The 141,581-nt window shown below is 49.3% G+C and overlaps 10 protein-coding genes across 13 annotated transcripts; 3 read left to right on the top strand and 7 right to left on the bottom strand.

Moving 5' to 3' along the window:
- The first annotated feature begins 10,794 nt into the window (after positions 1-10,794).
- LOC102450625 (olfactory receptor 52M1-like) lies at positions 10,795-11,742 on the top strand. The gene has a single exon (XM_006119759.3). It carries the CDS (start codon positions 10,795-10,797, stop codon positions 11,740-11,742), a length of 948 nt encoding a protein of 315 aa, XP_006119821.3.
- Positions 11,743-17,211: 5,469 nt separating this feature from the next.
- Positions 17,212-18,159, bottom strand: LOC102450858 (olfactory receptor 52E4-like). The gene has a single exon (XM_014571864.3). The coding sequence runs from the start codon at positions 18,157-18,159 to the stop codon at positions 17,212-17,214; it is 948 nt and encodes a 315-aa protein (XP_014427350.3).
- Positions 18,160-28,449: 10,290 nt separating this feature from the next.
- On the bottom strand, positions 28,450-29,397 carry LOC102451340 (olfactory receptor 52J3-like). The gene has a single exon (XM_006119762.2). The coding sequence runs from the start codon at positions 29,395-29,397 to the stop codon at positions 28,450-28,452; it is 948 nt and encodes a 315-aa protein (XP_006119824.2).
- A 20,153-nt stretch (positions 29,398-49,550) lies between these two features.
- On the top strand, positions 49,551-64,145 carry LOC142826613 (olfactory receptor 52E4-like). Its single transcript, XM_075919721.1, has 2 exons — positions 49,551-52,448; positions 60,190-64,145. Exon 2 carries the CDS (start codon positions 60,279-60,281, stop codon positions 61,221-61,223), a length of 945 nt encoding a protein of 314 aa, XP_075775836.1. The 5' UTR covers positions 49,551-52,448; positions 60,190-60,278; the 3' UTR covers positions 61,224-64,145.
- Positions 64,146-66,431: 2,286 nt separating this feature from the next.
- LOC142830566 (olfactory receptor 52E8-like) lies at positions 66,432-67,382 on the bottom strand. Its single transcript, XM_075936316.1, has one exon. It carries the CDS (start codon positions 67,380-67,382, stop codon positions 66,432-66,434), a length of 951 nt encoding a protein of 316 aa, XP_075792431.1.
- A 5,762-nt stretch (positions 67,383-73,144) lies between these two features.
- LOC102448556 (olfactory receptor 52E4-like) lies at positions 73,145-96,666 on the top strand. 4 transcript variants are annotated; one of them, XM_075919719.1, is made up of 3 exons: positions 73,145-76,146; positions 79,759-81,609; positions 83,886-86,601. In XM_075919719.1, exon 3 carries the CDS (start codon positions 83,975-83,977, stop codon positions 84,917-84,919), a length of 945 nt encoding a protein of 314 aa, XP_075775834.1. In that variant the 5' UTR covers positions 73,145-76,146; positions 79,759-81,609; positions 83,886-83,974; the 3' UTR covers positions 84,920-86,601. The 4 variants fall into 4 exon arrangements, 3 of the variants coding, with proteins under 3 accessions (XP_075775834.1, XP_075775835.1, XP_075775833.1); XM_075919720.1 differs by having other exon boundaries at positions 81,531-81,609; XR_012900837.1 differs by lacking the exons at positions 79,759-81,609; positions 83,886-86,601 and adding an exon at positions 96,518-96,666.
- Positions 90,058-91,005, bottom strand: LOC102455753 (olfactory receptor 52M1-like). The gene has a single exon (XM_006111280.4). It carries the CDS (start codon positions 91,003-91,005, stop codon positions 90,058-90,060), a length of 948 nt encoding a protein of 315 aa, XP_006111342.4.
- A 9,708-nt stretch (positions 96,667-106,374) lies between the features above and the next one.
- Positions 106,375-107,214, bottom strand: LOC102449042 (olfactory receptor 52E4-like). Its single transcript, XM_075936391.1, has 2 exons — positions 107,057-107,214; positions 106,375-106,822 (listed from the first exon to the last, which is right to left on the bottom strand). Exons 1-2 carry the CDS (start codon positions 107,212-107,214, stop codon positions 106,375-106,377), a joined length of 606 nt encoding a protein of 201 aa, XP_075792506.1.
- A 10,163-nt stretch (positions 107,215-117,377) lies between these two features.
- LOC102448800 (olfactory receptor 52E8-like) lies at positions 117,378-118,325 on the bottom strand. Its single transcript, XM_025182522.2, has one exon. The coding sequence runs from the start codon at positions 118,323-118,325 to the stop codon at positions 117,378-117,380; it is 948 nt and encodes a 315-aa protein (XP_025038307.2).
- A 12,669-nt stretch (positions 118,326-130,994) lies between these two features.
- LOC142830579 (olfactory receptor 52E4-like) lies at positions 130,995-132,218 on the bottom strand. Its single transcript, XM_075936521.1, has one exon. It carries the CDS (start codon positions 131,937-131,939, stop codon positions 130,995-130,997), a length of 945 nt encoding a protein of 314 aa, XP_075792636.1. The 5' UTR covers positions 131,940-132,218.
- Positions 132,219-141,581: the final 9,363 nt, after the last annotated feature.

The raw sequence follows: 141,581 nt of genomic DNA on the forward strand, positions 1-141,581 counted from the left end.
AGCTGTCCAATATTGCAATATCCTTTGTGAAACGTGGCACCCAGGCCTGGACGCTGGACCTCATCCGTTCCTCCAGTGCCGTGTGCAGAGGCAAAAAGTTGTAGGGAGCCGGGCTCATACCAACACAATCTTTCCATAGAGTCAAATCCATCATTATTGTCCCAGAACCAGGATGGCAGGTCCCACCTCTCACAAGGGCTCTTTATGAGGGAAGGCCAGGACCCTGAGGTGAACGCTCTGCCAATATTTGGCACATCGGACAATTTTGTGCCCGGGTTTTTTATTTACTTCCAGGTCGTTCATGAAAATATCAAAGTTCCTCAGGCTTTCAGATGGCCCCTCCAGATTCCCACTAGAAACATCCCCATTGGCCGATCTGTCAGCCAGTGAGGCCTGAGTCTGTTTTACACTTGCTTACACATGGCAGTCGTGTAGGGTTCATGTTCAACAGGTCTCGTTCCCAGTACTAAATCATATGCCTCAGTGAAATCAAAGTCGATTGCAACTGAACGGTTTCCTTGGTCAACCACATGTGTGCTCTCCTTCAAGAATGAAATCAGATTGATTCAACAAGACGGGGTCTCCCAAAACCCTGTGGTTGCCCGGAATTAATTATAATCCTAGAAATTCATTTTAATTTGATTCCATAACAACCTTTCCATTGGTTCCTACCTTGGGAAAACTTTTTGAAAATTCAATTTTTAGAGACGTTTCTCCCGGTATTGTCCCCCAATTTTTTTTGTTTTGTCTCTACTGTTTCCTGACTGCCTTTGTAACCCACGCATCTAATGTAGTTGCTAGCAATGCAAGTGGTACGTAGACCACAGCAAGAGAGACCTCTACAGTAGGGGCTGGGACCAGCTGGCTCTTAGCTCAGAGGGTAGAGGCTCTTATATTCCACTTCAGAGCTCCCACATTCAAATCAACCCAGTGTTAGTTCCACCTACTCCTTGTTCCAAGTGGGCTGTGGGATTGATTTGTCCATTCGTGACGCCTGTTGTGAACTCAAAGTTCTCCTGCAGACGTGGTTTAATAGCCCCTTTGGATGCTGATGGGCAGAAAAATTTTGCCTCACTTCACGTGCTAGCATAACCACCAGACAGATTTGAACTTGGGACCTCTGAAGCCAAGTATAGGAGCCTCTACCCTCTGAGCTAAAACAAAGCTGCCTCCCAGCCAATGCTGTAGAGGTCTCTTGCTCTTAACTGTTGCTGTGGTCTAGCTACCACTTGCATTGCTCAGTAAGCACACTAGCTGTTAACTAAGTAGTTAACTAACTAGTGGGTTACACTAGCTGTGTCTCATACTGCTTCATTCCCCTCGCAACACAAAGCCATGGCTTGATCACATCTAGTTTTTCAGTAACATTTACAACTTTTCTTTCTCTGGTTAAGGATCATCCTAAACTTCTCCTAGGATTTGTTTTCTACTTAAGAAAATAAGAACAGCCGTACTGGGTCAGACCAAAGGTCCATCTAGCCCAGTATCCTGTCTGCCAACAGTGGCCAGCACCAGGTGCCCCAGAGAGGGTGGACTGAAGACAATGATCAAGCAATTTGTCTCCAGCCATCCCTCTCCAGCCTCTGACAAACAGAGGCCAGGGACACCAATTCTATCCCCTGGCTAATAGCCTTTTATGGACGTAACCTCCATGAAATTATCTAGCTTCTCTTTAAACTCTATTATAGTCCCAGCCTTCACGGCCTCCTCTGGCAAGGAGTTCCACAGGTTGACTACACGCGGTGTGAAGAAGAACTTGCTTGTATTAGTTTTAAACCTGCTACCCATTAATTTCATTTGGTGTCCTCTAGTTCTTCTATTATGGGAACTAATAAATAACTTTTCTTTATCCGCCCTCTCCACACCACTCATGATTTTATAGACCTCTATCATATCCCCCTTCACTCTCCTCTTTTCTAAACTGAACAGTCCCAGTCGCTTTAACCTCTCTTCATATGGGACCCATTCCAAACCCCTAATCATTTTAGTTGCCCTTTCCTGAACCCTTTACAAGGCCAAAATATCTTTTTTGAGGTGAGGAGACCACATCTGTACACAGTATTCAAGATGTGGGCGTACCATAGTTTTATACAGGGGCAGTAAGATATTCTGGGTCTTATTTTCTATCCCTTTCTTAATAATTCCTAGCATCCTATTTGCCTTTTTGACCACCACTGCACACTGCGTGAAAGTTTTCAGAGAACTGTCCACGATAACGCCAAGATCTCTTTCCTGATTTGTCACAGACAGATTAGCTCCCATCATACTGTATGTATAATTGGGGTTATTTTTCCCGATGTGCATTACTTTACACTTATCCACATTAAATTTCATTTGCCATTTTGTTGCCCAATCACTCAGTTTGGTGGGATCTTTTTGGAGTCCCTCACAGTCTGCTTCTGTCTTGACTATCCTAACAGTTTGGTATAGTTCCTAGCCCGCTTGGTGTGACACATGGCTCTGGCCAAGGGTTTTTCCCAGTTGTCTTTAACGTCCCTTATCATAACATCCCATTTCTATTGCTTTCTATCAATATTTCCCTTTCCTCTGTTATGTGTTGCTTTCCTACTCCCCAACCTCTACCATTTGCTGCCTTCCATTTCCCACTGACCTGCATTTTAAGCCAAATTTATTCACTTTGCTTCACTGAGGAATCGTGAATTGGAGCCATCTCAGGAATTCCCGAGAAGAAATCCCAGTGTTCTTCTTCGGGTAGTCCCCGTGGGTGCTCCACTTCTGGTGTCGGGCTGGTCCCGGCGCCGCAAATCGGAGCTTTAACAGAGCTGTGTGTGTGTGTGTGGTCGGGCAGCGCGCGTGCACTCCCGTTTCGCGCCTTTCATCTACCGCGCGCTGCCCGGCTCCCGCCAGTTCTTCTCATCCGCCTTGGGTCGCAGACGGAGCTTCCCTACTCTCTCCTCAAAATTTCCCCCTTCTTCCCTTCGGCTGTTTGCCGTGGGGAAGCCTCATAACTTTTACTGTTTAGATATAGACTGCGTCTAGCCCCGTTGGCAGATGCGGTTTAAAAAAAAAAAAAAAAAAAAAAGAAGAAAGGAAAGAGTATACTGAGAAAGAGCAGGGCTATATATAGATATACACTGTTGGCGTTTTTTTCTGTTGCCTGCTCTGGTTTAAAAAAACAAAAAACAAAAAACAAAAAAGGAAGGAAATAAAGTTTAAACGGAAAGAAAGTAACACGGAGTAACCGGGGACGCATACAAGCGGCTGCTCTTAGCCGGCGGTAACACTCAGTCCCCACAACTCAAAATGCCGGGCTCCCCCGGCTTCAAGAAATGTGAAGGCTGTGCTGAGCCAATGCCGGTGTCAGATGGACACTCGGCTTGCATTCGCTGCCTTGGGGAGACTCACATCCCCCAAAAGTGCTCCCACTGTGCCAGCCTGACGACTAGAGCCCGCAAGGAGCGGGAACGTCGCTTGAAGGAGATCCTGTTTGATAAGGCTCTCATGCCTTCCACTGCCTCAGGATCCTCTGCCTCCGACCCTACGACTGATAAGCGGAAGGCTCCTTCTGAGGCTTTGCCCTCATCAAAAAAGAGGAAAGCCTCTCCTGCTCACTCCCTGCCAGCTGCTCCGCAGTCGCGGGCAAGCGCAGGTGACAAGCCGGGCACTTCTCGTTCGAGGGTAACCCGTGCTCCATCAGTCAATAAGCCGGCCGGCACTTCAGAGTCTCGTCAGCCCCCTGCTCGGGATCCTCACCCGGCACCGGGGCTTCTTAAAGAGACAGACGCAGCGGCACCAGTTGTATCAGCGGTGCCGGCTGTTGAAGGGCTTTTAACCACGGCCCCCCACAGGGAGCTGTCCTCAGCACCGGCAGGGGATCAGCGTGCTCATACTCAGATGCCTGCTTCACAGCCCTTAACCCTTCACTCTCCAGGCTCTACACAGCCAGCAGCATCAACACAAAAATCAAATGCCCAGGGAATCTCCCAGTGTGCCTCGCCAAGGTCTCACCACGAGCCATCCCCTCACCGCTGTGCCTCTACGCACCACGCAAGAGACCATGGGCATTATTACCACCGCAGTCTCTCATCTCGTCACTACTATAATAGAGAGCGTAGCTGTTCACACCAGAGATATTCGAGATCTCCTTCTCCGGCGAGACGCTCACGATCACCAACTCATTCACCTAGAAGTACATATTACGCCAGGTATGACAGCACTAGATCTTCTGGACGCTTCTCCCCTGCAAGGTCTGGCCGGCACTATTCTCATCGTTATAGACCGGACTATCTTGAATCATCTCATCACAGTCACTCTCGGTCTCATCGCAGGTCTCCATGTTCCTGTAGATCAGTTAGTCCACGCTCTGGGCGCTCGGAGATCTCCAAGCATTCTCCGCTACGACGTCCCGTATCTTCTCGTTCCCCCATGCATTGTTCTCAAATGTCGGACCTAGAGGAAGGGCAACTCTCGGAAGGTGAGCAGGATATCTCCCCTAATGCCAGTTCACCACAGCCCTCTAGGGATGAACCGCTGTCTATGGGCGAGAAGTCTCCACCGGATGATCTTAAGGAATTCCAAGACCTGTTCAAACATGTAGCGCAATCTCAGGAAGTGCAGCTCACTGACTCTCAAGCTAAACAGCATAAGCTGTTTAAGAATCTGCACCCTAAACAACAGAGAAAGATTGCACTCCCGGTAGATGAAGCCATCTTAGAAGTAGCACAGGATATCTGGCAGACGCCAACATCGATACCGCCAACTAATAAGAAAATTGACAAGAAGTATTTCGTTTCATCCAAAGGACTGGATTTTCTTTTCAATCACCCTCAGCCGAATTCCCTGATAGTGGATGCGGTTCGTCACAAGAACAAGATGCCCCAATTCAAGAATTCCCTACCGGATAGGGAGACAAAGAAATTGGACCACTTTGGTCGGAAAGTTTACTCCTCCTCGACCTTGTTACTGCGGGTTGCCAATTATGCTGCTCTGTTATCGAACCATAACTTTGATAATTACTCTAAGTTACCGGAACTCATGCAGCACCTCCCTGACAGTAAGAAGTCTCTCCTTAGATCGGTTGTCCAGGAAGGTTTCACCGCATGTAGAACAGCCCTTCAGATAGCCGCGGACATTGCTGACACAGCCGCACGAGCAATGGCAACAGGCATTGCGATGAGGAGAGCTTCCTGGCTACTGTCAGCGGGAGCTCCTAAGGAGTTGAACTCCAAAGTGGAAGATTTACCCTTTGATTGTCAGAAGTTGTTTGCCTCTACTACCGACGAGATCCTCCATTCTGGCAAGGACTCTCGTATGACCCTTCGTTCTCTGGGGATGTACACGTCTCCTTTTAAACGCAGACGATACTACCCTTTCCAGAGGAAATATGATTATTTTTCCTATAAGCAACAGCAACAGCAGCAACAGCAGCGTGGATCTGACCAGTCTAGATTCAGACAGCGCCCTCAGCGCAAACGTCAGCAACAGAACCGCTCTGCTGCTCGACCTTCCCAGAAGCAGCAGGTTTGACTCCCGTGCAGAGGACGCGAACATGTCTCCAACGGTCAGCACTCGGAAGCCTGCAATCACCACCACCACTCTATTCCACCACCGCCTCAGGCCATTCCTTCATCAATGGGCCACCATTACATCGGACCGATGGGTCCTAGAGGTCATATCGTCGGGCCTGACAATCCCGTTCGCATCAATCCCTCCGACCACTCCTCCCACCCCATCCCTTCTCAGGGACCCGTCTCATGGGGCCGCTCTTCGAGAAGAGGTTCTTCACCTACTCGAGATCGGAGCCATAGAGAGAGTACCCGACGAATTCCGAGGCAAAGGGTTCTACTCCAGATATTTCCTGGTTCCCAAAAAGTCCGGAGGGTGGAGACCGATCCTGGATCTGAGGGGTCTGAACCGTTTTATTCGAAAGCAGCGCTTCAAAATGACCACCCTGGCCAAGATCATGCCAGCACTAAACAGAGGAGACTGGTTCGCAGTCCTGGATTTGCAAGACGCATATTTCCATGTAACGATTCACATAGCCCACAGGCGTTTTCTCAGATTCGTAGTGGGCGACGATCATTTTCAGTACAGGGTTCTGCCTTTCGGCCTCATTTCGGCCCCAAGGGTGTTCTCCAAGACACTAGCGGTAGTGGCTGCCCATCTTCGAAGGATAGGAGTCGTTATCTTCCCCTACCTCGACGATTGCCTCATCAAGGCGCGCACCCAGTTAGAGGCTCAACACATGGTAGTCGCAACTCAGGAGTTGTTCGACTCCCTCGGCCTTATCGTGAACACTCAAAAATCGCGCCCACGACCTACGCAGATTTTAACCTTCATAGGAGCGCGTCTCGACTCCCAGTCGGAAAGAGTCCATCTTCCACTCGAGCGTTTTCAAGTAATGCAAGATCTGATAAAAACAGTTTTGCACGCTCCAATGCTCCCGGTACGCGTATGTCTCCAGCTTCTGGGACATATGGCTTCCACGACAATCATAGTGCGCCATTCAAGACTGCACCTCAGGTGTCTGCAGCATTGGCTAAGCACGGTTTACAAGCCTACCGACCACAGCATTCGCAAGACGGTAGTACTTCCAGTACATGTCAAAGACTCCCTAGTATGGTGGACGAATCACAACAACATGTTGTCAGGAGTTCCCTTCCATGCACCACAACCGTCACGAGAGATAACCACAGACGCTTCTCTCATCGGCTGGGGTGCCCACATGGGCACAAAAACAGTTCAGGGTTGTTGGTCCACTACGGAGATGATGCTCCACATCAATCTTCTCGAGCTTCGAGCCGTGTTTCATGCCTGCAAACACTTCAAGGTATACATAAAAGGTACTGTCACCAGAATCCTCACGGACAATGTAGTCGCAATGTACTACGTAAACAGACAGGGGAGTGCCCGGTCCCGCTCACTTTGTGCGGAGGCTATCCGTCTCTGGAAATGGTGCATTCGAAACAACATCTCTATAGTTGCGTCATACTTACCGGGTGTGAACAATACCACAGCCGATGCACTGAGCAGGTATTTCCCCCAGGACCACGACTGGGTGATCCGCACAGATGTCCTCTTAACTCTCTTCCATCAGTGGGGGTTTCCGACGATAGATCTCTTTGCAACACGTGCCAACGCAAAATGCAGAGCTTACTGTTCCAGAGCGGGAGTGGGACCTCACTCGCTGGGAGATGCATTCCTCCTTCACTGGGGCACATCACTCTTGTATGCATTCCCCCCTGTTGTACTCATTCCCAGAGTACTCGAGAAGGTTGTGATGGACAGGGCACGAGTGATACTTATAGCCCCAGCATGGCCCAGGCAGCCATGGTACTCAACCCTTCGGCAGCTCTCTGTACGAGCACCGCGCCGACTGCCTTGCCTACCAGATTTGCTGACACAACAGAGAGGCTCACTGCGTCACCCGAAGCTGGACACTCTGCACCTCACTGCATGGATGGTACATGGTTCAGCGAGTCCGAGAATCTTTGTTCGGACCAAGTGAAGCGTGTCCTCCTGCACAGCAGGAGAGATTCCACCAGGAGAACCTACCTGTCAAAGTGGTCCAGATTTGTACGATGGTGTGCTCCTAAACTCCTGGATCCCTTGCTTTCGCCGATGCATGTCTTATTGGACTATGTCCTTCAGCTGCAGGCAACCGGACTAGCCATTTCATCACTTAAGGTCCACATAGCGGCAATAGCTGCTTTTCACTACCCCGTTGAAGGCAAGTCGGTTTTTTCTCACCCCATGATGGTTAGATTTCTCAGAGGATTGGCTAACCTCAACCCACCACGGAGACCTCCGCCACCTGTATGGAGTCTTGACCTGGTTATCGATGTCCTCACTGGGCCACCGTTTGAACCGCTGGCCACGGTACCGCTACCGATGCTTACGATGAAGGTACTTTTTCTTCTGGCTATAACATCAGCACGCAGGGTGAGCGAGTTATCCGCACTAATGTCAACGCCTCCCTATACGGTCTTCAACCCGGAATCAGTGATACTGAGGTCTCATCCAGCCTTTCTACCTAAAGTATGTACGGAATTTCACATAAACGAACCAATTGTTTTGCCATGTTTCTACCCAAAACCGCATGCATCTCAGCGAGACGCTCTCCTGCATACGCTCGATGTCCGCAGAGCCCTGGCTTTCTATATAGACAGAACCTGTACTTTACGTAAGACGGACCGCCTCTTTATTTCAACATCGGGCTCTTCTAGGGGCAAGTCCTTATCCGCCCAGCGCATTTCCAAGCTGGTTGTCTCTTGTATCACGACGTGCTATACTATCCGTAAGAAGTCTCTCACCTCGCAACCTAGAGCTCACTCAACACGAGCAGTCGCTACGTCTACAGCTTTCGTGAAAGGTGTCCCTCTTCGTGACATCTGCCGTGCTGCAACTTGGTCTTCAAATTCTACCTTTTCAAGACATTATGCAATTATTCAGCACTTCACCACTGACTCAGCAGTAGCCTTGGCAGTGTTGCCTACTGCTCGGAATACCGATTCCGAAACACACGTTTAGCCGAGATTACTGCTTCGGAGTCACCAGAAGTGGAGCACCCACGGGGACTACCCGAAGAAGAAAAGGAAGTTACTCACTTCGTGCAGTAACGATCGTTCTTCGAGGTGTGTCCCCGTGGGTGCTCCACGACCCGCCCTCCTCCCTGCTTCGGAATCTTGTTTTTTTCTGTCTTTCAGATAGGCGGTGAGACGAACTGGCGGGAGCCGGGCAGCGCGCGGTAGATGAAAGGCGCGAAACGGGAGTGCACGCGCGCTGCCCGACCACACACACACACACAGCTCTGTTAAAGCTCCGATTTGCGGCGCCGGGACCAGCCCGACACCAGAAGTGGAGCACCCACGGGGACACACCTCGAAGAACGATCGTTACTGCACGAAGTGAGTAACTTCCTTTTCATTCCCATTCTTCTCTCTCAATCAGGGGTGGGGGACCTAAGGCCCAGTCGCCAGATGTGGTCCCCAGCTTGGCTGGATCTGGTCCCCAGGGCTCATGGCTTCTCCCCACAGCCTTGGTGAACCTGCACTGTCTCTCCAGCCTTCACTGCCTCCATCCTGAATGATTTTTCTCTTGGCCAGCAACCCCCGACCAAAAGAAGGTTCCTTACCCCCGGACTAAAGGTTTCCTCTCGATCTCTCTTACTCACCCATTGGTGCAGCGTTGGGAAGGCAGCATTTCTAGAGCACCGTCTACTGCACAGGGGGCCACTCCAAGGATTTGGAAGTGGCCAAGGGCTGCACTCTTCCATGGTATGAATGGAGGAGGTGTGGGGGTCTGGATGGGGGGTGGGTGCAGAAGAGAGCTTGAGGTAAGGGATGGAGTTTGATTACAGGAGGTATTTATAACCTGGGGCACTGGACTGAGGTGCAGGGGGTTGGATTGTGACCTAGGACAGGGAATTGGGGAACAGGAGGGGATGCAGGGATTTGGGTTGTGAGCTAGGGCAGGAGGAACCAATAATCTGGGACAGGGGTTGGAGATCCAGATCTGGCAAGGGATATGGGTCCAGGAGTGCGGGACAGAGCATTTGCGTATGTGGAGTAGGGGGCAGTAGTGGGGGCCAGAGGGCTGGAGAAGGGAGGGGCTGGGGTGCCAGAGGCAGGGTCTGTCCTGGAGACTTATCAGTCACCAGCCCATTCTGGAATCAGCCTCCCTGCCTGCCCCTCCCCCTCACTGGCTGCAGCCCTGTGCTCTGGAGCCTCTTGTGCTTCTTGGCTGCCTGTTATTGAAACAGGAGCTCCCATTGGACAGTTTGTGGCCAGGAACCGGCCAACGGGAATTTTCTGGGGGTGGGAGCAGCCCCAAAGGTTTCCCTCACCCCCTCCGGACTCACCATTTTGAAAGAAAACCCGCCCTGCAGCCATGGATTTGCTCAGTTAGCTGGCTGGATCCGGACCATTGGCCATATTTTACTCAGGCCAGGTCCACAGATATTGCATGCGGGAGGGGGAGCATTTCTCTCTTTGTCCATTTGAATGGTGTACGTTACATTATTGTTGTTTCCTCTATCATGTCCATGTCCATTATATCTTCCTTAAACTCAACAGTGCCAGTGTTTTCAGGCTGTTCCTCTTTGGCAACCACCCCAACTCTCAGAGCCCGTCTCAGACACCCCTTTCTATCTGCTACACCCCCTACAGAGAGACTAGATCACCAAACCCGCGTATGCCCAGAGCGTCTTATTCTCCATCCCATTCACTAGTCATCCAAGGGGTCCTTTGTTTTTGAGTACTGCAGCGATAGAGCAGGTGGGTCCATGGAGCTGCTGTCAATGACGTCAGCCCTTCCCTTTGAGGTGGGCTCTAGCTGGGATGTTTCCCTTGGACATGTCTTGGTAAAGTTGTTTTGATTATTTTCCACTCTCTAGTGCTGAGCATGTGAGTTAATGGGGGACTCTCCACAGCACGGGCTCCGCAGTCTGGGTTTATTGCATTGAGGAACCATGAATGAAAGCCACTAGCCAAATCTTTGCTACTTGCTGGTGCTTCCAAGGGAGCTGGAGTTACTGACACATGGAGCTCCAAAAAATATAGTCTGGGCCTTAGTAAATTTGGCTGGTCCTGATTCCTTTGTTTGAATAACAAGAACGTCAGTTTCAGTGAGTGAGGAGCGACCAACCTGCTTCCCCAAAGAGGACATTTGCCCGTAGTGCATAGAGTGTCTCATATTAACATTGTGTCTCCATCCAGGTACTTGTATTGTAACCATCACCTAGGGCACTGGGCACATACCGGAAGTGAGGGGAATAAAAGGTACTTGTAGGAGACTCCATTCTGCTTCAGTGTTGGAAGTCAGCTCCTGGATTCCATGTCAAATTCTAACACAACCGACGTCACCAACCCCTCCACCTTCATCCTGCTGGGCATCGCTGGCCTGGAGGCCGCCCATGGCTGGATCTCCATCCCCTTCTGTCTCATGTACATTGTCGCCATTTTGGGGAACTCTGCCATCCTGTTCATCGTGAAGAGTGAGCCAAGACTCCATGAGCCCATGTACTATTTCCTCTGCATGCTGGCTGTCTCCGACCTGGTCCTATCCACGTCCATTGTGCCCAAAACACTGAGCATCTTCTGGTTCAATTCTAGAGAGATCGATTTTGCTTCTTGCTTCACCCAGATGTACCTTGTTCACTGCTTTTTAGTGATAGAGTCTGGGATGTTCACAGCCATGGCTTTTGATCGCTACGTGGCCATCTGCGATCCCCTGAGACATTCCACAATCCTGACAAATTCCATTGTAGCTAAGATCGGCTTGTCTGTGGTGCTGCGCGGCTTCATGTTGATACTTCCCATTCCCATCATGGGGAGTCGGTGGCCATACTGCAAAACCAACATCGTCCCCCACACGTACTGCAAGCACTTTTCTGTGGTGTCCCTTGCCTGTGCCGACATCCGCCCCAGTAATTACTACAGTGTCTGTGTGACATTCTTTGTGCCCAGTGTGGATGGGTTTTTAATAGCCTTGTCCTACATCCAGATCCTCAGGGCCATCTTCCGACTGCCCACAAAGGATGCTCGGCTTAAGGCATTTGGGACCTGTGGGACTCATCTCTGCGCCCTCTCAACCTTGTACATCCCAGATCTCTCTGTTTCCCTCATGCAGAGGATTGATTCTAATGTGTCCCTGCCTGTGCTTATCCTCATGGCCAATGTGAAACTCCTGGTGCCCCCCCTGCTACACCCCATCATCTATGGGATGAGGACAAAGCAAATCCGGGACAGACTGTTGTGGATAGTTACTCAGAAAAGTGCCTAATGTTCACTTCTGGTGCTCAGATTATCTGACTTGCCTCCTTGCTGAGCTGACTAGTGATATGATGCTGAGCCCTCTTTCCTGAATTGGTTCCTGGACAGTCAGACAAATCCTGAGTCCTTTCATGACCTGATGTTACAGGGTCAGCGTGAGAAACTGGGGGATCAGTCTCGTTACAAGTCATAGAGTTGCCTCCTTTCATATTGCTTGAAATTGTACTACAGCCTTTGGTAAAGCGTTTCCACAGGCTGACTGTGAAGAAATATGCCATGCTGTACTTTTGAAATCCTCTGCCTATTGATTAGGTGACCCCCAATTGTGTGATAGGAAGGAATAAATAATAATTCTTTGTTTCATTTTTACACAACCTGCAGGACTTCATAGACCACCACATATCCTCCTAGTTATCTCTTTTCCAAGTGGAAATGACACAATCTTTTAATCTCACCTTCTGTAGGTTCTGTTCCATACCGCTAATTCTTTTCATTTCACTTTTCACTAACATTTCCAATTCTACCATGCATATTCTTTGAGATGGGGCTACGACATCACCATACATTGGTCCATACCGTGACACACTAAGGAAAGCTGGCTCCAATAATTTGGTGGAGGTAAAATGTGCCGGGAGCTGAGTGAATGGCTTTCTATTTCTACAACTTAGCCTTTTTTATATCCACCAAGTCATCTCTTTTTCAGTCTCAATAGACCCAGTCTTTTTACTGTCTCCTTCTATAGAATCATAGAGCATGGAAGAGACCTGAGGAGGTCATCAAGTGCAGCCCCCTGCCCAAGGCAGGACCAATCCCAGGTAAATCAACCCAGCCAGGGCATTGTCAAGCCAAGACTTTAAAAACTCTATTTACGGAGATTCCACCACCTCTCCAGGGAACCGATCCCAGTACTTCCCCACCCTCCTTAGGAAATAGTTTGTCCTAATATCCAGCCTAGACCTCCCCCAATGTAACTTGAAACCATTGCTCCTTGTTCTGCCATCTGTCACCACTGAGAACAGCCTCTGTCCTTCCACTTTGGAACCTCCCTTCAGGAAGCTGAAGGCTGCTATGAAATCTCCCCTCACTCTTCTCTTCTGTAGACTAAATTATCTCTGTATAAATCTATATTGTGCCCACATATTGCACGCAGACCGGGTCACCACATCTTAAAAAAAAAGTAGAGATGACAAGGGACAGAAAAGAGAAACCAAAAATATGAGGGGACTGTAACAGATGGCTTCAGATGAGATATTATTAAACCTTGGACTTTTCAGCTTAGGAAAGTGAAGACTACTGGGAGTATGAAAGATATCTAGGAAATAATAATGGGTAGGGATCACTGAACTGCGGTGAGCCCCGCTCACCAGCCACGCTGTCCGGCGATGTGCTCACGAGCAGATCGTTCTGTACGTGCGCAGATCGTCCGAACCCGGCTCTTCCGGGTTACAATCTACTCGCCTGTGGATGTCAAAGGGGGCCGGACTCAATGCCTCCTGAAGTCTCTGTCCAGCCTGTGATTCTATGGTTCTATATGCTTTGGAATTAAATATGTGTAATTGTATTTTTTGTTGGTTATCTGTTAATTTTGACACCTCACTCTCCACACCTTTTTCCAGGCTATTCATGAAGATGTTGAATTTTACTTGTCTAATAACAGACCCCATGGTGGACAACAGTATTAACCCTGCTCCATTATCACCATTCACAGGACAGGGAGTGGCCTTGTTCATGGTTCTTCACTCTGCACACAAGGGGACTTCTGGAATCATAGAATCATGAACCAAACTGGGGGAAGTCTGGAACACAGCCTCAAAAGCAAACAAAGAAACAAACAAACAAAGTGCACCTTGTCCCATAGGTAGCGGCTGCCTGATCTTTTAAAATTGATCAAATGTATTTTGCTCTATGTAAACCAGTGATTTGGATGTTGCATATTCCCCACCACATTGAGGGAGGGAACACATTTTACACTGAACAAGGTCTCTGTGCAGAACAAGATGATAACAATTTGGGTTTTTACTCCAGAGGAGCATTCCCAATCAGGGGGTGATCAGAGATCCTGTGTGTAACCACAATTGGGAGTATCCCTTAACTGACTGTTGTGCCGGTAGCGGTGTATGCTGGAGCGCTTGGCAGCTTATCACAGCAGTACAGTGTGAGAGAGAGCAGTCAGAAAACCACAGAGCACAGGAGGCACATTTGGTTGCAAAGACTGTCTTGTGAGCATCTCCCAACCCTCCCCGGCCACTCACAGTTCTCCAGCATCTAAAGAGCTCTCCAGGTATGATGTCGCAGCCTTACTCAACCTCCTGTGGCTGGAAACCCACCTGGCAGGTGTGTGTGGGTCTCCCACACTGAACAACACCCAGGGCCTCTGTTTATAAGTGGAGACCCATGCGCCAGGCACCAAGAACCTCAGACTAGTTTCAGATCAGCTCCTGAGCACTTGTCAGTTGCTTTAGCGCCCCTTTTCCAGAACTGCCCCCTGGGGCCATGTCACGTTACTGAATTTAAGGGAAGCAGCCAGATCACTGCTGCACCCATAGGTGGGGGTGTTGGCCCCAAAAATGGTATAAAAGGGGGCCATGTGGGGCGTTGAATAGAAACTTACTGTCTGCTAATCCTGTGTACGCTAGTCATGTGATTGTATAATGTCTGTGTGTGTAGTTAGGAATCTGTAATCTGTGTGGATACTGAATATTTCTCTGCATGTGGTTGAGCATTGGGCAGAGTCTGGCCTATGGACATGCTAATTAGCGAGGCCCTGTGGGACAATGGCTCTCAATGGGCCAAGGACACACCTAAAGCATGAGTGGTGACTCATACCTAAGGGCTACCAGCAGGGAACACAGGGATAGGCCATGGGCCAGGTGACCTGCTGTAGCCAAGAAGAGAGCAGGAAGGAAGGATAAATAGGCCATGTGGTCGACTCCATCTCGGTACTCAGCTCAGCACTTCATCTCAGAGGTAGCAATGCAGGGATCAAAGAGCTGGAATTAGATCCAGATTTATGTTGGAATGAGTACAGGCGGTCCCCGGGTTACGTACAAGATAGGGACTGTAGGTTTGTTCTTAAGTTGAATTTGTATGTAAGTCGGAACTGGTACATATTGTAGGGGAAACTCTAGCCAAACATTTCTCCAGAGCTCAGTTTTATTCTCCCACACCTCACTTCCCTCAGTCCTTTATTCTCAAGCTGAGGTGTCTGCTGAGAAAAGCCGCTCCGCGTCTCCCTGGTCTGCTGGAGGGGGGGGGCGGCGCTAGCTTCGCGTCTCCCTGGTCTGCTGGGGGGGAAGGGTACTAGCTTTGCGTCTCCCTGGTCTGCTGGGGGGAAGCAGCTAGTGCGGGGTTGCCTCACCCGTTTGTAAGTAGGGATCCGATGTAAGTTGGATCCATGTAACCCGGGGACTGCCTGTATATTCCTGGAGGCTCTCAAGGCACCAGTGTGTGTACAAGGCCAGCCAGGTGGAGGCACCGCCACTTTACATTCATTGCCAGCAAGGGACTGCAGCAAGGGGTGGACAGGGCTTTCCCCAACTAAACACCCCACACCACTGGGGTGCTCAGGATCTCTTTTAGGTTAAAACACCAGGCGCCCAGGCACACCTCTGAGTGTGACCTTGCTCCCCAGTAACCCGGGGAGGAAAAAGGGGGTTACATACGTATCTCAAAAGTGTTTTGAGTGAATCATTTTGGCTGTGTCTAGACTGGCCAGTTTTTCCAGGAAATCAGCCGCTTTTCCGGAAAAACCTGCCAGCTGTCTACACTGGCCGCTTGAATTTCCACAAAAGCACTGACTTCCTACTGTAAGAAATCAGTGCTTCTTGCGGAAATACTATGCTGCTCCCATTCGGGCAAAAGTCCCTTTTGTGCAAAGCTTTTGCGCAAAAGGGCCAGTGTAGACCGCTCAGATTAGTTTTCCACAAAAAAGCCCCGATTGCAAAAATGGCGATCGGGGCTTTTTTGTGGAAAAGCGCATCTAGATTGGCATGGACGCTTTTCTGCAAAAAGTGCTTTTGCAGAAAAGTGTCCGTGCCAATCTAGATGCTCTGTTCCGAAAATGCTTTTAACGGAAAACTTTTCCATTTGCGGAAAATCATGCCAGTCTAGACATAGCCGAACACAATGTGATGGAACCCCCACCCCATGCTTTTGGAAATGGACTTATGGACATGAATATACATATCTCAAAAGTGTTTTGAGCTAATCATTTTGTGTAACCTATCAATCTTCACGTCACAATCCACTGGTTCTCTTTATCTTATTCTGTTGTATGTATCGTGTGTGTAAAATTAGACACAGGGAATGGGGAATAATTTGTGAGTTTCAAATGTGTGAATGAGAGATATGGAGGGGGTGACCCTAAATTATCTCTTTTGTCCTTCAGCCTGAGCAGGGGTTGGTAGGGAGGAGCCTCAATCCTTTAACAAAAAGAAGAGGAGAGGAGAGGAGAGGAGAGGAGAGGTCTAGGTCTTTTTGGCTGGGCTGCACCTGGAGGAAGGTGGCTGAGAGCCCCGGGTGTGGAAGGCATCCCTGGTTTAGAGCGGCTGCTGGAAAAGAGGTTTTAGCGTGAGCTTAAGTTTGTGCTGAGGTTTCAGTGGAAAATTAACCCAGCGGTTTTATTTCTTTTCATTTGTAACCTACTTTGCTCTGCCTGCTCTCTCTTATTGCCACTTCAATCCTACTGCTTCAACTTAATAAAACCATTTTTATTTTCTATGAAACCCAGTGCAAGCGATTGTTACCTGGGGGGGGGCAACCAGCGTGCACATTCCCCCTTGCATTGCTAAAGGGGGCTCAGCTAATTCTTTGGGGTCTGATCCCACGTGGGAGTGCTCTCTCAGGACGCTGGGCCCCAAACTGCACTCGCCTTGGACCTGAGGAGGTTCAGTGTCCCTGCCCCCACGGAGAAGCTGCACAGGCATCAGTTTGGGGCCTTGGCTGGGGGAGACCAGGGAGCTGGCCTAGTAGGACCAGGCGGTGAGGAGTCCCAGAGAGCGGGAAGATGAGTGGAAGGGGCTGTGTCAGCACCCCGGGAGGCCCCCCCAAGAGGGGTTGTCTGGGACCGCCCCCCGGCACACACAACATTGTCAGAGATAGCTAAATGAAGGAGGGGAAGCAGCCCCCTGAGACGGGGTTTTAAGCCCTCCTTCGCCCAGCAGCCTGAAAGCCCAGCTAGGAAGGACTTTCCCTGAGACACTGGCCCCAATACCTTTGCGGCTGAGGGGGTGGAGCTGGAATCCCACCAATGACAAATAGCGTGGGACTGAGACTGCCTGAGGTAGGCCACAGCAGGGTACTGGGGTGGGGTCACCCTGCCTCAAGCCACAGAGCGAACACTACAGCACAGTGAGGCCATGAAAAGGTTTAATGTCTCCCACACTGTCCCGTAAGTGACTCAGGAATGAGGCCCAACACCAGGTCACCATCTAGGCCTGCAAGGCGTTAGGTCGGTGAGCCAGAGCACCAGGAGAAAATTTTAGGCCCATTTACGACTAAAGAGTTGGAGCAGCCTGTCCCGGATCTGTCTCGTCTTCACCCCGTAGATGATGGGGTTCAGCATGGGGGGCACCAGGAGGTACACGTTGCCAATGAGAATGCGGAAATGCAGGGACACGTTTTGGCCAAACCGCTGTGTGAGGAAGGAGAAGAGAGCGGGGATGTAAAAGGCTAAGATGGCAAAGAGGTGGGAGCCGCAGGTCCCAAAAGTCTTGAGCCGGGCGTCCTTTGTGGGAAGTCTGAAGACGGCCCTGAGGATCTGGGTATAGGACACGGATATAAAAAACACATCCAGACCAGTCACAAAGAAAACTGCAAAGAGGCCGTAGTAACTACTGATGCGGATGTCACCACAGGCCAGCCTCACCACGGCGATGTACTCGCAGTGCGTGTGGGGGATGATGTTGGTTGTGCAATACGGCCACCGACTTCCTATGTAAATAAAGGGTAATGTCAGCATGCCACTGCGCAGTAACACAGCCAGGCCGATCTTGGCCACCACAGAGTTTGTGAGGATGGTGGAATGTCTCAGGGGATGGCAGATGGCCACGTAGCGATCCAATGCCATGGCCACAAAGATCCCAGACTCGATTGCTAAGAAGCAGTGAATGAAGAACATCTGGGTGAGGCAGGCACTGAAATCGATCTCCCTGGAATTGAACCAGAAGATGCTCAGCGTTTTGGGCAGGGTGGACGTGGACAAGACCAGGTCAGTGATGGCCAACATGCAGAGGAAATAGTACATGGGCTTGTGGAGACTTGTCTCCCTCTTGACAATGAACAGGATGGTGAAGTTCCCCAGCACGGATATGGTGTATGTGCAACAGAAGGGGATGGAGATCCAGGCGTAGGCTGTCTCCAGGCCAGGGATGCCCAGCAGGATGAAAGTGGAGGGGTTGGTGAAGTGGGTGGTGTTGGAATCTGACATGGAGCTGAGAAGATAGCGAACCAATGTAAGAGTATCTCATGCACACGCTGTATGCTCTCCCGACTTCCTGAGATTGGCAGTCGCAGTGCAGATGCCTGAATGGAGAGACAAGGTGAAAATGAGACAATGCAGGACAGAGGGGCTGTTCTCATGGGTGAAGAAAATGGCCTGTCTTAAAAGTGAAAAACGATATTTTCATTATTCAGACAACAGAATTATGAACAATGGACTCAGGTAACAGAAATTCCCTATTTTGGAGTGTCCAGGCATCAGTAATTTGAAGGCAACAGAAAAGTACCACAAATAATATTCACAGACTGCCCTCAGGTTGAAAGGGTGGTTATAATGCAGACTGCAAGCCGGCATAGTAATTGATCTGGAGAATTTAGTCAGCCTGCAGATAAACCATTCAAATACAGTTGAAGCCAAAGTTATCAGAATGGGCAATATTGATCCAACCCCAGAAAAGAGCGCTCTATTGTGGAACATAGGGACCCTGAAAAGTTTCTCTGAAATAGATCTCTGAAAACATCCAGTCAGTGTGCAGCGACAGTCAAAAAAGCAAAGAGAATGTTAGGAATCATTAAAAAAGGAATAGAAAATAAAAAAGAGAATATCTTAGTGCCTCTATATAAATCCATGGTATACCCACATCTTGAGTACTTCATACAGATGGGAATAGTGATAGAGATGCAGCTGTGTTAGTCTGGGGTAGCTGAAACAAAAGACAGAACTATGTAGCACTTTAAAGACTAACAAGATGGTTTATTCAGTGATGAGCTTTCGTGGGCCAGACCCACTTCCTCAGATCAATATGTGGAAGAAAATCAGCACAACCATATATACCAAAGTGAAACAATCAAAAAAAAAGGAATGCATGTGAAATTTACAAATCAAATTTTAGAACAGAGTGTGGGTGAGGGGGGAAGGTAGTGACATAGGGGTGATAATAGGGGAAGTTTCTGTGAGGTAATGACATTAGGGATGATAATTGGGGAAGCTATCTTTGATTAAGGGGTTTGGAACAGGTCACATATGAAAAGAGATTAAAAAGACTTGGACTATTCAGCTTAGATAAGAGAAGACTGGGGGGGATATGATAGAGGTCTATAAAATCATGACTGGTGTGGAAAAAGTGAATAAGGAAAAAATATTTACTCATTCCCACAATATAAGAACGAGGGGTCGCGAAGTGATATTAATAGGCAGCAGTTTAAAAACAAACAAAAAGAAGAGTTTCTTTACTCAGTGCAAAGTCACCCTATGGAACTCCTTGCCAGAGGATGTTGTGAAGATCAAGACTTTAACAGTGTTCAAGAAAGAGCTAGATAGATTCTTGGAGGTTAGGTCCATCAATGGCTATTAGCCAGGATGGGTAGGAATGGGGTCCCTAGCCTCTGTTTGTCTGGAAATAGGTAACAGGAGAGGGATCACATGAGGATTACCTGTTGTGTTCCCTCCCTCCGGGGCATCTGGTATTGGCACTATAGGCAGACAGGATACTAGGCTAGATGGATATTTGCTCTGACCTGGTCTGGCCATTCTTAAATTCTTATGATGTAGGCATAGGAGTGGACACATGACTCTTTGGGTGTGTCTAGACTACAGGGTTTTGTCGACAAAACTATACCTGCGTCTATACTACCACCACGTTCTGTTGACATAATGTCGACAGAACTTGGCAGTTTTGTCGACAGTGGTAAACTGCATTCTATGAGGAATAACACCTTTTCTCGACAGAGTTCTGTCGACAGAAGACGTTATTGCGTCTACACTGTCCTTTGCGTCTACACTCTCATGTCAACAAAGCAGCTTGATTTGTCAACAGAATCTTCTGTAGTCTAGACGCCCTTTGTCGACAGAAGCATCGTCTAGACATACCCTTTGTGAGTGGCCTGTCCTATTCTGTGACCAAAAGGGCTGAGGGGATCCTTGGATGCATGAAGGAGGGAGGGAGTGTGTCAGAGCAGTGAAAAGATTTTGCATCCGCATATGGCAACAGTAGGACATGGTAGCGTGGATACTGGCTATCTATCATTTCCCCAACATTTTAGAGGGGTCACCGTGTTGCCTGTGACTGGAAAACTTTTTTAAATAAAAAACAAAAAGTCTTGCAGCACCATAGAGACTAACATCTACGTGTTTGGTGAGTTTCAAAGTGCTGCAAGATCATTCATTGTTTATCATGATTCACTAAGGCACGAATCCTACACTGGGGCCTCTCTGCTTTCGGGATTTCCCCACTTGCTCTGCGGCTCAAACTCTGACAGAGTGACTAGCCCAAGCCTTTGCCAAGACCTGTGCCCAGCAGAAACATCTGAATTAGATCACCCTTTACGGGGAACAGTCAGGGTGTGATTGACAGCGACTCCATGGAAACACCCGCTCAGTGGCAGTAGTGGCCAAAATAAAGCCACTGTCCAGAAGCAAAGGGATGGGTGGCATGCTCAGTTTTGGTCACTGTTTGGGATATTGTAGCCAGAAAGGGGGTGTCAGGGACAGGCTGTGGGAATGGGGCCGGCTGCCATGTGCCGACTCTGGGACTTATTAGTGTAGAGAAAGGAAAAAGGGGGCAGTTTGAGGAGGAAAAAATTGTAATATTGGCACTGAGTCCAGTCAAATAGATGGAGGACACTTCCCAACCACTAATATCTATGGACAACAGCCCTGTGGCCCCTTAGAGACTGACACATTTATAAGGTCAGGAGATTTGGTTGCTAAGGCCGACTTCAACAGGTGAGTTGTTAGCATCTCTCAGGCGTAGCAGGAGTGCTCAAAGGTTTGAATGGTGCAGGCGAGTACAGCTACCCCTCCGAGACTTGCAGACAGTTAGAGATCCAAGAGCTAACTCTTCAACGCTGCGGCAAATTAACAGCCAGACTGACTGGAAAACAATGTAATCGCGGAAATGAGAGTAACAAACAGGAGGGCTTCCAGACGGTAGTTAAAATGATCCAGTGCCAAAAAGGTTGAGGAATATAATTAATGCCCGTCAACCAGCAGCTGTAAGGAACCAGTTTCATCCTGTAGCAAACGTGGACCTCTGGCTACTCCAGTGAACTTGGCAGATGCAATAGAATTTGATGTCTTTGAGGGATTTTAATTAATAAGGGAAAACATTGAGATACTAAAGTGAACTCCAAAAGCAGTTGCCAACGGGCCATTGCCAGTGAAAGGGGATTTATCCTGCGGGGCTCAGTGGTAGGCTGGATGCTCATCTACAGTGAGCGGGCCAGGGCAGGTGCCCGGATGGAGCTCGAGCGTTGTAACAGAGCCACATGGAAAGTTGTCCCCTTGGAAGAGGGAACGCAGGCCAGATCCCCAGATCCACACGACAGATCCTTGGAGCCATAAAGAGGGGGTTGGAGAGTGGAAGCAGACGGAGGATTTTATCTCAGCCCTGGCACTGATGAACATCACTGCACCCTGTCCTGGGGGCCACGTTTTTTCAAAAAGGACGTTGGAAAAGAGAAGGGGCAGAAAAGAGGCAAAGAAAATGTCTGACGGAGAGAGGCTCACACGGCTTCCTGTCTTATCACAAAGACAGCCAAGGCATTCCTGGACGGAGGACTAAGGGTGATAACACGCTGTATTACCCAGGGTGCTCTCTGCATGCTTAAAGGCTGCTCAGAGTGGAAAGGGTCCCAGACATGCTTGCTATCCCACAATGTCCCCAGTGTCCACCCAGCGTGCCGTGAGGAAGAGGGGGTGTCTGGGAATTTGGAGAAGCCAGTGTCTTCTCTGGGAAACCCTGCCCCACACATCACTCACCCCAGCATCCCCTGAAACATCCGTGGCTGAAAGCTGACCCAGGGCTGTGCCCCATTCGTATTATAGCTCTGTGCAGTCCCAGTGGGGTTCGCTCACACTGTAGCGGAGACGTAAGCATGTGAGGTAAACAGGCGGGAGACCAGCCTGTCTGTGCTTCTGGGCTATTTATCCAGCTGTGGGCATAAGCTTCAGTTAAGGGCAGTTCCCAAAGGGCGAGGGGAACTCTTGGGCTCTGTGTTGAGAGGGGGAGGAATTGGCTGCTCGGTGTATTCTAGCTGATAAGGAAGAAAAAAACTTGGCATATTGCCTAGACCTCCCTAGACTGTTCCCTGTGCCGGCCTTGGGTAGCTGGGTAGATCGCACGCAGAGAGCACTGGAGAAAGATGACTGAGGGACACACAAAGTCTATGTCTACACTCACGGCTTCTTGTGCGAGTAATATGCAAATGAGGCTAAGTGTGGAATATCGCAGAGCCTCATTTGCATACCTAATGAGCCACCATTTTTTTCAGAAGAGGCTCTTGCGCAAGAAGGAGCATCTACACTGCCCCTTCTTGCGCAAGAAAATCCCTCTTGCGCAACGCCGTTACACCTATTACTTGACAGGAAGAACGGCGTTGCGCAAGAGGGTTTTTCTTGCGCAAGAAGGGGCAGTGGAGACAGCTCCTTCTTGCTCAAGAGCCTCTTCTTAAAAAAATGGCGGCTCATTAGATATGCAAATGAGGCTCGACGATATTCCACGCTTAGCCTCATTTGCATATTACTCACGCAAGAAGCCGCGAGTGTAGACATAGCCACAGAGTCAGGCAGAGCTCCGGAGTCTGAGGTCACTGATGTAAGCGCAGTCTGTACCTCACACCAAGAGGGGGACACATTCCCACTCTGGCAGGGCCCATTCGCTGCGGGGGAGGCCGAGGAAAGTCTGGAAGAGAGAGCCAGAGCCATCACCATCCTCTCAAGGGGAAGCTGAGATTTTCAGGCTCAGTTGGAGTGTGGGAGCTCTCTGCTTCTGTGAGGCGTGAGCTCCAAGACTCCACTTCTCCTCATGCCCAGACACCTGTCCACACACCACAGGCACTGGGGTCTCTTCAGGGGGGAAGAGACTTACTACAAGCAACATGTTCCTGTGAACAGTGGGCAGTTGGGGTCTGTCCAAGGCCTTGACCTCCTGCCAAAACTGCCCTGGGAAAAGGGGGACTCTGTAGGCAGGAGAGAGCTCGGATTCATAGAATCATACAACACTAGAACTGGAAGAGACCTCGAGAGGCCATAGAGTCCAGTCCTCTGCCCTCATGGCAGGACTCAGCACTGTCTAGATCAGTGTTTCTCAGTCTTCTCTTACAAAGTACTCCCTTTTCAAAAAAAAATTATCAGTAACCCCCAGTACCTACAATTTTCAGACACACGTTTTTTTTCTACCATTGCAACACATTTATTTAAACAATTTAATCATAGCTGGGCGGGCGATGACATTTTGGGTGTATAAAGTACAAAAATAATAAAGCGCTGTAAAACTTAATACAAAAATTCAGTTTTCTCCAAATTTCAGCTGTGTTGACCTATCCCCCAGCCTTCCCTTGAGTACCCATAAGGGTACTCGTACCACTGGTTGAGAACCACGTGTCTAGATCACCCCTGAGAGATGTCCATCCAGCCTGCTCTTGAATATTTCCAGGGATGGAGATTCCACAACCTCCCCAGGCAACTTATTCCAGTGTTTATCCACCTTGACAGTTAAGAAGCTTTTCCTAATGTCCAACCTAAACCTCCCTTGCTGCAATTTAAGCCCCTTGCTTCTTTGTCCTAAGCCGCTTCTTCATGTTTACACTGGATCTTTTTTTCTTCCCGTTTGTTTTATTTCCTCCCGGTGTCATAGAATCCTAGAAAATTAGGGTTGGACGAGACCTCAGGAGGTCATCTAGTGCACCACCTGCAGGACCAGACCGGGCTTGGTCAAACCTGCTCTTAAAAACCTGCCTGGGTGGAGTTTGCACCACTCCCTTTGGCAACCCAGGACAGTGGTAGGTGCTGTGAACAGCTGGGGAGTGTTAGGAGGCACCAGAGTCCAAGAGTTCTCCTCACCCTTTGAGAAGGTCCCTGCATTATTGTTGACTCCTACAGGTGGATGAAGAACACAGAGGCCCAAAGACAGGAAGAGAGACATTGCCTAGAACGTGACCATTTTCCAGCCTGTTCCCATCCTGATGCTCCCTTCTCTGCTAGATGCTGCGCTAACCCCACTGGGACAGGATAGGCCTGGATCAGAAGCCCTCCATGCCCATGTCCACTCTTGATGCAGGATGTTGTTGCATGTGGCGGGGTGAGAGAGGCGTGGGACCCGGCTACCGGAGCGGGATTCCTGGGGAAGACACTTTGGTCTCAGAATTGACAGATACCGTCCCCCATCTCTTGAGGAGGAGCTCCCCGGCTTGACAAACCCAGTGGAATGTGTCCCAGTGACATGGGTCAAAATGTCCATTTTTCTCTGCCCCTTCTTTCCCGCCGGCGGAGAGCCTAGTGCCACAAGGTGGCTGCAAGTCAATGGCAAAGGGGATCCTTCAGGATGAAATGCGTTAGTTGATGTACAACACAAGGCCATATTCTGAGACCCAGGCTCATACTCTGCTCAGACCTCACCAAGGCAAATCTCCCCTTTGAGTAAAAACCGAGTAAAGACCTCGGGAGGCAGCTGTGTCCTAATAGAGTTTTTCTCCTCCTCTTGCCTTTCTGGGCTCTGACAATTAATGGGAGATAGGCCAGAGCTGTGACCTGACTTTCACCTGGATGTGGAAGGACTCCTCACTGACACAATTATCAGGTTGTTTCAACATACACAAGCCGTCTTCTCTTCTGGCGTCATTCAGGAAGTCGGCTGACCTCATCTGCCTCCTGCTTTCCAAAATAATTCAGCAGGAAGCAGGCACCCTGTGAGGGATAGTTCAGCCCAAACTCTTAAAAGGTGGCTAACACACAAGCAACTGATATTTTTTTAATCCTTTTTTTTCGGTCCCATATTTTCTTTTTTTGTGTGGCTGTGCTGGTGTCTCATTGTGTACTCTCTCTCCTATTGTGATCTGTGCTTGATCTGTCATAGAATCATAGACTCATAGAGACTGAGGGCAGGAAGAGACATCAAGAATCATCGAATCCAGCCCCCTGCCCAAGCAGGACCAACGCCAACTCAATTGTCCCAGCCAGGGCTTGGTCAAGCCGGGACTTAAAAACCGCTAGGGATGAGATTCCATCCCCTCCCTAGGGAACCCATCCCAGTGCTTCCCAACCCTCCTAGGGAAATAGTTTTCCCTAATATCCAACCTAGACCTCTCCCACTGCAACTTGAGACCATTGCTCCTTGTTCTGCCACCTGCCACCCCTGAGAACAGACATAGGCATAATGAGGAAGGGCATGGCAGGCAGTTGCCCCCAGCCGCCATGCTAGGGCGAGCTCAGGGAGAACAACGTGGGTGGGTCTGACGTGGCCACAGCTTCTGTGGCTGGGTCTGGTGGTCCCTGACCCTCCTAAGTCATTCTCCCTGCACTTGCCCTACTGTGGCGCACGGGGGCAACTGCACCCCCTGCCTCCCCTATCACTATGCCCCTGAGAACAGCCTCTCTCCATCCATTTTGAACCCCCCTCAAGGTAGTTGAAGGCTGCTATAAACTCCCCCCTTACTGTTCTCTTCTGTAGATTATACAAGGCCAAATCCTTCATTGTCTCCTCATAATTCATGAGCTCCAGCCCCCTCATCATTTTTGTTTCTCTCCACTGGATTCTTTCCAATGAGTCCACATCCTTTCTAATATGGGAAGCCTAGAACTGGACACAATACTCCAGATGTGGCCTCACCAGAGCCGAATAAAGGGGAATAATCACTTCTCTGGATATGCTGGAAATGCTCCTCCTAATGCACCTAATATGCTATTAGCCTTCTTGGCTACAAGGGCGCACTGTTGACTCCTATCCAGCTTCTCATCCACAGGAATCCCCCGGTTCTTTTCTGCTAAACTGCTGCTTAGCCAGTCAGTCCCCAGCCTGTAACTATGCTTGGGATTCTTCCATCCCAAGGGAAGGACTCTACACTTGTCCTTGTTGAACCTCATCAGATTTCTTGGGGCCCAATCCTCCAATCTGTCCAGGTCACTCTGGACCCTATCCCTGCTCTCATTTCATAACGCTTGAAGACTGCTTCTCCCAAAAGCAAAACAAACTTATTTCTTGAATTTGTCTTCTGCACCATTAACAAGTTCTTTTTTCATCTCTAGAACATGGCCCAAACATTCTCTAGGATTTCTTTTGTTCTTCAGAGACTTGATTGTTACGTGTAGTCCTGCCAAGAATGGACTATCCCTACTGTTTTTATCTCCATGTATCCATTTTCAAAACTTCTGATCATATTACTTACTACAGGTTGTACCTCCCTTAACCAGGACTCTGTGGTCTGGCAACATCCGCTGTGCAGCCGGAACACAGAGGTTCCTGGACCACACAGTCCAGGTATAAGGAGGTCGGGCCGCAGAATGGGAACAGGGGAGGAGGGGCATGACTCAGCCAGCAGCCCCGTGTTGAAGGAGGCGGGGGGGCACAGCAAGGAGTTTTGGATCTTGCTTCTGGGTAATAGCGAGGGGCTGGCAGAGGTTGCAGACTCAGTCCTGGCAGCCGCAGACCTCCAACAGGCCCAGAAGCCATGAAGACCCAGCAACCCCAGAAGCCACAAAGCCCCAGAAGCCACAAAGCCCCAGCCTGGGGAGCCATGGCCAGGCAGGCAGCAACAGGCCTCAGCTGGAGTCCAAGCTGACATGCCATGTAGCACAGGCCATGTTGGGTTTCCAGTGGCAGAGACTGGTTATAAGAACGGCCATACTGGGTCAGATCAAAGGTCCATCTCGCCCAGTCTCCTGTCTTCCGACAATAGCCAATGCCAGTTCTAGTTCTTTTTTGAATCTTTTTTAAAGTCCTGGTCTTCGCACCATACTCTGGCAAAGAGTTCCATGGGTTGACTATGTGCTATGTGAAGAAAATCTTCCTTTTGTTTCTTTTCGGGTATGTCTAGATTACATGCCTCTGCCAACCAAGGCATGAAAATTAGACATACCGACATAGTCAATGATGCGGGAATTTAAATATCCCCTGCTTCATTAGAATAAAAATGGCCACCGCATTGTGCCAGCTCAGCTGTTTGTAGGCACGAAGTGGCAGTCGAGACGGGGATCAGTTGGCAAGGAAAGCCTTTGCCGACCGATCCCTTATGCATCGTGTAACGAGGTTTACAGGATCTGTCAGCAAAGGCTTTCCTTGCCGACCGATCCCCATGTTGACTGCTGCTTTGTGCCGACAAACAGTTGAGCCGGCACAACGTGGCAGCCATTTTTATTCTAATAAAGAAGGGGATATTTAAATCCCCGCTTCGTTGACTATGTCAGTATGTCTAATTTACATGCCTCGGTTGGCAGAGGTATGTAGTCTAGACATAACCTTAATGTGCTACCAATTAATTTCACTTTCTCCGTAAATGTCACGATTTTACAGACCTCTATTATATCCCCCTTAGTCTCCTCTATTCTAAAATGAAAACTCCAGTATTTTTAATCTCTCCTCATAGGGCACCCATTCCAAACCCCTAAGCATTTTTGTTGCACTTTTCTGAACCTTTTCCAATGTCAAGATATCTTTTTTGAGATGAGGCGACCGCATCTGTACACAGTATTCAAGCTGTGAACGTACTATGGTTTTACAGAGGCAGTAAGATATTCTCTGTCTTATTTTCTATCCCTTTTTTAATGACTCCTAACATTCTGTTTGCTTTTCTGACTGCTGCTGCAAACTGAGTTTTCAGAGACCTATCCACAATGACTCCATGATCTCTCTCTTGAGTAGTTGTAGCTAAATTAATCCCCATCATATTGTATATCAAATTGGGATTATTTTTCACAATATGCATTACTTTACATTTATCAACATTAAAATGCATATGCCATTTTGTTGCTCAATCACTTAGGGTATGTCTACACTGCCATGTTGCAGGGGACTTGACTTGATAACCTCTCAAGGTCCCTTCCAGTCCTAGTATTCTATGATTCTATGATACACTTGCAGTTCAAACTAGGGATGCAAATGTAGGCATTCGAAATAGTCAATGAAGCGGGGATTTAAATATCCTGCGCTTCATTAGCATGATCTCTGCGGCACATTATTCCGATCAACAACCATTTCTAAAGTTAAAGTGCGTGCTAGGATGCCTTAGTTTGAACCACACCCCTTGGTTCGAACTAACGTTACTCCTCAAAAAAGTATCTTATGAAAAAGCCTCTTTCAAAAAAGGCGTGTAGTCTAGACATTAAAAGTTGTACACAGACCAGAACATACAGGTTGTCTTGCTGAAACAGCACGGGAAGGCCATGAAAAGGTTTAATGTCTCCCTCACTGTCCAGTCAATGACTCAGTAATGAAGGCCCAACATCATGTCACCGTTCAAATTTGCATGAAGCTTGGTCTGTGAGTCCAGGCACAAGAAGAAAACGTTAGGTCCCTTTGTGGCGAATAAGTTGGAGCAGCCTGTCCCGAATCTGTTTGGTCCTCACCCCATAGATGATGGGGTTCAGCGTGGGAGGTACCAGGAGGTACACGTTGGCAATGAGAATACGGAAATGCTGGGCCACGTTCTGGCTAAACCGTTGTGTCAGGAAGGAGAAGAGAATTGGGATGTAAAAGGTTAAGATGGCAAAGAGGTGGGAGCCGCAGGTCCCAAAAGTCTTAAGTTGGGCGTCCTTTGTGGGGAGTCTAAAAATGGCCCTGAGGATCTGGACATAGGACACAGATATAAAAAACACATCCAGACCGGTCACAAAGAAAGCCACAAAGAGGCCGTAGTAACTACTGATGCGGATGTCACCACAGGCCAGCTTCACCACGGCGATGTACTCGCAATGTGTGTGGGGGATGATATTTGTTGTGCAATACGGCCACCTTTTTGCTAGGAAGATAGAGGGTAATGCAAGCATTGTACTGCGCAGCACCACGGCCAGGCCAGTCTTGGCCACCACGGGGTTCGTGAGGATGGTTGAATGTCTCAGGGGATGGCAGATGGCCACGTAGCGATCAAACGCCATGGCCACGAAGATCCCAGACTCAATTGCTAAGAAGCAGTGAATGAAGAACATCTGGGTGAGGCAGGCACTGAAACTGATTTCCACAGAATTGAACCAGAAGATGCTCAGTGTTTTGGGGAGGGTAGACGTGGACAGGACCAGGTCGGTGGCGGCCAGCATGCAGAGGAAATAGTACATGGGCTCATGGAGGCTCAACTCCTTCTTGACAAGGAACAGGATGGTGAAATTCCCCAACATGGATATGGCGTAGGTGCTGCAGAAGGGGATGGAGATCCAGGCAAAGGCTGTCTCCAGGCCAGGAATGCCCAGCAGGATGAAAGTGGAGGGGTCAGTGAAGTCAGTTGTGTTGGAACCAGACATGGAATAGAGGAGGTGGCATACAATTTCGAGGTAGAATTGTGTCCCCTGGAGGCACGCTCTGTTCTCCTGACTTCCTACAATTGCCCAGTTTCTAGGGTGATGGTCACAGTGCAGATGCCTGGATGGAGAGACAATGTTAAGATGAGGAGGTTGGATAAGAAGACAAACTTAAAAGTCTGGGACTGGTTGTGGTGAACAGACAGAAAAGGGGTCATTAGACAGAGCAGAACAAAGTGAAAGATTGGAATTGATTGCGTTGCAATTGACTCTGAACACTCCCCAACCAGTAATATCTATAGACAATAAATGCTTCAGAGAAGCTAATTCTTCACAACCGAGTCACATTCACAGCAAGGCAGATTAGAACTATTTAGGCAGAGATGCTTAATGACGTCTATGTTTCGATTTTCACCAAGAAGATTAGTGGTGATTGGTTGCCTAGTGTAGTGAATGCTGGAAAAAATGAGATAGTTTCAAACATTAAAATAGGAAAAGAACAAATTACAATTGTGTAGATTATGTAAATGTCTTCAAGTCCCCAGGGCCTGATAAAACGCATCCTAGGATACTCCTGGAGCTAATGTAGGAGGTACATTAGAATTATAAGTCATGGAAGACATGAGATTTTCCAAAAGGCTGAAAAAATATCATGCCCATCTATTAAAAGGGAAATAAGGACAACCAAAGAATCCACAAACCAGTTAGCTTAGAGTCTGTGTGAAGAAAAATAATGGAGCAAATAATGAAGGAACCCAATTGCAAACCTCTGGAAGATAATAAAGCAATATGTAAAGTCAACATGGATTTGTAAAGAACAAATCTTGTCAAATAAAAGAAAATCCTTAAAATCAACTAGCAGTCCTGGGGAACCTCAGAGACTAACAATGTGCTTCACGATCTAATATAATTAGTCTCAAGGGTTCCAGAGGACTGCTTGTTGTTTTAAAAGATAGAGACACACACGGCGACCCCTCGGAAAAGAAATCCGTGACAAAATTTTGGCCAATTCTTAGAGAGACAGGTTATAGTATCGGGAAGCTCTTGTAAAATGGACTAAAAACTGGATAATTCATGGACTTCGGGGAGCAGTTGCCAATGGGCCATTGTCAGTGAATGGGGATGTATCCACTGGGGTCTTGTGGGGATCAGTGTAGGCCAGGATGTTTGTCAATATTTCAATGAATGATGTGGCACAAAGGTAAAATGGAGAAGTAGGGGGGTTAGAATGAGCCGGCTGGGGCAGGCACAACGATGAATCTAGAATATTGTAACAGAGACACATGGAAAGTTGTCCCCTCAGAACAGGGTGTGCAGGCCTGATGCCCTGACTGGGACACATGGTCCTGGAACCCAGGGCCCGGAAAGGGATTTCGGTGTCGTTAGGGGCAATCAAACCATCGTGAGCATGAACTGGGCAGTGGTGAGTGGGAGCAGTGGAAGGGTTTTATCTCTGCTCCCGGCATTTGTTTAACCACCCGCAACCAGGCTGGGGGGGGGGCACATTTCGAAAAGGACGTGGAAACTGGAGAGGGGGCAAAAAGAGATAAAGAAAATGTCTGACAGAGAGAGAGACAGAGTCACTCACTTATCTGATAAGTAATCTGACAGTAAAAGGCTAATTTTATTACCCACGGTTCTCTCTCCCTGTTTAATGGCTGCCCAGAGTAGAAAGCATCACAGACATACTCGCAATCCTACCCTGCCCGACACTGTACCACCCTTCCCAAATTGCACTGAGGCTGCCCAGCAGGTGCGTCTTCAGCAAGAGACAAGTGTGTGGGAATTTGGAGATGCGAGTGTCTTCCCTGGGAAGCCCCCTCAGATCACTCTGACCCACACAACACTCACCCCAACATCTCCTCAGACATCCATGGCTGCCAGGTAACACCGGTCTGTGCCCCTTTATAAGATAGCTCTGTGCAGTCCCAGTGGGGTTTGCTCACACTGTAGCAGAGAAGCGAGAGTATCAGTGTAAACAGACTGGAGACCAGCCTGTCTGTGCTGCTGCCTTGAGAGTCAGCTCTAATTAAAGGCCTTTCCCACAGGGCAAGGAGATCTCTTGGGCTCTGCACCGAGACGGGGAGGAATTGGCCGCTCTGTGTATATGATTAGGAAGAAAATTGTGGCATGATGCCCTGATCTCCCCAGGATTTTTTCCTCTGGAAATGCCCAGGATGGCTGGGTATGTGGCAGACAGACAGCTCTGGAGAAAGATGACCAGGGGGAGACCTGAACACTTCCTGCAGACACACAGAGCTGTTGCTAAGGGACCAGAGACCAGCAGTTCTGATCAGTAACTATCATCATCTACTGCAGCTGTTTTGTTTGAAGGATCTTCAACAACACCCCCAAAGGAAAGTGACTATGAATCTATCCCCATCGTACAGATAGGTATACTGAGGCACAGGGTGAGCTGCTTCGGCTAAGGTCGCACACAGATTGAATGTCAGGATGAAAGACCGAAACCAGGAGCTCTGACTTCCCTGCTGTGACACGGGTCTTTTCCCCATGCCAAGAGGGAAATGGATTCCAGCTCGGTTAGGCACTCTTCGTTGGGTGGGAGGCCGAGGAAAGGCTGGAAGAGGGAGCTTGAGCCTTCCCCGTCCTCTTAAGCTGAATCTGAGATTTTCAGGACTAGCTGGAGTGTGTGAGCTCCCCGCTCCTGTGAGGTGCGATCTCCGGGACCCCACTTCCTCTCCCACTCAGAGACCTTCCAGCGCATGAGAGTCACTAGGGTCACTCTGGGGAAACGCACTCACCTAAGGCAACACCCACACAGTGTTCAAACTTGTATAGCTTGGCAAACGTATAAGCAACTGAAAATGTATCTCAGGGGAGTAGCCGTGTGAGTTTCATCAAAAACAACAAGGAGTCCAGTGGCAGTTTAGGGACTATCTAATTTATTAGGGCATAAGCTTTTTTGGGATGCAAACTCACCTCTTCCAATGCATGAAGAGAAAAGAAAAGAAAACATAACGGGCACAGCGCTCCACCACCCGTGGTCTCCTCTCTTCCAAGCTAACCACACCCAGTTCCTCCAGTCTTTGCTCATGTGGGTTGTGTCCCATCCCTTGGGTCCTCTCTGTCTCTCACCTCAACATCCTTCCTACACGTACTCTGGAGACCCAAACTGGGCACCGTAGCTGAGGCCTAGCTAGTGCCATAGAGAGGAAAGAAATCACCTCCTGTGACTTTTATGCTACCCCTCTGTCAATGCCACCCAAACCGGAATTGTCCTACCTGTGCCATAAGAAAACATCCCCTCTCCTGAGAGGTGCAGCTCCATCGGGGGTTCTGAAACGTCACTGAAGCCCGACCTGTTTTGGTAGCGAAAATTATCACAAGACACCAGAAGGAGGAACAAAATGTCTGAGTTCAACTAATTCCATGGCCCCATTTCGGGGAGCCAAGGGCCAAGCACCTCTGTCTATCAGCCAGCCCTGGCGACCCAGGGTGAGTTCCCGATCCCCAGTTTGAGGGTCAGAGTTCCTCTCATCTATTAAATGTCGACTCTCATGAAATGACGACATTGGGTTTCCTTGAAAAGACTTCTGGTCCAAAATCCATGTTGTTAACTGACATTGAACGAAGCCAGTGGAGAGAGTATGAGATCTGTGATGGGGAATGGTCACCGAAGACCCCTTGGGGGTGCTTTTAGGGGTGCTGACACAGCCACTGCCATTCACCTTCCCGCTCTCTGGGGCTCCTCACTGCCCGGTCCTGCTGGGCCAGCTCCCTGGTCTCCCCCAGCCAAGGCCCCGAGCTGAGGTCCCTGCCCCCACCAAGAAGCAGCACAGACACTGAACCTCTTCAGGTCCAAGGCGAGTGCAGTTTTGGGCCCAGCGTCCTGGGATACCCCTCCCCAACTGGGATCGGACCCTCACATGAATTATTTGGATAAGCCCCTTTTAACAGCGAAAGGGGGAATGTGCACACTGGTTGCTCGCCCATGTAACAATTATTTACACTGGGCTTGATAATAAATAAAAGTGATTGTATTAGGTCCAAACAGGAGGATTTAAGTGGTAAAAAGGGAAAGCAGGCAGAGCAAAGTAGATTGCAAACTGAACATAACAGGGGTCAGAGTGGACCACAAGTTGAATATGAGTCAACAGTGTGATGCTGCTGCAAAAAAAGCAAATATGATTCTAGGTTGTATCAACAGGTGTGTTGTAAGCAAAACTCGTGAAGTCATTCTGCCACTCTACTCTGCACTAGTTAGGCCTCAGCTGGAGTACTGTGTCCAGTTCTGGGCGCCACATTTCAAGAAAGATGTGGAAAAATTGGAAAGGGTACAGAGAAGAGCGACAAGAATGATTAAAGGTTTAGAGAACATGACCTATGAAGCCAGGCTTCATGAACTGGGCTTGTTTAGTTTGGAAAAAAGGAGATTAAGGGGGGACATGAGAGCGGTTTTCAAATATCTAAAAGGGTGTCACAAGGAGGAAGGAGAAAATTTGTTCCTCTTGGTTTCTGAGGACAGGACAAGGAGTAATGGGCTTAAAGTGCAGCAAGGGAGGTTTAGATTGGACATTAGGAAAAAATTCCTAACTGTCAGGGTGGTCAAATATTGGAATAAATTGCCGAGGGAGGTGGTGGAATCTCCCTCTCTGGAGATATTTAAGAACAGGTTAGATAGACATCTGTCAGGGATGGTGTAGACGGAGCTTGGTCCTGCCTTGAGGGCGGGGGGCTGGACTCGATGACCTCTTGAGGTCCCTTCCAGTCCTATGATTCTATGATTCTATGAGTACCCAGTGGTCTAATCTGGCAAGTGGCTGCTTTTGCGGAAAAACTTGCCAGCTGTCTACACTGGCCGCTTGATTTTGTGCAAAAGCACTGACGTTCTACTGTCCGAAATCAGTGCTTCTTGCACAAATGCTTTGAGGTTCCCGTTCGGGCAAAAGCCCTTTTGTGCAAATATTTTTGCGCAAAAGGGCCAGTGTAGACAGCTGAGAACCGTTTTGTGCAAAAATAAACCCGATGGTGAAAATGGCGATCGGAGCTTTCTTGCACAAAACTGCGTCTAGATTGGCACGGACGCTTTTCCGCAAAAAGTGCTTTTGCGCAAAAGCGTCCATGCCAATCTAGACATTCTTTTCCACAAATGCTTTTAACGAAAAAACTTTTCCGTTAAAAGCATTTGTGGAAAATCATGCCAGTCTAGACGTAGCCAGTCTGTATCTCGGAGGTCTGTCCCAGGCAGCATTTTCCCAGTGATGCCCAGTTACTCACAGTCTCCTTCTGTGTGCTGGGTGCAGAGTAGCTCCTAGCCACAAGTACAGCCAAAGGGCCTCCCTTCTAGGGCAATCCAAAGCAACCTACTAGATCCCAGTTTCAAAGGCTCGCTGTCCTAGTCCGTAACTGCAACATAACAGCTCCTGGACTGGATCAAACTCCTCCACAGCAGCCTGGCTCCCTTTCTGCTCCAAAAACAGAGGGAAGAGTCCACAGACTGCTGAGTCTTCCTCCACACATGTGAAGAGACTCCAGATCTCCCCAACAAGAGTCCTTCCTTCCTGTTTTTCCCCAGGGCTCATGGGAATTGTAGTCTGTGAGGGTAGATTGCAGCACACAGGGTCTTCCCAGAAAATAAGCAGAGGCACCTTTAGTAAGGGAGCTACAAGTACAAGACTTTTCAGTCTGTCTGCAAAAAGCAGATTCCCCCGGTTTCATAGCCTGCCTCGTTTCTATCTGCAGTATCCTTTATTGAAGCTAAAACAGGAAGAGAATAAGTTGAAAATTACTAAAACAAGTTAGATGCCTCGAAGGCACCAAAGCCTTATGAACTGTATCTTAGAATACTTGCGGAGCTGAATGAGGAGCTATGGAAAGACGCAAGTATGGTTGTCCAGTGCCAGTCTGTTGTGGGGTCAGTATGATACAATATGTACATGAATGGTGGAAAAAGGGGTGAACAATGAGGTGGCAAAACTGGCAGATGACGAAAAATTACTCAGCTATTTAACTCCGAAGCCAACTGTGAAGAGTTAGGCTATGTCTACACTGCAGCCTTCTTCCACAAGCAGCTTTTGTTGAAAGAGATCTTCAGCAAAAATTTCTTGCGCAAGAGCACATCCGCACTGCAAATGCTCTTCAAAAAAGTGATGGGCTTTTGCAAAAGAGAGAGTCCAGACAGCATGGACAATCTTTCAAACATAATCCCTGATTGGTATGCACAGAATGGCCACCACACCACCTGTGCTTTTTTCTCTTTCCTCTTTTTGTGCAAAAAACCCCTCTTCCCTATCCACACACGGCTTTTTGCAAAATAACTCTTTCACAAAAAGGCTTCTTCCTCGTAGAAAAAGGAATACCAATTGCACAAAAAAACCCTCTGTTCTTTCAATTCTCTTGCACACAAATGTACTTGAGGGTGAGGGCGCGCTGCTAGTTTATGCAGAAAAACAGCTGTTTTTCTGCAAAAAACTCTGCAGTGTAGACATAGCCTTACAAAGGAATCTCACAAAATCAGTTGAGTATGCAACAGAAGGGCAGATGGAATTCTGTGTTGATACATGCAAAGTAACACACCTGATAAAATACATCCCTAATTCTACATACAAAACTATAGGGTAGAAATTAACTGTTATCACTGAAAGATGAGATCTTGAATCATTGGGGATAATTCTATTCATATTCATGCCTAATGTGCAAATAAAAAAATACCTTATGGAATGTGGAGATACATTAGGATAGATAAAAAGACCTAAAGTATAATATTGCCTCTGTGTAAAACATTGGAATAAAATAATTGGCAACTAAAATTATGAGGGGTTTGGAACGGGTCCCATATGAGGAGAGGTTAAAGTGACTGGGACTTTTCAGTTTAGAAAAGAGGAGACTGAGGGGGGATATGATAGAGGTCTATAAAATCATGAGTGGTGTGGAGAGGGCCAATAAAGAAAAGTTATTTATTAGTTCCCTAAATAGAAGAACTAGAGGACACCAAATGAAATTAATGGGTAGCAGGTTTAAAACTAATAAAAGAAAGTTCTTCTTCACACGGCGTGTAGTCAATCTGTGGAACTCCTTGCCAGAGGAGGCTGTGAAGGCTGGGACTATAATAGAATTTAAAGAGAAGCTAGATAATTTCATGGAAGTTAAGTCCACAAAAGGCTATTAGCCAGGGGATAGAATTGGTGTCCCTGGCCTCTGTTTGTGGAAGGCTGGAGAGGGATGGCAGGAGACAAATTGCTTGATCGTTGTCTTCGGTCCACCCTCTCTGGGGCACCTGGTGCTGGCCACTGTCGGCAGACAGGATACTGGGCTAGATGGACCTTTGGTCTGACCCAGTACGGCCATTCTAATGTTCTTATGCTCTTATGAATAGCCACATCATGGATACCACAGCCAGATTTTGGCACCCGCTCTCAACAAAGTCACACAGGATTTTGGACAAGGGACAGAGAAGTGCAACAGAAATAATTAGGGGGTATGGACCACCCCACTTTTGAGGAGAGATTTCAAAGGCTGGGACTTCTCACCTTGGAAATGAGATGACTGAGAGGGAAAAGAAAAAAGGCTCTAAATCATGACTAGCGTGGAAAAAATGAATAAAGAAATGCTATTTCCCCTTTCCCATTACAGAAGAACTAGAGGTCACCTAATGAAATGAATAGGCAGCAGATCAAAACAAACAAAATAAAATACTTTTTTGCAGTGAATCTGTGGAAGTCATTGTGAAGGCCAAAACTATAGCATGATTCCTGTGCAAGCCACAAACATCTAGGCTACGTCTACACTGGCCCCTTTTCCGAAAGGGGCATGCTAATTTTCAATTTCAGAATAGGGAAATCCGCGGGGGATTTAAATATCCCCCGCGGGATTTAAATAAAGATGTCCGCCGCTTTTTTCCGGCTTGGGGAAAAGCCGGAAAAAAGCATCTAGACTGGCCCGATCCTCCGGAATAAAGCCCTATTCCGGAGGATCTCTTATTCCTACTTTGAAGTAGGATTTCCCTATTCTGAAATTGAAAATTAGCATGCCCCTTTCGGAAAAGGGGCCAGTGTAGACGTAGCCCTAGGGAGTATTGGTTCATCAGTGCCTATTAGCCAGTGTTACCAGGGTTCAAATACCTTTTTCTGTACTTCCCTCATCTCTGTTTTCCAGAGGCTGGGACTGGACATTAGGGACACGTCTAAACTACATGACTCTGTCGATGGAGCCATGTAGATTAGTTTACTCAGCAAAGGGAAACGAAGCAGTGATTTAAATAATCACCACTTCATTTACATCAAAATGGCCACCGCGATGTGTCGATCAGCTGATTATCGGCACAGCGCGGCAGTCTAGACGGGGATCTGCCGACCCTAGAACCCTTTATCGGCAGATCCTGTAAGCCCCATTTCATGAAGGGTCGGCAGATCCCCATCTAGATTGCCGCGTTGTGCCGACAATCAGCTGATCGACACATCACAGTGGCCATTTTGATTTAAGTGAAGTGGCAATTATTTAAATCGCCGCTGCATTTCCCTTTGCCATCCTGCCTACTCTCCATGGCTCCGTCGACAGAGCCATGTCGTTTAGACACACACTAGGGAACAGATCACTCAGAGAGTGTGTCTACACTTTACCGCAACTCAAAATAAGAAAAGCAATTTGACCTATGCCAATTGCATATCTCCTTTCAATGCTATTTTGAAATAGTTTATTTTCTCATTTAGTGCTGTTCCTTCTATCTAAAGCACCTGGGATAATATTTCCATTAGAGCTTAATATATTTATTGTAATTTTAATAATCTTTCAATGATATGGGATTGAGCTATGCAGATCCTTTCAGCTAATTATTAAGTTAAAGCATTTAAGAGTTTAAATAGCTACTGAAATCATGTTTAATGTGACCCTCCCTCACCACACAAGAATCTGAAGTTCAATCCCTTTCGTTATGAATGGGGGAGGTGGTGACGTTTCAGCAAGTATTGTGGGAAGAGAAGAGTGAGGGAAAAGGGCAGTGATCTGGGGGAAGATGCACAGCAAAGTTGGGCCTAGGTGGAAGAGGTGAAGCCAGCAAGTTCTACTTACAGGCAGTTAGAAAGATAGCATCACAATGGGTGTGGCTACACTGCACACTAAACACAAAATAAGAAACACAATTTGTGTTATGCAATTTGCATATCTTATTTTGATTCTATGTTGAAATAGCTTATTTTGAAATTTGGTGTGTGGAAAGAGGGTGACAAGGATACTGAAATAGCGTGCCCGTGATTTAAAAAAATATTTCAAAATAACATGCGGCTTGTTAAGATGCCACACAGTGTAGATGTACCCTGAGAGTTAAGAGTTGTATGCAGATCACATAATACAGGTTGTCTGTAGCACGTTAAGCCCATGAACAACTTTCACATCTATCTGAGTGTCCAGTCAGTGAATCACGAATGAGGCCCAGCATCATGTCACCAGCCAGGTTTGTATGGAGCTTGGTCTGTGTGTCCGCGCACCAGGAGAAAAATTTATGTCCCTTTGTGATGTAACAGTTGGAGCAGCCTGTCCCGGATCTGTTTGGTCCTCACCCCGTAGATGATGGGGTTCAGTGTGGGGGGCACCAGGAGGTACACGTTGGCAAGGAGAATGCGGAAATGCTGGGCCACGTTCTGGCCAAACCGTTGTGTGAGGAAGGAGAAGAGAACTGGGATGTAAAAGGTTAAGATGGCAAACAGGTGGGAGCCGCAGGTCCCAAAAGTCTTAAGTTGGGCGTCCTTTGTGGGGAGTCTGAAGACGGCCCTGAGGATCTGGACATAGGACACAGATATAAAAAACAAATCTACACCGGTCACAAAGAAAGCCACAAAGAGGCCGTAGTAACTACTGATACGGATGTCACCACAGGCCAGCTTCACCACGACAATGTACTCGCAGTGTGTGTGGGGGATGATATTGGTTATGCAATAGGGCCACCTTTTTGCTAGGAAGATAGAGGGAAATATGAGCATGATGCCACGTAGCAACACCACCAGGCCAATCTTGGCCACCGCTGGGCTTGTCAGGATGGCGGAATGTCTCAGGGGATGGCAGATGGCCACATAGCGATCCAACGCCATGGCCACGAAGATCCCCGACTCGATTGCCAAGAAGCAGTGAATGAAGAACATCTGAGTGAAGCAGGCATTGAAACCGATCTCCTTAGAACTGTACCAGAAGATGCTCAGTGTTTTGGGCAGGGTGGAGGTAGACAGGACCAGGTCAGTGATGGCCAGCATGCAGAGGAAATAGTACATGGGCTCATGGAGGCTTGGCTCCCGCTTGACAATGAACAGGATGGTGAAATTCCCCAACACGGATATGGCGTAGGTGCTACAGAAGGGGATGGAGATCCAGGCATAGGCTGTCTCCAGGCCAGGTATGCCCAGCAGGATGAAGGTGGAGGGGTCAGTGAAATCAGTTGTGTTGGAACCAGACATGGAGAAGAGGATGGGCATTCAATTTAGAGGCAGAACCAAGTTCCCTGCATGCACTGTATGTTTTCCTGGCTTCTTGTAATCGTGAAGTCTCTAAGGTGATAGTCACAGTGCAGATACCTGGATGGAGAAACAATGTTAAGGTAAGGAAGCTGGATATGAAGACACACTGAAAAGTCTGGGACTGGTTGTGGTGAACAGACAGGGAAGGGGGCATCAGATAGAGCAGAACAAAATGAAAGAGTGGAACTAATTACATTCCAATTAACTGCAAACACTTCCCAAGCAGTAATATCTGTAGACAATAAATGCTTCAAAGGAGCTAGTTCTTCACTTCTGAGTTACATTGACAGCAAGATTGATTAGAACCATTTAGTCAGAGATGCTTAATGACTTCCTTGTTTCTATTTTCCCCAGGAAGGTTGGTGGTGTTTGGTTGTCCAGTGTAGTAATTGCTGGAGAAAATGAGGTAGTTTCAAACATTCAAATAGAAAAGGATGAGTTACAGTTGTGTAGACTATGTAGATGCCTTCAAGTCCCCAGGGCCTGATCAAACACATCCTAGTATACTCCTAGAGCTAACGGAGGAGGTACATTAAAAGTCATGAAAGACATGAGATTTTCCAAAAGACTGAAAAAATATCATGCCCATCTATTAAAAGGGAAATAAAGACAACCAAAGAATCCACAAACCAGTTAGCTTAGATTCTGTGTGAGGAAAAATAATGGAGCAAATAATGAAGGAACCCAATTGCAAACCTCTGGAAGATAATAAGGCAATAAGTAAAGTCAACATGGCTTTGTAAAAAACAAATCATGTCAAACAAAAGAAAATCTTTAAAATTAATGAGCAGTCCTGAGGGACCTCAAAGAATACGACTTAATATAATTGTTAGCCTCAAGGGTGCCGGAGGACTGCTTGTTGTTTTTAAAGATGCAGATGAACACAGAAAGCCCTCGGAAAAGAAACCCTTGAGTAGATTTTGGACATTTCCTAGAGAGACACGCACTAGTATCAGGGAAGCTCTTGTAAAATGGACTAAAACCTGGATAATTCATGGACTACGGAGAGCAGTCACCAACGGGCCATGGTCAGTGAATGGGGCTGTATCCTGCAGGGATCAGTGTAGGCCGGATGTTTGTCTCTATGTCATGATAGCGGCTTTCAAATATCTAAAAGGGTGTCACAAGGAGGAAGGAGAAAATTTGTTCCTCTTGGTTTCTGAGGACAGGACAAGGAGTAATGGGCTTAAAGTGCAGCAGGGGAGGTTTAGATTGGACATTAGGAAAAAATTCCTAACTGTCAGGGTGGTCAAATATTGGAATAAATTGCCAAGGGAGGTGGTGGAATCTCCCTCTCTGGAGATATTTAAGAACAGGTTAGATAGACATCTGTCAGGGATGGTGTAGACGGAGCTTGATCCTGCCTTGAGGGCGGGGGGCTGGACTCGATGACCTCTCGAGGTCCCTTCCAGTCCTATGATTCTATGATTCTATGTCGATGAATGATGTGGCAGCAAAGGTAAAATGGCTGCCGATGAAATCTGGTTACGCTACACAGATGGGCAGAGGGGTTAGAATTAGCCGGCCGGAGTAGGTGCACGAAAGCTTCTAGAGTGTTATAACAGAGCCCAGGACTGGTTCAAGCCATTCCTGCGCCCTGGGCAATGGATGCACGGCGCATGCGCTGCTTACAGCTGTAATCGGGTGCACGATGCCTGATTGCAGCTTTAAGGGGTGTCGCACAGCCAGGCACACGGTGCCCCTTACAGCTGCAATCAGGCACCCCCCATAGATTGGAAGCATGGACATCTGCCCGGCTAGCTGCCCTCCCCCTTAGTCCAACCCTGACAGAGCCACACAAAACATTGTCCCCTAAGAGCAGGGAGTGCAGACCTGATGCACAGACTGAGGCACACGGTCTATAACCCAGGGCGATACTCCCCAGAAAGGGATTTAAGTGTCTGTTGGGGGCAACCAAAGGGATTTAGGTGTCGTTGGGGGCAACCAAAGGGATTTCGGTGTCATTGGGGGCAACCAAAGGGATTTAGGTGTCGTTGGGGGCAACCAAAGGGATTTCGGTGTCGTTGGGGGCAACCAAAGGGATTTCGGTGTCGTTGGGGGCAACCAAACCATCATGCACATAAACTGGGGATGGAGAGTTGGAGCAGAGGAAGGGTTTTATCTCTGCCCCCGGCATTGGTGAATCCATCCCCATTGAGGCCGGGCGGGAGGCACATTTCTAAAACGACGTGGAAAAACTGGAGAGGGGGCAGCAAAGAGACAAAGAAAGTGTCTGACAGAGAGAGACACAGACAGTGGTACCCACTTACCTAATAAGTTTATCTGACAGTAAAAGGCTGAACATATTACCTAGGATCCTCTCTCCCTGTTTAATGGCTGCCCAGAGTAGAAAGCATCTCAGACATACTCGCAACCCTACCCTGCCCGACACTGTACCACCCTTCCCAAATTGCACTGAGTCTGCCCAGCAGGTGCGTCTTCAGCAAGAAACAGGTGTGTGGGAATTTGGAGATGCGAGTGGGTTCCCTAGGAAGCCCCCTCAGGTCACCCTGCCCCACACATCACTCACCCCAGCATCGCCTGAAACGTTCTTTGCTGACAGGTAACCCAGGGCTGTGCCCCATTTATAAGATAGCTCTGTGCAGCCCCAATGGGGTTCGCTCACACTGTAGCGGTGAAGCGAGAGTATCAGTGTAAACAGACTGGAGACCAGCCTTGGGAGTCAATTCTAATTAAGGGCCTTTCCCCCAAAGGGCAAGGAGAACTCTTGGGCGGGGACGAATTGGCCACTCTGTGTATATGACTAGGAAGAAAATTGTGGCATGATGCTAAGTTAAAGAGTTTGAGTGTCTAAATAGATACAAAAATCATGATTAATGTGACCCTCCCTCCCCACGTAATAATCTGAAGTTCAGTCCCTTCCGCTAGGTATGGGGGAGGTGGCGATGGTCCAGCAAGTAGTGGGGAGAGAGGAGAAGAGTGAATGAAAAGGGCAGTGATTTGGGGGAAGAGACCCAGTGGGGCTGGTTCTAAGTGGAAGAGGTGAGGCATCCAAGTTTTACTGAATAGCAATTACAAACTTGGCATCACACAGGGTGAGTCTCCACTGCACCCTAAACTCAAAATAAGATATGCAATTTGCTTATTTTGAAACTTGGGTAAAGCAGGCATTGAAATCGATCTCCTTTGAATTGAACCAGAAGATGCTCAGTGTTTTGGGCAGGGTGGAGGTAGACAGGACCAGGTCGGTGATGGTCAGCATGCAGAGGAAATAGTACATGGGCCCATATAGGCTCGGCTCCTGCTTGACCATGAACAGAATGGTGAAAATCCCCAACATAGATATGGCGTAGGTGCTGCAGAGGGGGATGGAGATCCAGGCATAGGCTGTCTCCAGGCCAGGAATGCCCAGCAGGATGAAGGTGGAGGGGTCAGTGAAGTCAGTTGTGTTGGAATCAGACATGAAGTAGGGGACGTGGCATTTAATTCAGAGGCAGAACCTATTCCCCTGCATGCAGTGTATGTTCCCCTGGCTTTTGTAATCATGCAGTCTCTAAGGTGATGGTCACAGTGCAGATGCCTGGATGGAGAGACAATGTTAAGATGAGGAGGTTGGATATGAAGACACACTGAAAAGTCTGGGACTGGTTTTAGTGAACAGACAGAGAAGGTGGCATCAGACGGAACAGAAGAAAATGCTAGATTGAAACTGATTACATTCCAATGTACTGTGAATACTTCCCAACCAATAATATCCATACACAATAAATGCTTCAAAGGAGCTATTTCTTCACAGTCTTGGCAAATTCACAGCAAGACTGATGAGGTTGAACAATTCAGTCAGGGAAATGAGAATAAAAATCGGGAATCTTTTGAGAAGTGTTTATTAGCTAGCTGATATCATCCAAAGCACAGGACTTGATGGGAATGGGGGACTGAACTCTCCAGACATCTATTGGGATAGTAACACAGCAGGGCACAGAGAATTCCTCAAGGCCTTGGACTGTATTGGAGACATCCCTCCAGGAAAGGGGAACAGAGAATTCTCCTTTGCTGTGGATGGAGATCAAAGGGAAAGTCCAAGGGAGCAGGATCTTTTGCGTGGGCATAACCCTGCATTGGGCAGCAGCTCCAGAGTGGACTAGCCATCACCTCTTCTTACATCCTTACCTCACCAATACCCCCTGAAGATGACCAATGGAAATCCCCTTCTGAGGGAACCACCAGGGAGAAGGAAACCTGGTAACTAGACACATATGAAAGTCCAGAGAAGAGTTGAAAGGTACAATGGTCACTGAACAAACCCAACAGTCCACACAGAAAGTTGGATAAAGTCGAAATATTTGGAAACACCTACAGTCTCGAAAGATAGATTAAGAGTTGGGTGAAACACTGGAATAAGTTGCCTAGGGAGGTTGTGGAATCTCCATCTCTGGAGATATGTAAGAGTAGGTTAGATAAATGTCTATCAGGGATGGTCTAGACAGTGCTTGGTCCTGCCATGAGGGCAGGGGACTGGACTCGATGACCTCTCAAGGTCCCTTCCAGTCCTAGTATGCTATGATTCTATATTTTCCCCAGACCACGCCAGGTATTTCTGCTAGTAGTGACTATAATATGATTAAATTTAATGTCCCAACATGATAGCATGTTCTCCGAGAATTGCCTTCTGCCTCCTGAGATCCCAGAGGCTCTGGCTCCCTTGAGCCCCCCGTGTCCTCCTGCCCCAGGGGCCCCTGATAAACCTGGGGGTGGAAACCATGGGGCAGGTGGAGGAGGGACCGAGGGTGTCATTGGGGTTCACAAGATACTGGGATGCAGGACGACATGCACTCCATAACAGTGGACAGAGAGGCAAATAAGGTCCAATGCTGTCTCGCAAACTGCTCCCTGGCGGCTCTCCTTTCCTGATGCTCCATGATCCAGCCCTGCCGCTCTGCCTGGATCTCCACCGTGAGGGTGTGCATGAAGTCCATTTGCTCCTAGAACATCTCCTCCCATGTGCATGGGTGCCTGTGGATTGGAGACAGGTGGGTAGATGCTGGAAGGGCTGGAGGACGCACCAAGCTGGCTGCTGTCCCAGCTGCAAAGAAAAATTACAAGCGCAGATTTTACAGCACATAAATTGTGTTAGCCCTAACCCTAACCTGTTAGCAATACAGTGATTTACCCAGGGTCATATAATGATTCGACAGCAGACATGTGGGTAAAAACCAGGAATCCCGACACCACACCCATCGTAGTACCATTGATCTGGCCGTGAATTGATCTGCTACTTCATTGTTTGAGTGGAGGGATAGCTCAGTGGTTTGAGCATTGGCCTGCTAAACCCAGCCTTGTGAGTTCAATCCTTGCAGAGACCATGTGGGGCAAAAATGTATTAAGGATGATACTTGGTCCTGCTGCGAAGGCAAGGGACTGGACTTGATGACCTTTCAAGGTCCCTTTTGGTTTTAGGAGATAGGCAATCTCCATTAATTTAATTTTAAAAAAGAATCATCATGACACTTTTGGGTTGTCTTACATGCAGGGAGCAGTTTTGTGAGTCATGATCAGTGGAGTTGCATTCCTTCTTCAACAGGAGGCATTGATTAAGGAAACAGCCAGACACTACCACCACAAAACTATGTTTCCACTATTGTATGACGTTGTTGTATTTAACAGATACAGATGCCAGCCATCTGGTTCCATTTTGGTGTAGGGAAGCCTCCTTTCCCAAAAGTTTCCCCACTTCCTAATAAATCTAAACCCCTCCTCGCAACACCATCGTCTCCTCCAGTCATTGAGACCAAGCAGTTCTGCTTCTCTGTCTGGTTCTGTGTGGAAGTGGAAGTAGGATTGAGTTTATCAACATTTCTTAAGAGATCTGCAACCTTCATTCCTGGCACATAAGTCAACATAGTCATAAACCTGGGATAAACCACTCACTGACTCCCTGCAACCTCACCTTTCTAATTGCTGGTAACTGGACCGCTGAGCCATCACCCACTCTCTAGGCTATGCCCCCTTCTCCAGCTCTTCCCATGACTCTCTGGCTCGTCTCTTCCTCTCTCCACACTAGCTGGGCTCCAAGTGCTCCTGGATGCTGACAGCCCCCCGATGGACCTCCTGGATGGCAGCCTGCAGAAAGTGCAGCCAGGCTCGCAGCAACGCGTCCACGAGAAGCACCAGAGTGCCCAGGGGCAGCTCCGGCTCCATGTTGCAGAGTGCTGTGGTGTCCCGAGTGAGGGCAACCAGAGCGCACAGACACACAAATGCTTTGCTTGCCTCATCACATTTCAAGAAAGATGTGGAGAAATTGGAAAGGGTACAGAGAAGAGCGACAAGAATGATTAAAGGTCTAGAGAACATGACCTATGAAGCCAGGCTTCATGAAATGGGCTTGTTTAGTTTGGAAAAAAGAAGATTAAGGGGGGACATGATAGCGGTTTTCAAATATCTAAAAGGGTGTCACAAGGAGGAAGGAGAAAATTTGTTCCTCTTGGTTTCTGAGGACAGGGCAAGGAGTAATGGGCTTAAACTGCAGCAGGGGAGGTTTAGATTGGACATTAGGAAAAAATTCCTAACTGTCAGGGTGGTCAAATATTGGAATAAATTGCCAAGGGAGGTGGTGGAATCTCCCTCTCTGGAGATATTTAAGAACAGGTTAGATAGACATCTGTCAGGGATGGTGTAGACAGAGCTTGGTCCTGCCTTGAGGGCGGGGGGCTGGACTCGATGATCTCTCGAGGTCCCTTCCAGTCTTATTATTCTTTGATTCTATGAACTAAAAGATTTCTCCTGGTGCTCTGGCTTTCACACTGAGCTCTGTGCAGGACCGGCTGGTGATGCAATGCTGAGTCTCTTCCTTGAGTCACCTACAGGGCAGGCCAAGGGATTTTCCCGATTCCCTGGGATAAACCAGTCAAAATAGTCATCAGTTGGGATTGGTCCTGCCTTGGGAAGGGGGCTGGACTTGATGACCTCCTGAGGTCTCTTCCAGCTCTATGGTTCTATGATCAGAAACTCAACTATTTATTTTTCTGATGATGAACACCCCCACCCAACTATTAATAACGGACAGTAACCTCAATATGGGTATGTCTACACTACCCCCCTAGTTCGAACTAGGGGGGTAATGTATGCATACCGAACTTGCTAATGAAGCCCGGGATTTGAATTAGCATAAAGCCGGCGCCGCCATTTTTAAAAGCCGGCTAGTGCGAACCCCGTGCCGCGCGGCTACATGCGGCACGGACTAGATAGTTCGGATTAGGCTTCTAATCCGAACTATCTGTACGCCACTCTGTTCCAGCCTGTCCCCATTTTACACCAGGAGCTGCTGCTGGAAGCTAAAGCCTTGGAGCTAGCAGGCTGCTTCAGGGGCTGGTGGGGATTGTCCCTGGAGGGGCAGAGAAGGGCCTAGATAGAAGATCAGTTTTCCTCCTGAGACACTTTTTGCCTGGATTCGACCTGCCACTCTCACTGGAATGTCTCTGAGGGTTTGTCTACACTGCAAAGTTAATTCGAACTAACAGCCGTTAGTTTGAATTAACTTTAATAGGCGCTACACAGGCAAACCGCTAGTTCAAACTTAATTCGAACTAGCGAAGCGCTTAATTCGAACTAGGTAAACCTCATTCCACGAGGACTAACGCCTAGTTCGAATTAACTAGTTCAAATTAAGGGCTGTGTAGCCACTTAATTCGAACTAGTGGGAGGCTAGCCCTCCCCAGCTTTCCCTGGTGGCCACTCTGGGCCAAACCAGGGAAACTCTTCTGCCCCCCTCTTGGCCCCGGAGCCCTTAAAGGGGCACGGTCTGGCTACGGTGCCCGTGCCAGGTGCAAGCCTGCCAGCACCCAGCCAGCAGACCCTGCACCTGGCACGGCATGAGCCAGCCACCTGTTGTCACCCAGCCCTCTGCCTCTTCCCAGGACCTGGCTGGAGGCTCCCAGGAGCTTTCCCAGGGCCACAAGAGGCGGGCGCCCGCCTGGTTTAGTGCGGAGATCTTGGACCTCATCCAGGTTTGGGGGAAGGCCACGATCTCTGCACTAGGAACTGGAAAGTGGCCGTCTAGAGCAGGAGAGTTGCCAGTCTGGCCACCAAAGGCCACCATTTGTCTCGTGCCATCCATCTCCAGCCTTCCACAAACAGGGGCCAGGGATACCATTTCTACCCCCTGGCAGATAGCACTCCATGGATCCAACCTCCATGAAATTATCTAACTTCTCTTTAAACTCTGTTATAGTACTAGCCTTCACAGCCTCCTGTGGCAAGGAGTTCCACAGGTTGACTATTTGCTTTGTGAAGAAGAACTTTCTTTTATTAGTTTGAAGCCTGCTACCCATTCATTTCATGTGGTGTCCTCTAGTCCTTCTATTATGGTAACTAATGAAGAATTTTTCTTTATTCACCCTCTCTACACCACTCTTGCTTTAATAGACCTCTATCATACCCCCCCTCAGTCTCCTCTTTTCTAAGCTGAAAAGTCCCAGTCTCTTTAGCCTCTTCATATGGGACCTGTTCCAAACCCCTAATCATTTTAGTTGCCCTTTTCTGAACCCTTTCCAAGGCCAAAACATCTTTTTTGAGCTGAGGAGCCCATATCTGTACACAGTACTGAAGATATGGCGTACCATAGTTTTATACTTCCCCTCCTCCTTCTTTCCCTGGCTTCCCCCTTCCAGCTCCCTCTTCCCAGATTTCTCCCTCCCCTCTCCAACCCTCTCTCTTCCCCTCTCCCATTTCCTTCCCCCAGTCTCCCCAAGGATTTATCCCTCCCCACCCCCAGTTTTGTTAAATAAAGAGAGTTCCTGTTTTTGAGCACACGTGTCCTTTATTTTTTACATCAGGAAGTGGGGCTAGGGAGGGGTAAGTGGAGGGAGGTGAAGGAGGAATGGGGTACGAACCCCCGATGGGGAGTACTGGGGTGGCTCTGTGGGCTCCTCGGGGTGGAAGCTCTCCTGTAGGGCCTCTTGGATCCTGACATCCCCCCCCGATTAACCCCCCCTGGATGGCAGTCTGTGGCAAGTGCAGTCAGGCTGATGGCTGAATGCCGTGATGTGCCGATTGTGGGCACTCAGGGCACTCCAAGCCAGGACTGCTTTGCTGTCCCTCATCGAGTTAGACAAGCGAGCGGGGAACCCTGAGAACTGTCTGTTCGGGGTGGGCGTCGGGTCCCTTTAAGCACAGCCCTCAGCTAGCCTGAGGCAGCAGCTCCACGCTCTAAGTCCTAACCTGATGCCCTGCCGGCACTGCTTCCGGCCAGCCTTAACCCCGGTTCAGGGTCCACTCAGTGTGGACATGCTAGTTCGCATTCGTTTTTAAGTCTAGATGCACTAGTTCGAATTAGCTTAGTTTGAATTAACTAATTCGAATTAAGTTAGTTCCAATTAGTGCTGTCGTGTAGACAGACCCTCAGTGATCTCCTGCCTGCGAGTGGCTGTGCCTCTCTGTGAAGTCTGTGAGGGAAAGATCTACATGGAACCTCTGTGGGTAGGGCCCTTCCTTGGTGCTTTTCAGCTGGTGAATTGCCTGACTGCGGCTCTTGTATTTTGTTAGGGTCCCGGCTTTCCTCATCAGGTCCACTGCCGTCCTCAGATGTCAGAAGCAAGGCCGATGTGCTCACATGCGTCTCACTTTGCTCTTTTTGCTTTGCCGCCTTCTCAGCTACTTTTCTCTCAGCCTTCCAGAGTCTCTTCAGCTCAGTTTTGCCGAAAGGGGCCTTTGCCACGACACTGGCCGCAACCACTCTGGAGGTTGCTGCCATGCTCTGGTGGAAGAGTAGTACTTCCGGGTCAGGCTCTTTCCATGGCAGCCTGGACCAGGAAATTTGAGAAGCACGCTGCTTGTCTAGAGCTAGAATTCAGGATGAGACAGTATCTGTGGAGACGGATCAAACCTTCAGGCCTATAACATTTCCACTTCTCCAATGCTACTCTCAAAAATGACCTTGAGTGGGTCACTGCAGACTATGTGGCTCTGGGGAGAAAGATAAGGGAATTTGAGGTGCCAGTTATGTTCTTATCCCTCCCCTCTGGTGAAGGAAAAGGCCTGGAGAGGGATCACTGAATTGTGGCATGTCAGAGAGTTCTTGACCATGGGATGCTGTACTGGGTATACGGCTTGCTAGGAGGAGATGGGAGCTACCTAACGAAGAAAGACACGAGTATCTTTACAGGCAGGCTTGCTAATCTAGTGAGGAGGGTTTTGTGATGGGGTGAGGTAAGAGACGATCCCTCAAAGATGCCTCCTGGGGTGCTGACCCGGCCACTGCCACTCGCCTTCCCATTCTCTGGGGTTCCTCACCGCCCAGTCTTGTTGGGCCAGCTCCACTGATCTCCCCCAGACAAGGCCCCCGAACTGCAGTCCCTGCCCCCACCGAGAAGCAGTAAAGACACTGAACCACTTCGGGTCCAAGGAGAGTGCAGTTTGGGGCCCAGCCTCCTGAGAGGGCTCAGCAGTACCTCAGTTCTGGGACACACACACCAAGGCAGCACATCACACACACCCCCAAACAGACCCTGACAGATGCAACCTCCCTCTTTTCATGCCTTGCCAAGTGACAGTGACAGTAGGAGTCATCAGGACTGCTAGGTTGTCTCTGTCATCTCCCTGGGCCTCACTTTACCCATCTGTACAACATGGAGACATCACTAGAGACTTCCATTCGCTGGGCAGTTGGTGGCTCCTCCAATGGAAGCTGCTACGTGCTATGATGGCTTTTACTGTGGAGAATGTCCCGATCTCTGATCCCAAAGCATCAGGCCCATGTGCCTACAGAAAGTGTCAGTGTTTCCCTTCAGTCATCATTCTCCACAACGGTCTGTCTGCTCTCTGCCCATCCCTCCTGGGACTTACCAGGGCCTTAGACCCCCTAGAGAACTAGCCGTTATCTCTAGTTTCTTACCAATAAACTCTATTTTTAAATACACAGAGAAGCCAATTACACTTAGTCAGCCCAGTGCCCAGGAGTTTTCCTCTCCCTTTGGGAAGGGCCTCTAATTGCTTTTTACTTCTAAATCTGGATAAGAGCCCAGAAGCAGAGACACGGATATAGAGAGCATGGCTGGGGCGACTCTGGTCTCCAACCTATTTACATCCAGATACCCCTGCTCCCCTAGAGGCTGAGGGACCCCCCTGGGCCCGTCCAGAGCTGTGTTATAGGCAGCACCAATGCCTGTGGCTGCAGACGCTGGGGGAGAGAGGCGCGGGCCACGGCTACCTGAGGGGGGTCCCAGGGAGTTCACAGGTATCTGTCTGTTGCTGAGGAGCTCACCTGCAGGACAAGTCTAGTGCGATGTGGGCACGGAGAGTCGTTCTGTTGTCCTTTTTGCTTTGCAAAGCTATTAAATATCCCAGGGACTGTTCCTTAGGTACCACTGGCCCCCAGGCCGGCTGATGGGCTCCACCACTGAGGAGATGTCCATGGCAGAGATGCCTTTTGGGATGAAAGGGGTTGGTAGCTGCAGAAAAAGGGGGAATTCTGAGGCTGTTCATGCCCAGAGACTGTCATTTGTCATTTTCTTGCCCAAACACTTAGGTTGGTGAGATATTTTTGAAGCTCTTCAGTCTGCTTTGGTCTTAACTATTTTGAGCAGTTTAGTATCATCTGCGAATTTTGCCACCTCACTGTTTATTCCTTTCTGCAGATCATTTGTGAATATGTGGAATAGAATTAGTTCCAGTATGGACCCTTGAGGTACCCCAGTAGTTATCGCTCTTCATTCTGAAAACTATTATTCCTACTCTTTGTTTCCTGTCCTTTAACCCGTCTATCCATGAGGGGACCTTTCCTCTTATTCCATGACAACTACCTTTATTTAAGAGCCTTTGGTAAGGGAGCTTGTCAAACCAAAGAGCGAGTGTAAACCGTATTTTGTCAGTGGGAGTTCTCCCCTGCTGACAAAGCAAACACCGCTCAGCAAATGGAAGTTTTGGTCAGCAAAAATGTTGACCAACATGGTTTACACTGTCTGACTGTGGTGACGTGGCTGTATCTGCAGGGGTTGGCTAAAAGCTGTGTCATGTGGCCATACCCTGAGACTTCAGTTATCAGTGCCAATTGACAAGTGCAAATAGAGGCCTGTGTCAGCAGCTTGTGAAAGGAAGGTATTGAGGCCTACCCAGAATATGTCAAATGAGCACCAGTTTAATTGTAAGTGGAAAGGAAAGGCAGCACTCTCAGATACAGGAGATAAAAATAAAAACAAAATTTGATTGGTTGACCAACAATAACCCCGCTTTTAGGGAAGTAAGTAACTCAGACAGCAGTATGCAGCAAAGTGCTGATTACCCCAAATGGAGCAGACGAAAGTTTTTTGGAAGGGCAGAATGAGACAACAAAAATCTAACGTCAGCAATTGTCAGGCGAGTGGAGGATACCAAAATACCGACACAGGGTATATAAGGTGGGCTGAAACAGACCACGAGCGGACGGGTTGCGAATCCGAAAAGCCAGGTCTGATCAACCAGGGCTCCCTCCCCGGCGCTGAATCTCGCTGCCGCACATAAGCTCCGAAAGGAGAACAAATAAGCTCCGAAAGGGGAACGAATACCGGTCGTAAGTTGCAACGAAAAATCCAAAGAAAGGAAAAAACATAAAGAAAAGAATATCTCCTGAATCTAAGCAATGCTTCTATCTTTCTTAACGTGAGTATTATATAACTGTTAACTCCATAAATTGTTTAAAGGTAACTCAGGAGGGTATATCAGTAGGAGAAGTTATTATTTCTTGTTTTTTTTTTAACTGTACTGTTTTTCTATTTTTTCTTTGTATATTATATTGTCTTAAAAGAATCAAAAATAATGAATTGATTTAAATGGAAAATTGATTATAAAGTAAATAGAAAAAATAAATAATCTTTGTTTGACCCTAAAAAGAAGTACTCCTCTCTCTGTGGTTTCAAATCCTTTAAAGAACCAAACCCGGTTACCGAAACCCTCCTGGTTTTGCATCTCAGGGCTCCGGTGGTAGGGAGGTTGGTGGATTGGGGGAGCCGTGGTGTGACGTGAAACTACAGGAAAACAAGGAGGTCCTAGGTCTCCTCACTGGGACAGTTATAAGAATTTTCCAGCATGAGACAGACACCGTCTCTCCATGTAGAATAGTGATAGAGATGTAGCCGTGTTAGTCTGGGGTAGCTGAAGCAAAATGCAGGACAATGTAGCACTTTAAAGACTAACAAGATGGTTTATTAGATGATGAACTTTTGTGGGCCAGACCCACTTCCTCAGATCAAATAGTGGAAGAAAATAGTCACAGCCATATATACCAAAGGATACAACTAAAAAAAATGAACAAATATGAAAAGGACAAATCACATTTCAGAACTGGAGGTGGATGCGGGCGGGGGGGGGGGGGAGGAAGGAAGGTAAGTGTCTGTGAATTGATGATATTAGATGTGGGGAGAGTGGGATGTTTGTGAGTTAATGGTATTAGAGGTGATAATTGGGGAAACTATCTTGGTAATGGGTGAGATAGTTCAAATGTTTGTTGAGTCCTTTTTGGAAAGTGTCGAATTTTACCATGAATGACAGTTCAGAGGATTCCCTTTCAAGTGCAGATGTAAAAGGTCTTTGTAGCAGAATGCAGGTGGTTAAGTCATTGAGAGAGTGTCCTTTCTGGTTAAAATGGCAAGAAACTGTTTTCTCCTTGTGATCTTGTCTGATATCTGTTTTGTGGGCATTAATCCTTTGGCGAAGTGTCTGAGACGTTTGTCCAATGTACATAGCAGACGGACACTTTCGGCACATGATAGCATAGATTATATTTCTGGATGCGCAGGAATATGTGTTCTTGATCTTATAACTCACTTGGTTGGGTCCAAGAATGGTATCAGCAGAATGAATATGTGGACAAAGCTGGCAACGGGGTTTGTTGCAAAGGGAGGTACCAGGGTTGGTATTAGTGTGGTATGTCCTGTGGTTGTTGGTAAGAATCATCTTGAGATATCAGACAAGATCACAAAGAAAAAACAGTTTCTTGCCATTTTAACCAGAAAGGACACTGTCTCAATGACTTAACCACCTGCATTCTGCTACAAAGACCTTTTACATCTGAAGCAAAATGCAGGACAATGTAGCACTTTAAAGACTAACAAGAGGGTTTATTAGATGATGAGCTTTCGTGGGCCAGACCCACATCCTCAGATCAAATAGTGGAAGAAAATAGTCACAACCATATATACCAAAGGATACAATTTAAAACAATTTGTCCTTTTCATGTGTGTTCATTTTTTTAAATTGTATCCTTTGGTCTATAGGGTTGTGACTATTTTCTTCCACTATTTGATCTGAGGAAGTGGGTCTGGCCCACGAAAGCTCATCATCTAATAAACCATCTTGTTAGTCTTTAACGTGCTACATTGTCCTGCATTTTGCTTCACCGTCTCTCCAGGTTCCATTTGAGTTGTTGGTTGGGTTGTTGCCTCCCAACATTTCAGAAAACAATTCCGCAGGAAGCAGACACTCCGCATGCAACAGCTGATGGGTTGGCAAACTTGTAAACAACTAATAAGGACGTTTCCTAATTGAAGGTGTCAGAGTTTTATCTAACTGTGATGCCTGCAGCAGCACTTACAGTGGCCAATCCATCTGAGAATCCTATTCACCTAAACCTGGGTGAAAGGGTCGTAGGAGTAGAAATATTTCCAAAGATCAATAGGGATGGTGTAAATCATTTTCTTCTATCAGTGTTATATCTTCAGTCTTTGAGTATAATTGAATTGTCCCTTGTTTATGTGAAGTGAGATCCAGTAACTAGAAATGCCTGATCGATTTGCTTTAGGGAAAGGACTGGGCAGGGATCGTCGAATTGAGGAAGTCAATGCGTGGTTGCGCAGGTGGTGTCGCAGAGAGGGCTTTGGTTTCTTTGACGATGGGACTCTGTTCCGGGCACAAGGATTGTTGGGAAGAGATGGGATCCACCTAACGAAGAGAGGAAGGAGCATCTTCGCGGGCAGGCTTGCAAACCTAGTGAGGAGGGCTTTAAACTAGGTTCGTTGGGGGACGGTGACCAAAAACCTGAGGGGAGTGGGAAAGTCGGATACCAGGAAGGAATGCAAAGAGGGACGAGTAAGAAATGAGGACCCCTGAGTCCAATGGAGAAGATAAGGCGATCAACTGGTTATCTGAGATGTTTGTACACTAATGTGAGAAGCCTGAGAAGAGGAAGAACTGGAGGCTCTTGCCTAGTCCAAGAAATATGATTTAATTGGGATAACAGAGACTTGGTGGGATGACTCGCATGACTGGAGCGCTGTCATGGAAGGGTATAGACTGTTCAGGAAGAACAGGCAGGGGAAAAAAGGAGGAGGAATTGCACTATACTTAAGAGAGTACTATGCTTGCTCAGAACTCCAGTATATGGAGGGAGAAAAACCTGTTGAGAGTCTATGGGTTAAGTTTAGAGGTGCAAACAACAGTGATGTTGTGGTTGGTGTCCACTATAGGCCACCGAATCAGGTGGCTGAGGTAGATGAGGCTTTCTTCAGAAAACTGAGAGAAGCTTCCAGATTGCAGGCCCTGGTTCTCATGGGGGACTTTAATCACCCTCACATCTGTTGGAAGACCAATACGGCAGTACACAGGCAATCCAGGAAGTTTTTGGAGAATGTTGGGGATAACTTCTTGGTGCAAGTGCTGAAGGATCCGACCAGGAGCCGTGCACAGCTTGACCTTCTACTCACAAACAGGGAGCAACTAATAGTAGACGGTAGTTTTCAGGATCCTGACCAAAGGAAGAAAAGAGAGTAGTAAAATACACACCTGGACTTCAGAAAAGCAGACTTTGACTCCCTCAGAGACCTGATGGGTAGAATCCCCTCGGATGCTAACATGAAGGGGAAAGGAGTCCAGGAGAGCTGGCAGTATTTTAAAGAAGCCTTACTGAAGGCACAGAAAGAAACCATCCCGACGCGTAGCAAGAGAGGCAAACATGGTAGGAGACCGGATTGGCTTACAGGGGAAATCCTTGGTGAACTTAAGCACAAAAAGGAACCTTACAAAAAGTGGAAACTTGGACAAATGACCAGGGAGCGGTTTAAATGTACAGCTCGAGAATGCTGGGGGGTTATCAGGAAGGCGAAAGTGCAATTGGAATTGCGACTGGCAAAGGATGTGAAGGATAACAAGAAAGGTTTCTACAGGCACATTAACAAGAAGGTGATCAGAGAGGGTGTGCGGCCCCTACTAGGTGAAGGAGGTAACCTAGTGTTAGATGATGTGGGAAAGCTGAAGTACTCAATGCTTTCTTTGCCTCTGTATTCACAGACAAGGTCGGCTCCCCGACTAATGCATTAAGTGACGCAAGATGGGATGAAGATGGACAGCCCTTGGTGGATAAAGAACAGGTTAGGAACTATTTAGAAAAGCTAAATGTACATAAATCCATGGGTCCGGACTTAATGCATCTGAGGGTACTGAGGGAGTTGGCAAATATCATTGTGGAGCCTTTGGCCATTATCTTTGAAAAGTTGTGGAGATAGAGAGAGATCCCGGATGATTGGAAAAAGGCAAATGTAGTGCTCATCTTCCAAAAAAGGAAGAAGGACGATCCAGGGAACTATAGGCCGGTCAGTCTTACCTCAGTTCCTGGAAAAATCATGGAAGGGATCCTTAAGGAATCCATTTTGAGGCACTTGGAAGAGAGGAAAGTGATCCCTTTCATCATCCTTGTGTCTCTTCTCTGGATCTGGTCCAGTTTCTCTGCAACTCTCTAAATAGCAGGGAACAAAACCTAGCACTCCTTCCGTGGCCTAACCAGCATTCCTCTGCTAAAGACAAAGCATTGTGTTTGCCTCTCCTTGCAATAGGAAATACATCCACAGACACTAGAGATTTCTTCCCAAACCCGGGATAGAAAACATGAGGTCAACAGAAGAATTCTACCATTGATCTAGCTATCACATCTTGGGGAGCGTGATTACCTGCACTGCCAGGAGAAACCCCATGTTCGGTGTAAGTTTGGTCTCACTGACGTTCCTCTCGGGGCTGCTTTAGCCTTTTTAGTATAGGCAATCCCTCCAGCAGATCCTCTGGAAAATCTTCCAGTCTGCACCTCGAGGCATGAGGAATTGGAAAATTTCCCCTTCCCCTCACAGCTTTGACCAATAGTCAATCACCCTCAGTGCAAGCCGCTTTTTCGAAAGAAAGTCTAGACATTCTCTTTCGAAAAAGTCCTGTTTTCATGCAAGAGTGCCTTTTTTGAAAGATGCCTTTCAAAAAAAGCTGTTATTCCTCATAGAATGAGGTTTACCGCCATTGACAAAACCGCCGCGTTCTGTTGATTTACTGTCGACAGAACATGGCGGTAGTCTAGACACAGGTATCGTTATTTTGAAAAAAGGCCACCTTTTTCGAAAAAACCCTGCTGTATTCTAGATACACCCTTAGTGGATCTTTTCTACACCCTCCCCAAATTTCCAACACCCCGTTTGAAATGTGAATGCTGGGACTGGCTGCAGATGGTTTCACCGACGACTCGTGCAGAGGTCAAATCCTTCCTCTCCTCCAACTCACCACTCCCCTGTTTATGGATCTAAGGTCCCGTCCACCCCCTTGAACAGAGCATGGCATTGGGAGCTCAGATGAACTGATTGTCCACAGTTAATCCTTGAGCATGCTCATTGTCCCAGTGTTCCATAGCTACCGTAGGTCATTCCGGCTCCAATTCCTTTTCTCAGAGGTCACATTTGCATTTGACTACAAAAAAAGTATTTGCATTGACTCAGCTCACCAAATACTCCAGGTCATTCGGTGTATGTGTCCTGGCCTGCTCATTGTAACCCTTCCACCTGTCTTTGGGTCGCCCACCGACTGTCTCTGGAGGAATTTTCTATTGGCCGCCTGGTCATTTATAGAAATATCGGATAGCTTCGGGCCTTGAGCTAGTCCCTGCAACACAACACTTAGGACAGCCCCGTTCACCGCCAATGGGCCATTGACAGCTGCTGTCTGAGATCTGTCAGCCGTGCTCAGCCCATTTTTTGTGTGCTCTGCTGATACTGTAACGGGCTCATTGTCAGATGAATGTTTTCCAGGACGAAACCAACTTCCTCAGAATAATCCAAGTCCCAAAAAACCTGACTGAGTCCCTTCAGGAAATCAAGAAAGAAATCAGGTTTGCTCGACAGACTGGTTTTCCAGAAAACATGTTGACTGACATAATGATATTTTACCTAATCCCATATCAGCTATTTCATTGTTTCCTACCTTTGCCAAATCTTGGCTTTTTTTTAATTTTTAACTTTCCCTTTTAAAAAGTAGTTTACATTTAACACAGAACTGTCAGTTATTTGCTTTCGATGTTTCTGTTGGGTTTGCTCTGGTGCTGCCTGACTGGGTACTTCTGGATCCCGACGAGATGTGGGGCTGATTGGTCACTTAAAAACGGTTTTTATATCTCTAGGTTTCTACTGTAGATGGTGGTTCAGATCTTCCTTGCCTGCTAATGGACTGCAAAGTGTCGCATCACCTTAGATCATATGGGCACAGCACATGGCTTTCTTCCAAAGGCAGAGCAAAAGGACTTCTTGAACATACCCACTTTTTCTGTAACCAAAAGGCAATTTTGTGCACCTCTAGGAATGGGTGTAACTTTTGGTAGGATTTCTTTTGTTCTTATTTTACTCCATAGCCTCCTTCTTGTGATGATTAAGTAAGCTAAGCAAGGATATTTCTCTGATGCCTTAATGTCGATTATTACTTTTCATGACTTCCATATTGTGTCCTGGTCTCTATTTTTTTCTTTTTCTTATTCATTATGTATGGCTCTTTTTTCCACTTATTATTAGCTGCTCCTTGCTATTGGACTGTGGTATGTAGAGGGGGAGGGGTTGTCCAAAGTTTTCTGCTTTCTTGACTGTGGAGTTATTTCTTTTTAGGTATACAATAATCTCTTCTTATGGAACTCCCATTTTTCTGTCTAAATCTCACCCACCGATCAGTTTAGCTGATAGTTTGCTTCAGCTCTGGGCAATCAGCCATTTTGAAGTACAAGTTTTCCACAGATATTACTGCCTGGGTGTTCTTCTCTGTCTGTCCATTTGAGTGTCATCAGGATCTTCCTCATTTTAATCTCCTCTCTCATATGCTCCCTTCTTTGCCTCTTGTCTAAACATAAGAGTCTGAGACTTTCCCCCCTGTCTGCAGGCGGCAGCTTCTCCCATTTGTGAAGCCAGTCTTGGAAACCCCCTTTCTGTCTCCCATCTCATTCATACAGACCAGGGGTATGTCTAGACAAAGCTTGTGTCAACAAAGAGCATCTAGACTACAGCCAGTTCTGTCGACACAGCAAGCCACTTTGTCGACATGACAGTGTAGACGCAAAGGAGAGTGTAGATGCAATAACACCTTCTGTCGACAGATCTCTGTTGACAGAAGGCGTTATTCCTCGTAGAATGAGGTTTACAGCCGTCGACAAAACTGCCGAGTTCTGTCGACGTTATGTCAACAGAACTCAGCGGCAGTGTAGACGCAGGCATAGTTTTGTCGACAAAAGTCCACGTTTGTCGACAACACCCTGTAGTCTAGACACATCCCTGGTGATCAAAACTGGGCACATGTCCAGAGCAAGTTGTTCTGCATCCCATTTCTTAATCATCCCAAGATTGCCTGTCCTCTGTGGAGAAGGAGTAGGGTTTCCACAGAGCGGCTGTCAATGAGGACGAGGTATTTCCCCGAGATGAGTTTAGTTGGGATGTTTCTGCCTGGCCATTGTTTACATGTTTTTGGATCTCATATTATAAGCAAGCAAGGAAATGGTTAACTCCAAACAGCATGGGATGTACCAACTGGGCTTTCATTGTGCTAAGGAAGAGTGAGGGATAATGGGTATCCAGATACAGGATTCCTGCTGCTTTTTCCAGTCCACCTCAGGTAGGAATAACTGAGCCATAGAGCATCATTAACTATGGCGTTGGCATGAGGAGGGTCAGTTATTCAGATTCATTTCTCTGAGGGTACATCTAGACTATGTTTTTCTTTCAAAAGGAGAATTTCAAAATTGGTGCTAATTTACATATCGTCTTCCGATTGCTTTTTTAAAGCATTTTTTAAGAAAGTTTAGACATGGTCCTTTGGGAAAAAAAACTTTTTTGAAAGAACTCTTCTTCCCCCAAAAATGAGGTGTGCAGGGTTCTATCCAAAAAGAGGATTTTTTGGAAGAACCACATCTAAATTGCTTTCTTTTTCAAAAAAAAAAACTTTCGAAAAAGCAATCAGAAGAGGATATGCTAATTAGCACTGAATTTACATGTCTCCTTTTAAAAGAAGAGCATAGTCTAGCTGTACCCAGAATAAGGACCTTCTAAGTGTCCAATTTGGTTCACCCATTAGAACAGCCTCCAGCAGTGCATGTGTTTTCTCATATGAACATCATCTCTCCTTCCAGGCATTTGTACTGTGACCATCACCCTAGACTCTGGGCGGGTGCAGGAAACACGGTTGTGCCTCAGAGTTGGATGCCTTCTCCCCTGTTCCATGTCAGATTCCAACACAACCCACTTCACCAACCCCTCCACCTTCATCCTGCTGGGCATTCCTGGTCTGGAGACGGCCCATGTCTGGATCTCCATTCCCTTCTGCATCACTTATGCCATAGCCATCGTGGCGAACTTCATTATCCTGTACATCGTGAAGAAGGAGCCGAGTCTCCACGAGCCCATGTACTATTTCCTCTGCATGCTGGCCGTCAGTGACCTAGTCCTGTCCGCATCCACCGTGCCCAAAATGCTGGGCATATTCTGGTTCAATTCCAGGGAGATCGATTTCAGTGCCTGCCTCACCCAGATGTACGTCATTCACAGCTTCTTAACAATAGAGACTGGGATCTTCGTGGCCATGGCTGTGGATCGCTACGTAGCCATCTGCCATCCCCTGAGACATTCCACCATTTTGACAAACATGGTGGTGGCCAAGATTAGCCTGGCCGTGGTGGGGCGTGGTGTTGTACTCTCACTCCCCTATCTCCTGCTGGCGAGGCAGTTGCCATATTGCAGAACCAACATCATCCCCCATGCATACTGTGAGCACATCGCCGTGGTGAAGCTGGCCTGCGCCGACATCCGTGTAAATAACTACTATGGACTCATTGTGGCAATCTTTGTGACCATTCTGGATCTGTCTTGTATCGCTATGTCCTACACCCAGATCCTCAGGGCCATCTTCCGCCTCCCCACCAAGGATGCCCGGCTCAAAACTTTTGGGACCTGCAGCTCCCATCTCTTTGTCATTTTAGCGTGCTACATCCCAGTTCTCTTCTCCTTCCTCACCTACCGATTTGGCCAGGATGTGCCCCTGTATTTTCATGTTCTCTTTGCCAGCATGTATCTTCTCGTGCCCTCCATGCTAAATCCCATCATCTACGGGGTGAGGACCAAACAGATCCGGGACAGGCTACTTTGGCACATGACTCCTGCGGACTGATCGTTTCTCCCAATTCTCTGACTCTCGGACTGAGCTCTGTGCGGAGCTGGCTGCTAACATGATGCTCAGCCCTGTTCCCTGAATCACTGGCTGGCCAATGAAAGAAACAAAATCTCTTCATTGACTTTACAATGTGGTGTCAATGCGACAGTTTGGGTTTTCCAGCTATGTACAATTCACAGGTTTGCCCCAGTTCTAGTTGCTGGTATCTGGAACTCTGCGTCCCCCGCTTCTGCCCCAACCCTTCCATCAAAGCTCCTCCCCATGACCCTTTAATCTGTCCATGGCCAGGCTCTGTTTCCACATCTCCCCCCGCTTCCTCATCCCTGTTACTCACTCCTCTCCTTCCTTACCCCAACTAATCCCTGAGTTGTCTCCACCTCCCTCCCCACGTCATCTGTGTCCTGCTCATGGCTGGGACGGGAGCCACTGCAGCGTCACCAGGATCCTGCCTGCTGGTCGGAAATGGCCCCAGCTTAGCAGGGGCTGGTGTGGGTTAGTGACCTGGGCCTTCCCCCCACTCTCTGTACTGCCGGATCCCCTTGGGAATACAAAATGGCACTCGGACACAAATCAAAATCGGACAGTGTGGTAAAATCCAGACTGGGGGGACCGCCTTCGTTCACGTGTTCTTGTGTAAACCAGCTGCTTCCTTGGCTTTTGGGGCTAAGGATACAGTCTCTGCAGAGTGGTGGGCGTGGAAGGAATGGAATTGGCCCTGCCTAGAGCAGGGGGCTGGACTTGATGACCATCTGAGGTCTCTTCCAGTTCTATGATTGTATGATTCTATGAACCTCCCCAGAAGAGGAACCAGCGGGAGGAGTTTGTTCCAGCCCTGCCAAACAACAGCAGCTGGAGGAGTCGGGAGAAGCTAGGCAGGAGAACATGAGAACATAAGAAGAACATAAAAATGGCCAGACTGGGTCAGACCAAAGGTCCATTCAGCCCAGTGTCCTGTCTGTCATCAGTGGCCAATGCCAGATGCCCCAGAGGGAGGGAACACAATGGGTAATCTCCCCTGTCACTCATTTCCAGACAGAGGCTAGGGACACCATTCCTACCTATCGTGGTTAATAGCCATTGATGGACTTAACCACCATGAATGTATCTAGTTCTCTTTTAAACCCTGTTATAGTCCTAGCCTTCACAACCTCCTCAGGCAAGGAGTTCCTTGCTAATTTGAACTAGCGCGTCCACACCGATTGGACGCAGGGGGGCATTTAAGGGCAGCTGAAACCGGTTCCAGCAGGGCATCAGGTCAGTAGTTGCTTTGTGTGGCTGCTGTCTGAGGCTATCTGAGGCTCATGCTTAAAGGGACCCCGCTGGACAGCCGGTTCTCAGCTTTTCCACTTGCTTGCCTACCTCGCCGAGGGACAGCAAAGCATTTTTCTCTGCGCCTTTCTGTGTCGGTGCTTCCCTTTGGGGACGCCGCCGCAGCTGGCAACATGGAGCCAGAGCTCGCCCTGGGCTTTCTGCTGCAGTTTTTGGACTTGCTGCTGCAAGCCTGCCAGCAATGGCTGGAGGCTGCCTGGCACCACCTGGTGCACGTCAGCCCCCTACCTCTCCGCCTGCCCTCCCTGGGGGCTGTGGAGGATCCGCAGCAGTGCCCGGATGCCAGCGTGCCCTGCTGCATCTGGCGTCTGGACACGAACAGCGACTGGTGGGACCGCATCGTCCTGGAGCGCTGGGGAGACAGACAGGGGACCCAGAACTTCAGGATGAAGAAGGACACCTTCCTGGAGCTCTGCGAGTGGCTCGCCCCTGCTCTGCGGTGACAGGACACTCGCATGAGGCCCATCATCCCCCTCCAGAAGCGTGTGGCCATCGCCTTCTGGAAGCTCTCCATGCCGGACAGCTACCGATCCGTCGGGAACCAGTTCGGCATGGGGAGATCCACCATCGGAGTGTGCTCATGCAGGTACGGCACTCACTGGCCACTGGGCCGGGGGGGGGATGGTGGCTGCAAGGAGGGGATGGGCCACCCCAGGGAAAATGGGGGATGGGAGGAGGCGAAAGTGTCCTGCACCTGAGGGTTCAGTCTGTCCCGGCCGTACTACACGCCGCCCAGGGGTGCTGCTCTGCAGGGTGGTCCGCCTTGCCGACCCGGACGCCATCATCCGGGGGTTTGGTGCCCTCGGCTTCCCCAACTGCGGGTGGGGCCATCGACGGGACGCACATCCCCATCCATGCCCCGGAACACCAGGCCTCCCAGTACGTCAACTGAAAGGGGTACTTCTCCGTGCTCCTGCAGGCCTTGTGTGGCCACCGGGGCCAGTTCACGGACATTAATGTGGGCTGGTCCGGCAAGGCACTCGACGCACGGGTGTACCAGATCTCCTCCGTGTGCCAGAGGCTGCAGACTGGGACTTTCTTCCCTGACCGCCACATCAGGGTCAGGGACATGGACATGCCCGTGAGCCTGGTGGGGGATGCGGCCTACCCCCTACAGCCCTGGCTCATGAACCCATACACGGGGCACCTCAACCGCTCCCGCCAGGCCTTTAATGCCAAGCTGACCAGGGGCTGCATCATTATTGAGGGGGCCTTCGGCCAACTGAAAGCCAGATTTAGGTCCCTCCTCACTCGCCTCGACCTTGCCGAGCACAATATCCCTCCCGTGGTGGCAGCATGTTGCGTGCTGCACAATTTGAGTGAGCGAAAGGAGAGGCTTTCCTGCCAGCCTGGATGGCTGAGGCTGAGCGCATGGCTGACCACTACGCTGACCACTACGCTCAGCCCCACACCGCCGCCGTCCGGGAAGCCCAGCAGGGGGCCGTCCGGATCCGGGAAGCCCTGAGGGAGAGTTTCCAGGTGGAGGAGGACTGAACTCTCCCTGCATGCCCCACTGGGGTCTTCTTCCACCCTCCCCCCTTCCCCTTTTTAACCCCCCTTCCTAATGTCAAATAAAGACACCTATTTGAACAACCAAAAGCTCTTTTTATTTTACATAATTGGGGTGGGGGGAGGGAGGAGTGAGGGTGGAAGAGGGGAGGGGAACATGGGAGGAGGGAGCTAGAAGTGGGAGGAAGGGGAGGAAGGGAAGGGAAAGCTCAGGCTTGTGGGTCCTGCTGGCTCTCTCGTCTCACAGCACTGCGGGTGCAGGGGCCTTGAGGGGGAGTGTGTGTGGAGGGTGGGGCAGGAGGGATGCAGGGTGCGGAGGAAGCGGGAGGGGGAGCAGGGGTGGGAGGCGGAGTGAAAGCTGGGACGGCCACAGGAGCCGGAGCAGGAGGAGGCAGGAACCTGTCCACCAAGGTCTGGAGGTGGACTCTGAGGGCACGGCCTTGCTCCTCCAGCGCCTCCAAACTCCGCAGCCGCAGCCGCAGCCGCAAGTCCTCCCAGACCCAGTGGTCCTGGGTGTGGAGCTGGTGCTCCAGTAGCCGCAGGTGCCGCCGCTGGTAGTCCTCCACGTTGCGGGTGCGCCTACTGGCCCGGGTGCAGGTGGCTGTTTTAGGCGTGGTGGTGCGCCCTGCAGTCCCAGGTGCTGTCGCTGAGGTGAAACAAGAGTAGTGGTCAGTTCTCTCTAGAGACACGGTGGGTGAAACCCAGTCCCCCTTTGCAAGGCCAGGGCCCCTGCATGACACCCAGCTGCTGCTCCATGGTGGGCAAGGCCCAGGCGCACGGTCCCTGGGCTCCTTCTCCCCCCACTCTCCCATACACATAAGGGGAGCATGATGGCACTCACATGCGGAGCCCTCCTCAGCCTCGGGCGACACAGTCGATGTGCTCTATAGGGTGCCTCTGGGGTCCTGGGTCGTGGGCAGGCTCCCTGCAGGCTCCTGGCTCTCGGCGTCCTCCTCCTCTGTATCAGGGATGAGGACCTCTGCCCTGGGTTTAATCACCACTCGGGGGGCATGGACGGCGTGAGCCCCCAGGATGCAGTCCAGGGCCTCAAAGTGGGGCAGGTCTCCAGGTCGGCCCCTGGCTGGCAGGCCCTGGAGTTAGACTGCCGCAAGTCCTTCATTTTGCAGTGGACCTGCTCCCGGGTCCGCATGTGGCCTCTGGCAGCCACGCTGTCAGCAATGCGGCTGTAAACGGCTGCGTTCCTGTGGCTAGTTCAGAGATTGAGGATGTTGGAAGCCTCCCCCCAAACCTCAATGAGGTCCACGATCTCCGCACTTGACCAGGCAGGGGCCCACCTCTTGCGGCCCCGGGCAGGCTCCTGGGAGCTGCCAGCCTGGTCCTGGGAAGAGGCAGAGGGCTGGGTGGCAGCGGGTGGCTGGCTCATCCCGTGCCAGGTTCAGGGTCTGCTGGCTGGGTGCTGGCAGGCTTGCACCTGGCACGGGCACGGTAGCCAGACCATGACCCTTTATGGGCTCCAGTGCCGGGAGGGGGGCAGAAGAGTTTTCCTGGTTTGGCCCACAGTGGCCACCAGAGCAAGCTGGGGAGGGCTAGCCTCCCACTAGTTCGAATTAAGTGGCTACACAGCCCTTAATTCGAACTACTTAATTCAAACTAGGCGTTAATCCTCGTAGAATGAGGTTTACCTAGTTGGAATTAAGCGCTCCGCTTTGGGACATTTCAGTTTGGAAAAGAGAGGACTAAGGGGGAATAAAATAGAGGTCTACCAAATCATGTGTACAAAAAGCAAAGAAGGAAGCATTATTTATTGTTTCTCCAATTGTAAGAAAACCATTGACGAATGAAATAAATAGGAAATTGGTTTAAACAAAACAAATGAAGCATTTCTTGACAACATGCGGGGTCCATCTGTGGAACTCTGTGCCAGAGGATGCTGTAAAGGTCATCACTATAATAGGGTTCAAAAAAGAACTAGATGAATACATGGAAGATAGCTCTATCGATGGCTAGGATCGAGTCCTTAGCCTGTGTCTGCCAGAAGCTGGGAAGGGTGATCTGGGATGGATCTCTTGATGATTCCCTGTTCTGTTTATTCCTTCAAGGGCATCTGGCACTGGCCACTGTTGGCAGACAGGATACTGGGCTAGATGGACCTTTAGTCTGACCCAGCACGGCCGTTCTTATGGTTTTAGGGGCCCATTTATCAGCATTAGAACACTGGCAACCCAGTGAGTTCTACCTAGGCGGGTTCCCCTTGCTGTCAGACTGACACTACCCAGTAATGTCAGGAGAGTTTTCACTGTCTTGGTCTGCCCAGTAGGTGACTTAGGGAACAGGGCCCAGCACCAGAACACCACATGGCTCTGTGCAGGGATTGCTCTGACAGCCAGAGTACAAGGAGAGAAAAAATTAGGTCCTTTGAACAATAAAGAGACGGAACAGCCTGTCCCGGATCTGCCGGGTCCTCACCCCGTAGATGATGGGGTTCAGCACGGGGGGCACTAGGAGGTACACGTTGGCAATGATAATGTGGAAATATAGGGGCACATTTTGGCCATACCGGTGTGTGATAGAGGAGAAGATGGATGAGATGAAAAAGACGAAAATGGCAGAGAGGTAGGACCCACAGGTCCCAAACGTCTTGAGCCGGGCGTCCCTTGAGGGGAGTCGGAAGATGGCCCTGAGGATCTGGATATAGGACACGACAATAAACACGATGTCCAGCCCCTTCACACAGAAAAGCACAAAGAGCCCATAATAATTGCTGATGAGAGTGTCGGCGCAGGCCAGTTTCACCACAGCCATGTGCTCACAGTGCGTGTGGGGGATGATGTTGGTCCTGCAATATGGCCACTGCCTGGCCAGGAAGGCATAGGGCAGTATGAAAACGCCACCTCGAAGCACCACAGCCAGGCCAATCTTGGCCACCAAAGTATATGTCAGGATGGTGGAATGTCTGAGGGGGTGGCAGATGGCCACGTAGCGGTCAAATGCCATGGCCATGAAGATCCCCGACTCCATCACTAAAAAGCAGTGAACAAAGTACAGCTGGGTGATGCAGGCATTGAAATCGATCTCCCTGGAATTGAACCAGAAGATGCTCAGTGTTTTGGGCAGGATGGACGTACACAGGACCAGGTCGGTGACGGCCAGCATGCAGAGGAAATAGTACATGGGTTCATGGAGGCTCGGCTCTGTCTTCACAATGAACGTGATGATGAAGTTCCCCAAGAGGGCTGTGATGTTCATGGTGCAGAAGGGGATGAGCCGCCTCCAGACATGAGCCGCCTCCAGGCCAGGAATTCCCAGCAGGATGAAGGTGGAGGGGTTGTTGAAATGGGTTGTGTTGGAATCTGACATGGAGCAGGTGAGAAGATGAGTAGCTCTGAGGCAGAACGGTGTTTCTAGCAGGAACCGTACGTTCCCCCAACTTCCTGTGATGCCCACGGTCTAGGGTGATGGTTGCAGCAGAAATGCCTGGATAGAGAGACAATGTTACTCTGACGCACAACATGTTCTACTGGAAGCTGGTCTCCTCACTGTAGCAAAATGGTCGCAACTCACACACGGACCAATGACATTTTCAATGTTCAGAGAAAAGGAAGGAAGACCAACCAACCCTACTAACCCTAAGTCCATATCTGTTGTTGCTCCATGCAGTAATAATTCCTGCAGCACATGTTTAGGGAAACCTTAACAGGCACCAGCAGGAAACTCAAGGGAGGATACTGGTTCTAGAGCATTGTTCGTGAATGCAATGGTACAGATTTGAGAGCCATTAGGGAGTTCCCTTATTTCCTGGTTGCCCACGATCTCAGACTACAAAAAACACCAACTTTGCACACAATGGCTATGTCTACACCGGCGGCGTCTTGCGCAAGAACATCTTGGGCAAGAGTTCTTGTGCAAGAAGTCTTGAGCAGGAAAACGTCCACACTGCCATGTGCGAGCTGTGCTTTTCCACAAGAGCACCCATAGCAGTGTGGACACTTCCTTGCGCAAGAAAGTTCTCATGGCCATTTTAGCCATAGGACTTCTTACGCAAGAAATCCCTGCCGAGCGTCCACACTGCCCTCTTGCACAAGAGCTCCTGTGCAAGAGGGATTACACCTGTTAACAAAGAGCGTAGCTCTTGTGCAAGAAGCCCTCTCTTACTACGCCGTCCTGTAAACTTACTTGCGCAAGAGTGGGAGGGCAGTGTGGATGCTCTGCGGATTCTTGCGCAAGAATGGCCGAACTTGCGGAAGAAGCCGCGAGTGTAGACATAGCCAATATGTTCCAGGGGAGACATCCCAACTATAACACATCTCCAGGTAAAGACTTGGATGTCTCAGAAAGCAGCTTGTGGGAAACACCCAATGTCTACCCTGGCAGCTTCTTGCACAAAAATGGCCGTTCTTCGACAAAAACTTGTCTGTTGTCTACACTGCACACGCGTTCTTCCGCGAGTAAATTTACAGCATAGCGTTGGAAAACAGGGCTTCTTCTGGAAGAGTTATTCCTTTCTCCACAAGGAATAAGCCCCCGTTGGACTTTCTCAGACCCCACTGTGGAGCTCCCCTTTGCATCGCTCTGTCTTTGGGAGACCAAACTGCCCACCTCTCCACAGCAGGTCTTTCTCCAGCCCATGCCCTGGGCAGCTGAACTCTCTTTGTGTCTGCCAACTGTTGCAACTGAGTCCGTGGTTCCATGACCTGGCAGCTCTGACACCCGGGTCTTTCTTGAGGGCCGTTCCAATGGGGTGTCCCCCCAGCAAAGCCCTTGGCAAAGGTTTGGGTTTGTTCAGCTCTCAGGGTACGTCTAGACTACATGGCTCCGTCGCTGGAGCCATGTAGATTTGTTTATTGGGCAAAGGGAAATGAAGCGGCGATTTAAATAATCACCGCTTCATTTAAATTTACATGGCTGCTGCACTGAGCCGACAAACAGCTGATTAGCTGTTTGTCGGCTCAGCGAGCTAGTCTGGACGTTCCCCCTGTCGACATCAAAGCCCTTTGTCAGCAGCCCCGGTAAACCTCATCCCACGAGGAATAACGGGGCTGCCGACAAAGGGCTTTGATGTCGGCAGGGGAGCGTCCAGACTAGCGCGCTGAGCCGACAAACAGCTGATCAGCTTTTGTCGGCTCAGCGCGGCAGCCATGTAAACTTAAATGAAGCTGCGATTATTTAAATCGCCGCTTCATTTCCCTTTGCCTATAACCCTAATCTACATGGCTCCGTCGATGGAGCCATGTAGTCTAGACACAGCCTCAGATGTGGAGCAGCTGGACGCATGGGGAATTCCCGACAGCGCTGTGGGACCGGTTTGGCTTTCAGCGCATGATGGGACAGTCAAGGCCAGGTAGGATCCACACTCATAGAATCATAGAATAATAGGACTGGAAGGGACCTCAAGAGGTCATCGAGTCCAGCCCCCCGAAACTGATCATCGTTCTTTACACACCTTGAAAAATGGTAATATTGTTATGCAGAGAAATAAATGATAAACAACTGACCATCCTCCTGCCAATCCCAATCCGAGGGGACTTCGCGGGTCAGTGTTTCCAAGAACTTCCCTATGAAAAAGCTCAATAGCCACCAGCAGGAAAGGGGAGTTTAATAAAGAGAGATGAGGTTTAATAAAGAGAAATGCAAAGTGCTCCACTTAGGAAGGAACAATCAGTTCCATACATACAAGATGGGAAGCGACTGTCTAGGATGGAGCATGGCGGAAAGGGATGTAGGGGTCATAGTGGACCACAAGTTGAATATGAGTCAACAGTGTGATGCTGTTGCAAAAAAAGCAAATGTGATTCTAGGTTGTATCAACAGGTGTGTTGTAAGCAAAACTCGTGAAGTCATTCTGCCGCTCTACTCTGCACTAGTTAGGCCTCAGCTGGAGTACTGTGTCCAGTTCTGGGCGCCACATTTCAAGAAAGATGTGGAGAAATTGGAAAGGGTACAGAGAAGAGCGACAAGAATGATTAAAGGTTTAGAGAACATGACCTATGAAGCCAGGCTTCATGAACTGGGCTTGTTTAGTTTGGAAAAAAGAAGATGAAGGGGGGACATGATAGCGGTTTTCAAATATCTAAAAGGGTGTCACAAGGAGGAAGGCGAAAATTTGTTCCTCTTGGTTTCTGAGGACAGGACAAGGAGTAATGGGCTTAAAGTGCAGCAGGGGAGGTTTAGATTGGACATTAGGAAAAAATTTCTAACTGTCAGGGTGGTCAAATATTGGAATAAATTGCCAAGGGAGGTGGTGAAATCTCCCTCTCTGGAGATATTGAAGAACAGGTTAGATAGACATCTGTCAGGGATGGTGTAGACGGAGCTTGGTCCTGCCTTGAGGGCGGGGGGATGGACTCGATGACCTCTTGAGGTCCCTTCCAGTCCTATTATTCTATGATTCTATGACCTGAAAGATTTCTCCTGGTGCTCTGGCTTTCACACTGAGCTCTGTGCAGGACCGGCTGGTGATGCAATGCTGAGCCTCTTCCTTGAGTCACCTACAGGGCAGGCCAAGGGATTTTCCCGATTCCCTGGGATAAAGCAGTTCTGATCATAAGTCAAAATAGTCATCAGTTGGGATTGGTCCTGCTTTGGGCAGGGGGCTGGACTTGATGACCTCCTGAGGTCTCTTCCAGCTCTATGGTTCTATGATCAGAAACTCAACCATTTATTTTTCTGTTGATGAACATCCCCACCCAACTATTAATAACGGACAGTAACCTCAATATGGGAGTATCCCATGACATCATCTAGAAAGAAAGATTTTCCCACATTCAGAGCAGTGGTAGGGTTTCTCCCCAGTGGATTCTCTGATGTGCAGGAAGGTTTGAGCATTTCCTGAAGCGTTTTCCACGGTCAGAGCACTTGACGTTTTCTTCCTTGTGTGGATTCTCTGGTTTTCAGCAATACTTGATTGGCAATGTAAGCTTTTCCGACCGCCCGGGTCGTCTCAGATTGTCTCAGTTGGGCGCATCCCCTGATGGTTAATAAGTTTCGAGCTCTGACTGAAGTGATTCCCACATTCAGACTAGTTGAAGGGTTTCTTGCTGGTGTGGATTTTCTGGTGTAAAATGGGGACAGGGCCTCCCTGCTACAGGCCCCCAGCCAGGAAGGACAAAGGGGAACTGAAAGCTAAAGAAATAAGCCAGACAGTAGTCTCTGCCCTCCTGTGCTCTCAAGCCTCAGCGGCTTCCTGGCTTCCCTCTCTGTTCCAGCCTGTCCCCATTTTACACCAGGAGCTGCTGCTGGAAGCTAGAGCCTTGGAGCTAGCAGGCTGCTTCAGGGGCTGGTGGGGATTGTCCCTGGAGGGGCTGAGAAGGGCCTAGATAGAAGATCAGTTTTCCTCCTGAGACACTTTTTGCCTGGATTCGACCTGCCACTCTCACTGGAATGTCTCTGAGGGTTTGTCTACACTGCAAAGTTAATTCAAACTAACAGCCGTTAGTTTGAATTAACTTTGATAGGCGCTACACAGGCAAACCGCTAGTTCAAACTTAATTCGAACTAGCGAAACGCTTAATTCGAACTAGGTAAACCTCATTCCACGAGGACTAACGCCTAGTTCGAATTAACTAGTTCAAATTAATGGCTGTGTAGCCACTTCATTCGAACTAGTGGGAGGCTAGCCCTCCCCAGCTTGCCCTGGTGGCCACTCTGGGCCAAACCATTGAAACTCTTCTGCCCCCCTCTTGGCCCCGGAGCCCTGAAAGGGGCACGGTCTGGCTATGGTGCCCGTGCCAGGTGCAAGCCTGCCAGCACCCAGCCAGCAGACCCGGCACCTGGCACGGCATGAGCCAGCCACCTGTTGTCACCCAGCCCTCCGCCTCTTCCCGGGACCTGGCTGGAGGCTCCCAGGAGCTTTCCCAGGGCCACAAGAGGTGGGCGCCTGCCTGATTTAGTGCGGAGATCTTGGACCTCATCCGGGTTTGGGGGAAGGCCACGATCTCTGCACTAGGCACAGGAAAGTGGCCGTCTAGGGCAGGAGAGCTGCCAGTCTGGCCACCAAAGGCTACATGCGAACCCAGGAGCAGGTTTGCATGAAATTCAAGTTGGTCCAGTGAGACCCCCGACCCTGAGCCCTGAGCTTAGAACATAAGAATATATGAATGGCCGTACTGGGTTAGATCAAAGGTCCATCTAGCCCAGTAGCCTGTCTCCCAACAGCAGCCAACACCAGGTGCCCCAGAGGGGATGGAGCAAAGACAATGACGAAGCCATTTGTCTCATGCCATCCATCTCCAGCCTTCCACAAACAGAGGCCTGGGACACCATTCCTACCCCCTGGCTAATAGCACTCCATGGATCCCACCTCCATGACTTTATCTAACTTCTCTTTAAACTCTGTTCTAGTTCTAGCCTTCACAGCCTCCTGTGGCAAGGAGTTCCACAGGTTGACTATTTGCTTTGTGAAGAAGAACTTTCTGTTATTAGTTTGAAGCCTGCTACCCATTCATTTCATCTGGTGTCCTCTAGTCCTTCTATTATGGTAACTAATGAAGAATTTTTTCTTTATTCACCCTCCCCACACCACTCTTGCTTTTATAGACCTCTATCCTATCCCCCCTCAGTCTCCTCTTTTCTAAGCTGAAAAGTCCCAGTCTCTTTAGCCTCTTCATATGGGACCTGTTCCAAACCCCTAATCATTTTAGTTGCCCTTTTCTGAACCCTTTCCAAGGCCAAAACATCTTTTTTGAGCTGAGGAGCCCATATCTGTACACAGTACTGAAGATATGGCGTACCATAGTTTTATACTTCCCCTCCTCCTTCTTTCCCTGGCTTCCCCCTTCCAGCTCCCTCTTCCCTGATTTCTCCCTCCCCTCTCCAACCCTCTCTCTTCCCCTCTCCCATCTCCTTCCCCCAGTCTCCCCAGGGATTTATCCCTCCCCACCCCCAGTTTTGTTAAATAAAGAGAGTTCCTATTTTTGAGCACACGTGTCCTTTATTTTTTACATCAGGAAGTGGGGCTAGGGAGGGGTAAGTGGAAGGAGGTGAGGGAGGAATGGGGTACGAACCCCCGATGGGGAGTACTGGGGTGGCTCTGTGGGCTCCTCGGGGTGGAAGATCTCCTGTAGGGCCTCTTGGATCCTGACATCCCCCCCCCCGATTGACCCCCCCCCTGGATGGCAGTCTGTGGCAAGTGCAGTCGGGCTGATGGCTGAATGCTGTGATGTGCCGATTGTGGGCACTCAGGGCACTCCAAGCCAGGACTGCTTTGCTGTCCCTCATCGAGTTAGACAAGCGAGCGGGGAACCCTGAGAACTGTCTCTTCGGGGTGGGGGTCGGGTCCCTTTAAGCACAGCCCTCGGCTAGCCTGAGGCAGCAGCTCCACGCTCTAAGTCCTAACCTGATGCCCTGCTGGCACTGCTTCCGGCCAGCCTTAACCCCGGTTCAGGGTCCACTCAGTGTGGACATACTAGTTCGCATTAGTTTTTAAGTCTAGATGCACTAGTTCGAATTAGCTTAGTTTGAATTAACTAATTCGAATTAAGTTAGTTCCAATTAGTGCTGTCGTGTAGACAGACCCTCAGTGATCTCCTGCCTGCGAGTGGCTGTGCCTCTCTGTGAAGTCTGTGAGGGAAAGATCTACATGGAACCTCTGTGGGTAGGGCCCTTCCTTGGTGCTTTTCAGCTGGTGAATTGTCTGACTGCGGCTCTTGTATTTTGTTAGGGTCCCGGCTTTCCTCGTCAGGTCCACTGCCGTCCTCAGATGTCAGAAGCAAGGCCGATGTGCTCACATGCGTCTCACTTTGCTCTTTTTGCTTTGCCGCCTTCTCAGCTACTTTTCTCTCAGCCTTCCAGAGTCTCTTCAGCTCAGTTTTGCCGAAAGGGGCCTCGGCCTTTGCCACGACACTGGCCGCAACCACTCTGGAGGTTGCTGCCATGCTCTGGTGGAAGAGTAGTACTTCCGGGTCAGGCTCTTTCCATGGCAGCCTGGACCAGGAAATTTGAGAAGCACGCTGCTTGTCTAGAGCTAGAATTCAGGATGAGACAGTATCTGTGGAGACGGATCAAACCTTCAGGCCTATAACATTTCCACTTCTCCAATGCTACTCTCAAAAATGACCTTGAGTGGGTCACTGCAGACTATGTGGCTCTGGGGAGAAAGATAAGGGAATTTGAGGTGCCAGTTATGTTCTTATCCCTCCCCTCTGGTGAAGGAAAAGGCCTGGAGAGGAATCACTGAATAATGGCATGTCAGAGAGTTCTTGACCATGGGATGCTGTACTGGGTATACGGCTTGCTAGGAGGGGATGGGAACTACCTAACGAAGAAAGACACAAGTATCTTTACAGGCAGGCTTGCTGATCTAGTGAGGGGGGTTTTGTGATGGGGTGAGGTCAGAGACGACCCCTCAAAGATGCCTCCTGGGGTGCTGACCCGGCCACTGCCACTCGCCTTCCCATTCTCTGGGGTTCCTCACTGCCCAGTCTTGTTGGGCCAGCTCCACTGATCTCCCCCAGACAAGGCCCCCGAACTGCAGTCCCTGCCCCCACCGAGAAGCAGTAAAGACACTGAACCACTTCGGGTCCAAGGAGAGTGCAGTTTGGGGCCCAGCCTCCTGAGAGGGCTCAGCAGTACCTCAGTTCTGGGACACACACACCAAGGCAGCACATCACACACACCCCCAAACAGACCCTGCCAGATGCAACCTCCCTCTTTTCATGCCTTGCCAAGTGACAGTGACAGTAGGAGTCATCAGGACTGCTAGGTTGTCTCTGTCATCTCCCTGGGCCTCACTTTACCCATCTGTACAACATGGAGACATCACTAGAGACTTCCATTCGCTGGGCAGTTGGTGGCTCCTCCAATGGAAGCTGCTACGTGCTATGATGGCTTTTACTGTGGAGAATGTCCCGATCTCTGATCCCAAAGCATCAGGCCCATGTGCCTACAGAAAGTGTCTGTGTTTCCCTTCAGTCATCATTCTCCACAACGGTCTGTCTGCTCTCTGCCCATCCCTCCTGGGACTTACCAGGGCCTTAGACCCCCTGGAGAACTAGCCGTTATCTCTAGTTTCTTACCAACAAACTCTATTTTTAAATACACAGAGAAGCCAATTACACTTAGTCAGCCCAGTGCCCAGGAGTTTTCCTCTCCCTTTGGGAAGGGCCTCTAATTGCTGTTTACTTCTAAAGCTGGATAAGAGCCCAGAAGCAGAGACACGGATATAGAGAGCATGGCTGGGGCAACTCTGGTCTCCAACCTATTTAAATCCAGATACCCCTGCTCCCCTAGAGGCCGAGGGACCCCCCTGGGCCTGTCCAGAGCTGTGTTATAGGCAGCACCAATGCCTGTGGCTGCAGACGCTGGGGGAGAGAGGCGCGGGCCACGGCTACCTGAGGGGGAGTCCCAGGGAGTTCACAGGTATCTGTCTGTTGCTGAGGAGCTCACCTGCAGGACAAGTCTAGTGCGATGTGGGCACGGAGAGTCGTTCTGTTGTCCTTTCTGCTTTGCAAAGCTATTAAATATCCCAGGGACTGTTCCTTAGGTACCACTGGCCCCCAGGCCGGCTGATGGGCTCCACCACTGAGGAGATGTCCATGGCAGAGATGCCTTTTGGGATGAAAGGGGTTGGTAGCTGCAGAAAAAGGGGGAATTCTGAGGCTGTTAATGCCCAGAGACTGTCCCCTCTGTGAAAGGAAGGTATTGAGGCCTACCCAGAATATGTCAAATGAGCACCAGCACTCTCAGATACAGGAGATAAAAATAAAAACAAAATTTGATTGGTTGACCAACAATAACCCCGCTTTTAGGGAAGTAAGTAACTCAGACAGCAGTATGCAACAAAGTGCTGATTACCCCAAATGGAGCAGACGAAAGTTTTTTGTAAGGGCAGAATGAGACAACAAAAATCTAACGTCAGCAATTGTCAGGCGAGTGGAGGAGTACCAAAATACCGAAACAGGGTATATATGGTGGGCTGAAACAGACCACGAGCGGACGGGTTGCGAATCTGAAAAGCCAGGTCTGATCAACCAGGGCTCCCTCCCCGGCGCTGAATCTCGCTGCCGCACATAAGCTCCGAAAGGGGAACGAATACCGGTCGTAAGTTGCAATGAAAAATCCAAAGAAAGGAAAAACATAAAGAAAAGAATATCTCCTGAATCTAAGCAATGCTTCTATCTTTCTTAACGTGAGTATTATATAACTGTTAACTCCATAAATTGTTTAAAGGTAACTCAGGAGGGTATATCAGTAGGAGAAGTTATTATTTCTTGTTTTTTTTTTAACTGTACTGTTTTTCTATTTTTTCTTTGTATATTATATTGTCTTAAAAGAATCAAAAATAATGAATTGATTTAAATGGAAAATTGATTATAAAGTAAATAGAAAAAATAAATAATCTTTGTTTGACCCTAAAAAGAAGTATTCCTCTCTCTGTGGTTTCAAATCCTTTAAAGAACCAAACCCGGTTACCGAAACCCTCCTGGTTTTGCATCTCAGGGCTCCGGTGGTAGGGAGGTTGGTGGATTGGGGGAGCCGTGGTGTGACGTGAAACTACAGGAAAACAAGGAGGTCCTAGGTCTCCTCACTGGGACAGTTATAAGAATTTTCCAGCATGAGACAGACACCGTCTCTCCATGTAGAATAGTGATAGAGATGTAGCCGTGTTAGTCTGGGGTAGCTGAAGCAAAATGCAGGACAATGTAGCACTTTAAAGACTAACAAGATGGTTTATTAGATGATGAGCTTTCGTGGGCCAGACCCACTTCCTCAGATCAAATAGTGGAAGAAAATAGTCACAGCCATATATACCAAAGGATACAACTAAAAAAAATGAACAAATATGAAAAGGACAAATCACATTTCAGCACTGGAGGTGGATGCGGGCGGGGGGGGGGGGGAGGAAGGAAGGTAAGTGTCTGTGAATTGATGATATTAGATGTGGGGAGAGTGGGATGTTTGTGAGTTAATGGTATTAGAGGTGATAATTGGGGAAACTATCTTGGTAATGGGTGAGATAGTTCAAATGTTTGTTGAGTCCTTTTTGGAAAGTGTCGAATTTTACCATGAATGACAGTTCAGAGGATTCCCTTTCAAGTGCAGATGTAAAAGGTCTTTGTAGCAGAATGCAGGTGGCTAAGTCATTGAGAGAGTGTCCTTTCTGGTTAAAATGGCAAGAAACTGTTTTCTCTTTGTGATCTTGTCTGATATCTGTTTTGTGGGCATTAATCCTTTGGCGAAGTGTCTGAGACGTTTGTCCAATGTACATAGCAGACGGACACTTTCGGCACATGATAGCATAGATTATATTTCTGGAGGCGCAGGGATATGTGTTCTTGATCTTATAACTCACTTGGTTGGGTCCAAGAATGGTATCAGCAGAATGAATATGTGGACAAAGCTGGCAACGGGGTTTGTTGCAAGGGGAAGTACCAGGGTTGGTATTAGTGTGGCATGACCTGTGGTTGTTGGTAAGAATCATCTTGAGATATCAGACAAGATCACAAAGAAAAAACAGTTTCTTGCCATTTTAACCAGAAAGGACACTCTCTCAATGATTAACCACCTGCATTCTGCTACAAAGACCTTTTACATCTGAAGCAAAATGCAGGACAATGTAGCACTTTAAAGACTAACAAGATGGTTTATAAGGTGATGAGCTTTCGTGGGCCAGACCCACTTCCTCAGATCAAATAGTGGAAGAAAATAGTCACAACCATATATACCAAAGGATACAATTTAAAACAATTTGTCCTTTTCATATGTGCTCATTTTTTTAAATTGTATCCTTTGGTATCTATGGTTGTGACTATTTTCTTCCACTATTTGATCTGAGGAAGTGGGTCTGGCCCACGAAAGCTCATCACCTAATAAACCATCTTGTTAGTCTTTAAAGTGCTACATTGTCCTGCATTTTGCTTCACCGTCTCTCCAGGTTCCATTTGAGTTGTTGGTTGGATTGTTGCCTTCCAACATTTCAGAAAACAATTCCGCAGGAAGCAGACACTCCGCATGCAACAGCTGATGGGTTGGCAAACTTGTAAGCAACTAATAAGGACGTTTCCTAATTGAAGGTGTCAGAGTTTTATCTAACTGTGATGCCTGCAGCAGTACTTACAGTGGCCAATCCATCTGAGAATCCTATTCACCTAAACCTGGGTGAAAGGGTCGTAGGAGTAGAAATATTTCCAAAGATCAATAGGGATGGTGTAAATCATTTTCTTCTATCAGTGTTATATCTTCAGACTTTGAGTATAATTGAATTGTCCCTTGTTTATGTGAAGTGAGATCCAGTAACTAGAAATGCCTGATCGATTTGCTTTAGGGAAAGGACTGGGCAGGGATCGTTGAATTGAGGAAGTCAATGCGTGGTTGCGCAGGTGGTGTCGCAGAGAGGGCTTTGGTTTCTTTGACGATGGGACTCTGTTCCGGGCACAAGGATTGTTGGGAAGAGATGGGATCCACCTAACGAAGAGAGGAAGGAGCATCTTCGCGGGCAGGCTTGCAAACCTAGTGAGGAGGGCTTTAAACTAGGTTCGTTGGGGGACGGTGACCAAAAACCTGAGGGGAGTGGGAAAGTCGGATACCGGGGAGGAATGCAAAGAGGAACGAGTAAGAAATGAGGACCCCTGATTCCAATGGAGAAGATAAGGCGATCAAATGGTTATCTGAGATGTTTGTACACTAATGTGAGAAGCCTGAGAAGAGGAAGAACTGGAGGCTCTTGTCTAGTCCAAGAAATATGATTTAATTGGGATAACAGAGACTTGGTGGGATGACTCGCATGACCGGAGCGCTGTCATGGAAGGGTATAGACTGTTCAGGAAGAACAGGCAGGGGAAAAAAGGAGGAGGAGTTGCACTATACTTAAGAGAGTACTATGATTGCTCACAACTCCAGTATATAGAGGGAGAAAAACCTGTTGAGAGTCTATGGGTTAAGTTTAGAGGTGCAAACAACAGTGATGTTGTGGTTGGTGTCCACTATAGGCCACCGAATCAGGTGGCTGAGGTAGATGAGGCTTTCTTCAGAAAACTGAGAGAAGCTTCCAGATTGCAGTTCTCATGGGGGACTTTAATCACCCTGACATCTGTTGGAAGACCAATACGGCAGTACACAGGCAATCCAGGAAGTTTTTGGAGAATGTTGGGGATAACTTCTTGGTGCAAGTGCTGAAGGATCCGACCAGGAGCCGTGCACAGCTTGACCTTCTACTCACAAACAGGGAGCAACTAATAGTAGACGGTAGATTTCAGGATCCTGACCAAAGGAAGAAAAGAGTGTAGTAAAATACACACCTGGACTTCAGAAAAGCAGACTTTGACTCCCTCAGAGACCTGATGGGCAGAATCCCCTCGGATGCTAACATGAAGGGGAAAGGAGTCCAGGATAGCTGGCAGTATTTTAAAGAAGCCTTACTGAAGGCACAGAAAGAAACCATCCAGACGCGTAGCAAGAGAGGCAAACATGGTAGGAGACCGGATTGGCTTACAGGGGAAATCCTTGGTGTACTTAAGCACAAAAAGGAACCTTACAAAAAGTGGAAACTTGGACAAATGACCAGGGAGCGGTTTAAATGTATAGCTCGAGAATGCCGGGGGGTTATCAGGAAGGCGAAAGTGCAATTGGAATTGCGACTGGCAAAGGATGTGAAGGATAACAAGAAAGGTTTCTACAGGCACGTTAACAAGAAGGTGATCAGAGAGGGTGTGCGGCCCCTACTAGGTGAAGGAGGTAACCTAGTGACAGATGATGTGGGAAAGCTGAAGTACTCTTTCTTTCTTTGCCTCTGTATTCACAGACAAGGTCGGCTCCCCGACTAATGCATTAAGTGACGCAAGATGGGATGAAGATGGACAGCCCTTGGTGGGTAAAGAACAGGTTAGGAACTATTTAGAAAAGCTAAAGGTACATAAATCCATGGGTCCGGACTTAATGCATCTGAGGGTACTGAGGGAGTTGCCAAATATCATTGTGGAGCCTTTGGCCATTATCTTTGAAAAGTTGTGGAGATAGAGAGAGATCCCGGATGATTGGAAAAAGGCAAATGTAGTGCTCATCTTCCAAAAAAGGAAGAAGGACGATCCTGGGAACTATAGGCCGGTCAGTCTTACCTCAGTTCCTGGAAAAATCATGGAAGTGATCCTTAAGGAATCCATTTTGAGGCACTTGGAAGAGAGGAAAGTGATCCCTTTCATCATCCTTGTGTCTCTTCTCTGGATCTGGTCTAGTTTCTCAGCAAATCTCTAAATAGCAGGGAACAAAACCTAGCACTCCTTCCGTGTCCTAACCAGCATTCCTCTGCTAAAGACAAAGCACTGTGTTTGCCTCTCCTTGCAATAGGAAATACATCCACAGACACTAAAGATGTCTTCCCAAACCCGGGATAGAAAACATGAGGTCAACAGAAGAATTCTACCATTGATCTAGCTATCACATCTTGGGGAGCGTGATTACCTGCACTGCCAGGAGAAACCCCATGTGCGGTGTAAGTTTTGTCTCACTGACGTTCCTCTCGGGGCTGCTTTAGCCTTTTAAGTATAGGCAATCCCTCCAGCAGATCCTCTGGAAAATCTTCCAGTCTGCACCTCGAGGCATGAGGAGTTGAAAAATTTCCCCTTCCCCTCACAGCTTTGACCAATAGTCAATCACCCTCAGTGCAAGCCGCTTTTTCGAAAGAAAGTCTAGACATTCTCTTTCGAAAAAGTCCTGTTTTCATGCAAGAGTGCCTTTTTTTGAAAGATGACTTTCAAAAAAAGGTGTTATTCCTCATAGAATGAGGTTTACCGCCATTGACAAAACCGCCGCGTTCTGTTGATTTACTGTCGACAGAACATGGCGGTAGTCTAGACACAGGTATCGTTATTTTGAAAAAAAGGCCACCTTTTTCGAAAAAACCCCGCTGTATTCTAGATACACCCTTAGTGGATTTTTTCTACACCCTCCCCAACTTTCCAACACCCCATTTGAAATGTGAATGCTGGGACTGGCTGCAGATGGTTCCACCGACGACTCGTGCAGAGGTCAAATCCTTCCTCTCCTCCAACTCACCACTCCCCTGTTTACGGATCTAAGGTCCCGTCCACCCCCTTGAACAGAGCATGGCATTGGGAGCTCAGGATGAACTGATTGTCCACAGTTAATCCTTGAGCATGCTCATTGTCCCAGTGTTCCATAGCTACTGTAGGTCATTCCGGCTCCAATTCCTTTTCTCAGAGGTCACATTTGCATTTGACTACAAAAAAAGTATTTGCATTGACTCAGCTCACCAAATACTCCAGGTCATTCGGTGTATGTGTCCTAGCCTGCTCATTGTAACCCTTCTGCCTGTCTTTGGGTCGCCCACCGACTGTGTCTGGAGGAATTTTCTATTGGCCGCCTGGTCATTTATAGAAATATCGGATAGCTTCGGGCCTTGAGCTAGTCCCTGCAACACAACACTTAGGACAGCCCCGTTCACCGCCAATGGGCCATTGACAGCTGCTGTCTGAGATCTGTCAGCCGTGCTCAGCCCATTTTTTGTGTGCTCTGCTGATACTGTAACGGGCTCATTGTCAGATGAATGTTTTCCAGGACGAAACCAACTCCCTCAGAATAATCCAAGTCCCTGGTACCTGACTGAGTCACTTCGGGAAATCAAGAAAGAAATCAGGTTTGCTCGACAGACTGGTTTTCCAGAAAACATGTTGACTGACATAATGATATTTTACCTAATCCCATATCAGCTATTTCATTGTTTCCTACCTTTGCCAAATCGTGGCTTTTTTTTTTAATTTTTAACTTTCCCTTTTGAAAAGTAGTTTACATTTAACACAGAACTGTCAGTTATTTGCTTTCGATGTTTCTGTTGGGTTTGCTCTGGTGCTGCCTGACTGGGTACTTCTGGATCCCGACGAGATGTGGGGCTGATTGGTCACTTAAAAACGGTTTTTATATCTCTAGGTTTCTACTGTAGATGGTGGTTCAGATCTTCCTTGCCTGCTAATGGACTGCAAAGTGTCGCATCACCTTAGATCATATGGGCACAGCACATGGCTTTCTTCCAAAGGCAGAGCAAAAGGACTTCTTGAACACACCCACTTTTTCTGTAACCAAAAGGCTATTTTGTGCACCTCTAGGAATGGGTGTAACTTTTGGTAGGATTTCTTTTGTTCTTATTTTACTCCATAGCCTCCTTCTTGTGATGATTAAGTAAGCTAAGCAAGGATATTTCTCTGATGCCTTAATGTCGATTATTACTTTTCATGACTTCCATATTGTGTCCTGGTCTCTATTTTTTTCTTTTTCTCATTCATTATGTATGGCTGTTTTTTCCACTTACTATTAGCTGCTCCTTGCTATTGAACTGTGCTGTGTAGAGGGGGAGGGGTTGTCCAAAGTTTTCTGCTTTCTTGACTGTGGAGTTATTTCTTTTTAGGTATACAATTATCTCTTCTTATGGAACTCCCATTTTTCTGTCTAAATCTCACCCACCGATCAGTTTCGCTGATAGTTTGCTTCAGCTCTGGGCAATCAGCCATTTTGAAGTACAAGTTTTCCACAGATATTACTGCCTGGGTGTTCTTCTCTGTCTGTCCATTTGAGTGTCATCAGGATCTTCCTCATTTTAATCTCCTCTCTCATATGCTCCCTTCTTTGCCTCTTGTCTAAACATAAGAGTCTGAGACTTTCCCCCCTGTCTGCAGGCGGCAGCTTCTCCCATTTGTGAAGCCAGTCTTGGAAACCCCCTTTCTGTCTCCCATCTCATTCATACAGACCAGGGGTATGTCTAGACAAAGCTTGTGTCAACAAAGAGCATCTAGACTACAGCCAGTTCTGTCGACAAAGCAAGCTGCTTTGTCGACATGACAGTGTAGACGCAAAGGAGAGTGTAGATACAATAACACCTTCTGTCGACAGATCTCTGTTGACAGAAGGCGTTATTCCTCGTAGAATGAGGTTTACAGCCGTCGACAAAACTGCCGAGTTCTGTCGACGTTATGTCAACAGAACTCAGCGGCAGTGTAGACGCAGGCATAGTTTTGTCGACAAAAGTCCACGTTTGTCGACAACACCCTGTAGTCTAGACACATCCCTGGTGATCAAAACTGGGCACATGTCCAGAGCAAGTTGTTCTGCATCCCATTTCTTAATCATCCCAAGATTGCCTGTCCTCTGTGGAGAAGGAGTAGGGTTTCCACAGAGCGGCTGTCAATGAGGACGAGGTATTTCCCCGAGATGAGTTTAGTTGGGATGTTTCTGCCTGGCCATTGTTTACATGTTTTTGGATCTCATATTATAAGCAAGCAAGGGAATGGTTAACTCCAAACAGCATGGGATGTACCAACTGGGCTTTCATTGTGCTAAGGAAGAGTGAGGGATAATGGGTATCCAGATACAGGATTCCTGCTGCTTTTTCCAGTCCACCTCAGGTAGGAATAACTGAGCCATAGAGCATCATTAACTATGGCGTTGGCATGAGGAGGGTCAGTTATTCAGATTCATTTCTCTGAGGGTACATTTAGACTATGTTTTTCTTTCAAAAGGAGAAATGCAAATTTGGTGCTAATTTACATATCGTCTTCCGATTGCTTTTTAAAGCGTTTTTTTAAGAAAGCTTAGACATGGTTCTTTTGGAAAAAAACTTTTTTGAAAGAACCCTTCTTCCTCAAAAAACGAGGTGTGCAGGGCTCTATCCAAAAAGAGGATTTTTTTTGGAAGAACCACATCTAAATTGCTTTCTTTTTAAAAAAAAAAAACACTTTCGAAAAAGCAATCAGAAGAGGATATGCTAATTAGCACAGAATTTACATGTCTCCTTTTAAAAGAAGAGCATAGTCTAGCTGTACCCAGAATAAGGACCTTCTAAGTGTCCAATTTGGTTCACCCATTAGAACAGCCTCCAGCAGTGCATGTGTTTTCTCATATGAACATCATCTCTCCTTCCAGGCATTTGTACTGTGACCATCACCCTAGACTCTGGGCGGGTGCAGGAAACACGGTTGTGCCTCAGAGTTGGATGCCTTCTCCCCTGTTCCATGTCAGATTCCAACACAACCCACTTCACCAACCCTTCCACCTTCATCCTGCTGGGCATTCCTGGCCTGGAGACGGCCCATGTCTGGATCTCCATCCCCTTCTGCATCACTTATGCCATAGCCATCGTGGCGAACTTCGTTATCCTGTACATCGTGAAGAAGGAGCCGAGTCTCCACGAGCCCATGTACTATTTCCTCTGCATGCTGGCCGTCAGTGACCTGGTCCTGTCCGCATCCACCGTGCCCAAAATGCTGGGCATATTCTGGTTCAATTCCAGGGAGATCGATTTCAGTGCCTGCCTCACCCAGATGTACGTCATTCACAGCTTCTTAACAATAGAGACTGGGATCTTCGTGGCCATGGCTGTGGATCGCTACGTAGCCATCTGCCATCCCCTGAGACATTCCACCATTTTGACAAACATGGTGGTGGCCAAGATTAGCCTGGCCGTGGTGGGGCGTGGTGTTGTACTCTCACTCCCCTATCTCCTGCTGGCGAGGCAGTTGCCATATTGCAGAACCAACATCATCCCCCATGCATACTGTGAGCACATCGCCGTGGTGAAGCTGGCCTGCGCCGACATCCGTGTAAATAACTACTATGGACTCATTGTGGCAATCTTTGTGACCATTCTGGATCTGTCTTGTATCGCTATGTCCTACACCCAGATCCTCAGGGCCATCTTCCGCCTCCCCACCAAGGATGCCCGGCTCAAAACTTTTGGGACCTGCAGCTCCCATCTCTTTGTCATTTTAGCGTGCTACATCCCAGTTCTCTTCTCCTTCCTCACCTACCGATTTGGCCAGGATGTGCCCCTGTATTTTCATGTTCTCTTTGCCAGCATGTATCTTCTCGTGCCCTCCATGCTAAATCCCATCATCTACGGGGTGAGGACCAAACAGATCCGGGACAGGCTACTTTGGCACATGACTCCTGCGGACTGATCGTTTCTCCCAATTCTCTGACTCTCGGACTGAGCTCTGTGCGGAGCTGGCTGCTAACATGATGCTCAGCCCTGTTCCCTGAATCACTGGCTGGCCAATGAAAGAAACAAAATCTCTTCATTGACTTTACAATATGGTGTCAATGCGACAGTTTGGGTTTTCCAGCTATGTACAATTCACAGGTTTGCCCCAGTTCTAGTTGCTGGTATCTGGAACTCTGCGTCCCCCGCTTCTGCCCCAACCCTTCCATCAAAGCTCCTCCCCATGACCCTTTAATCTGTCCATGGCCAGGCTCTGTTTCCACATCTCCCCCCGCTTCCTCATCCCTGTTACTCACTCCTCTCCTTCCTTACCCCAACTAATCCCTGAGTTGTCTCCACCTCCCTCCCCACGTCATCTGTGTCCTGCTCATGGCTGGGACGGGAGCCACTGCAGCGTCACCAGGATCCTGCCTGCTGGTCGGAAATGGCCCCAGCTTAGCAGGGGCTGGTGTGGGTTAGTGACCTGGGCCTTCCCCCCACTCTCTGTACTGCCGGATCCCCTTGGGAATACAAAATGGCACTCGGACACAAATCAAAATCAGACAGTGTGGTAAAATCCAGACTGGGGGGACCCCCTTCGTTCACGTGTTCTTGTGTAAACCAGCTGCTTCCTTGGCTTTTGGGGCTAAGGATACAGTCTCTGCAGAGTGGTGGGCGTGGAAGGAATGGAATTGGTCCTGCCTAGAGCAGGGGGCTGGACTTGATGACCATCTGAGGTCTCTTCCAGTTCTATGATTGTATGATTCTATGAACCTCCCCAGAAGAGGAACCAGCGGGAGGAGTTTGTTCCAGCCCTGCCAAACAACAGCAGCTGGAGGAGTCGGGAGAAGCTAGGCAGGAGAACATGAGAACATAAGAAGAACATTAAAATGGCCAGACTGGGTCAGACCAAAGGTCCATTCAGCCCAGTGTCCTGTCTGTCATCAGTGGCCAATGCCAGATGCCCCAGAGGGAGGGAACACAACGGGTAATCTCCCCTGTCACTCATTTCCAGACAGAGGCTAGGGACACCATTCCTACCTATCGTGGTTAATAGCCATTGATGGACTTAACCACCATGAATGTATCTAGTTCTCTTTTAAACCCTGTTATAGTCCTAGCCTTCACAAACTCCTCAGGCAAGGAGTTCCTTGCTAATTTGAACTAGCGCGTCCACACTGATTGGACGCTGGGGCACATTTAAGGGCAGCTGAAACCGGTTCCAGCAGGGCATCAGGTCAGTAGTTGCTTTGTGTGGCTGCTGTCTGAGGCTCATGCTTAAAGGGACCCCGCTGGACAGCCGGTTCTCAGCTTTTCCACTTGCTTGCCTACCTAGCCGAGGGACAGCAAAGCATTTTTCTCTGCGCCCGTCTGTGTCGGTGCTTCCCTTTGGGGACGCCGCCGCAGCTGGCAACATGGAGCCAGAGCTTGCCCTGGGCTTTCTGCTGCAGTTTTTGGACTTGCTGCTGCAAGCCTGCCAGCAATGGCTGGAGGCTGCCTGGCACCACCTGGTGCACGTCAGCCCCCTACCTCTCCACCTGGCCTCCCTGGGGGCCGTGGAGGAGCCGCAGCAGAGCCCGGATGCCAGCGTGCCCTGCTGCATCTGGCGTCTGGACAAGAGCAGCGACTGGTGGGACCACATTGTCCTGGAGCGCTGGAGAGACAGACAGTGGACCCAGAACTTCAGGATGAAGAAGGACACCCGCCATCCCCCTCCAGAAGCGTGTGGCCATCGCCTTCTGGAAGCTCTCCATGCCGGACAGCTACCGATCCGTCGGGAACCAGTTCGGCATGGGGAGATCCACCATCGGAGCTGTGCTCATGCAGGTATGGCACTCACTGGCCACTGGGCCGGGGGGGGAGGGTGGCTGCAAGGAGGGGATGGGCCACCCCAGGGAAAATGGGGGGTGGGAGGAGGCGAAAGTGCCCTGCACCTGAGGGTTCAGTCTGTCCCGGCCGTACTACACGCCGCCCAGGGGTGCTGCTCTGCAGGGTGGTCCGCCTTGCCGACCCGGACGCCATCATCCAGGGGTTCGGTGCCCTCGGCTTCCCCAACTGCGGGTGGGGCCATCGACGGGACGCACATCCCCATCCATGCCCCGGAACACCAGGCCTCCCAGTACGTTAACTGAAAGGGGTACTTCTCCGTGCTCCTGCAGGCCTTGTGTGGCCACAGGGGCCAGTTCACGGCCATTAATGTGGGCTGGTCCGGCAAGGCACACGACGCACGGGTGTACCAGATCTCCTCCGTGTGCCAGAGGCTGCAGACCGGGACTTTCTTCCCTGACCGCCACATCAGGGTCAGAGACATGGACATGCCCGTGAGCCTGGTGGGGGATGCGGCCTACCCCCTACAGCCCTGGCTCATGAACCCATACACGGGGCACCTCAACCGCTCCCGCCAGGCCTCTAATGCCAAGCTGACCAGGGGCTGCATCATGTTTGAGGGGGCCTTCGGCCAACTGAAAGCCAGATTTAGGTCCCTCCTCACTCGCCTCGACCTTGCCGAGCACAATATCCCTCCCGTGGTGGCAGCATGTTGCGTGCTGCACAATTTGAGTGAGCGAAAGGGGAGGCTTTCCTGCCAGCCTGGATGGCTGAGGCTGAGCGCATGGCTGACCACTACGCTGACCACTACGCTCAGCCCCACACCGCCGCCGTCCAGGAAGCCCAGCAGGGGGCCGTCCGGATCTGGGAAGCCCTGAGGGAGAGCTTCCAGGTGGAGGAGGACTGAACTCTCCCTGCATGCCCCACTGGGGTCTTCTTCCACCCTCCCCCCCTTCCCCTTTTTAACCCCCCCTTCCTAATGTCAAATAAAGACACCTATTTGAACAACCAAAAGCTCTTTTTATTTTACATAATTGGGGTGGGAGGAGGGAGGAGTGAGGGTGGAAGAGGGGAGGGGAACATGGGAGGAGGGAGCTAGAAGTGGGAGGAAGGGGAGGAAGGGAAGGGAAAGCTCAGGCTTGGGGGTCCTGCTGGCTCTCTCGTCTCACAGCACTGCGGGTGCAGGGGCCTTGGGGGGGAGTGTGTGTGGAGGGTGGGGCAGGAGGGATGCAGGGTGTGGAGGAAGCGGGAGAGGGAGCAGGGGTGGGAGGAGGAGTGAGAGCTGGGACGGCCACAGGGGCCGGAGCAGGAGGAGGCAGGAACCTGTCCACCAAGGTCTGGAGGTGGCCTCTGAGGGCACGGCCTTGCTCCTCCAGCGCCTCCAAACTCCTCAGCCGCAGCCGCAGTTCCTCCCAGACCCAGTGGTCCTGGGTGTGGAGCTGGTGCTCCAGTAGCCGCAGGTGCCGCCGCTGGTAGTCCTCCACGTTGCGGGTGCACCTACTGGCCCGGGTGCAGGTGGCTGTTTTAGGCGTGGTGGTGCGCCCTGCAGTCCCAGGTGCTGTGGCTGAGGTGAAACAAGAGCAGTGGTCAGTTCTCTCTAGAGACACGGTGGGTGAAACCCAGCCCCCCTTTGCAAGGCCAGGGCCCCTGCATGACACCCAGCTGCTGCTCCATGGTGGGCAAGGCCCAGGCGCACGGTCCCTGGGCTCCCTCTCCCCCCACTCTCCCGTACACATAAGGGGAGCATGATGGCACTCACATGCGGTGCCCTCCTCAGCCTCGGGCGACACAGCCGATGTGCTCTATGGGGTGCCTCGGGAGTCCTGGGTCAAGGGCAGGATCCCTGCAGGCTCCTGGCTCTCGGCGTCCTCCTCCTCCTCCTCCGTATCAGGGATGAGGATCTCTGCCCTGGGTTCAATCACCACTCGGGGGGCATGGACGGCGTGAGCCCCCAGGATGCAGTCCAGGGCCTCAAAGTGGGGCAGGTCTCCAGGTCGGCCCCTGGCTGGCAGGCCCTGGAGTTAGACTGCCGCAAGTCCTTCATTTTGCAGTGGACCTGCTCCCGGGTCCGCATGTGGCCTCTGGCGGCCACGCTGTCAGCCATGCGGCTGTAAACGGCTGCGTTCCTGTGGCTAGTTCAGAGATTGTGGATGTTGGAAGCCTCCCCCCAAACCTCAATGAGGTCCACGATCTCCGCACTTGACCAGGCAGGCGCCCACCTCTTGCGTCCCCGGGCAGGCTCCTGGGAGCCGCCAGCCTTGTCCTGGGAAGAGGCAGAGGGCTGGGTAGCAGAGGGTGGCTGGCTCATCCCGTGCCAGGTGCAGGGTCTGCTGGCTGGGTGCTGGCAGGCTTGCACCTGGCATGGGCACCGTAGCCAGACCGTGGCCCTTTTAGGGCTCCAGGGCCGGGAGGGGGGCAGAAGAATTTTCCTGGTTTGGCCCAGAGTGGCCACCAGGGCAAGCTGGGGAGGGCTAGCCTCCCACTAGTTCGAATTAAGTGGCTACACAGCCCTTAATTCGAACTACTTAATTCAAACTAGGTGTTAGTCCTCGTAGAATGAGGTTTACCTAGTTCGAATTAAGCGCTCCGCTTTGGGACATTTCAGTTTGGAAAAGAGAGGACTAAGTGGGAATAAAATAGAGGTCTACCAAATCATGTGTACAAAAAGCAAAGAAGGAAGTATTATTTATTGCTTCTCCGATTGTAAGAAAACCGTCGACGAATGAAATAAATAGGAAATTAGTTTTAACAAAACAAATGAAGCATTTCTTGACAACATGCGAGATCCATCTGTGGAACTCTGTGCCAGAGGATGCTGTAAAGGTCATCACTATAATAGGGTTCAAAAAAGAACTAGATGAATACATGGAAGATAGCTCTATCGATGGCTAGGATCGAATCCTTAGCCTGTGTCTGCCAGAAGCTGGGAAGGGTGATCTGGGATGGATCCCTTGATGATTCCCTGTTCTGTTTATTCCTTCAAGGGCATCTGGCACTGGCCACTGATGGAAGACAGGATACTGGGCTAGATGGACATTTAGTCTGACCCAGCACGGCCGTTCTTATGGTTTTAGGGGCCCATTCATCAGCATTAGAACAGTGGCAACCCAGTGAGTTCTACCTAGGCGGGTTCCCCGTGCTGTCAGACTGACACTGCCCAGTAATGTCAGGAGAGTTTTCACTGTCTTGGTCTGCCCAGTAGGTGACTTAGGGAACAGGGCCCAGCACCAGAACACCACATGGCTCTGTGCAGGGATTGCGCTGACAGCCAGAGTACAAGGAGAGAAAAAATTAAGTCCTTTGAACAATAAGGAGACGGAACAGCCTGTCCCGGATCTGCCTGGTCCTCACCCCGTAGATGATGGGGTTCAGCACGGGGGGCACTAGGAGGTACACGTTGGCAATGATAATGTGGAAATATAGGGGCACATTTTGGCCATACCGGTGTGTGATAGAGGAGAAGGTGGATGAGATGAAAAAGACGAAAATGGCAGAGAGGTGGGACCCGCAGGTCCCAAACGTCTTGAGCCGGGCATCCCTTGTGGGGAGTCGGAAGATGGCCCTGAGGATCTGGATATAGGACACGACAATAAACACGACGTCCAGCCCCTTCACACAGAAAAGCACAAAGAGCCCGTAATAATTGCTGATGAGAGTGTCGGCGCAGGCCAGTTTCACCACAGCCATGTGCTCACAGTGTGTGTGGGGGATTATGTTGGTCCTGCAATATGGCCACTGCCTGGCCAGGAAGGCATAGGGCAGTATGAAAACGCCACCTCGAAGCACCACAGCCAGGCCAATCTTGGCCACCAAAGTATATGTCAGGATGGTGGAATGTCTGAGGGGGTGGCAGATGGCCACGTAGCGGTCAAATGCCATGGCCATGAAGATCCCCGACTCCATCACTAAAAAGCAGTGAACAAAGTACAGCTGGGTGATGCAGGCATTGAAATCGATCTCCCTGGAATTGAACCAGAAGATGCTCAGTGTTTTGGGCAGGATGGACGTACACAGGACCAGGTCGGTGACGGCCAGCATGCAGAGGAAATAGTACATGGGTTCATGGAGGCTCGGCTCTGTCTTCACAATGAACATGATGATGAAGTTCCCCAAGAGGGCTATGATGTACATGGTGCAGAAGGGGATGGAGATCCAGACATGAGCCGCCTCCAGGCCAGGAATTCCCAGCAGGATGAAGGTGGAGGGGTTGTTGAAATGGGTTGTGTTGGAATCTGACATGGAGCAGGTGAGAAGATGAGTAGCTCTGAGGCAGAACGGTGTTTCCAGCAGGAACCGTACGTTCTCCCAACTTCCTGTGATGCCCACGGTCTAGGGTGATGGTTGCAGCAGAAATGCCTGGATAGAGAGACAATGTTACTCTGACGCACAACATGTTCTACTGGAAGCTGGTCTCCTCACTGTAGCAAAATGGTCAAAAGTCACACACGGACCAATGACATTTTCAATGTTCATAGGAAAGGAAGGAAGACCAACCAACCCTACTAACCCTAAGTCCATATCTGTTGTTGCTCCATGCAGTAATAATTCCTGCAGCACATGTTTAGGGAAACCTTAACAGGCACCAGCAGGAAACTCAAGGGAGGATACTGGTTCTAGAGCATTGTTCGTGAATGCAATGGTACAGATTTGAGAGCCATTAGGGAGTTCCCTTATTTCCAGGTTGCCCACGATCTCAGACTACAAAAAACACCAACTTTGCACACAATGGCTATGTCTACACTGGCGTCTTCTTGCGCAAGAACATCTTGGGCAAGAGTTCTTGTGCAAGAAGTCTTGAGCAGGAAAACGTCCACACTGCCATGTGCGAGCTGTGCTTTTCCACAAGAGCGCCCATAGCAGTGTGGACACTTTCTTGCGCAAGAAAGCTCTGATGGCCATTTTAGCCCTAGGGCTTTCTTACGCAAGTAATCCCTGACGAGCGTCCACACTGCCCTCTTGCGCAAGAGCTCCTGTGCAAAAGGGATTACACCTGTTAACAAAGAGCGTAACTCTTGTGCAAGAAGCCCTCTCTTACTACGCCGTCCTGTAAATTTACTTGCGCAAGAGCGGGAGAGCAGTGTGGACGCTCTGTGGATTCTTGCGCAAGAATGGCAGTATTTGCGGAAGAAGCCGCGAGTGTAGACATAGCCAATATGTTCCAGGGGAGACATCCCAACTATAACACATCTCCAGGTAAAGACTTGGATGTCTCAGACAGCAGCTTGTGGGAAACACCCAATGTCTACCCTGGCAGCTTCTTCAACAAAAACGGCCGTTCTTCCACAAAAACTTGTCTGCTGTCTACACTGCACACGCGTTCTTCCGCAAGTAAATTTACAGTATAGCGTTGGAAAACAAGGCTTCTTCTGGAAGAGTTATTCCTTTCTTCACGAGGAATGAGCCCTCTTGAGCAAGAGCTCTTCCACAAAAGGGCAGTGTAGACAGGCAATATGAATTTCTTGCGCAAGAAACCCCTTGGTTAAAATGCCCATCAGAGCTTTCTTGCACAATACAGCGCCTGCACTGCCATGGATGCTCTTGTGCAAAAGCACATGGTAGTGTAGACACTGTCTTGTGGAAGATTTTTTGCACAAGAACTCTTCCGCAAAAGAGTTCTTGTGCAAGAAGCTGTCAGTGTAGACATGGAGAAAGACCTGCAATGGACCTTTGAGCAGGCTTGGTCATCCAGTGCCTATAAAGGCTAGGAAGAGGATTTTTGAGACAGGTCATGAGAAAGAGAAACGCTCCCATAGAAGTGCAGCATGAAAAGTGGAGTATGTTAGTGTAAAGAAAAGACAAAGAAAGTGGCAAGTGACAAAGGAATGGAAAATAAAGAACACTAGGTCTACACTGCAGAGGTAAGTTGTAACAAGAAACACAATTTGCAAATTGCATATCTTTTGCCGCTTTACTGTCAAAAGAGGCTTTTCTGAAATTTGGTATGTTTACACGGCACCAAATTTTGGCAAAAAGTGCTCTTTCGAGACATCCCTTCTTTCCTGTAAAAGGAAGGTGAAAGAGTGCGTCTGCTTTTTTGAAACATTTTAGGAAAAAGCGGTTACTTTCCTTGGACGAAGCATTGCTTTTAAATTTATGGAGATTGCCTATCTCCTAGAACTGAAAAGGACCTCAAAAGGTCATTGAGTCCAGTCCCCTGCCTTCACAGCAGAACCAAGTACAATCCCTGACAAAGTTTTGCCCAAAATGGCTTCTACAAGGATTGAACTCACAACAACAGGTTTAGCAGGTCAATGCTCAAACCACTGAGCTATCCTTCCTCCTCTAGAACTTCATAAAAGCACTCCAGTCTAGAGATGGCTGAACTGATTACATTCAAATGGACAGAGAACAAGTCCCAACTGATAATGTTTATAAACACTTAGACTACATCTAGACCGGCATGATTTTCCGCAAATGCTTTTAACGGAAAAGTTTTCTGTTAAAAGCATTTGTGGAAAAGAGCATCTAGATTGGCATGGATGCTTTTCCGCAAAAGCATTCGTGCCAATCTAGACGTGCTTTTGCACAAAAAAGCCCCGATTGCCATTTTCGCCATCGGGGCTTTTTTGCGCAAAACAAATCTGAGCTGTCTACACTGGCCCTTTTGTGCAAAAGCTTTACGCAAAAGGGACTTTTGCCTGAACGGGAGCAGCATAGTATTTCCGCAAGAAGCACTGATTTCAGACAGTAGGAAGTCAATGCTTTTGCGGAAATTCAAGCGGCCAGTGTAGACAGCTGGCAAGTTTAGACACAGTCTTAGAGTACATCTACACTACAGAGAAGAACGAAGCTGCCGATGTTGATCTGCCATTGTTCAAATGAGCAGATCTAATGAAGACACACTCATTTGAAGTGAGAAGGGTGCTCCGGTCGATGTCAGTAGTTCTGCTTCCACGAAGAGTAAGAGAAGTTCTCTCTTCAACTTCCTGCAGTGTGGACAGCAACAAAATCCGAGTTAAGCAACTTCGACTTCGATGACACAATTAATGTAGCTGAAGTTGGAAAGCTTAATTCTACTTATCATGTAGTTTAGACATACCCTTGGTGCTATAAAAGGGCCAATTCCCCAAACTTGAGGCAGATTATTAGCAAAATTGATTGGGGAGGAAACAATTAAACATAAAAATGGGAATGCAACATGGGAGAGTTTTAAGAAGAGTTTATTAGATAGCTAAAAAGCCATGATTACACAGTAAAAGAAGTGGAGAAGTTTAGCTAAAAACTGTGTTCAGTGGCAAACTGGAGGTCACAACCCTGAGTTGTGACAAGAACATATAACAAATGGGGAAAAGGGAAAATAGACAGCAAGATATACAATCAGAAGTTTAGAGGGCTGATGAAGAGAGATTAAAAAGACTGGAACTTTTCAGCTTAGAAAAGTGGAGACTAATGGGGAATACGATAGAGGTCTATAAATTCATGACTGTCACCAAATTAAATCAACAGGTAGCAGGTTTAAAACAAACTAAAGAAAGTTTTTCTTCGCTCAACACACTGTCAACCTGCGGAACTCCTTGCCAGAGGATATTGTGAATACTAGGACTTTAACAGTGCTCAAAAAAATTGGTTGATTCCTGGAGAATAGGTCCATCGATGCATATTAGCCAGGATGAGTAGGAATGGTGTCCCCCAAACATCTGTTTGTCAGAGGCTGAAAATGGGTGAGAGAAAAGGAATTGTTTGATATTTCCCTGTTTCTGTTCATTCCCTCTGAGGGCACCTGGCATTGACCACTGTCCCAGTAGGGCCATTCTGGTGTTCTTATGGACATGGTAATTGGATGAAATCATATTGCCTGTGCTATAACAAATTAAGACTGGACTTGAATCCCATAAATCTGTCACTAAAAGTAATAGATGAGAGATTTATATTTATTCAGTCTCAAAACACTCAAAGAAAGGAACATCCAGATACATTTAAAGTCTGAACATATAACTCAATGAGAATAAACTGCAGACATGTACGTATTTACCCTGTGAAATTCCTTGCCACTGACCTCATTGGTGGAAAGACCGTAGCTGAATGGAATTCACAAATGAACTGGCCATTCTAGTTGGTGCTACTGTCTCCACCCTTACTTAAGGCTGTATGAAACCGTCAATTAGAACACATTTTCAGTTGTTTTCAAGTTGGCTAAGCTATAAGGAGGTGTCTACGCTGCACCGTAACTCAAAATAAGAAACTCAGTTTGAGCTATGCAATTTATGTGTCTTATTTTGACTACTTCAGAATAGCTTATTTTGTCATTTGGTGCTGTCTACATGTTGATCTTTTTATTCATGCTTTCATTAATGTTTGAGTTTGTATGAGTGTGTCGCTCCTCTCTATACGTTTAGCTGGTTTTATGTCCCTCTGGTGTCTCATATTTTAAATTTTTATATATATTTGTATTGTGGTTTTTTTGTAAGCGACCTTGAATATTTTAAATAGAAAATATTTAATTAAATTAATAAATTAATACGTAGTGCCAATTTTCAAAATAAAGCGCTATTCCAAAACGTCCCTTACTCCTCATAGAAGGAGGTTTACAGGGTCATCGGAATAGCAAGCCTGCTATGAAGACAAGAGATAGCTATTTGGAGATACTCTGGTACCACGAAATAGCATTGCAGTGTAGACATAGCCTAAGAGTTTGGACTGAAATCTCTCTCAGAGGGTGTCTGTTTCCAGTTGAATAATTTTTTTTTCAAAGTGTGAGGCATACGCGTTCAGATGCCTTCTTGAATGAAGCAAGGAGAGATTTCTTGCATTTATTGAAAAATTCTTATAATTGGTCCAATGCGGAGTCCTAGACCCTCCATGTTTTCAGCAGATAAAACAACCAACCCTCCTCACATTTACACCCCCTTTGGCATACTCTGTATTTTTGTATTTTTGTTAGTCTCTGAGGTGGCACAAAACTACCAACTGTTTTAACTTGGTTTTAAGTAAAGCAAAGAGGAAGAGGTGACAGGATCTGTGCATTAACACGTAGTTATGTCGTGAGGCCCTTATACAGTTCTTACACCAACAGGCTTACCAACAACCACAGGACATACCACACTAATACCAAACCTGGTACCTCCCCTTGCAACAAACCCCGTTGCCAGCTTTGTCCACATATTCACTCTGCTGATACCATTATTGGACCTAACCAAGGGAGTTATAAGATCAAGAACACATATTCCTGCGCATCCAGAAATATAATCTATGCTATCATGTGCCGAAAGTGTCCGTCTGCTATGTACATTGGACAAACATCTCAGACACTTCGCCAAAGGATCAATGCCCACAAAACAGATATTAGACAGGATCACAAAGAAAAAACAGTTTCTTGCCATTTCAACCAGAAAGGTCATTGTCTCAATGAATTGATTCCCTGCATCCTGCTTCAAAGGCCTTTTAAGACTACACTTGAAAGAGAATCCTCTTTCATGCTTAAATTTGACACTTTATACCTAAATTTGAATAAAGATGCTAATTATCTTACCCATTACAAAGATAGCTTCCCCAGTTATCACCTCTAATATCATTAGCTCACAGACATTTAACTCCCCCCCCCCATCCCCGTCCTGTTCTGAAATTTGATTTGTCTTTTCATATGTGTTCATTTTTTTAACTGCATCCTTTGGTATATATGGTTGTGACAATTTTCTTCCACTATGTGATCTGAGGAAGTGGGTCTGGCCCATGAAAGCTCATCACCTACTAAACCATCTTTTTAGTCTTGAAAGTGCTGCGTAGTCCTGTTTTTTGTTTCTTTCTACCTCAGTGAGACATGGATGATTCATGGTCCAGGGTTGCAGAATTTGGCCTTGTATGACACATCAACTGACGGAAGAACAGAAGAACTTAAAAACAGCCAGACTGGGTCAGACCAAAGGTCCATCTAGCCCAGTGTCCTGTCTGCCATCAGTGGCCAATGCCAGATGCCCCAGAGGGAGGGAACACAACAGGTAATCCCCATGTGATCTTCCCGTCACTCATTTCCAGAGAAACAGAGCCTAGCGACACTGTTACTACTCATCATGGTTAATAGCCATTGATGGACCTAACTTCCATGAATCTATCTAGCACTTTTTCAACAATGTTAAATTCCCAGTCTTCCTTCACCTTATCCTCTGGCAAGGAGTTCCACAGGTTGACAGTATGCTGATTGAAGAAAAACTTCCTTTTCTTTGTTTTGACCCTGCTGCCTATTAATTTCATTCGGTGACCCTTCATTCTTTTATTTGTGGGAATAAGTAAATAACTTTTCCTTATTCGCTGTTTCCACACCTGTCGTGTTTTTATAGACCTGTATCACATCCCCCCTTAGTCTCCTCTCTTCTAAGCTGAAAAGTCCAAGTCTTTTTAATCTATTTTCACATGGGATCTTGTTCCAGACACCTAAGCATTTTTGTTGCCCTTTTCTGAATCGTTTCCAGTGCCAATAGATGTTTTTATGAGATGAGGCAGCCACATCTGTACGCAGTATTCAAGATGTGGACGGGCCATGGGTTTATATAGAGACAATAGGATATTCTCTGTCTTATCCTCTATCCCTTTTTTAACGATTCCTAACATTCTGTTTGCTTTTTTGACTGCCGCTGCACACTGAGTGGGTGTTTTCAGACTCCACTGTGTCACGTAACGCCATCAACTGGGGAGGCGCAGCAAAAAGGATCAGTTTAGCTGATGTTACTGGAGCAAACTCATTCCCTGTAGCAAGGGCCCCGGGATGTTTAATGGCTGTGCAGAGCGGAAAGGCCCATAGACTTACTTTCTATCCCATGGTGACCACGTTCCACCGGGTGTGTGGAGCAGGGGAGCCCCTCAGCAAGAGATGGGCGCTTGTGAATCTTGAGACCAAAGGGTCTTCCCTGGGAATCCCCCTTAGCCAGCCCTGTCCCTCACCTCTCTCAGCCCAGCGTCTGCAGCAGCCTCTCTCATCGAGGGCCGAGAGAGCAGCGTGCAGCTGGTAATATAGCTCTGGCCAATCCCAGTGGAGTTTGCTCAGCTGTCAGGGGAGAATCAGCATGTGAATGTAAAGAGGCAGGAGACTGGATACCTTCCAGCCCATCTCGCTCTTTCTATGTCTGGGCTACTGGGCTGTTTATCCAGCTTTCGGAGTAAACAGCAATTAGGGGCCCTTCCCAAAAGGAAATGAAAACTCTCGGGCTCTAGGAATGAGTCAGAGAGGAAGTGGCTGCTCTGTGCAGTTGCCCATATTTAAAAATTACAGTAGATGAGGAATAAAATGTATTGATCTCTGTAAGGCAGGACACCCTGGAAATGCATAGGAGGGCTAGGTAGCTAGTAGACCTTTCAATCTAAACCTCTTGGTAACTTTTACTCTCTGTGTGGGTGTGTCTACACTTGCCCCCTACTTTGGGGTCAGGAAGGAATTTTCCTCCAGGGTAGATTGGCAGAGGCCCTGGAGGTTTTTCACCTTCCTCTGTAGCATGGGGCACAGATCACAGCTGGAGGATTCTCTGCATCTTGGGGTCTTCAAAGTATTTGAAGGCTTTAATATCTGAGGTATAGGTGAGAGGATTATTCTAGAAGGGGGAGGGTAAGATTTTGTGGCCTGCACTGTGCAGGGGGTCAGACTAGATGATCATAATGGTCCCTTCTGACCTTAAAGTCTATGAGTCTATGAAGTAGGGAGGCAAAGGAAACATACCGAAGTTGCAAATCAAGCGCGGGATTTAAATATCCCACGCTTGATTTGCATATTCCTGGCCAGTCACCATTTTAGAAATTCACTAGCCTAGAGTAACTGCCCACGTCTACACGTGGCAGTGAAATGGGAGTCCGATTTAAAGCCCCTAATTCGAATTAGCTGGTAAACCTCATTGCAGGAGAAATGCCAGCTAATTTTAGTTAGGGTTTTAAATCAGACTCCCGTTTCACTGCTACGTGTAGACATGGACAGTTACTCAGGGCTAGTGAATTTCTGAAATGGCAACCGGCCGGGAACATGCAAATCAAGCGCGGGATATTTAAATCCCGGGCTTGATTTGCAACTTCGGTATGTTTCCTTTGCCTCCCTACTTCGAAGTAGGGGGCAAGTGCAGATATACCCTGAGGTGGTATCAGGCAATACAGTAATTCCTCATTTAACACTATAGATGCATTTCTGAAAATGTTCGTACTAAGCCAAAACATGCTATGTGGGGTCAATTTTCCCATTAAAAATAATGGAAAAGGTGGGGGTTGCGTTTCAGGTGGTGGTGGCAAAATCAATTTTTTATTGGTGCTGAGTTGTCATCATCAACATTAGATATCTAGCAACACAAGATAACTAGCAACACAAATCACCACGGTTTGTTAAAACACAACGATAAACATGAGTGAGTGGAGGAGTGCTGTGACCACGCGTATTCATCGGCTCATGCATATTACCACTGTTTTCACCAACTTACACTGCCACGCAAAGTAGTTCACCACTTGATTATTTTTGTGTTATTTTGGGGACGGTTGTGTTATTCGAAAAACGTTCCCTAAAAATAAAATCGTGCTATTGCGAAAACATGTTAAGTGGGCACGTGTTAAACGAGTAATTACTGTAATTCAGGAGAGACACAGTCGCTAGACTAATAAATAGATGGTACAAACAGGACAACACAAAAGTGATTTCACTTAAAGCTAAACTTTACTTAGTCTCAAACACTTACCACACATCTACAACAGGTTAGTAAAACACCCCCACGCTCGATAATTACCGAAGTTGAGTGTGGCTCGCGAGTAACACCGGGCAGGCTTCCGATGGCCAGTTTTCTGTCTTCCCGTGGAGATGGAGATATGTCCAGATGTGAAGAGACCTCAAGAAGTCCTCAAGACGTCCCTCCAACTGTTCCCAAAATCGTCCCACTAATTCAAACTTTCCTTCCCTATTTATCCATTAGTATTACAATAACATGTCACTCAAACACTTGTTAGGAAAGCACTTTTTAAAGGTTAGGCAAGAGGTTTTCTTCTGATCATCACTTTCACCAGAGTGTTTTTTTCTTTTTCAGAGTCTCCGTGCTTGGTGGCCTTGCTAGATCTATGTCTCAGGGCATTTAGTTGGGCTTCCTGTTTTTCTAAATGTATATCTCAGCAATTTCACTAGAGATTTGGGCCTCAGGTAGGATGCGGGGTCAAGCTGCCTTCTCTGTGGCACTCAAACCCCCTTTCATTCTCTCCCCCCCAAACTGTGGTCATGCGGAAGCTGCAGTCTAGGTCTCTTTTGCGCTTGTTAGCTTGGTTGCTAAAGTTAAAGCAGTAAGCAGTAGTGGTTAAGGCACATTACTGGATTTGCCGAAATCTCCTGGTACAGTAGATCTGAAGACAGATGACGGAAGAGGCACACTAGTCCTTTCGGAGGACACGTTGGGCTTTCAAGAAGGGATCAGAGCTCAGTCATTCTCATCGATAACTAACATCAGACTGGGCAGCACCTTTCATTGAGGGAACTTCAAGGGTACGTCTAGACTACCGTGTTTTGTCGACGGAAGTTTTGTCGACAGATACTGTCGACAAAACTTCTGTCGACAAAGAGCGTCCAGACACATTGAGTTCTGTCGACAAAGCAAGCTGCTTTGTCGACAGAACTCCGTAGTCTGGATGCAATGTTACAGGCAATAACACCTTCTGTCGACAGAGTTCTGTCGACAGAAGGCGTTATGCCTCGTAAGATGAGGTATACCAGCGTCGACAAAACTGCTGAGTTCTGTCGACGTTATGTCGACAGAACTCAGCGGTAGTGTAGACGCTGGTATAGTTTTGTCGACAAAAGTCCACTTTTGTTGACAAAACTGGGTAGTCTAGACACACCCCAAAAGACCTATGAAAGTGACTATGAAACTATTCCCATGAAACAGATAACTAAACTGAGGCACAGGGAGACATGAATTGGCCAAGGTCACACAGAGAATGATGGACAGAATCCAGGATCTCTGACTTCGATGCTATAACTATGGTCTTTCCATCGCACTCATATACAGACACGGGCATAGCCAGCTGAGTCATAGTAGCCAGATCCCCCACACACCAGCTCTCCAGTGGTGGATTACAATCCCCTTAGCCAGTGGCCACAGGATGGCAGCCAGTGGCAGCCAGCTCTCCCCCGCCCAGTCCCCCAGCATCCAGGGCCCAGCCAAGGGCCGTAGACGGCGCACGCCCTCATGAATTAGTGTGGAGATCATGGACCTCATTGAGGTTTGGGGGAGGCCCCCAACTTCCATGATCTCCACACTAGGTGGAGGAACATGGCCGTCTACAGCCGCATGGCAGCCACCATAGCCAGGAAAGGCCACAGGCGCACCCAAGAGCAGGTGCAACTGAAGGTGAAAGAGCTGCGGCAGGAGTACACCAGGGGTGCCACCGCAGCAGGGGCTGACACCTGCCCCTACTTCCCCACCCTCGACCGACTCCTGGGGGGTGGGGCGGACCATGCCAGCCCGGAGGCAGTGAGCCAGGACTGGAGGGCCTTGACCCGGGCACACCAGAGGGCCCACCACCAGGTGTTCCGGAACCAGAGTCAGCAGGGTCGGCCGGGGGGGGGGGGGGAGGCGGAGAGGGAGACCAGGGACTGCACGCATGGGCCATGCCTCCCATGGATCACGCAGCCACCTGTGCACGTATGAGCACATGCCATGCCACCCTTGGGCAGGTGGCTCCAGCTGCGTGACACCCAGGGGCCATGACCCAATAGGTACACGCTTGAGTGAAGAGACCTGACACACTCCTGACCCCGGGGCATGACCCAGCAGGACCCCTTCCCTTCACATGCCCCCTCTACACAGAGGCAGGGGACATCTCCCCCCCCCCCGCCACCCCTGCCACACTATACATGGTACAAGGGCATGGGTGCAGTCTTAGGGCAGCTCCCAGTCCTGGGGAGAGCCAGACATGCTGACCATGGCCTCTGTGCAAGCACAGAAGCTCTGACGGTGCAGGGCACAGTTGCCCTCACGTTGCGGAGGGGGCTGGGCATCATCCACTGTGTCCCCAGGGAGAGTTGACCACTTCTCTTCTTTCTCTACAGCTGCACCAGCTGCTCATGCAGGACGCACCACCCCGCCCAGGACATGCTCCCGCACCCACGGCCTGCTCTGGACCATCACCATGCAGCAGGAGTACCGGGACCAGCACCTGCGACCTCTGCACTGCACCATGCAGGCCTGGATGCAGGAGGACCTGCAGCTCCGCCAGGAGCAGCTTGCTGAGGACCGAGCCATGAACTCTAACCTGCAGGCCCTGCTGCAGAGCATGCTGCTCCGTGTCGGTCCTGTGCCTGCTCCCCCGCAACTACTGTTCCTCCTCCCACTCCTGCCCCCTCCCACCTCTTCTTCCTCAACCTCCACACCCTCCTCCTCAATGTCCACACTCCCCACCTCAACCTCCACAACCTCCTCCCCATCCCCCCAGGGATGCCGAGGCTCCCTCCCCCACCATGCTGGGAGGCGGTTGACCCGGCGAGACCCCCAGCCCTGAGTGCTGAGCTTCCCTTCCCCCTTTTTCCCCCTTCCAGCTCCTTCCTCCCAGGTTCCCCCTCCCCTCTCCCACCCTCTCTCCTGCCCTCTCCTGCGTCCTTTCCCCAGTCTCCCCGGAGTTTCATTCCCCTTCCCCAGCTGTGTTAAATAAAGACAGTTTCTAGTTTTGAAAATACGTGTATTTTATTTGACATCAGGAAGGGGGGGCTAGTGGAAGGAGAGGGAGGAATGGGGCACAAGCCCCCAGTGGGGCAGACTGGGGAGACTGTTAGAGCTCCTCAGGGTGGAAGCTCTCCCACTGAGCCCCCTGGATCCTGACGTCCCCTCAATGGTCCTCCTGGATGGCAGCCTGCAGACAACGTGTCCACGAGATGCAGCAGAGTCCCCGGGGACAGGTCTGGTTCCATGTTGCAGATTGCCATGGTACCCGGGTGAGGGCAAGCAGAGCACTCCAAGACACAAATGCTTTGCTGTTCCTCAACAAGGTAGACCAGCACTCAGAGAAACCTGAGAACTGTGTGTCCCGGATGGGAGGTCGGGTCCCTTTAAGCATAGACCTCAGCTAGCCTGAGGCAGCAGCCCCGCACACTATGTCCGATCCTGATGCCCTTTTGGCCCTGGTTCCGGCCAGCCTTACCTTCGATTTAGGGTCCACTCAATGTGGATGCGCTATTTCAAATTAGAAAAATGCTATTTTGAATTAGTTTTTGTGTCCAGATGAGTTATTTCGATTTAGCTTATTTCGAATTAACTAATTCAAAATAGGTTAATTTGAAAAAGTGCTGTAAACATACCCTTAGTTTACTGCAGGAGTGTGAGGGTATGTCTACACTAGTCTCCAAGTTCGAACTAGGGAGGTTAATGAGGGTGACCTAAATTGCATATGAAGCGCGGGATTTAAATATCTCGTGCTTCATTAGCATGTTCCCGGTAGGTCGCCATTTTGGAAACTGACTAGCCCAGAATAACTGCCCGCGACTACACGCGGCAGAGAAGCGCGATTCCGAGATTAAACCCCTTAGTTTGAATTAACAGTTAAACCTCAGGTTCGAACTAGGGGGCTAGTGTAGATGTACCCTGAGTCTCTGAGTTAAGAGGAGACAGTTATGTCTTTAGAGTTTGACCATACAGCTCCCAAGTGTTGCAAACTGTTGTGTTACTCTAAGGTGTTCTTGCAAAGTGCTCTCTGTACCTCTGAATGGTTTGTAGGTCAGTCTGGTAATCTCCAAAAACAGGAAGTTGCCGTCCCAGGGTCGCTTGCGAACTTCTCTTCGCATCATGGTGGCATTTTTAACACTTGTGCTTCTCCAGCTGTTGATAACTCAGTGCAGGTATCGATAAACGTACTAAAGCCAGTGCCTCATTTTCCTCTTCCACATGCAGCAGACCAGATGTCTTATGGTTTCCATGCTGGGATAAGTGGTGTGTCAGCCTACAGGGGTCAGATAACTAATGACTGGTTTGAAATAATTAAACAAGGAAATGTTAGTTACCCCTTCACATCACACAAGCAGTAGGGGTCAGCCAATGAAATGAACAGACAGATTTAAATCAAACACAAGAAGTGATTTCTTTGCGGGAACGCCACGGAGCTCTTTGCCAGGGAATGTTGCGAAAGCCGCATTCCATAATCGAGTCGCAACAGGAACTCAGTAAGTTCACAGAAGACAGGTCCATCAATGGCCGTTGGCTAGGGTGAGCAGGGATCCCAAACCATGTTTGGCATTGTTCCTCACCTCTGTTTGGCAGACACTGGGACTGGACAACAAGGGAGGGATCACTCAGCTGTCGCAATTCTTTTTATTCCCTCTGAAGCACCTGGCATTGGGCAGTTAGAAAACAGGCTGGCCTTGGATCCCAGCCACTATGTCCATTCTGATGTCACTACAGAGACCCCAAATGTATTTGCCCCTTGACCCCACTCCTCTCCCAGAGCTAAGGGTGAGCCCAGGAGGCCTGACGGGGGAAGGAGGGGTGTCTCTCTTTTTACAGAGTTGGTAACAAAGGAGGAATATACAGTTGCCTTTCAAACCTACCAATGTTCCCGTGAGAAGTCAGAGGATGTCCGACCATGGTAATATTACCGCAGAGTGGTTCTAATATTTATGATCTCAGTGGTTCTAATAGTTAGGGTGACCAGACTTGCCTCTGCCCAACATAGGACACCAAGGGGGGAGGGCTGCCAGTGCTCAGGGCTTTAGCGCCCCAGTGGGGTGGGGGGGAGGAAATGGGATGGGGGCCACCTAGGAATGGGGCTTCAGTCCTGAAGCAAGGGCCAGCCAGGAACATGGCAGAGTGCCAGAGCCAGAGCTGCCCTGGAACGGGGCTTCAGCCCCACGGTGAAGGCTGCCTGGGAAGAGGGCTGAGCCCTGTGGTGGTGGGGGACTGCCCAGGCACCGGGCTGCACCCCACATTGAATTGAGGGGCCACTGGAAAACTAGGCTGTGCCCCACGGTAGGTGGGGGCCACCAGAGAACAGGGCTGAGCGCCACGGTGTGTGGGGGCCGCAAGGGAACCAGGCTGAGCCCCATGGCATGTGGGAGCCACCTTGGGACTGGCCGTGAGCCCCACGGCAGGTGGGAGCCATCGGGGAATAGGGCTGAGCCCCAGGGTGGGTGGGGGCTGCTGAGGAACTGGGCTGACCTCTGCGGCAGGAAGGGGCCACCAAGGAACCAAATTGAGGCGGGAAGCAGGTGGGGGCCACCAGGAAACTGGGCTGAGCCCCACGGTGGGGGAATGCCCAGCAATCGGGATTCGAGTCCTGTGGCATGTGGGGGCTGCTGGGGAACTGGGCTTCAGCCCCACAGCACATGTGGCAGAGCCCCTGTGGTAGCAAAAACTTTCAGCCGTAAGGCAGGTGGCCGCGGCTGAGGAATGGGGCTGCAGCCAGCAGTGCTGACACTCCGACCTGGTTCCTTCCTTGGCTCCCTGCCTGAGAGCCTCATGCTGCTGCCTGCCGTACCGCCAGCCACAAATAGGAGGCTGCTGCAGCGGCAATGACCAGGGAACTCAAGTGCCATCAGGGGGCCTGCAAATATAAGATATTTTGCCCCTTCTTAAAAAAAGTCAGGATGCAGACAGCTTAAATACGGGGCAGTCCCAATAACAAAGGCACGGATGTCACCTGTCTAATAGCTATTCATTTATTTTATAGATAGATAGATAGATAGATAGATAGATAGATAGATAGATAGATAGATAGATAGATAGATAGATAGATAGGGTCTGTCTACACTACCCCGCTAGTTCGAACTAGGAGGGTAATGTAGGCATACCGCACTTGCAAATGAAGCCCGGGATTTGAATTTCCCGGGCTTCATTTGCATAAACTGGGCGCCGCCATTTTTAAATCCCTGCTCGTTCGAACCCCCTACTCCTCATGGAATGAGGAGTAATGGTAGTTTGGAGTAGGAAGCCTAGTCCGAACTACCTAGTTCGTGCCGCGTGTAGCCGCGCGGCACGGGGTTCGAACGAGCAGGGATTTAAAAACGGCGGCGCCCAGTTTATGCAAATGAAGCCCGGAAAATTCAAATCCCGGGCTTCATTTGCAAGTGTGGTATGCCTACATTATCACCCTAGTTCGAACTAGCGGGGTAGTGTAGACATACCCATAGATAGATAGATATTTAGCAATTTGACGCATCGTTCCTGTTAGCTAATTGCTACATTATCTGTCAAAAGGAAAACCCATATAACTTTCTCATGTTGAAGCAGCCCCTGGAATACAGATAATATTCCCCTCCCCAAACAGCTTTCAAATGCTGAAGTAGCCTTTGGAATTACAGTTACTATTCCTCCTCCACCAGACCAAAATCCAAAATGGCTTCCTTCCAGCTGTCTGTGCTGAGGTGGGGGAGAAGTCGTGATGATCCAGTGAGGCATTGAAGGAAAGGAGAAAAATGAGGAGTAGGGTCTTCGGGGACCAGGCACAAGAGATGGGCAGTGGGAATGACACCAAAGCCCTGTTCCACCAATTAGGAATGAGTTCTCCACGGACTGGTTGCACAGTGTGTCACCCTGAAAGAGTGCTGTAAGGTGGCAATGTGTATAATGTCCGCTTGACGGTCAAGTAAGTGAAAGGTCCCACAGTCCAGTAAGGCCCAACAGCCAGACCCTAGACGTCTTTGAATAGAGCTCAGTGGAAGAGCCAGAGAACCAGGAGAAAACCTCAAGTCTCTTTCTTACTAAACAGATGGAGCAGCTTGTTCCTGATCTGCCTGGTCCTCACCCCATAGATGATGGGGTTTAGCATGGCAGGCCCCAGGAGGTAGACGCTGGCAATGAGAACATGAAAATGTGGGGCCACGTTTTGGCCAAATCGATGCGTGAGGTAGGTGAAGAGACCTAGCATGTAGAAAGCTAAAATGGCAGAAAAGTGAGCACTACATGTCCCCAAAGACTTGAGCCAGGCATCTTTGGTGGGGAGGCTGAAGACAGCCCTGAGGATCTGGGTATAGGACACGATGATAAAAAGCACATCCAGACCTGTCACAAAAAATAACACAAAGAGGCCGTAGGAAGTACTGATGCGTGTGTCAGCACAGGCCAGCTTCAGCACAGACAAGTGCTCACAGTACGTGTGGGGGATGATGTTGGTTCTGCAGTACGGCCACTGCCTGGCCAGGAAGAAATTGGGAAGTATGGATAGGCTGCTGCGCAGCACCACGGCCAGGCTAATTTTGGCCACTACAGGGTTGGTCAGGATGGTGGAATGTCTCAGGGGATGGCAGATGGCCACGTAGCGATCCAACGCCATGGCCACAAAGATCCCAGACTCTACTGAAAAAAAGCAGTGAATGAAGAACATCTGGATGAGGCAGGCACTGAAATCGATCTCCCTGGAACCGAACCAGAAGATGCTCAGCATTTTGGGTTGAATGGAGGTGGACAGCAACAGGTCGGTGACAGCCAGCATGCAGAGGAAATAGTACATGGGCTCATGGAGACTGGGCTCCTTCTTCACAATGAACAGGATGGTGAAGTTCCCCAAGAGGGCTATGGCGTACATGACACAGAAGGGGATGGCGATCCAGACGTGGGCTGTCTCCAGGCCAGGAATGCCCAACAGGATGAAGGTGGAGGGGTTGGTGAAGTGGGTGGTGTTGGAATCTGACATGGAGGAGAGGAGAAGGTGGATTCGTCTGAGGCAGTTCCAGCTTCCTGTCTGCTATCTCCTATAAGTGCCGTTCGTTCTCCTGACTTCCTCTGTCTGTCCAGGGTCTCGGATGGTGCTCGATGCATAAATACCTGGAGTGAGAGACAATGTTAGTACTCGACTCAACATGCACTACTGGAAGCTGCTCTCCATGAAGCAGGTTAGTCACTCCTCACACACTTAAATACGCCATTCCCACTCTTCCAAAAAATCAGTTATGAACAACTGCCCCTATTAATGTGAATTCCATCTATGAGGGTGCTCTCGGTGTCTATGATTCCTAAAGTGACACGGTGTGGGAATCAAGGGCCTGACCAAAGTGATTCTATAGCCACCATGAACAGGTTGGATTATGAATTGGAGGGTTGCTAGGCAACTCTCCAACCCCACAATGCACAGGCCATTATATTCTCATCCCACTGAGGAGAGCCAAAAGAAATGACACCCTTTCCTCAAGTCTCTCCCTGGAGAAGTACAGGAACATATTTACACAGTCACATCCCTAGATTCTTGAGAAGGGTTATTCTTTCTGATGGCCAAGATCCATCAGTCTGGGAATCCTGGGCGGTGCCTCACTTCAGGCATTGGAATTTTTTCAGCAGAGTTGTCTGGCTATATAGACTCTCTCTTCAGGCTCTATGCCACCAGCACTCCCAGCTGTCTTTGAGACACCCTGGACATCCTGAGAAAATGACAATCCATTGGTAATGTCCTGAAAAACACCATCCTGGCCACTACAGCTGTAGAAGCTCACGGCACCTACATTCCACACAGAGATGGACTACATGCCGGCGGGAACAGTATCCCTGATGATGTCACCACTTGGTTGCTGAGATTGGCGACTTTGTCTTCATCCAAAACCATTGCAGACTTGTGGATGACGTACACCCGCGTGACCCTCCAGAATGCCAACGTTGCTGTGGCTGACTTAGAACAATGCTGCTTCAGCTCTCATAGCATCATAGAATCATAGAGCTGGAAAAAGCCTCAGGATGTCATCAAGTCCAGCCTCGTGCCCAAAGCAGGACCAACCCCTACTCAATCATCCCAGCCAGGGCTTTGCTGAGTCGAGACTTAAAGATCTCTAGGGATGGAGATTCCACCACCTCACTAGGGAACCCATCATTTTGGTTGCCCTCCACTGGACCCTCTCCAATGCATCCCCATTCTTTCTATAGTGGGGCAGAACTGGGCACAATACTCCAGATGTGGCCTCACCAGAGCCGAATAAAGGGGAATAATCACTTCTCTGGATCTGCTGGCAATGCTCCTCCCAATGAAACATAATATGCCATTAGCCTTCTTGGCTACAAGGGCACACTGTTGACTCATATCCAGCTTCTCATCCACTGTAACCCCCAGGTCCTTTTCTGCAGAACTACTACTTAGACAGTCGGTCCATAGCCGTAACAATGCTTGGGATTTTTCTGTCCCAAGTGAAGGTCTCTACATTTTTCCTTGTTGAACCTCATCAGATTTCTTTTGGTCCAATCCTCTAATCTGCTAGGTCACTCTGGACCCTATCCCTGCCCTCCAACATATCTACCCCTCCCCCTAGGTTAGTGTCATCTGGAAACTTGCTGAGGGTGCAATCCATCCCCTTATCCAGGTCATTAATAAAGATGTTGAACAAAACGGCCCTAGAATCTATCCTTGGGGAACTCTGCTAGAAACCAACCACCAACCTGACATTGAGCAGTTGATCACTACCCATTGGGCCTGACATTCTAGCCAGCTTTCTATCCATCTTACAGTCCATTTATCCAATCCATATTCCCTTTTAATTTACTGGCCAAAATATTTTGGGAGACTATCAAAAGCGTTGCTAAAATCAAGGAATTGGCAACATACAAAAACCTGTAGGGGAACACTTCAATCTCCCAGGAGCCATCCTACAGCAAAAAAACTTCAGGACCAGACTTCAAAGAGAAACTGCTGAGCTACAGTTCATCTTCAAGTTTGACACAATCAATTCAGGATTAAACAAAGACTGTGAATGGCTCGCTAACTACAAAAGCAGCTTCTCCTCTCTTGGAATTCACACCTCCAGATCAGCTGCTAGAAGTGGGCCTCATCCTCCTTGATTGGATCCACCTGGTCATATTTATACCTGCCTCTGGAAATTTCCACTGCATGCATCTGATGAAGTGGGTCTTTGCCCACAAAAGCTTATGCTCCTACACTTCAGTTAGTCTATAAGGTGCCACAGGACTCCTCGCCGCTTTTGCTAAAATCAAGGTATATCACATCCTCTGACTTTCCCACGTCCACAGAGCCAGTTTCCTCATCATAGAAGCTAATCAGATTGGTGAGGTATGCCCTTGGTGAATCCATGTTGACTTTTTGTGATCACTTTCCCCTCTTCCAAGTGCTTCAAAATGGATTCCTTGAGGATCGCCTCCATGATTTTTCTGGGGATTGAGGTAAGGCTGAGGGATCTGTAGTTCCCTGGATCGTCCTTCTTCCCTTTTTTGAAGATGGGCACTACAGTTGCCTTTTTCCAATCATCTAAGAGCTCTCACAATCTCCACGAGTTTTCAAAGATAATGGACAAAGGCCCTGCAGTGACATTTGCCAACTCCCTCAGTACCCTTGGATGCATTAAATCTGGACCTATGGATTTGTGTATGTTTAAATAGTTTTCTAAATAGTTCCTAATCTGTTCTTTCCCCACCAAGGACTGCCCACCCCTTCCCATACAGTGTTGCCTAGTGCATTAGTTTGGGACCTGACCTTGTCTGTGAAGATAGAGGCAAAGAAAGCATTGTGTACAAATTGCACCTCTTTTACTTGTGCTACATTGGTGACATCTTTGTCATCTGGACCCATGGGAAGGAGGCACTTGAAGAATGCCACAGGGATTTCAACAACTTCCATCCCACCATCAAACTCAGCCTGGACCAGTCCACTCAAAAGATCTACGACCTGGACACTTCAGTTCAAATAAGTAATGATCACACAAACACCACCCTATACCAGAAACCCACTCTACTTACTTACATGCTTTCAGCTTTCTTCGAGAAGGTATCAAGATCCATTTTCTACAGCCAGACCCTAAGATACAACCACATTTGCTCCAATCCCTCGGACAGAAACAAACACCAATAGAATCTCTATCAAGCTTTCTTAAATCTAAGGCTATATCCCCACTGCTCCTTTGTTTTGGCAAAAGCTATGCAAAATGCGGAACGCAGTTTGCATAGCTTTTGCCAATTTTATTTTTTTGGTCTACACCTGGCCAAATTTTGGAAAAGCCTCCTCTTTCAAAGGAGCCCTTATTCCTCACAGAACAAGGAATACAGGGCTCCGCAAAAGAGCACGTTTGCTCTTTTGCAAAAAAAAAAAAAAAATAGAAAGAGCAAACGCATTCCCTGGAAAAAACCCTCAGTGTAGACATAGCGTAAATATATACTTCTAGGCTACGTCTAGACTGGCATGATTTTCCGGAAATGCCTGCCTGGTATAGTGTAGACCAGGCCGAAGAGAGGTAGACGGGTTACTCTGTAACTTCAAGACAATGAGTAGTCCTGCTGTAAGTGAACTTGATCAGATACCTCAATACACTTGGGTTGTGTCTAGACTGGCCAGTTTTTCCAGAAAATCAGCCACTTTTCCGGAAAAACTTGCCAGCTGTCTACACTGGCCACCTGAATTTCCGCAAAAGCACTGACTTCCTACTGTAAGAAATCAGTGCTTCTTGCGGAAATACTATGCTGCTCCCGTTTGTGCAAAAGTCCCTTTTGAGCAAAACTTTTGCACAAAAGGGCCAGAGTAGACAGCTCAGATATGTTTTTCGCAAAAAAGCCCCGATCGCAAAAATGGCGATCGGGGCTTTTTTTGCGCAAAAGGGCATCTAGATTGGCATGGACGCTTTTCCGCAAAAAGTGCTTTTGTGGAAAAGCGTCTATGCCAATCTAGACACTCTGTTCCGAAAATGCTTTTAACGGAAAACTTTTCCGTTAAAAGCATTTGCGGAAAATCATGCCAGTCTAGACGTAGCCTTGGTTCCCTAATGAAGAAAAAGTGAATCTTTGGCTTAAACCTGGTTCAGTCCCAGCAGCAATATGGGGAGGGAGCAGCAGTATATAATAAATAGTATAAAGCAAAGCAAAGATAGCAAGCCACACAAATTGAAAGCTATGAAAACTGATGTGTCGTTAAAGACATCAGGGAAAATCTTTGCTTTCCAGGGCCAAATATAAGGAAAAAGAGAAGTTATTAAGTACATTAAGAACAAAAGAAATCCTAGAAAAGGTTTAGAATAAATCATAGAGGTTGAAAGGAAATTTGTCAATTACATATGAATAAAATTACTGCTAATGAACAACAGGGGCTTACAAAAAAAACCAACTATTTCCTTTTTCAGTAGGGCTATGTCTAGACTGCAGGCTTCTTTCAAAAGAGGCTCTTTCAAAAGCATCTTTCGAAAGAGCCTCTTTTGAAAGATCGCGTCTAGACTGCAGGCGGATCTTTTGAAAGAGCAATCTGCTTTTTCGAAAGAGAGCACCCAGCGAGTCTGGATGCTCTCTTTCGAGGAAGCCCTATTTACATTGAAGAACGCCTTCTTTCGAAAGAGGAACTTTCGAAAGAAGGCGTTCTTCCTCATGAAATGAGGTTTACCGTCATCGAAAGAAAAGCCGCGTTCTTTCGAAATAATTTCGAAAGAACGCGGCTTGAGTCTGGACGCAGGGGAAGTTTTTTCGGAAAAAGTAGCCTTTTCCCGAAAAACCCCCTGAGTCTGGACACAGCCTAGGGGAACACATTTCACTAAAAATTAACACTCTACAGTACATCTCAGAGGGGTAGCCCTGTTAGTCTGTTACTTTAAAAAACAACAAGTAATCCTGTGGCATCCTAAAAACAAACCAAAATATATAGAATCATGAGTTTTCATGGGCAAAATCTACATCATCAGATGAATTGGAGTGGGAACAACAGAAACCAAGAGATATATAGAAGAGCAGAAGAAGTACCGGTCAATGTTAGGATGCTAATTAAATGGGCTGTCTGTGTCCCCTGCATAGCATTTCATGTGGAAATGCAGATGCAAATGTCAGAATAAACTGTCTTTGTAATGCACAAACCGGTTAACGCCTTTGTTCAAGCCCAGGGTAAGGGTATCAAATCGGTAGGTGAGAACAATTCCACACACTCTCTGGAACTGGCTGGTGAAATTCCTTTGGAGATGAATGGCTACTTTGCAATCCATGCTTGAATTCCCAGGCTTGTTAAAACGTTCCCCTGCAGATCTCTCTGTGTTACTATTTCTGAGGTCTGATTTCTGTCCATTTACCTTTCATCGCAGAGACTGTTTGGCCAAGATACCTGGCAGAGGGGCCTTGTTGGAAAAGTACATGTAAAAGGGGCTAAAACCTGGCTGACAGATCTAAGCAAGCAGTTTCTGTAGGCCATTGTCTGTGAAAGGACTCGCTGACTCCGGAGGTCTTGTCCAGTCCTGTGATTCTGTAATCCTATGGTGTCAGTACTAGGTGTAAGGCTATTCAATATTTTGATAATTAAGTGGAAGAAAATAGAAAATCACTGCAGAGAAAATCTGCGAATTACTCAAAGATCTGGAGAAAGATTCAATGAGTTGAACGGGGCAGGCACATTCACCGAGCTGGAGAGTTTTAATAATACAATGAAAATGTATCGTATCGGAACAGGGAACGCCAGCCCAAGCCACAGACTAGGGCACTGCATTATGGACCACAGGGACCTTGAAAAGGGTTTAGAGGTCACCATGGACACCCAGCTCAACCTGACTGCTCAGTGAGATGCTGTTGATGAATAATGTGGATGAGATTCTTGGATATACAAACCTGGGAGTGGGGAGCTGGAACAGGGAAGGATTTTCCCTCTGCACAGGACAATTGTGAAACTGACTCTCTCTAGTTCTGGGGTCCACATTTCAAAAAGGATGTTGAAATATTGGGAAGGGGGCAAAAAAGAGCCATCAGAATGATTGGAGGCTAGAAAAATACCACACAGAATGAGACTTAAAGAGCTTCACCTACTTATCCAAAAGACAGTCAAGTGAGAAGTTCACGGGGAGGGAACCATGGATAAGAACGGGCTCTTTGATCTCTCAGAGAAAGGCAGAACAAGACCCATAGTCTGGAAGCAGATGCCAGACAAATTCCAGTTGGCTTTAAGGGCCAAATATTTAGCACTGTAACATGGAACAGCCTAACCCCCTCAGCTCCAGTTACCGACCAAAGCCCTGAGAGGCCAAGGGAGCAGGTGACGGGCACTGTGCATTTACACACAGCTGGCTCCTCAGGCATTTCCTCAGCTTTCTCCAAGGGACGTTTTGCCTCAGTGACGCCTGAGCTATGCATAGGCTACGGCCTCAGAGTCTGACCTGGTATCACACATTTACTAACCCCTTTCATCCTGAGGGATCCTGCATGCCTCTGAAATGCAGCCCCCTTGGGAACGGAGGGTGCAGAAAAGTGAGTTTTCACGAGTGATGCTGGAGCAAACTCATCATCACCACAGGATGTTTGATGTTTGCGAGGGGTGGGGAGGACGCCAGACTGACTCTACCTCATCCTGCTTACCTGGCACTGGGTCTGCGGAACAGGCGAGTCATCAGCAAGAGCTGGTCCCTGGGAGTGCTGAGAGGGAAGCGTGTTCCCTGGGACTCCCCCTCAGGCAGCTGCATCCCACACCTCTCTCAGCCTAGCAGCAGCTGAAATATCCTACGCCACCAGCGGTCAGAGGGGTATTTATAACATAGCTCCGTGCAGTCGCAGTGGGGTTCGCTCTGCCTCTGGTGCAAAACCAGCATCTGAATGTAAACAGGTTGGAGCTCAGCCCCTGTGCTTCTGGGCTCTTTATCCAGCTGTGGGAGTAAACAGCAATTAAGGGCTCTTCCCAACGGGCAAGGAGAACTCCTGGGCTCAGGGCTGAGTCAGGGAGGAATTGGCTGCTATGTGTGTTTGTGTGTATTTCACAGTTATAGCTGGTTAGGAAGAAAAACTACTTCCCCATAGGGTCTCATATCTGCCTACCTATCTATTGACCTTTCTTTCTCCCTACACTCCGTCTACCTGTCTATCTATCCCCTGCTCCCCCTCCATATATTCGAACTAGGACCTGCAACTAACGCCGCCAGGCTTGAGGGCACTGCGGATGGATGGTCCCACAGGCAGCTAGGTAGGCGTGAGACAGCTCCAATGCATCGCCCAGCTCTGTCTGTCGGAAGGATGATCTGGGCCTTGAAGACAAGACGCAGCTCAGGAGTGCAGCACCCGAGAAAGGGGGCATGCGGGTGTCTCCTGGGGCTTTACGAGGAGAGCGCGTGACTGGAGGAATAGGATATCGGGGTTCACCTGGATAAGCTATTGAGAGGTGGCTGCAGCAGACACTCAGCGGGTCATGCCCAGCTCTCCTTTCGCTTTGGTACCGCTGTGCCCCTCACCCTGCTCCTGGCCCCAGGCCGTGTGTCTTAACTGCAGCTCCCGCACCTGGAGCTCAGCTCTGACCAGTCCCAAATACAGGAGGCCGGCTGCAAGAACGACACTGGGAACACTCCTCCCAGCCCTGAGTGTAGGTCCCGATGGCAGGGCCTGGGCTGGACTCTGCTCCCACCCCCAGCCTCAGCCCCCTTTCCCCTGTCTGACCCTCCTCCCACCTTCTGGAGCCACAGTGCTGTCCCGGAGGCAGGACTGGATACAGAGGCACAGCTGGAGTAAGGAGGGATGTGCCATATACAGTTCCAGCACCACTGGCTTTCAGCACCCCTGTGGTTAGAGCTGCTCAGAGTAGTCTTGTGTCACCTCAGAGCAGGGGTGGGGAACCTAAGGCCCAGAGACCGGATATGGCCCCCGGGGCCTGGATCTGGCCCCCAAAGTTTAGGGCCTTCTCCAGCATTGGGGAGCGCACGGTGGTACTCCCACTTCCTCTCCCGACCATCTCCCCACAACCTCCAACCCCAGACTGATTTTTCTATAAGAACATAAGAACGGCCGTTCTGGGTCAGACCAAAGGTCCATCTAGCCCAGTTTCTTTATCGGCCCTCTCCACACCATTCATGATTTTATAGACCTCTATCATATCCCCCCTCAGTCTCCTCTTTTCTAAACTGAAAAGTCCCAGTCGCTTTAACCTCTCTTCATATGGGACCCGTTCCAAACCCCTAATCATTTTAGTTGCCCTTTTCTGAACCCTTTCCAAGGCCAAAATATCTTTTTTGAGGTGAGGAGACCACATCTGTACACAGTATTCAAGATGTGGTCGTACCATAGTTTTATACAGGGGCAGTAAGATATTCTGGGTCTTATTTTCTATCCCTTTCTTAATAATTCCTAACATCCTATTTGCCTTTTTGACCACCGCTGCATACTATGGGTTAGGGGCCCCCAAAACAAAAAAGATTCCCCAGCCCTGTCCTAGAGACTAACAGAAATAAATAGAGCAAAACCCACTTCCGCAGATGAGATGATCTTGGGCTCCAAAAAAGGGGGGGTGGACTCAGAATAAGAAGGGAGGGAGTAAAGGAAAAGAACCCCTCTATTGTAGTCCTGGGGCTAATGAGGCTGAGTGAGCTGGATGGGTCCCCAATGTAGCTTTTCATGCTAAGGGGGTGTTGAATATAAGGAAAACTGGTGTACAATGGGTTAATCAGACCAAGTGAGACAGTGCCATGTTCAGACCAAGTGAGGCAGTGCCACATTTGCATAGGAAGGTCCATTCCCCACTTGCGCTCTGTAGCTGGCTGGTGACATTCCTTTATAGAAAGTTGGCTGCTTTTCAATCCATTCACGAGTGATCAGGCAGGTTAAAACATCCCCTTGAGGGTTTCTGAGTGTTACCTTTTCTGAGGTCGGACTTGTGACCAGTTCTCCTTCGGCGCAGAGACTGTCCGGTTTGACCAATGTCCACGGCACAGGGGCATTGCTGGCATCTGACGGTGTACATCACATTAGGGGATGGGCAGTTGTATGAACATCTGGTGTGGTGGCTGATGTGCTTAGGGCCTGTGATGGTCTGGGATTCATAGATGTGGGGACAGAGTTGTCGGTGGTGTTTGTGCATAGAACCATAGAAACTCAGATGGGGTCGGCGGGGAACCGGTCTTCAGCCCCACAGAACGTGTGAGATGTACAGGATGGAGGCGGGGATGCTGAAGAACTGGTCTGAGCCCTGCAGCAGGTGGGGACCACCCGGGAACAACGTTTCAGCCCTGCTGCAGCAAAAGGTTTCAGTCGTGTGGTGGGAATGAGTTGCCCAGGAATGGGGCTGCAGCCAGGTTTGCTGACACTCCTACCTGGTTTCTTCCTCAGCTCCCGGCCTGATAAACATGCGCTGGTGCCTGTTGTACCGCCAGCCATAACTAGAAGGTGGCAGTGGCTGCACTGACCAGGGAACTCTGGTGCCAGGAAGGGGCCCGCAATTATGGGATATTTTGCCCCTTCTTAAAAAAAAGTGAAAAATACGAAAATACGGGGCAGTCCCAGTGACAACAGCACAGATGCTCACCTGACTAATAGCTATTCATTTCATTTTATATACATATATATATTTATCAATTTGACGCAACACTCCTTTTAGGTAACTGCTACTATATGTGTCCAAAAAAACCATAACTTTCAAATGTTGAAGTAGCCATTGGAATTACAGTTACAATTCCTCTCCCCACCCAGCCCCCAGAAAGAAATCCAAAATGGCTTCCTTCCAGCTGTGTGGGCTGAGGCAGGGGAGAAGTGGCGATGATCCAATAAGGTGCTGAGGTGCAGGAGAGAAACGAGGAGTAGGAGTTGGAATTTTGGGGACCAGACACAAAAAATGGGCAGTGGATAGGGCACCAAAGCCCAGTTCCATCAATTAGGAATGAGTTCTCCACAGACTGGTTACACAGTGTGTCACCCTGAAAGAGCACCGTAAGGCGGGAATGTGTTTAATGTCTGCTTGACCGTCCAGTAAGTCAGTCAGGGATAAGGCCCAACAGCCAGACCCTAAATGTCTTTGAATGGAGCTCAGTGGAAGACCCGGAGAACCAGAAGGAAAACTCAGGTCTCTTTCTTAATAAATAAACAGAGTAGTCTGTCCCGGATCTGCCTGGTCCTCACCCCATAGATGATGGGGTTCAACATGGGAGGTACCAGGAGATAGATGCTGCCAATGAGAACGTGAAAGTGCAGGGCCACGTTGTGGCCAAACCGGTGCGTGAGAAATGAAAAGAGACCTGGGATGTAGAAAGCTAAAATGGCAGAAAAGTGAGCACTGCAGGTCCCAAAAGTCTTGAGCCAAGCATCTTTGGTGGGGAGGCTGAAGACAGCCCTGAGGATCTGGGTGTAGGACACGATGATAAAAAGCACATCCAGACCTGTCACAAAGAATACCACAAAAAGGCCGTAGGAACTACTGATGCTGATGTCGGCACAGGCCAGCTTTACCACTGCCATGTGCTCACAGTACGTGTGGGGGATGACGTTGGTTCTGCAGTATGGCCACTGCCTGGCCAGGAAGAAATTGGGCAGTATGAATATGCTGCTGCGCAGCACCACAGCCAGGCTAATTTTGGTCACGACAGGGTTTGTGAGGATGGTGGAATGTCTCAGGGGATGGCAAATGGCCACGTAGCGATCAAAGGCCATGGCCACGAAGATCCCAGACTCTATTGAAAAGAAACAGTGAATGAAGAACATCTGGGTGAGGCAGGCACTGAAATCGATCTCCCCGGAATTGAACCAGAAGATGCTCAGCATTTTGGGCAGGATGGAGGTGGTCAGGACCAGGTCGGTGATGGCCAGCATGCAGAGAAAATAGTACATGGGCTCATGGAGACTTGGCTCCTTCTTCACAATGAACAGGATGGTGGAGTTCCCCAAGAGAGCTATGACGTACATGGCGCAGAAAGGGATGGAGATCCAGACGTGGGCTGTCTCCAGGCCAGGAATGCCCAGCAGGATGAAGGTGGAGGGGTTGGTGAAGTGGGTGGCGTTGGTATCTGCCATGGAGGAAAGGCGAAGGTGGATTAGTCTGAGGCAGTTCCAGCTTCCTGTTTGCTATCTCCTGTAAGCGCCGTTTGTTCTCCTGACCTCTTCTATCTGTCCTTGGTGTAGGATGGTACTCGATGCATAAATACCTGGAGTGAGAGACATTTATTTACACAACCTCTTTATTTAATATATTGGAGGCGGCTTAACATTTTTTTTTAAAACACCATTTTAGTACTCAACACGATATGCACTACTGGAGGCAGCTCTCTTGAGCGAAGCAGGTTGGTCACTCCTCACGCATTTAAATACACCATTCCTGCTCTTCAAAGAAATGAGTTATGAACAACTGCCCCTATTAATGTGAATTCCATCTGTGAGGGTGCTCCCAGTGCCAATAATTCCTAAAATGACATGGTATGGGAATCAAAGAGACTGACAAAGGAGATGTGGTAGCCACCAAGAAAAGGTTGGATTATGAATTGGAGGGTTGCAATGAGTTGGACCAGGTAGACACACTGAGAAAGCTGGAAAATTATAATGAAGTCCATTGAAAATGTATCGTATCAGAAGAGGGAACGCCGGACCAAGCCACAGACTAGGTCACTGCGTTATGGAAAACAGGGACCTTGAAAAGGGCTTAGGGGTTGCCATGGACACTCAACTCATCCTGACTGCTCAGTGTGATACTGTTGATGAATAATGTGGATAAGATTCTTGGATATGCAAACCTGGGAGCGGAGAGCTAGAACAGGGAAGGATATTCCCTCTGCACAGGACAATTGTGAAACTGACTCTCTCTAGTTCTGGGGTCCACATTTCAAAAAGGATGTTGAAATATTGGGAAGGGGGCAAAAAAGAGCCACCAAGATGATTGGAGGCTAGAAAAATACCGCACAGAATGAGACTTAAAGAGCTTCACCTACTTATCCAATAGACAGTCAAGTGAGAAGTTTATGGGGAGAGAACCATGGGTAAGAACGGGCTCTTTGATCTCGCAGAGAAAGGCAGAACAAGACCCATAGTCTGGAAGCAGATGCCAGACAAATTCCAGTTGGCTCTAAGGGCCAAATATTTAGCACTGAGGGGGTATGTCTACACTACCCCGCTAGTTCGAACTAGCGGGGTAATGTATGCATACCGCACTTGCTAATGAAGCCCGGGATTTGAATTTCCCGGGCTTCATTAGCATAAGCGGGGAGCCGCCATTTTTAAATCCCCGCTGCTTCGAACCCCGTGTAGCGCGGCTACACGGGGCTCGAACTAGGTAGTTCGGACTAGGGTGCCTATTCCGAACTACCGGTACACCTCGTTTCACGAGGAGTAACGGTAGTTCGGAATAGGACCCTAGTCCGAACTACCTAGTTCGAGCCCCGTGTAGCCGCGCTACACGGGGTTCGAAGCAGCGGGGATTTAAAAATGGCGGCTCCCTGCTTATGCTAATGAAGCCCGGGAAATTCAAATCCCGGGCTTCATTAGCAAGTGCGGTATGCATACATTACCCCGCTAGTTCGAACTAGCGGGGTAGTGTAGACATACCCAGGGGGATTAGCCATTGTGACACACTGCAAAGGGAAATGGTGGATCCTCCAACTCCCCATGTCTGTTGACCCAGTCTGGATGGTTTTCTGGGAGATCTGGTGAGAGATTGCCTGCAATTCAAACTTGAAAGCAGCCCGGCTAAACAGCGTTCCTGTAGATACTACCTACACCCCGTATAGCGGTCCTCCATCGGCCTAGTAGTCCTCTTACCTGAGAGCTGAGAGCCAGGTCAATGGAAGGATTCATGTATTGGCCTCATGCCATCTATGCCATGGTTAGGTTGCTATAGTTACATCATCTAGGGCCATGGATTTTTTTATTTCTTGAAAAAAAAATACAATGCAATTTTGGGCTGCATTAACTGAGGCCTACCATGCACGTCATGGGAGGGGATCGAATGCCTCTCTCTTCACAGGCTAGGCCTCCACAGGGTATGGTTTCCAGTTTTGGTTGCCAATGTATTGAACGGAGGTAGAAACACTGGAAAGGATCCAGAGATGAGAGACAAAGATGATCCAAGGGATGGAACAAAAACCAGGTGGGGGAAAAAAAGGCTGAGGGAACTGTACAAATGTAATTTGAAAGAAGAAGAAACTGAGGGACGTCACTGCGGTTTTCAGATACTCACAAGATGAATATAAAAAGGTGGAGAATGGACGTTGTCCACAACAGGCCGGAGAAGAGGCAAAACATTTAAATGGCTCCAGTGAGGAGCCCTTCCATATCTGTGCTTGTCAGTAGAAGTGAGTCGTGTAACAGCCTAATACCCCCTAAACTCCAGTTACCAGCCAGAGCTCTGAGATGCCAGGGGAGCAGGTGACGGGCACCGTACAATAACACACAGCTAGCTCCTCAGCTCTTTCCTCAGCTCTTTCTCCAAGGGACGTTTTGCCTCAGTGACTCCTGAGCAATGCACAGGACATGGCCTCAGAGTCTGACCTGGTATCACACATCTACTAACCCCTTTCATCCTGAGGGATCCTGCGTGCCACTGAAATGCAGCCCCCTTGGGAACGGAGGGTGCAGAAAAGTGAGTTTTCACGAGTGATGCTGGAGCAAACTCATCATCACCACAGGATGTTTGATGTCTGTGAGGGGTAGGGAGGATGCCAGATTGACTCTACCCCATCCCACTCACCTGGCACTGGGTCTGCGGAGCAGGCGAGTCATCAGCAAGAGCTGGTCCCTGGGAGTGCTGAGAGGGAAGCGTGTTCCCTGGGACTCCCCCTCAGGCAGCCGCGTCCCGCACCTCTCTCAGCCCAGCAGCTGCTGAAATATCCTACGCCACCAGCGGTCAGAGGGGTATTTATAACATAGCTCCGTGCAGTCGCCGTGGGGTTCGCTCTGCCTCTGGTGCAAAACCAGCATCTGGATGTAAACAGGTTGGAGCTCAGCCCCTGTGCTTCTGGGCTCTTTATCCAGCTGTGGGAGTAAACAGCAATTAAGGGCCCTTCCCAAGGGGAAGAGGAGAATTCCTGGGCTCTGGGCTGTGTCAGGGAGGAATTGGCTGCTCCCGGCCTTTGTTTGTATTTCACAATTATAGCTGGTTAGGAAGGAAAAATGAGTTCTCCATGGGGTCTGAAATCTGCCTATTTGTCTAATTATCTTTATGTCTGTCTTCATCCACTATGTCTCTCTGTCTTTGTGAATCTATCTAGCTCCATCTACTCTATCTATCTATTTATCTATCCCCATATATCCTCTCTCTCTCTCTCTCGCTCACTCTCTATCCTTATACACCTCTTCTATCTATCTCTCTGTTTATCTCTCTATCTATCTATCACCTCTCCAGCTCCATATATTTGAACTTAGCCCTACAACTAACCATGCCAGGCCTGACAGCACTGAGGATGGGTGGTCCCAGAGGCAGCTTGGTAGGTGTGAGACAGCTCCAATGTACCACCCTGACCTGGCTTTGAGAAGGAAGCCCTGGACCTTTAAGAGAAAACGCAGCTCAGGGTTGGAGCAGACGAGAAAGGGGTCATGTGGGTGTCTCCTGGGGCTTTACGAGGAGAGCGTGTATCGGGGGAATAAGATATCGGGGTTCACCTGGCTAAGCTATTGAGGGGTGGCTGCAGCAGACACTCAGCGGGTCACGCCCAGCTCTCCTTTCGCTTTGGTACCGCTGTGCCCCTGACTCTGCTCCTGGCCCCAGGCCGTGTGTCTTAACTGCAGCTCCCACACCTGGAGCTCAGCTCTGACCAGTCCCAAATACAGGAGGCCGGCTGCAAGAACTACGCTGGCAACGCACCTCCCAGCCCTGAGTGTAGGTCCCGACTGCAGGGCCTGGTCAGGACTCTGCTCCCACCCCCAGCCACAGCCCGCTTGGCCCTGTCTGCACCTCCTCTCACCTCCGTAGAGCTATGGAGATGTGCCGCAGCCAGGACTGGAGATAGAGGCACAGCTGGAGTAAGGAGGGATGTGCCATACACAGGTCCAGGACCATTGGCTTTTAGCATACCCTCGGTTAGAGCTGCTCAGAGTAGTCCTGTGTCACCTCAGAACAGGGGTGGGGAACCTAAGGCCCAGGGGCCGGATGTGGCCCCTGAGTGGCCTGGACCTGGCCATCAAAGCTTAGGGCTTCCTCCAGCATTGGGGACCCCAAGATCCAGAGAATCTGTGGGTATGTCTACACTACAGCACTAATTCGAACTAACTTAATTCGAATTAGTTAATTCGAACTAAGCTAATTTGAACTAGCGCATCTACACCAAAAAACTAGTTCGATTTAGCATTTTGTTAATTCGAACTACCATGTCCACATTGAGTGGACCCTGAACTGAGGTTAAGGCTGGCCGGAAGCAGAGCCGGCAGGGCATCAGAATAGGACTTAGAGCGTGGAGCTCCTGCCTCAGTCTAGCCGAGGGCTGTGCTTAAAGGGACCCGACCCCCACCCTGACCCCCACCCCGGACAGACAGTTCTCAGAGGTTCCCCATTCGCTTGTCTAACTCGATGAAGGACAGCAAAGCAGTCCTGTCTTGGAGTGCCCAGAATGCCCACACTCGGCACATCACAGCACTCGGCCATCAGCCCGGCTGCACTTGCCACAGGCTGCCATCCCAGGTGGGGGGGAGTCATTCGGGGGCCTGCAGGAGAGCTTCCACCCCGAGGAGCCCACAGAGCCAGCCCAGTCCTCTCCATCGGGGGCTCGTACCCCATTCCTCCCTCACCTCCTTCCACTTACCCCTCCCTAGCCCCCCTTCCTGATGTAAAAAATAAAGGACACGTGTGTTCAAAAATAGAAACTCTCTTTATTGAACAAAACTCGGGGAGACTGGGAAAAGGAGGTGGGATAGGGGAAGAGAGAGGGTGGGAGAGGGGAGGAGGAAACCTGGGAGGAGGGAGCTGGAAGGGGGAAGCCGGGGGAAGAAGGACGAGGGGTAGTATCAAACTATGGTACACCATATCTTCAGTACTGTGTACACATGTGGTCTCCTCACCCCATAAAAGATATTTTGGCCTTGGAAAAGGTTCAGAAAAGGGCAACAAAAATGATCAGGGATTTGGAACAGGTCCCATATGAAGAGAGGCTAAAGAGACTGGGACTTTTCAGCTTAGAAAAGAGGAGACTGAGGGGGGATATGATAGAGGTCTATAGAAGCATGAGTGGTGTGGAGAGGGTGCATAAAGAAAAGTTCTTCATTAGTTCCCATAATAGAAGGACTAGAGGACACCAAATGAAATGAATGGGTAGCATGTTTAAAACTAATAAGCGAAAGTTCTTCTTCACACAGCACATAGTCAACCTGTGGAACTCCTTGCCTCAGGAGGCTGTGAAGGCTAGAACTAGAACAGAGTTTAAAGAGAAGTTAGATACATTCATGGAGTTTGGGTCCATGGTGTACTATTAGCCAGGGGGTAGGAACAGTGTCCCTGGCCTCTGTTTGTGGAAGGCTGGAGATGGATGGCACGAGACAAATGGCTTGGTCATTGTCATCGGTCCATACCCTCCAGGGTCCCTAGTGTTGGCCACTGTCGGCAGACAGGCTACTGGACTAGATGGACCTTTGGTCTGACCCAGTACGGCCATTCTTATGTTTTTATGTTCTAAGCTCAGGGCTCAGGATCGGGGGTCTCAGTGGACCACCTTGATTTTCATGCAAACCTGCTCCTGGGTGGCCAGGCTGGCAGCTATCCTGCCCTAGAGGGCCACTTTCCTGTGCCTAGTGCGGAGGTCGTGGATGAGGTCCTGGGAGCCGCCAGCTTGGTCCCGGGAAGAGGCGGAGGGCTGGGTGGCAGCCGGTGGATGGCTCGTGTAGTGCCAGTTGCAGGGTCTGCTGGCTGGGTGCTGGCAGGCTTGCACCTGGCACGGGCACTGTAGCCAGCCCGTGCCCCTTTAAGGGCTCCGGAGCCGGGAGGAGGGCAGACAAATTTCCCTGGTGGTGCCCTAACTCCTCCCTCCCCCCACCCCAATTATGTAAAATAAAAAGAGCTTTTGGTTGTTCAAATAGGTGTCTTTATTTGACATTAGGAAGGGGGGTTAAAAAGGGGAAGGGGGGGAGGGTGGAAGAAGACCCCAGTGGGGCATGCAGGGAGAGTTCAGTCCTCCTCCACCTGGAAGCTCTCCCTCAGGGCTTCCCGGATCCGGACGGCCCCCTGCTGGGCTTCCCGGACGGCGGCGGTGTGGGGCTGAGCGTAGTGGTCAGCGTAGTGGTCAGCCATGCGATCAGCCTCAGCCATCCAGGCTGGCAGGAAAGCCTCCCCTTTCGCTCACACAAATTGTGCAGCACGCAACATGCTGCCACCACGGGAGGGATATTGTGCTCGGCAAGGTCGAGGCGAGTGAGGAGGGACCTAAATCTGGCTTTCAGTTGGCCGAAGGCCCCCTCAATCATGATGCAGCCCCTGGTCAGCTTGGCATTAAAGGCCTGGCGGGAGCGGTTGAGGTGACCCGTGTACGGCATCATGAGCCAGGGCTGTAGGGGGTAGGCCTCATCCCCCACCAGGCTCACGGGCATGTCCATGTCCCTGATCCTGATGTGGCGGTCAGGGAAGAAAGTCCCGGCCTGCAGCCTCTGGCACATGGAGGAGTTCCAGTACACCCGTGCGTCGTGTGCCTTGCCGGACCAGCCCACATTAATGTCCGTGAACTGGCCCCAGTGGTCACACAAGGCCTGCAGGACGGAGAAGTACCCCTTTCAGTTGACGTACTGGGAGGCCTGGTGTTCCGGGGCACGGATGGGGATGTGCGTCCCGTCGATGCCTCCTCCCCGCAGTTGGGGAAGCCGAGGGCGCCGAACCCCCGGATGATGGCGTCCGGGTCGGCAAGGTGGACCACCCTGCAGAGCAGCACCCCTGGGCGGCGTGTAGTACGGCCGGGACAGACTGAACCCTCAGGTGCAGAGCACTTTCGCCTCCTCCCACCCCCCATTTTCCCTGGGGTGGCCCATCCCCTCCTTGCAGCCACCCTCCCCACCCCGGCCCAGTGGCCAGTGAGTGCCGTACCTGCATGAGCACAGCTCCGATGGTGGATCTCCTCATGCCGAACTGGTTCCCGACGGATCGGTAGCTGTCTGGCATGGAGAGCTTCCAGAAGGCGATGGCCACACGCTTCTGGAGGGAGATGGTGGGGCTCATGCGAGTGTCCTGTCACCGCAGAGCAGGGGCGAGCCACTCGCAGAGCTCCAGGAAGGTGTCCTTCTTCATCCTGAAGTTCTGGGTCCCCTGTCTGTCTCCCCAGCGCTCCAGGACGATGCGGTCCCACCAGTCGCTGTTCGTGTCCAGACACCAGATGCGGCAGGGCACGCTGGCATCCGGGCACTGCTGCGGATCCTCCACAGCCCCCAGGGAGGCCAGGTGGAGAGGTAGGGGGCTGACGTGCACCAGGTGGTGCCAGGCAGCCTCCAGCCATTGCTGGCAGGCTTGCAGCAGCAAGTCCAAAAACTGCAGCAGAAAGCCCAGGACGAGCTCTGGCTCCATGTTGCCAGCTGCGGCGGCATCCCCGAAGGGAATCACCGACACAGACAGGCGCAGAGAAAAATGCTTTGCTGTCCCTCGGCGAGGTAGGCAAGCAAGTGGAAAAGCTGAGAACCGGCTGTCCAGCGGGGTCCCTTTAAGCATGAGCCTCAGATAGCCTCAGACAGCAGCCACACAAAGCAACTTCTGACCTGATGCCCTGCTGGAACTGGTTTCAGCTGCCCTTAAATGTGCCCCAGCGTCCAATCAGTGTGGACATGCTAGTTCAAATTAGCAAGGAACTCCTTGCCTGAGGAGGCTGTGAAGTCTAGGACTATAACAGGGTTTAAAAGAGAACTAGATACATTCATGGTGGTTAAGTCCATCAATGGCTATTAACCACGATGGGTAGGAATGGTGTCCCTAGCCGCTGTCTGGAAATGAGTGACAGGGGAGATTACCCGTTGTGTTCCCTCCCTCTGGGGCATCTGGCATTGGCCACTGATGACAGACAGGACACTGGGCTGAATGGACCTTTGGTCTGACCCAGTCTGGCCATTTTTATGTTCTTCTTATGTTCTCCTGCCTAGCTTCTCCCGACTCCTCCAGCTTCTGTGGTTTGGCAGGGCTGGAACAAACTCCTCCCGCTGGTTCCTCTTCTGGGGAGGTTCATAGAATCATAGAACTGGAAGAGACCTCAGAAGGTCAAGTCCAGCCCCCTGCTCTAGGCAGGACCAATTCCATTCCTTCCACACCCACCGCTCTGCAGAGACTGTATCCTTAGCTGCTGATAGTCTTTAATGACCAACCTATTAATACAGCAATGACTCCACCCCAGCCTCCTCCATCCAAGCTCAAGAAGCATGAGTGAAGAGAACAGGCAAAGCCCCAAAAGCCAAGGAAGCAGCTGGTTTACACAAGAACACATGAACGAAGGGGGTCCCCCCAGTCTGGATTTTACCACACTGTCCGATTTTGATTTGTGTCTGAATGCCATTTTGTATTCCCAAGGGGATCCGGCAGTACAGAGAGCGGGGGGAAGGCCCAGGTCACTAACCCACACCAGCCCCTGCTAAGCTGGGGCCATTTCCAACCAGCAGGCAGGATCCTTGTGATGCTGCAGTGGCTCCCGTCCCAGCCATGTGCAGGACACAGATGACGTGGGGAGGGAGGTGGAGACAACTCGGGGATTAGTTGGGGTAAGGAAGGAGAGGAGTGAGTAACAGGGATGAGGGAGCGGGGGGAGATGTGGAAACAGAGCCTGGCCATGGACAGATTAAAGGGTCATGGGGAGGAGCTTTGATGGAAGGGTTGGGGCAGAAGCGGGGGACGCAGAGTTCCAGATACCAGCAACTAGAACTGGGGCAAACCTGTGAATTGTACATAGCTGGAAAACCCAAACTGTCGCATTGACACCACATTGTAAAGTCAATGAAGAGATTTTGTCTCTTTCATTGGCCAGCCAGTGATTCAGGGAACAGGGCTGAGCACCATGTTAGCAGCCAGCTCCGCACAGAGCTCAGTCTGAGAGTGAGGGTATGTCTACATTGAAAAGTTAGTTCGAACTAACGGACGTTAGTTCGAACTAACTTTCATAGGCGCTACACTAGCGCTCCGTTAGTTCGAACTTAATTCGAACTAACGGAGCACTTAGTTCGAACTAGGTAAACCTCATTTTACGAGGACTAACGCCTAGTTCGAACTAGCTAGTTCGAATTAAGGGCTGTGTAGACCCTTAATTCGAACTAGTGGGAGGCTAAGGCTTCCCAGGTTTCCCTGGTGGCCACTCTGGCCAACACCAGGGAAACTCTATTGCCCCCCTCCTGGCCCCAGAGCCCTTAAAGGGCCACGGGCTGGCTACTCACTTTGTGCCAGTTGCAAGGCTGCAAGCACCCGTGCCTGCACAGCCTGCACCTGCCACACCATGAGCCAGCCATCCGAGGGCTCCCAGCCCTCCACTGCTCCCCAGGACCAGCCTGGCGGCTCCCAGGAGCCTACCCGGGGGCGCAAAAGGCGGGCGCCCACCTGGTCAAGTGCGGAGATCGTGGACCTCATCGAGGTTTGGGGGGAAGCCTCCAATGTCCACGATCTCCGCACTAGCCACCGGAACGCGGCCGTCTATGGACGCATGGCTGCCAGCCTGGCCTCCAGGGGCCACCAGCGAAGCCGGGAGCAGGTGCGCTGCAAAATTAAGGACTTGCGGCAGTCCTACTCCCGGGCTTGCCTGCCAGGGGCCGACCCGGAGGCCTGCCCCCACTTCCATGCCCTGGACCGCATCCTGGGGCCTCATGCCGTCCCTGCTCCCTGGGACGTGATTGACCCCGGGGCAGAGGGACCGCTCCTGGACACGGAGGAGGAGGAAGAGGGCTCCGAGAGCCAGGAGCCTGCCGCCAGCCTGCCCAGGACCCGGGACCCCCAAGGCACGCCACAGAGCCGCTCGCCTGCATCGTCTGAGGCCGGGGAGGCGTCCACCTTTGAGTACCCTCGTGTTCCCCTTATGTGTACGGGGGGTTGGGGCGAGATGGAGCCCCGGCACCGTGCGCCTGGGCCTTGCCCACCACGGAGGAGCAGCTGGGGATCCTGCAGGGGCCCTGGCCTTGCAGAGGGGAGCTGGGTTTCACACACCTGGGCCCCTGGGGTAATTGACCGCTGGTCTTCTTGCACCACAGCTGCAGCACCTGGGCCTGCAGGGCGCACCACCCCGCCTGCAGCAGCCGCCCGCGCCCGGGGAAGCAGGACAGCCAGGAACCAGGAGGACTACCAGAGGCGGCACCTCCGGTTCCTGGATCGACAGCTCCGTGTCCAGGACCACTGGGTCCAGAAGGACCTCAGGCTGCGCCGGAGGAGTCTGGAGGCCCTGGAGGAGCAGGGCCGTGCCCTGCGAGGCCACCTCCAGAGCCTGCTGGACCGCTTCCCATTTCCTCCTCCCCCTGCTCCCCCTCTTACTCCCCCTGCTCCCACTCCTGCTCCCACTCCTGCTTCCGCTCCTGCTTCCTCCACACCCCCCGTCCCTCCTGCCCCACCCTCCACAACCATTCCCCACCAACGCCCCCGGACCCGCAGTGTGGCGAGATGGGAGAGGCAGCCGGACTCCCACCCCTGAGCTTTCCTTTCCCTTCCTCCCTTCCCTCCCCTCCCCTTCCAGCTCCCTCGTCCCAGGTTTCCCCCTCCCTTTTCCCACCTTCATTCCTCCCTCCCCCCACCCCAGTTCTGTGAAATAAACAGACGTTTTTGTTGGAAAAACAGGTGTCTTTATTTGACAGTAGGTAGGGAGGGGAAAGGGGAAGGAGGAGGGTAGGGTGGAAGAAGGCCCCAGTGGGGCATGCAAGGGAGAGGTCAGTCCTCCTCCTCCTCCACCTGGAAGCTCTCCCGCAGGGCTTCCCGGATCCGGACGGCCCCCCACTGGGCTTCCCGGACGGCGGCGGTGCGGGGCTGACCGTAGTGTCCAGCCATGCGGTCAGCCTCAGCCATCCAGGCTGGCAGGAAAGCCTCCCCCTTCCGCTCACACAAATTGTGGAGCACACAACATGCCGCCACCACGGGAGGGATGTTGTGCTCGGCCAGGTCCAGACGGGTGAGGAGGCATCGAAAGCGGGCTTTCAGTCATCCGAAGGCCCCCTCCACCACAATGCGGGCCCTGGTCAGCCTGGCATTGAAGGCCTGGCGGGAGGGATTGAGGTGCCCCGTGTAGGGCTTCATGAACCAGGGCTGCAGTGGGTAGGTGGCATCCCCCACCAGGCACACGGGCATGTCCACATCCCCGACCCTGATGTGGCAGTCGGGGAAGAAGGTCCCATCCTGCAGCCGCTGGCACACGGAGGAGTTGCGGTACACCCGTGCGTCGTGTGCTTTGCCGGACCAGCCCACATTAATGTCCGTGAACTGTCCCCGGTGGTCACACACGGCCTGCAGGATCACAGAGAAGTACCCCTTGCTGTTGACGTACCGGGAAGCCTGGTGTTCCGGGGCACGGATAGGGATGTGCGTCCCGTCGATGTCCCCACCCGCAGTTGGGGAAGCCGAGGGCGCCGAATCCCCGGATGACGGCGTCCAGGTCGGTGAGGCGGACCACCCTGCGGAGCAGCACCCGGTTGATGGCCTTGACCACCTGCGGAGAGAGACACAGCAAAGCACCAATCAGTGGGGCGCCCGGGTGGCTGGGAGCGTGCGTGTCCTGGCAGTGCCCCGCGCTCCACTCCCGGAAGCAAGCCCCCCGGCGGCGTGTAGTACGGCCGGGACAGCCCAACCCCTCCGGTGTGGGGCGCTTTCGCCTCCTCCCGCCCCCCCCTTTGTCCCTGGGGTGGCCCATCCCCTCCTCGCAGCCCCCCCTCCCCCCCGGCTCGGTGGCCAATGAGCGCCTTACCTGCATGAGCACCGCTCCGACGGTGGATCTCCCCATGCCGAACTGGTTCCCGACGGATCGGTAGCTGTCCGGCGTGGAGAGCTTCCAGAGGGCGATGGCCACCCACTTCTGGAGGGGGATGGCGGGCCTCATGCGAGTGTCCCTTCTTTGCAGGGCAGGGGCGAGCCACTTGCAGAGCTCCAGGAAGGTGTCCCTCCTCATCCTAAAGTTCTGGGTCCACTGTCGGTCGTCCCAGCGCTCCAGGACGATGCGGTCCCACCAGTCGCTGCTGGTGTCCAGACGCCAGACGCGGCGGGGCACGCCGGTGCCGGGACGCCGCCGTGGCTCCTCCACGGCCCCCAGGGCGGCCAGGCGGAGAGGCAGGGGGCTGACGTTCCCCAGGTGGTGCCAGGCAGCCTCGAGCCATTGCTGGCAGGCTTGCAGCAGCAAGTCCAGAACGTGCACCAGAAGGTGCAGGGCGAGCCGTGGCTCCATGTTGCCACCTGCGGCGGCCCCCCCCGAAGGGAAGCACCGACACAGACGGGCACAGAGACCAACGCTTTGCTGTCCCTCGGCGAGGTTGGCAAGCAAGCAGGAAAAGCTGAGAACCAGCTGTCCAGGGGCGTCCCTTTAAGCACGAGTCTCAGATAGCCTCAGACAGCAGCCACACAAAGCAACTACTGACCTGATGCCCTGTCAGAACCGGTTTCAGCTCCCCTTAAATGCCCCCCTGCGTCCAATCAGTGTGGACGCGCTAGTTCGAATTAGCAAAACGCTAATTCGAACTAGTTTTTAGTTCTAGATGCGTTAGTTCGAATTAGCTTAGTTCGAATTAACTAATTCGAACTAAGTTAGTTCGAACTAGAGCTGTAGTGTAGACATACCCTCAGAGAATTGGGAGAAACGATCAGTCCGCAGGAGTCATGTGCCGAAGTAGCCTGTCCCGGATCTGTTTGGTCCTCACCCCGTAGATGATGGGATTTAGCATGGAGGGCACGAGAAGATACATGCTAGCAATGAGAACATGGAAATGCAGGGGCACATTCTGGCCAAATCGGTAGGTGAGGAAGGAGAAGAGAGCTGGGGTGTAGGACGCTAAAATGACAAAGAGATGGGAGCTGCAGGTCCCAAAAGTTTTGAGCCGGGCATCCTTGGTGGGGAGGCGGAAGATGGCCCTGAGGATCTGGGTGTAGGACACAGCGATACAAAACAGATCCAGACTGGTCACAAAGATTGCCACAATGAGTCCATAGTAGTTATTTACACGGATGTCGGCGCAGGCCAGCTTCACCACGGCGATGTGCTCACAGTATGCATGGGGGATGATGTTGGTTCTGCAATATGGCCACTGCCTCGCCAGCAGGAGATAGGGCAGTGAGAGTACAACACCACGCCCCACCACGGCCAGGCCAATCTTGGCCACCACCGCGTTTGTCAAAATGGTGGAATGTCTCAGGGGATGGCAGATGGCTACGTAGCGATCCACAGCCATGGCCACGAAGATCCCAGTCCCTATTGTTAAGAAGCTGTGAATGACGTACATCTGGGTGAGGCAGGCACTGAAATCGATCTCCCTGGAATTGAACCAGAATATGCCCAGCATTTTGGGCAGGGTGGATGTAGACAGCACCAGGTCGGTGACAGCCAGCATGCAGAGGAAATAGTACATGGGCTCATGGAGACTCGGCTCCCTCTTCACAATGAACAGGATGGTGAAGTTCCCCAAGATGGCTATGGCATAAGTGATGCAGAAGGGGATGGAGATCCAGACATGGGCCGTCTCCAGGCCAGGAATGCCCAGCAGGATGAAGGTGGAGGGGTTGGTGAAGTGGGTTGTGTTGGAATCTGACATGGAACAGGGGAGAAGGCATCCAACTCTGAGGCACAACCGTGTTTCCTGCACCCGCCAAGAGTCTAGGGTGATGGTCACAGTACAAATGCCTGGAAGGAGAGATGATGTTCATATGAGAAAACACATGCACTGCTGGAGGCTGTTCTAATGGGTGAACCAAATTGGACACTTAGAAGGTCCTTATTCTGGGTACAGCTAGACTATGCTCTTCTTTTAAAAGGAGACATGTAAATTCTGTGCTAATTAGCATATCCTCTTCTGATTGCTTTTTCGAAAGTGTTTTTTTTTTCGAATAAGAAAGCAATTTAGATGTGGTTCTTCCAAAAAAATCCTCTTTTTGGATAGAACCCTGCACACCTCGTTTCTTGCCATTTTAACCAGAAAGGACACTCTCTCAATGACTTAACGACCTGCATTCTGCTACAAAGACCTTTTACATCTGCACTTGAAAGGGAATCCTCTGAACTGTCATTCATGGTAAAATTCGACACTTTCCAAAAAGGACTCAACAAACATTTGAACTATCTCACCCATTACCAAGATAGTTTCCCCAATTATCACCTCTAATACCATTAACTCACAAACATCCCACTCTCCCCACCTCTAATATCATCAATTCACAGACACTTACCTTCCTTCCTTCCCCCCGCCCTGCATCCTCCTCCTGTTCTGCAATGTGATTTGTCCTTTTCATATGTGTTCATTTTTTTAATTGTATCCTTTGCTATATATGGTTGTGACTATTTTCTTCCACTATTTGATCTGAGGAAGTGGGTCTGGCCCACGAAAGCTCATCACCTAATAAACCATCTTGTTAGTCTTTAAAGTGCTACATTGTCCTGCATTTTGCTTCAGCTACCCCAGACTAACACGGCTACATCTCTATCACTATTCTACATGGAGAGACGGTGTCTGTCTCATGCTGGAAAATTCTTATAACTGTCCCAGTGAGGAGACCTAGGACCTCCTTGTTTTCCTGTAGTTTCACGTCACACCACGGCTCCCCCAATCCACCAACCTGCCTACCACCGGAGCCCTGAGATGCAAAACCAGGAGGGGACAGTCTCTGGGCATTTACAGCCTCAGAATTCCCCCTTTTTCTGCAGCTACCAACCCCTTTCATCCCAAAAGGCATCTCTGCCATGGATATCTCCTCAGTGGTGGAGCCCATCAGCCGGCCTGGGGGCCAGTGGTACCTAAGGAACAGTCCCTGGGATATTTAATAGCTTTGCAAAGCAGAAAGGACAACAGAGTGACTCTCCGTGCCCACATCGCACTAGACTTGTCCTGCAGGTGAGCTCCTCAGCAACAGACAGATACCTGTGAACTCCCTGGGACTCCCCCTCAGGTAGCTGTGGCCCGCGCCTCTCTCCCCCAGCGTCTGCAGTCACAGGCATTGGTGCTGCCTATAACACAGCTCTGGACAGGCCCAGGGGGGTCCCTCAGCCTCTAGGGGAGCAGGGGTATCTGGATATAAATAGGTTGGAGACCAGAGTCGCCCCAGCCAAGCTCTCTATATCCGTGTCTCTGCTTCTGGGCTCTTATCCAGATTTAGAACTAAACAGCAATTAGAGGCCCTTCCCAAAGGGAGAGGAAAACTCCTGGGCACTGGGCTGACTAAGTGTAATTGGCTGCTCTGTGTGTTTGTGTGTATTTAAAAATAGAGTTTATTGGTAAGAAACTAGAGATAACGGCTAGTTCTCCAGGGGGTCTAAGGCCCTGGTAAGTCCCAGGAGGGATGGGCAGAGAGCAGACAGACCGTTGTGGAGAATGATGACTGAAGGGAAACACAGACACTTTCTGTAGGCACATGGGCCTGATGCTTTGGGATCAGAGATCGGGACATTCTCCACAGTAAAAGCCATCATAGCACGTAGCAGCTTCCATTGGAGGAGCCACCAACTGCCCAGCGAATGGAAGTCTCTAGTGATGTCTCCATGTTGTACAGATGGGTAAAGTGAGGCCCAGGGAGATGACAGAGACAACCTAGCAGTCCTGATGACTCCTACTGTCACTGTCACTTGGCAAGGCATGAAAAGAGGGAGGTTGCATCTGGCAGGGTCTGTTTGGGGGTGTGTGTGATGTGCTGCCTTGGTGTGTGTGTCCCAGAACTGAGGTACTGCTGAACCCTCTCAGGAGGCTGGGCCCCAAACTGCACTCTCCTTGGACCCGAAGTGGTTCAGTGTCTTTACTGCTTCTCGGTGGGGGCAGGGACTGCAGCTCGGGGGCCTTGTCTGGGGGAGATCAGTGGAGCTGGCCCAGCAAGACTGGGCGGTGAGGAACCCCAGAGAATGGGAAGGCGAGTGGCAGTGGCCGGGTCAGCACCCCAGAAGGCATCTTTGAGGGGTCGTCTCTGACCTCACCCCATCACAAAACCCTCCCCACTAGATTAGCAAGCCTGCCTGTAAAGATACTCGTGTCTTTCTTCGTTAGGTAGTTCCCATCCCCTCCTAGCAAGCCGTATACCCAGTACAGCATCCCATGGTCAAGAACTCTCTGACATGCCACAATTCAGTGATTCCTCTCCAGGCCTTTTCCTTCACCTGAGGGGAGGGATAAGAACATAACTGGCACCTCAAATTCCCTTATCTTTCTCCCCAGAGCCACATAGTCTGCAGTGACCCACTCAAGGTCATTTTTGAGAGTAGCATTGGAGAAGTGGAAATGTTATAGGCCTGAAGGTTTGATCCTTCTCCACAGATACTGTCTCATCCTGAATTCTAGCTCTAGACAAGCAGCGTGCTTCTCAAATTTCCTGGTCCAGGCTGCCATGGAAAGAGCCTGACCCGGAAGTACTACTCTTCCACCAGAGCATGGCAGCAACCTCCAGAGTGGTTGCGGCCAGTGTCGTGGCAAAGGCCGAGGCCCCTTTCGGCAAACCTGAGCTGAAGAGACTCTGGAAGGCTGAGAGAAAAGTAGCTGAGAAGGCGGCAAAGCAAAAAGAGCAAAGTGAGACGCATGTGAGCACATCGGCCTTGCTTCTGACATCTGAGGACGGCAGTGGACCTGATGAGGAAAGCCGGGACCCTAACAAAATACAAGAGCCGCAGTCAGGCAATTCACCAGCTGAAAAGCACCAAGGAAGGGCCCTACCCACAGAGGTTCCATGTAGATCTTTCCCTCACAGACTTCACAGAGAGGCACAGCCACTCGCAGGCAGGAGATCACTGAGGGTCTGTCTACACCACAGCACTAATTGGAACTAACTTAATTCGAATTAGTTAATTCAAACTAAGCTAATTCGAACTAGTGCATCTCGACTTAAAAACGAATGCGAACTAGCATGTCCACACTGAGTGGACCCTGAACCGGGGTTAAGGATGGCCGGAAGCAGTGCCGGCAGGGCATCAGGTTAGGACTTAGAGCGTGGAGCTGCTGCCTCAGGCTAGCCGAGGGCTGTGCTTAAAGGGACCCGACCCCCACCCCGAACAGACAGTTCTCAGGGTTCCCCACTCGCTTGTCTAACTCGATGAGGGACATCAAAGCAGTCCTGGCTTGGAGTGCCCTGAGTGCCCACAATCGGCACATCACAGCATTCAGCCATCAGCCCGACTGCACTTGCCACAGACTGCCATCCAGGGGGGGTCAATCGGGGGGGGATGTCAAGATCCAAGAGGCCCTACAGGAGAGCTTCCACCCCGAGGAGCCCACAGAGCCACCCCAGTACTCCCCATCGGGGGTTCATACCCCATTCTTCCCTCACCTCCTTCCACTTACCCCTCCCTAGCCCCACTTCCTGATGTAAAAAATAAAGGACACGTGTGCTCAAAAACAGGAACTCTCCTTATTTAACAAAACTGGGAGTGGGGAGGGATAAACCCCTGGGGAGACTGGGGAAAGGAGGTGGGAGAGGGGAAGAGAGAGGGTTGGAGAGGGGAGGGAGAAATCTGGGAAGAGGGAGCTGGAAGGGGGAAGCCAGGGAAAGAAGGAGGAGGGGAAGTATAAAATTATAGTATACCATATCTTCAGTATTGTGTACAGATATGGGCTCCTCACCTCAAAAAAGATGTTTTGGCCTTGGAAAGGGTTCAGAAAAGGGCAACTAAAATGATTAGGGGTTTGGAACAAGTCCCATATGAAGAGGCTAAAGAGACTGGGACTTTTCAGCTTAGAAAAGAGGAGATGAAGAGGGGATATGATAGAGGTCTATTAAAGCAAGAGTGGTGTGGAGAGGGTGAATAAAGAAAAATTCTTCATTAGTTCCCATAATAGAAGGGATAGAGGACACCAAATGAAATGAATGGGTAGCAGGCTTCAAACTAATAACAGAAAGTTCTTCTTCACAAAGCAAATAGTCAACCTGTGGAACTCCTTGCCACAGGAGGCTGTGAAGGCTAGAACTAGAACAGAGTTTAAAGGGAAGTGAGATCAAGTCATGGAGGTTGGGTCCATGGAGTGCAATTAGCCAGGGGGTAGGTACGGTGTCCCTAGCTTCTGTTTGTGGAAGGCTGGAGATGGATGGCACGAGACAAATGGCTTGGTCATTGTCTTTGGTCCATCCCCTGCGGGGTATCTGGTGTTGGCTACTGTCGGCAGACAGGCTACTGGGCTACATGGACCTTTGATCTAACCCAGTACTGCCATTCATATATTCTTATGTTCTCAGGGCTCAGGGTGGGGGTCTCACTGGACCACCTTGAATTTCATGCAAACCTGGTCCTAGGTTCGCATGTGGCCTTTGGTGGCCAGACTGGCAGCTCTCCTGCCCTAGACGGCCACTTTCCTGTGCCTAGTGCAGAGATCGTGGACGCTGGAGGCCTTCCCCTAAACCTGGATGAGATCCAAGATCTCCGCACTAAACCAGGCGGGCGCCCGCCTCTTGTGGCCCTGGGTAAGCTCCTGGGAGCCGCCAGCCAGGTCCTGGGAAGAGGCGGAGGGCTGGGTGACAACAGGTGGCTGGCTCATGCCGTGCCAGGTGCAGGGTCTGCTGGCTGGGTGCTGGCAGGCTTGCACCTGGCACGGGCACCGTAGCCAGGCTGTGCCCCTTTAAGGGCTCCGGGGCCAAGAGGGGGGCAGAAGAGTTTCCCTGGTTTGGCCCAGAGTGGCCACCAGGGCAAGCTGGGGAGGGCTAGCCTCCCACTAGTTCGAATGAAGTGGCTACACAGCCCTTAATTCGAACTACTTAATTCGAACTAGGCGTTAGTCCTCGTGGAATGAGGTTTACCTAGTTCGAATTAAGCGCTCCGCTAGTTCGAATTAAGTTCAAACTAGCGGTTTGTATGTGTAGCGACTATTAAAGTTAATTCGAACTAACGTCTGTTAGTTTGAATTAATTTTGCAGTGTAGACATACCCTCTGAGAGCAAGACCCCAAGATGCAGAGAATCTGTGATCTGTGCCCCATGCTACAGAGGAAGGTGAAAAACCTCCAGGGCCTCTGCCAATCTACCCTGGAGGAAAATTCCTTCCCGACCCCAAAGTAGCGGGCAAGTGTAGACACACCCACACAGAGAGTAAAAGTTACCAAGAGGTTTAGATTGAAAGGTAACACCACGTGTCTACTAGCTACCTAGCCCTCCTATGCATTTCCAGGGTGTCCTGCCTTACAGAGATCAATACATTTTATTCCTAATCTACTGCAATTTTTAAATATGGGCAACTGCACAGAGCAGCCACTTCCTCTCTGACTCATTCCTAGAGCCCGAGAGTTTTCATTTCCTTTTGGGAAGGGCCCCTAATTGCTGTTTACTCCGAAAGCTGGATAAACAGCCCAGTAGCCCAGACACAGAAAGAGCGAGATGGGCTGGAAGGTATCCAGTCTCCCGCCTGTTTACATTCACATGCTGATTCTCCCCTGACAGCTGAGCAAACTCCACTGGGATTGGCCAGAGCTTTATTACCAGCTGCACGCTGCTCTCTCGGCCCTCGATGAGAGAGGCTGCTGCAGACGCTGGGCTGAGAGAGGTGAGGGACGGGGCTGGCTAAGGGGGATTCCCAGGGAAGACCCTTTGGTCTCAAGATTCACAAGCGCCCATCTCTTGCTGAGGGGCTCCCCTTCTCCACAAACCCGGTGGAACGTGGTCACCATGGGATAGAAAGTAAGTCTATGGGCCTTTCCGCTCTGCACAGCCATTAAACATCCCGGGGCCCCTGCTACAGGGAATGAGTTTGCTCCAGTAACATCAGCTAAACTGATCCTTTTTGCTGCGGCTCCCCAGTTGATGGCGTTACGTGACACAGTGGAGTCTGAAAACAGCCACTCAGTGTACAGCGGCAGTCAAAAAAGCAAACAGAATGTTAGGAATCGTTAAAAAAGGGATAGAGAATAAGACAGAGAATATCCTATTGCCTCTATATAAACCCATGGCCCGTCCACATCTTGAATACTGCATACAGATGTGGCTGCCTCATCTCGAAAAAGATCTATTGGCACTGGGAACAATTCAGAAAAGGGTAACAAAAATGCTTAGGTGTTTGGAACAAGATCCCATGTGAAAATAGATTAAAAAGACTTGGACTTTTCAGCTTAGAAGAGAGGAGACTAAGGGGGGATGTGATACAGGTCTATAAAAACACGACAGGTGTGGAAAAAGCGAATAAGGAAAAGTTATATGCTTATTCCCACAAATAAAAGAACGAGGGGTCACGAAATGAAATTAATAGGCAGCAGGGTCAAAACAAAGAAAAGGAAGTTTTTCTTCAATCAGCGTACTGTCAACCTGTGGAACTCCTTGCCAGAGGAAAAGGTGAAGATAGACTGGGACTTTAACATTGTTCAAAAAGTGCTAGATAGATTCATGGAGGTTAGGTCCATCAATGGCTATTAACCATGATGAGTAGTAATGGTTTCGCTAGCCTCTGTTTCTCTGGAGGTGGGTGACAGGGGAGGGATCACGTTGGGATTACCTGTTGTGTTCCCTCCCTCTGGGTATTGGCCACTGACGGCAGACAGGACACTGGGTTAGATGGACCTTTGGTCTGACCCAGTCTGGCTGTTTTTATATTCTTCTGTTCTTCCATCAGTTGATGTGTCATACAAGACCAAATTCTGCCACCCTGGACCATGAATCATCCATGTCTCACTGAAGTAGAAAGAAACAAAAAAACAGGACTATGTAGCACTTTAAAGACTAACAAGATGGTTTATTAGGTGATGAGCTTTCGTGGGACAGACCCACTTCCTCAGATCAAATAGTGGAAGAAAATTGCCACAACCATATAAACCAAAGGATACAATTTAAAAAAATGAACACATATGAAAAGGACAAATCACATTTCAGAACAGAAGGAGGATGGAGGGGGCGGAAGGGGGGAAGGTAAATGTCTGTGAGCTAATGATATTAGAGGTGATAATTAGGGAAGCTATCTTTGTAATGGGTAAGGTAATTAGAGTCTTTATTCAAACTTAAGTGTAAAGCGTCAAATTTAAGCATGAATGACAGTTCAGAGGATAATCAAGTCATTGAGACAACGTCCTTTCTGGTTGTTTTTTCTTTGTGATCCTGTCTAATATCTGTTTTGTGGGCATTGATCCTTTGGCGAAGTGTCTGAGACGTTTGTCCAATGTACATAGCAGTCGGATACTTTCGGCACATGATAGCATAAATTATATTTCTGGATGCGCAGGAATATGTGTTTTTGATCTTATAACTCACTTGGTTAGGTCCAATAATGGTATCAGCAGAGTGAATATGTGGACAAAGCTGGCAACAGGGTTTGTTGCAAGGGGAGGTTCCAGGGTTGGTATTAGTGTGGTATGTCCTGTGGTTGTTGGTAAGCACGTTGGTCTAAGAACTGAGTAAGGGCCTCAGGACATAACTATGTATTAATGCACAGATCCTGTCACCTCTTCCTCTTTGCTGTACTTAAAACACAGTTAAAACAGTTGGTAGCTTTGTGCCACCTCAGAGTATTATGCACTTGGGTGGACAAAACCCATTTCTTCAGTAGGAGAGGAATAAATTAAACCGATTATTTTATAACGGGAAATGAAAGTACCCGTCAATTGTAGGACCGGTGCTAATGAGGCTAATTAAGTGGGATGAAAAACACAAAACCGCTGCTGTTTGAAATGCCAAAGAGGGTGTAAATGTGAGGAGGGTTGGTTGTTTTATCTGCTGAAAACATGGAGGGTCTAGGACTCCGCACTGGACCAATTATAAGAATTTTTCAACAAATGCAAGAAATCTTCTCTCCTTTCTTCATTCAAGAAGGCATCTGAATGCGTATGCCTCACACTTTGGAAAAAAAAATAATTCAGCTGGAAACAGACACCCTCTGAGAGATATTTTAGTCCAAACTCTTAGGCTATGTCTACACTGCAATGCTGTTTCGGGGTATCAGAGTATCTCCAAATAGCTATCTCTTGGCTTCATAGCAGGCTTGCTATTCTGATGACCCTGTAAACCTCCTTCTACGAGGAGTAAGGGACGTTTTGGAATAGCACTTTATTTTGAAATTTGGCACTACATATTAATTTATTAATTTATTTAAACATTTTTACCCCGCCTTTCTATTTAAAATATTCAAGGTGGCTTACAAAAAAACCACAATACAAATATATATAAAATTTTAAAATATGAGACACCAGAGGGACATAAAACCAGCTAAACGTATAGAGAGGAGGGACACACACATACAAACTCAAACATTAATAAAAGCATGAATAAAAAGATCAACATGTAGACAGCACCAAATGACAAAATAAGCTATTCTGAAGTAGTCATAATAAGACACATAAATTGCATAGCTCAAATTGCGTTTCTTATTTTGAGTTACGGTGCAGCGTAGACACCTCCTTATAGCTTAGCCAACTTGAAAACAACTGAAAATGTGTTCTAATTGACGGTTTCAGACAGCCTTAAGTAAGAGTGGAGACAGTAGCACCAACTAGAATGGCCAGTTCATTTGTGAATTCCATTCAGCTACAGTTCTTTCCACCAATAAAGTCAGTGGCAAGGAGTTTCACAGGGTAAATACGTACATGTCTGCAGTTTATTCTCATTGAGTTATATGTTCAGACTTTAAATGTATCTGGATGTTGCTTTCTTTGAGTGTTCTGAGACTGAGTAAATATCAATCTCTCATCTACTACTTTTAGTGACAGATTTATGGGGTTCAAGACCAGTCTTAATTTGTTATAGCACAGGCAATATGATTTCATCCAATTACCATGTCCATAAGAACACCAGAATGGCCCTATTGCGACAGACCAAAGGTCCATCTAGCCCAGTGTCCTGTCTGCCAACAGTGGACAATGCCAGGTGCCCTGAGAGGGAATGAACAGAAAAAGGGAATTATCAAACAATTCCTTTTCTCTCACCCATTTTCAGCCTCTAACAAACAGAGGATAGGGGGCCACCATTCCTACTCATCCTGGCTAATATGTATCGATGGACCTATTCTTCAAGCCCTGTTAAAGTCCTGGTATTCACAATATCCTCTGGCAAGGAGTTCCACAGGTTGACAGTGTGTTGAGTGAAGAAAAACTTTCCTTAGTTTGTTTTTAACCTGCTACCTGTTGATTTCATTTGGTGACAGTCATGAATTTATAGACCTCTATCATATTCCCCATTAGTCTCCACTTTTCTAAGCTGAAAAGTCCCAGTCTTTTTAATCTTTCTTCATCAGCCCTCTAAACTTCTGATTGTATATCTTGCTATCTATTTTCCCTTTTCCCCATTTGTTATATGTTCTTGTCACA

The sequence above is a fragment of the Pelodiscus sinensis genome, chromosome 1 (assembly GCF_049634645.1).
Source record: "Pelodiscus sinensis isolate JC-2024 chromosome 1, ASM4963464v1, whole genome shotgun sequence".
Lineage (NCBI taxonomy): Eukaryota > Metazoa > Chordata > Testudines > Trionychidae > Pelodiscus > Pelodiscus sinensis.

Coding starts and splice junctions, on each gene's coding strand:
- LOC102448800 (XM_025182522.2), bottom strand. CDS start 118,325: ATGGCAGATACCAACGCCACCCACTTCACCAACCCCTCCACCTTCATC.
- LOC142830566 (XM_075936316.1), bottom strand. CDS start 67,382: ATGTCAGATTCCAACACAACCCATTTCAACAACCCCTCCACCTTCATC.
- LOC142830579 (XM_075936521.1), bottom strand. CDS start 131,939: ATGTCAGATTCCAACACAACCCACTTCACCAACCCCTCCACCTTCATC.
- LOC102448556 (XM_075919719.1), top strand. CDS start 83,975: ATGTCAGATTCCAACACAACCCACTTCACCAACCCTTCCACCTTCATC.
- LOC142826613 (XM_075919721.1), top strand. CDS start 60,279: ATGTCAGATTCCAACACAACCCACTTCACCAACCCCTCCACCTTCATC.
- LOC102450858 (XM_014571864.3), bottom strand. CDS start 18,159: ATGTCAGATTCCAACACCACCCACTTCACCAACCCCTCCACTTTCATC.
- LOC102455753 (XM_006111280.4), bottom strand. CDS start 91,005: ATGTCAGATTCCAACACAACCCATTTCAACAACCCCTCCACCTTCATC.
- LOC102450625 (XM_006119759.3), top strand. CDS start 10,795: ATGTCAAATTCTAACACAACCGACGTCACCAACCCCTCCACCTTCATC.
- LOC102451340 (XM_006119762.2), bottom strand. CDS start 29,397: ATGTCTGGTTCCAACACAACTGACTTCACTGACCCCTCCACTTTCATC.
- LOC102449042 (XM_075936391.1), bottom strand. CDS start 107,214: ATGTACGCCATAGCCCTCTTGGGGAACTTCACCATCCTGTTCATTGTG. Junction 106,823..107,056: donor AAAATGCTGAGCATCTTCTG/GTTCGGTTCCAG, acceptor CTTCCTGGCCAG/GCAGTGGCCGTACTGCAGAA.